General features: G+C 41.0%; 1 protein-coding gene across 6 annotated transcripts; it reads right to left on the bottom strand.

The window, feature by feature from the left end:
* Positions 1-21,260: 21,260 nt before the first annotated feature.
* On the bottom strand, positions 21,261-84,927 carry FCRL5 (Fc receptor like 5). 6 transcript variants are annotated; one of them, XM_043878592.1, is made up of 19 exons: positions 84,794-84,927; positions 69,417-69,437; positions 67,129-67,383; positions 65,793-66,044; positions 65,223-65,507; positions 62,550-62,819; positions 57,783-58,046; positions 54,844-55,122; positions 53,299-53,577; positions 51,746-52,024; positions 44,588-44,866; positions 39,788-40,066; positions 31,686-31,964; positions 31,127-31,243; positions 30,415-30,442; positions 28,984-29,066; positions 28,712-28,780; positions 22,780-22,811; positions 21,261-22,701 (listed from the first exon to the last, which is right to left on the bottom strand). In XM_043878592.1, the coding sequence occupies exons 1-19, from the start codon at positions 84,822-84,824 to the stop codon at positions 22,612-22,614; spliced, it is 3,471 nt and encodes a 1,156-aa protein (XP_043734527.1). In that variant the 5' UTR covers positions 84,825-84,927; the 3' UTR covers positions 21,261-22,611. The 6 variants fall into 6 exon arrangements, with proteins under 6 accessions (XP_043734527.1, XP_043734529.1, XP_043734528.1 ...); XM_043878594.1 differs by having other exon boundaries at positions 57,918-58,046; XM_043878593.1 differs by lacking the exon at positions 31,127-31,243.
* Between the last annotated feature and the right edge of the window lie 23,546 nt (positions 84,928-108,473).

The raw sequence follows: 108,473 nt of genomic DNA, 5'->3' as shown, positions 1-108,473 counted from the left end.
GAGCTTCAGCTTCAGCATCAGTCTTTCCAATGGATACTCAGGGTTGATTTTCTTTAGGATTGACTGGTTTGATCTCCTTGCAGTCCAAGGGACTCTCAGCAGTTCTCCAACACCACAGTTCAAAAGCATCAATTCTTCTGTGCTCAGCCTTCTTTATGGTCCGATACCTTATTCAGGGAATATAAGCTAGGGATACAAAATTAGGCAAGGTATAAAGTTCAGTAACCTCTGAGACTTAATAGTAGTGTAACCTGAGGCTTAATAGCTGCTGACAGCTTTTGTGAAAACATTGGTTGCAGGCCCTGGGGCAGCTGCCAACTTAAGGAAGGAGAGAATGGTTGGGAGTCATGACCCCAAGTCTCAGGTGTATTTTTTTCATCCTTTGTGAGAGCTGGGAATAGGGCAGAGTTTGTTTGAGAAGTGGAAGACGGTAATTACCAAATCACTACAAAGTGATCACCAAATTACAAAATCATTACATTTGATTTAGGTTTTAATTTTTAAAAATTCAGAAATTGCTTAAAATTTTGTTGTTGGAAGAGAATAATGAAATCATTCCCTTGACACTACAACTATCTTCTCAGCATTCAAAATAAATCCTTGAAGACTGTGTATTTTGGAAGTTTGACAAGTTTATTGAATTGTTTGTACCAACCTATGAAAATTTTCAAATCACTTTTTATTCTTACCCTAATTAATTTTTTATAACTTAACTTATCTAAAAGCATTTCCACACACTCATCTAAATGCGAGTAAAGCTCCTCCTGGTGGTGAGTCTGAGTATTGAAGTCCCACCATCCTTTTTTGTTCAAGGATTCCAGCAGTATACTACCCAAGCTGCCTGAAGTGCAGTCTGTGCCGACATTTTGATGCTAAAGCACTTATTTGCACTGACGTGTGTGTGTGTGTGTGTGTGTGTGTGTGTGTGTATGTGTTAGGGGATGGGTGGGCAGAATGTGCGCAGAGGCTGTGGAGATAGAAAGACCATGGGTTGTATTTAGGCAGGAGCTGACAGCGAAGAATCAGGAGACCTACTTGTCTCTCTGCATCCTAGTCCCCCTATCAGCAAGGCTGAATTCCTTGCCCCCGAAAGGACCCTCCTTACACAGGGGAGTTGTGTGCTCCCCACTATCTAACCTGAGGCTGCCCATGTCTGAGGCACTGCTGGCTGTGCACAGAAGGCCAGCTCCTGCCGCTGGCAAAGCCACTGGCCGCCAGCTGCTGCCTCCCTCAGGCCTCCTTCCCAGTCCAAGCCCTGAGATTGTTACTGCGGACTCTCCTCCCAGACCTGGCACCAGCCCAGAGAGCAGTGACATCTGGTGGTCACTCGTTAGAACTACGGCTTTTCTTTGAATTTTCAATTTGCCGGTAATAACTACTTGGATGCACCTCCATGCTAAATAAACATATTCGTGCGTAAAAAATACATGTTCGTGAACTTATAGTTTCCAGGGGGGAAAGAATGGGAGGAAGAGATAGGGAGTTTGGGGTGGACAGGTACACACTGCTATATTTAAAAAGGCTAACCAACAAGGACCTATTATATAGCACAGGGAACTCTGCTCATTTATGGCGCAGCCTGGATGGGAGAGGAGTTTGGGAGAGCAGGGATACATGTCTATGTATAGCTCAGTTCCTTTGCTGTCCACCTGAAACTATCACAACATTGTTAATTGGCTAAACTCTAATACAAAATAAAAAGTTAAAAAAAATACATGTTCATGATTATAACTAGAACAATAGATGAAGATATGCAATTTAAAAAAGCTAAAGTTTCTCTTCCTTGTTGCTCCATGTTTACTCCTGCAATGAGCAATTTCTGTTTTGAGTCATCTGGATACTAGCACACAAATGTAAATAATGTAATAATATGTAAATTATTTATTTATCAACTTTAAGTAATATCTGTTAACTACCTTGCAGGAAAGATAAGGAATTTAGGGCATTAGAAGGGCTTCCTTTCTCTCTGCCCTCTCTACTTGCTGGTTTTGATCTGTAAGGTTACTAGGTTTTCCAGTGGTTATATGTGTGTTAGTCGCTCTCTTGTGTCCAACTCTTTGCGACCCCATGAACTGGAGCCCATCAGGCTCCTGTGTCCACGGAATTCTCCAGGCAAGAGTACTGGAGTGGGCTGCCATTTCCTTCTCTGGGGGATCTTCCCCCGCCAGGGGTCAAACCCAGGTCTCCCACATGGCAGGCAGATTCTTTGCCATCTGAAACACTTCTGTTTCTTGGTGTGTCATTGTTGGACAAAATATACTGATTTTCCATTCCACAAAACAAGGAAATCAGTTCATGTACATGTCCCTCTGCTCTCCTCCTCCACATTCTGTCAGCCATACTATCATTTTTATATTGAGCATGTTTATAGTAGCTAAATGCTGAAGTAACCATAATTAAACGTTCTATGTTTTAGGTTGATTCTGAAAACTGAAACCCCTTAAGTAGTATTTAAATCATTATGATTTTGTAAACATTATTCATTGCAGAACCAAGTACTGTGATTAGCCCACAAAAAAGAAAAGTAACATGTAATTAAACCTTGGGCACTCAAAGGAGAATGTTCTATGAATAAAATCCTCTTTTCTTCCACTCTGTCATTTTTTCAAATATCCCACGCTTTAATTTGCACCAAATTTGAACCATGACTTTCTTTTTTTAATTAATTAATTTATTTTAATTAGAGGCCAATTACTTTACAATATTGTGGTGGTTTTTGCCATACGTTGACATGAATCAGCCATGGGTATACATGTGCCCCCATCCTGAATCCCCCTCCCACCACCCTCCCCATCCCACCCTTTAGGGTCATCCCAGTGCACCGGCTTTGAGTGCCCTGTTTCATGCATCAAACTTGGACTGGTGATCTATTTCACATATGGTAATATACATGTTTCAATGCTAATCTCTCAAATCATCCCACCCTCACCTTCTCACACAGAGTCCAAAAGTCTGTTCTTTATATCTGTGTCTCTTTTGCTGTCTCACATATAGGGTCATCATTACCATCTTTCTAAATACCATATATATGTGTTAATATACTGTAATGGTGTTTTTCTTTCTGACTTACTTCACTCTGTATAATAGGCTCCAGTTTCATCCACCTCATTAGAACTGATTCAAATGTGTTCTTTTTAATAGCTGAGTAATATTCCATTGTATGTATGTGTGAGGCTGTCACGGCTAACACCATGGCAGGCAGCCTAGATTAGGAGTAGGCCTGGTTTCCCGGGGTAAATTAATTATCAGGCCTCCTGGAGCCAGCCAATCAACATATGCCTAGCCAGAAAAAAGGGAACCTATCAGGGGAAAGCTGAAAGCCCCACGTTGGGTCAACAAAAATTACCTCGCAACTGTGTAACCAATCCGCTTGCGCCAACTACCCACTGTGTAACCAATCCGATTGCGCCAACTACCTGCTGCTTATTTTGACCTAATAAATACCCGAGAGAACTGGGGCTCAGGGCCTTTTGTCCTCACACACCTGGTGAGGGCGGGAGGCCCTGGCTCGAGTTAGTAATAAATTCCCCTATTGCGAGTTGCATTGTTTCGAGGAGTCTTCTTTCCTGACCAGGGACTCGGACTACGGGCAGAACAGTATGTTCCACAGCATTCTTAGCCATTCGTCTGATGATGAACATCTAGGTTGCTTCCATGTCCTAGTTATTGTAAGCAGTGCTGTGATGAACATTGGGGTACACGTGTCTCTTTCAATTCTGGTTTCCTCGGTGTGTATGCCCAGCAGTGAGTGGGATTGCTGGTTTGTATGGCAGTTCTATTTCCAGTTGTTTAATGATTCTCCACACTGTATTCTCCATAGTGGCTGTACTAGTTTGCATTCCCACCAACAGTGTAAGAGGGCTCCCTTTTCTCCACACCCTCTCCGGTGTTTATTGTTTGTAGACTTTTTGATAGCAGCTATTCTGACTGGTGTGAGATGGTACCTCACTGGGGTTTTAATTTGCATTTTTCTGATAATGTGTGATGTTGAGCTTCTTTTCATGTGTTTGTTAGCCACTGTATGTCTTCTTTGAAAGAAATCAAAGAGGACACAAATAGATGGAGAAATATACGATGTTCATGGATCAGAAGAATCAATATAATGAAAATGAGTATACTACCCAAAGCAATGTATAGATTCAATGCAATCCCTATCAAGCTACCAACAGTATTTTTCACAGAACTAGAACAAATAATTTCAAAATTTGTGTGGAAATATGTAAAATTTAGAATAGCCAAAGCAATCTTGAGAAATAAGAATGGAACTGGAGGAATCAACCTGCCTGACTTTAGACTATACTACAAAGCTACAGTCATCAAGACAATATGGCACTGGCACAAAGACAGAAATATAGATCAGTGGAACAAAATAGAAAGCCCAGAGATAAATCCATGCACCTATGGACACCTTATCTTTGACAAAGGAGGCAATACAATGGAGAAAAGACAATCTCTTTAACAAGTGGTGCTGGGAAAACTAGCCAACCACCTGTAAAAGAATGAAACTAGAACACTTTCAAATACTATACAGAAGTATAGACTCAAAATGGATTAAAGATATAAATGTAAGACCAGAAACTATAAAACTACTAGGGGAAAACATAGGCAAAACACCCTCCAACATAAATCACAGTAGGATCCTCTATGACCCACCTCCCAGAGTAATGGAAATAGAAGCAAAAATAAACAAATGGGACCTAATTAAATTTAAAAGCTTTTTCACAGTGAAGGAAATTATAAGAAAGGTGAAAAGGCAGCCTTCAGAATGGGAGAAAATAATAACAAATGAAGCAACTGACAAAGAATTAATATCAAAAATATACAAGCAGCTCATGCAGCTCAATACCAGAAAAATAAATTGACCCAATCAAAAAGTGGGCCAAAAAACTAAACAGACATTTCTCCAAAGAACCATGACTTTCTTATACTGAGTTTTTCCCAAGGTTCCTAATTGTCATTTTAGTTGTTGTTATTGGGGAATCATATATCTTCATCTTATCATTTAGAATTAACTCAGACCTGCCTAGGATCTTTACTTTGAGTCCTTATTCATATAATTTGTACAGTAGAGGTGACTTGCTTTCTGAATACAATCTTCACAGAGCCCTCTGTCTTTGGACCAACTGCTTTCTGGGGCTGCTATGCTGTTGTCAGCTTCAGATTTTTCTCATTGTACACCCAAGTCCCATGTTTTCTTGGATCTTGGATCACTTTTCTTTGAATTTACTTTTATTGCCAAAATTTAGATTTGCTGAAGCACATACTCCCATAACATACCAGTTAAGAGTTGGCTTCCTGAGTTTGAAACCTGGCTTCATCATTTATTCATTCTGTGGTCTTAGACAACTGTGTGTGCAGGGCTTTGGTATCATCATCTATAAAATGAGCATAATTCAGCTCCCTCACTCATTATTTAAGGATGGGCTAAGAATACAAAGCTTTGGTTTCTCTAGTAGTCATACATGGATGTGAGAGTTGGACTATAAAGAAAGCTGAGCGCCAAAGAATTGATGCTTTTGAACTGTGGTGTTGGAGAAGACTCTTGAGAGTCCCTTGGACTGCAAGGAGATCCAACCAGTTCATCCTAAAGGAGATTAGTCCTGGGTGTTCATTGGAAGGACTGATGCTGAAGCTGAAACTCCAGTACTTGGGCCACCTCATGCGAAGAGTTGACTCATTGGAAAAGACCTGATGCTGGGAGGGATTAGGGGCAGGAGGAGAAGGGGATGACAGAGGATGAGATGGCTGGATGGCATCACCGACTCGATGGACATGAGTTTGAGTAAACTCTGGGAGTTGGTGATGGACAGGGAAACCTGGCATGCTGCAGTTCATGGGGTCGCAAAGAGTTGAACACGACTGAATGAGTGAACTGAGCTGAACTGATATATATGTGTATACACACACACACACACACACACACATATATAATATAACTGAATTACTTTGATGTACACCTGAACCAAACACAACATTGTAAATGAATTATACTTCAATTACATTTTTAAAATAAATAAAAAGATAAATACATTTTAGCCATAAAAAGAAAAGAGCACACACTAGTAAGTTGGAGGTAGCAGCTTCATACTCTTCAGTCCATACTCATCACCTCTTCACCCAGGGTCCTTAGAGGGCTTCATGCATCAGTAGTAGAAGGCTTCATGAATCATGACACCTGGAGTCAGAGGCCTGGGTCCTGTATGGTCTCCTACTGCTAACTATCCAGCCTCTCTAAGCTCCGTTTCCCTCATCTATAAAACAGAAAAAAATAACAACAGCTGCTTGGCTGTGTTATTTATTGAAAGAGATAATGTTTGTATAAACATCGTGCAGGTGTTCTCAGAGCAGGTGGTGAGGTACCTGTGTTCATTACAAAGTTTGTATTGCTATCTGAATGCTGTTATTGGTCCCTACTCCATCATTACAGTGAAGCAGCTGCTGAACTGCCAAAAAGATACTCCAGAAGAAGAGAGTGGAAAATAATTTGTTAGCCCTTTTAATGCGAAAGGAATGAGACAATTAGATGGGAGGTGTGAGAATACGTACCTTTAGTATTTCAGGGACTGGCCTATGTAATTTGGGTTTTATCTGATCATTTAGCAGAGAAATAAAAGCAAAGGGGTGATTTTGCTAGATATACTCTCCCAGGTCTCTTATTGACAAAAGATCATGTTGTTTGCTTACAAAAGAGCTATGAATAAATTCTAATTCCTTGGGCCAGGGCCCAGAATATCCCGTAGCTCTAGGTTTGCTGGTACCAGGTAGCTGAAGAGATCAAAGGTTGGTATGAAAGAGAGAAAATGAGAGTGCCTGGGGTGATGAGTATTTCACGGCTGTTTCTCCATGCTCCAGCTCTCAGCTTCCCTTTCTGCCTGACCATTACCGTTCTCACTCACATCTCTCCTGTGCTCATTCCACACTTCTGAACCTGCATGTCCACATAAATCTTCAAGTGGAGAATCACAGTGCAAATCCAATGGATATGTCTGGCCCAGAGCTGGCCATGTGGCCATGTCAATGAAACTGGGTGAGAATTAGAAGAAGAGATGAAAGAATAAGGTTGAGAGGAAGATATCCCTCACTTAACCACCTTCTATTGGTCCGGGCTACCCTCTCTCCATCAAGGACACTTTACAAAAATACACCTTGGCAAAAATAGAATAAGTTATATGTGTGGGGGAAAGAGGAGGAGAACTTATGTGCCCACAAACATGGAGTAACAGGGGTGTAGAAGGTCAGGGAATGGCTCGGGGACCCAGTAGGACCAGGGATTCCAGGGCTGTGACTCGGGATTTGAGGGATGTGAGAGACCAGGGGGAGGTCAGTCTAATTAACAAATTTTAGAGGAGAACTTGAAGGCCATCCACTATTAGTACTTTTCTCATGCTTGATTCCCCTCCACATTATCCTTCCTGAGGCACCATCCAGCCTATGATGGAATATATCAAGGTACAGGAAGCTCAGCACTTCACGTGGTCTGAAATTATAGAAGGTTGGAGGTGGAGGGAAGCCTTGAGGCCAACTGGACCAGTGAATGTTGTGGTGGAAAATCCTCATGCTGCCTGTTAACCTTGCACTCTGGAAGCCAACTCCCTACAACTGTCACCTTTAAGGAGATTCTGCTCCTTGGACTTATTAACTAGATTGCTTCTTCCAGGGGTCACCTTCAAACAGCTGGGCTGGTGGAGCACACCAGTGTGGGAGAACCCCAGTTCTCCTCGCTGCCATTCTTTCACTAGTTCACCAAATTTTATTTTGTGCCTACAACTGAGTCTGGCGGCACACTAGACACTTGGAATACATCGGTGAACACAATAGATCAAGACTCAGCCTTCAAGAAGCTGACAACCTGGCTGAGGAAAAGACATGAAACAATAAACATGATAATAAGTAACAGATGTAGTATTTAGAGGGTGACATGTGCCATGGAGAAAGAAGATGTAGAGCAGAGTAGGGAGGATCAGGAGTGGCCAGCAGGCTGCAGTTTTAAGTAGGGTGGTCAAGGAAGTCCTCACTGAAAAGGTGACATCCGAACAAAGGCAGGATAGGCTCACTGGAGAGCCAATAGGCCTTCAAGGGAGGAGGATCCTGGGAAGAGAGCATAGGCTGCAAGGCAGTGTTATATCTGACAAATTTGAGAATAGATGGCAGGGAACAATGGTGGAGGTGGGGAGACCAGTTAGGAGGCTACTGCCTGGTCCACGTGAAAGGTGATGATGTCATGATGACTCAGACAAGGGTGGTGATCAGAAGGGGTGGAATACTGGATATATTTTGGGCACAGAGTGCACAAGATTTACTGATAGTGTAGATGTAGAATATGAAAGAGAGAAAAAAAAAATCAACATAACTCTGAAATAGTTGACCTGAGCAACAAAAAGGATGACAACTCGGTCCTGAGCTGGAGAATGGTGGAAGTGAAACAAGTTTGGGGGAAAAGATCAGGAGTTTAGTTTTGAACAAGTCGCAATTTGAGATGTGTATTGGATGTGTAAGTGGAGATGTCAAATAGACAGTCAGGGATGGAAGTCTGGGCTAGAAAGAGAGGGCTGGAGACATGCCTTTGGGAGTCATTGGCATAAAGACAGCACAAGACCATCAGGGGAGTGCCCGTGGCAGGGAGGTCCTTCTTGATCACTTCAGAAATTCACTTTGGTGGCCTGCCATGTTTTAGGATGGTCAAATGGTCAATGAACACAACAATTTACTCCTCTCTTTCTTTAAATTCACCAAAATATTAGTTTTTATCATTTATTGGTGACTGTCCTAACAGTTTGCATGTATTTCTTCTTAATATCTTCTGCTTCTGTTAGGTCCATACCATTTCTGACCTTTATTGAACCCATCTTTGCATGAAATGTTCCCTTGGTATCTCTAATTTTCTTGAAGAGATCTCTAGTCTTTCCCATTCTCTTGTTTTCCTCTACTTCAGCATTCTTGCCTTGAGAACCCCATTAACAATATGAAAAGGCAAAATGATAGGATATTGAAAGAGGAACTCCCCAAGTCTGTAGGTGCCCAATATGCTACTGGAGATCAGTGGAGAAATAACTCCAGAAAGAATGAAGTGATGGAGCCAAAGCAAAAATAATACCCAGTTGTGGATGGGACTGGTTATAGAAGCAAGGTCTGATGCTGTAAAGAGCAATATTGCATAGGAACCTGGACTGTTAGGTCTATGAATCAAGGCAAATTGGAAGTGGTCAAACAGGAGATGGCAAGAGTGAATGCTGACATTCTAGGAAACTGGACTGGAATGGACTGGAATGGGTGAATTTAACTCAGATGACCACTATATCTATTACTGTGATCAGGAATCCCTTAGAAGAAATGGAGTAGCCATCATAGTCAACAAAAGAGTCCAAAATGCAGTACTTGGATGCAATCTCAAAAATGACAGAATGATCTCTGTTCCTTTCCAAGGCAAACCATTCAATATCACGGTAATCCAAGCCTATGCCCCAACCAGTAATGCTGAAGAAGCTGAAGTTGAACGGTTCTATGAAGACCTACAAGAACTTTTAGAACTAACACCAAAAAAAAAAAAAAGATGTCCTTTTCATTATAGGGGACTGGAATGCAAAAGTAGGAAGTCAAGAAACACCTGGAGTAACAGGCAAATTTGGCCTTGGAGTACATAATGAAGCAGGGCAAAGGCTAATAGAGTTCTGCCAAGAGAATGTACTGGTCATAGCAAACACCCACTTCCAACAACACAAGAGAAGACTCTACACATGGACATCACCAGATGGTCAACACTGAAATCAGATTGATTATATTTTTTGCAGCCAAAGAAGGAGAAGCTCTATACAGTCAGCAAAGACAAGACTGGGAGCTGACTGTGGCTCAGATCATGAACTCCTCATTGCCAAATTCAGAATTACACTGAAGAAAGTAGGGAAAACCACTAGACCATTCAGGTATGACCTAAATCAAATCCCTTCCATACAGTGGAAGTGAGAAATAGATTTAAGGCACTAGATCTGATAGACAGAGCACCTGATCAACTATGGACGGAGATTCGTGACATTGTACAGGAGACAGGGATCAAGACCATCCCCATGGAAAAGAAATGCAAAAAGGCAAAATGGTTGTCTGAGGAGGCCTTACAATTAGCTGTGAAAAGAAGAGAAGCGAAAAGCAAAGGAGAAAAGGAAAGATATTCCCATTTGAATGCAGAGTTCCAAAGAATATATATATATTATATGTAAGGGGTTTCCCAGGTGGCACTAGTGGTAAAGAATCTGCCTGCAATGCCGGAGACATAAGCAATTCAGGTTCGATCCTTGGGTTGGGAAGATCCCCTGGAGGAAGGCATGGCAACTCATTCCAGTATTCATGCCTGGAGAACCCATTCAGTTATACATATATATTCTTTTTCAGATTGTTTTCCCTTATAGCTTAGTACAAAACATTGAATATATTTTCCTGTGCTGCTTTGTAAATCCTTGTTGGTTATCTATTTTATATATAACAGTATGTATATGTTTATTCCAATTTCCTAATTTATCCTTCCCCCATACCCTTTCCTCTTTGGTAACCATAAGTTTGTTTTCTATCTGTGCATCTATTTCTGTTTTGTACATAATTTCATTTGTGTCATTTTGTTTAGATTCCACATAAGCATAATATATTATATTTGTCTTTGTCTGATTTACTTCACTTAGTAAGATAATCTCTAGGACCATCCATGTTACTGTAAATGGCATTATTTCATCCTTTTTATGTCTGACTGATATTCCATTGTATATATGTACCTCATCTTTATCCATAGACATCTAGGTTGCTTCCATATCTAGCATAATGCCTAGCATGCTGCCTTATATTTATTAACTCTTCAATAAATAGCAACTATTTTTATGAGTTAGATCTCTGCTGACTGGGTAGTATTGATCAGAGGAGATCAGAAGAGGGGAAAGACAGCAAGGTTGTCTAGTTGACATAGAAGTTAAATCAGGAGATTTTGTTTGAGTCAGCCAGATATCAAAGAGAAAGATTGACCTTGAGAAGGGACAAAGGACAAAAACAGAAAGAGAAAGCCAGTGTATCTTTGAAATGCTTAGCATTCTTTTAATCACCAAAGTGAGGGGGGCCAGGCAGGTACCTCTCCTCTTTGAGGTTACCCCACCCCCACCCCCAAAGAAACACTACTCTTCCCTGTCAGAGATCTGAACCAATTAAGAAGAAAACCAAAACATACATTGGTGCCTGTAGACCGCTTTTATGTTGATGATGATAAATTTTAAATACAACTTGATTGGGCCATGTGGTACCTAGACAGTTGTACAAATATTATTCTAGGTATGTCTGTAAAGGTGTTTTTGAATGAAATTAGCATCTGAATTGGCCAGCTGAGTAAAGCAGACTGTCCTTTTTAATATGGGTGGACCTCATCAATCAGTTGAAAGCTGGAAAAAACAAAAAAGCAGGCCCTCTTCCAAGTGAGAGAGAATTTCTCCTGCCTAACTAGCAGGGACATCCACTTTTCTCCAATTTTGGACTCAAACTGAAATATTGGCTCTTCCTAGGTCTCTAACCTTTTGGCTTTGGGACTGGAATTATACCATCAGCTCTTCTGGTTCCCCAGATTTGCATTTGGCAAACTGGGGACTTGTCAGCTTCCATAATTGCATGAGCCAATTCCTTATAATAAATCAGTCCCTCTTCTAGATAGATAGATAGTAGATAGATAGATCTACTATAAGCTCTGTTTCTCTGGAGAATCTTAATGCAATTATTAATAAAACTGAAGCATGAGAACCAAATGGGGTGGCTAACTACCTCTCCCCAGGCTGGAACTTGAGACAGGCCACCTGAAGGAAAGTTTCAGTCCTCAGAGAAGACACACTAATTTAGATTACAGGCTCACACTGGTCCTGGGTAGAGAGGAAGAAAACAGGGAACAAATCCCATGCCTAGAATTTGGATAGAATAGACTTGTCAGTGAAGACATGTGGACAAATGGCCATCATCCACTAACTGGGGAAGAATAGGGAGTGTTTAAGGAAAATCTTCACTTTCACTTTTCATTTTTATGCATTGGAGAAGGAAATGGCAATCCACTCCAGTGTTCTTGCCTGGAGAATCCCAGGGATGGGGTCGCACAGAGTCGGACACGACTGAAGTGACTTAGCAGCAGGGAAAATCTTAAAGCTCACTAGATTTTTGTTCAGCTCACTGTTGTTATCTATTAAGCCTGTGGTCAGGTACAGGTGTGGGCAACAGAAAAAATATCTACTGATCCCATCTATGTGAGACTGTATCCCCAAACCAAATATTCCATCTCTGTGTAGCCTCCTGGGAACAGAGCTGGGAAGTTTGGGTTTTATAGAGAGCTCCAAAATGGGTCAGAACAGTGACTAATGAAAGTCCACTCCAGCTCATGCTCACCTGACGCTGAGAGTTTCTTCTCTATTACCCATCACTAGCTATCTCATCTATGTTTCCTAACCATCTATCAGAGGTTCTGCAGTGAGGTCTGATGATATTTACTTCTCCAGTCATAACATGCCAACACAAAGATACTCTGATGTTGAAAACAAACTCCATCCCATTAGGACGTGCTCGGGAAAGAAATGCAGTTCAAAAATTAAATTCTCAAGGATTCTAAAGTAAAATATTTTAAATGAAAAGCCTCAGTCATCGTCCCTGATGTCCTATGTGGCTTTATCCTTGGCCAAGGTGTCTTAGTGCCTGAAACAAACAGGATTCTCAAGACCCCAGTAGTGGGAAATGATCACACACAGGGCTGGGTGCAGTTCTTTCAGCACCTCAGGGCACCGATCAGTTTGATGCCCAGTGTCTGAGGTGTTTCTCCCCTACCTGCTTTATTTTAAAAGTTTTAAGTTTTCAAAACTCAGAAAAGCTGGAAAAGAGAATGAAAATTACAATGAAAATCTGTATGCTCTCTCTGCATTCACCAATTAAGTTTTTTTTTTTTTTTACTTTTTTTTTTCCCAGTGGGTTTTGTCATACATTGATATGAATCAGCCATGGATTTACATGTATTCCCAATCCCGATCCCCCCTCCCACCTCCCTCTCCACCCGATTCCTCTGGGTCTTCCCAGTGCACCAGGCCGGAGCACTTGTCTCATGCATCCCACCTGGGCTGGTGATCTGTTTCACCATAAAGATAAAGAACAATTAAGTTTTTTTGCCACATTTGTGCTCTTTCTTTCTTTCACATGAATCATTTGAAAGCATTTAAAATATTTTTAAAAATATTTACACAATAATATTAGGTTATTGATTCAATATTATCAATAATGTATAGCTCATGTTCAATTTTCCATAATTTCTCCTATGGCTTTTTTTGGGGATCCAGAATCCAATCAAGGTTCCTATGAGGTTGTCATGTCTCTTCAGTCTCCCTTGGTCTCACTGCCCTTTTGTTTTATCTTTTGTGACACTGGCAGTTTTGAGGAATCTCTCTCAAAACGGCCCATATTCTGAATTTGTCTCCTCACGTGGGTTCTCGGTCAGCTCCTTTGATAACAGCTCTGTGAAAGGGAGACTGGACTTCCCATTGCACCACATTAGAGATCACCCAGGGTCAGTGTCCCCCATTACTAATGATGCCACATTTGATCACTTAGTGAAGACTGGCCCTGCCAGATCTCTCCATTGCAAAGGTAAATTTCCCCTTTTGATTAGCAAGTACTGTGGATAGAGATGAATTGAGACCATGTGGATCTCTTTTTTTCCTAGCAGCCTCTCATCCAATAATTTTAACATCCATGGGTGATCCTTGCCTGAGTGTATTGTTACCATGGCATTGTTCTTGCCTGGAGAATCCCATGGACAGAGGAGCCTGGTAGGCTGCAGTCATGGGGTCGCTAAGAGTCAGACACGACCGAGCGACTTCACTTTCACTTTCCACTTTCATGCATTGGAGAAGGAAATGGCAACCCACTCCAGTGTTCTTGCCTGGAGAATCCCAGGGACAGGGGAGCCTGGTGGGCTGCCGTCTATGGGGTCGCACAGAGTCGGACACGACTGATGCGACTTTGCAGCAGCAGCAGCAGATTGCAAAGTGGTGATTTCCTAATGTCAGCATTCCTTCTATATTTATTATTTGTTGTCTTCTGTAAATAAGAACTTTTGCCTGCTCTTTTTTTCTTTTGAGAATAATTATCTCATACATTCTTTTAAAGCTTAATGTGTTATCACTTATTATTACTAATATTATTTTTCATGCTTCAATTATCCAAAGGCAAACTCATAGATTACGCACCTTACAATTTTCTATATACTGAATGCTTATGACCCCTCCAAATTTGTATGTTGAAACCTAATCCTCAATATAATAGTATTAGGAGGTGAGGGCCTTTGGTAGGTGAGTAGGTCATGCAGGCAGAGACCCTCATGAAGGGGATTAATGCCCTTATGAAAAGACCCCAGGAGCTCCTTTTACCCTTTCTTCCATGTGAAGACACATTTAAGTACCAAAAAAGCAAATGCTCACCAGATACTAAATCTGCCAGCACCTTGATTGTGGATTTCACAGATTCTAGCACCCTAAGAAATAAATTTCTGCTGTTCATAAGCTACTCTGTCTATGGTGTTTTTTTTACAGCAGCCAGAGTGGACAACTACATGATTTAAAAGAATCCAGAGAGTTAATAGTGCCGTGAGCCAGCACATGAGATCCTACCCATGACAAGGTCATGGGGAGAAAGCCTGACGGGCAAGGCGGATCCGGTTTTCAGGGATTCCGAAAAGCTGCCCCAAAGCTGCCCCCGGCACTCACCTTAAAGATAGTATCTGTTCTTCTGATGCTTGCTTTAATAGATTACTCCCTAATTTCTGTAACATAGGCAGAAGGCCTTCCCAGATTTCTTTCCAAATAAGAATCAATTTAGAACTTTAAGCTATAAGTTTTTTGGGTGGTGGTATTTTATGAGATTATTTAGGGTGAAAGGAGTGTTTTAATTTAAGATCCTTTGCTGGTAGTTTGTTAGCCAAATGCATTTATGCCCTTGGTACTAATATGCATGATTGCTTATAGTATTTTAATCATAAAATAGCATAAAGAATCTGATTATATAAAAGCCCTAATAGACATAGAGCATTTTAGGGGTGAAGGAGTTTTATTAGAAAATATAAGAAAAAATTATTATAAAAGTGTTTATTGGGTTGACGTTTGCTTGCTGTGTTTTGCTTGCTGTGTTTTTGCTTTTAATGTGCTAAGGTTGTGTTATAGAAACCACTGTTAATATAGTTAAAGATCTAGAGAGATAAGAACTTAGCCCTAGTGTGGTAACAATGAGATGGTTGTTAATTGTCAGCCAAGAGTGCTAGGCAGAAGCTGCCTCACCAAAATCCCAGAGTCAGTGTGGGGTAAACTTCTTAGATAAACACAACTGACAACTTCTGCAGAAGGATTAATTTTTGTATTAACGAGGTTATACTTCCACTCTGTACTGTTGCCTTATGAGACTGCTACCTTTCAGTTAAGTTCACCATAGAAACGGAAAATAGGTTTACATTCACCTGACCTGCATAAAATGTTAATAGGCCCCAAGGCCAGAAAATAATGTACAAGACCCTCATAAACAAAGAAGTATGCAGAAAACACCCTGGTTTTGTGAAGGACAAGCTGACGTAATGTTAAACTATCATCCCCTTAGAAATGTACTAACTTAGGGTATAAAAGCTATGGTAAAAAATAAAGCATTGCCAGACTATGCCAGACCCTGCAAACACCCCCGTCTGGTCATTCTCTCTCTCTCTCTCTCTCTCTCTCTCTCTCTCTCTCTCTCTCTCTCTCTCTCTCTCTGTCTCTCTGTCTCTCTCTCTCTCTGTCTCTCTCTCTCTCTCTCTCCCTCGCGGACTTGGCCCTATCAAGGCTGGTCTCATGTGTCTTCTATCTCTCGCAAACGCCGTTCATCCTGAGGGTATCCCCTGGATCCTGCCGAGGCTGGATAGGTCAGAATATCTTAGCACTAACCCTACATTTACTAACTTTAGAAAAGAAGCTAATATCAAGGTCCTAAAACATTTATCCCAACATAATTGGGTCCCAAGAGTCTAGCTTTTAGCATTGCCAAAGAGACTGGTGTCTGAATCATGGAGGGTAGATGGAAAAGATTCACCAGAATTACATCTTTATAAAGTTTAGAGTCTATAATTTGTGACCTACCACAAAACTAAAATGGAAGAAATCTTAAGGTTTGTTGGCAACTATGAATTCACCATCCTGGGAAAGGGGTAGAAATTCACCTAAGAGACATCTTTCTTTTCCACAGAAGAATTTTAAAATTTCCTTTTTAGAGCCTGGTAGCACCGCCTTCTCAGAGCTGCACTGAGCGTGAACAGTGTTGGGTCTGTGGCCCCAAAATCAGAGACAGCGAGCAGATCTTTTCCTTTAGTCCTGAGTTGTTCTTGCTGTTGTCATATCTGAATTTGCAGCTGGGCCTAAAACCCTGGCTCCCAGGGACACGTTCCCCTTGTTCTGTCTTTGCATTAGTTGAAGTTCTGTAATGGAGACAAACGTCCTCCCTTGTACGCTGTAAGGCAGCACAGGGCTGTAGTTCAGGCTCATGTCTCCAGTGTTTGGTGTCCTTGTCAAAACGCTAATCTGCAGTTACACCAGCAGACCCAGCCCTGCCTATCTTGGCAAGGCCCTAATGTTGAACAGCTTGCAAAGCTCTGTGACACACATGGAAATAAACAGCTGCCACTGCTTTGAAAGCAGAAAAGACTGCCCTGGCTTTCAATACACCAAAGGCCTTGAATGAAAATATTCTGTTTTATGACTGAATCTTGGCCACAGCCATAGCTGTTCAGAAAAACCATTCAATTCAAGGAAAAATGAGCCCCTTTTCCAGGCTGCTAGCTTTGCTGGGCCCTTGACTTTCATCTAGAAGGTAGCCTAAAGCAGAAGCTCATGAGCTAACACACTGTGGGTGAGAATAATCTCAGGGAAGCAGGAGGGAAATGGGATAGGAGAGAGGCTGGGAAAGAACACATTTAAGATTATGTAGCCCTAACTTGGGATTTCCAGGTGGTGCTAGTGGTTTAAAAAAAAAAAAACTAAAAAACAAAACCTGCTTGCCAATGCAGGAGACCTAAGAGACAGGTTTGATCCTCAGGTTGGGAAGATCCCCTGGAGAAGGGCATGGCAACCCACTTTAGTATTCTTGCCTGGAGACTCCCATCAACAGAGGGGCCTGGCTGGCTACAGTCCATAGGATGGGAAAGAATTGGACACAACTGAAGCAGTTTGGCATGCATGCACCCCAAACCTGCCACAGTTTTGCAACAAACCAATTGCTTGTTCACTCAGGGAGCCCTCAAAGAAGTTATGTAAATAAAGCTTTGCATCTCTGAATGGTGCATTTAGGCAGGGGACTGTGGAGAGGAGAAAAGGAGCAAAATCTTTCCATTGCTTCCAATATCCCATTATCAGAATCAACTTCTCTGCACATTTGCACTTCAGCCTGATTGGAAGCCCTAGACTATAAAGGAAAGGTTCATGGCATGTGTATGAGAGAGGTTGTGCCCCCAAATGCCAGAAGGAACTGGAACCTTTGACCAGCAGAAGCAGCTGCCTGAATTCACAACCACAGGAATAGTGCAAGCTATGTCTGGGGCCACTGCAACCAGAAGAGCCTGTGCACTTGCTCACCGTAGCTTAATGGTCAATGTGCACATTCCCAGCCCTACAGGCCTTGGTCAATACTTTGCCCAAGTTCTAGTGACCTGCCACCAAACAACGCAGTCTGAGGCTTAGAACTCCTCTCTCGAGTTCAGCCCCTGAAAGCCAACTCAGCTCCAAAAATTGTCATAAAAACAAAACCACAGTAAAAAACCCACATGGTCTATATCTGGTAAACACCACCAAAGCATAGAGCTGTCTTCCCTGCCTGGAACAGAAGCCTTCTTCTCTTGCTGTGCATTTGGCTTCCCTGAATTCTCTATTTTGCTTCTTAAGGTTTGAAGCTTCCTGTGCCAAACACTGAGGTCAGGGTTATGCCTGTGAAACCGTCAGTATCCCATTGTAGAGGCAGACCCTTTAGAATTTAGAACAGAGAGGAACATGCAATCCTGTGGGTAGCTCTTGGCTGTGAAAAAAAGAAGACAAAAGGGCTGGACTATGCTCTCCTTCTAAAATCACTGGAGGCCAGAAGTGTGATGCTAATAGAACTCTCTTCCCATGAGAGGAAACTACAAGAGTGGAAAATAAAGTGTGCTCTCTAACATCCCCAAGCCCCAGGGCACTCATGTCAAGATCTCTTAAACGCTCTCTCTCTCTGCCTGAGGATCAACAGTTCTCCTTGAGTGGTGAGGTGAGGGGTAGTCTTCCCTTCCTTAAGCCATTATCTAGGAGTCCTACCGTCTCCTGGCTAGAGTGGGGAGGGAAAGTAAAATGCCCATTGCTCCTCACCAACCACCATCTCCTCCCCCATCACCCATTTCAAGAACTCTGACCAAAAGCTGCTAGAGGAGGTGTGAGAAGCCAGAGAGGTGCTCAAGAGTCATGCAGCCACTTCCGAGTCAATTCTGTGGGATTGTGTCAAAAGTTCCTCTGCAGCACATGTGAGTTGCTATCAACTTTTGAGCTCAGCTTTGAGGCTTTAGGTGTTATTCTGAAGAAAATAGGGAAAGTGCATTCAATACTGTTGCACATTCATTTATTCACTGTAAATTGAGTCTCTATGATTCACCAGGCCCTGTGTTGTGTTCTGGGGCTGATGTGAGGATGATGGGAGGGTTATAAACTAGATCTAGCTGTAATACTCAACTCTAGACAGGCTTTAAATAGTCTGGGGAGAGGAGTACACACACACACACACACACACACACACACACACTTTTGTAAGAAGTATAAGAAACATAGATGCCAAAGGTTATGGAAGCCCATTGAGAGAAATGAGGCCTCACTGAGAGGTGACATTTGATGAGTGAGTCTGATAGAACAAAAAAGGGGGGAAAGTTAAGGCTACTTTAAAGAAGGTGGTGTGTGTAGGAAATGGAAAGAAGTTTGTGTGGCAGGAATACATGGTATGTGTTCTTGTCTGCTAAAGGAAATATTGGGAGATAGAGCTGTAAATGTAAGTTGGATCTAGGTCAGGAAGAGCCTTATGCCCCATGATGGAGCCTGAACTCTGAATAACTGAAGGAGTTCAAGCAGAGTAATAACTAGAGCTGGATTTTAGAAAGATCATACTAACAGTTCTGTTGGGAGGGCTTCCTGGCACATCTGTTGGGAGTAGTTGTGCAAGGAGGGAATGTGGAAGTGGAGAAAGTGCTTGTGAGACTACTATGCAGTCCTGGTGGTAGGTGACAAGGGCATGTACTAAGGCAGTGGGGGTGGACACGAAAAGGAAGATGTGATTTGGGAGATATTTCAAAAATAAAATTGACTAGGAATTCCATGGTGGTCCAGTGATTAAGACTCCGTGCTTCTATTTCAGGCCGCCCCAGGATTTGATTCCTCATTGGGGGCCTAGGATCCTGCATGCTATGTGGTGTGTCCAAGGAAAGAAAGTTGACTGAACTGGCTTGGGTGACCAATTCATTGTAGAGACTCAGAGATGGCTATGCATCTTCTGTCTTGGGTGACTAGAGTGCTATCTACAACTAGGAAAAGAAGATGGAAGACACAGAGAGAGGAGGGCAGAGAGGAGACAAAGAAAAAGCAAAAGAAGAAGGGAAAGGAAGGAAGAGAAGGGAAAGGGAGGAGCGGGGAGGAAGAGACAGGGAAGGAGAGAAGGAAGAAAAGGAAGAGAGGAGGGGAGGAAGGAAGAAAGAGAACACAGGAAGGAGAGCAGATTTCATGGCGACAACAGACTGGGTTTTATGTCATGTTTGAGATACCTGCAGGTCACCTAGGTTTTGAACAAAACACAGCATTCATCTCAAACTGATAGATGGATATCATAACAGTGATTTTTACTGAGATTATATATATATTATATTTACATTATATATATATTATATATACATATATATATATTTTATATATAAAAGCTCTGAGGTTGAAGGACATGTATGCACTTCTCTGGGTTATAGATGAATTTGTGGAGGTGATGTTTGTTTGTCAGGGGATTTGATAGACATCCAATTTGACAACCATTCATGGAGCATCAGTTGAACACCAGGCACCATGCTGGCCGCCTGGGCTTTGCTTTTAAGGAACTCAGTCTTGATGACTCAAAAATGCACATGTCTTTGTAGCAGAGGAACCATGTAGAGGAAAGAGCACTTTCCTGGGTTTAGTTTAGTTTAGTGTGCGCTTTGCCACTAACTGGTTGCTTAATTTTCAGCTAGTTACACTTCCTCTCTGGTTCTCAGCTTCCAACCACAAAGTTAGAGAAGTGGTTTAGATTAAACTAAGTTCCCTTCAAACATCAACCATTAGTGATTCCAAGCCTCACTGTATAAAAGTGCTATGGGTTCTCTAAGTTGTATGGCAAATCCCTATTGGCTGTCTCACATATGGTATTATAAATTTCCATGTTACCCCCTCCATACATCTCACCCTCTCCCTGCTCCCCTCCCGCTGTGTCCTGAGGTCTGTTTTCTATGTCTGTTTCTCCACTGCTGCCCTGAAAATAAATTCATCAGTACCATTTTTCTAGATTCCATGTATGTGCATCAGTATATGATATTTATATTTCTCTTTCTGACTTACCTCACTCCATATAATAGGCTCTATTATATGGACTCAAACAGGGGCTCTGTGACAATCCATAAGGAAGGGATGGGGAGGGAGATAGGAGGGAGGTTCAGGAAGGAGGGAAGATGGATGTAGCTATGACTGATTCTTGTTGATGTATGACAGAAAACCACAAAATTCTGTGAAGCAAATATCATTCAGTTAAAAAAACAATGTGGCCCCCCTTGCCCCCCCAAAAGTGCTATAAGATCCCAAAGACAGATCACTCCTAGGAAGGGCTGACACTTGACTTGGGTCTTGTGAATGAACAGGATTCCATGATATGCAAGTGACAGAAAAGCCCTTCTATGGAGGAAGTACAAAGAGTCTATATTAGAAAATGGGGAAGATCACCCTGTGACTGAGAATAGGGTGTGGAGAACAACAATTGTGGGAAGCCTGGAGGGAAGTGGGCAGCACTGGGCGGAGAAAGATCATAAACTCCTTGAGAAGAGTTTTATTTTAGGCAATGGGACTTGGAAATGATTCCCTCTGTACAATCCACTGGAGGGTGGAGGTCAAGATAAGGTGTGATGGGCATCATAAAAATGGAACAAAACATCCCATGGCTCAGAAGTGAGACAGATCAACTTTGAATGGAGAAAACTAAGGGGTGTATTTATTCACAGTGTATTCAATCCCTTTATGGGAAAAATATGAGGCCCAAGGTGAGGAAACAAAGATAGTGACAGTTACTTTTTCCTGGACCCAGGGTGACTGATGCATCCCAGCGTGTAGAAGAGAAGTTCTTTTAGTAATAACAGCTGATGGTGTTCTGGTGGAAGAACAGTGCAGGAATCATGTGAGCTGTATCAGTGGCCCCCATGGAGTTGGGCAATAGACAGACAGAGCCCTCACTGCTTCTCCATGAACCTCTGCCAAAACCTACAGGGTCTGGGTACTTGGTAGGCTCCCGGGATTAGTAGACTCGTAGGATCAGTAAGCATCAACATTACATGGGAGCTTGTTATAGATACAGGGTCTTAGCCTCCACCCAGGCCCACTGAATAATAATCTGTGAATATGAATAAGAATCTGTAAATGTGAATAAGAATCTGTGAAAAAAAAAAAAAAGAATCTGTGAATATGCGATCCCCAGGTGACCCATAAGCACTTTGAAGTTTGAGAAGCCTTCTTGCTTTCTGAACAGATTTCTCCTCACCCAAACTCCTTCTCTGAATTTATTTCCTATTTCTTGGATTTCCTAGGAAGCACACTGTATCAGATGCCAGTTTGAGGGTAAGAATACATCATAATGATCCATAATATCTTCCTCATTTGTTCATTCATTCATTCAAATATTTCTATGAATATCCATTCATTCCTATATTTCAATGTGTATCCTATCTGCATCTCTGGTCCTCCTGGCCATGACTGTGCCGGGTTCCTTCTGGCAGGATGGGAAGGATCGAGGTCCTAGTGTGCGAAATCCACTTACTTGGACAGGTAGATATTGTTACATGTGCAGGAGAGAAGTTATCCTGGTGCCAGATGCTGAGCTTAGAGTTTCAGACAGACAGGTGAGTATGGAATGCAGTCCCACCATGGAGAGGTCTATAACAAACCCAGTGTACACATCTCCATGGGTGTGTGCTATCCCATTTGGCAGAGCCCACCATAGCCATACCAGACTGATGGCAACTGAGAAAAGCATTGACTGAGGGCAGGTTGTATTCATGGCAGAGCTCAGGTGTCGTCCTCATGGAGGAGTAGTGGGGATATGTGTGAAGCTCAAGCACAATAAGGAAGCCAGGCAACATCATGGGCCCTGGGTTGGGAACAATATGCTGCTTGGGATGCGTGGCAAGGCTGTCAATTTGGAAGTAGACAGGAGTCCCTTGGGGCCCCGTGTTTTGTTCAGACGAAGGTGTGGGCACTTGGGGCCCTGGCTGCTGGGTGTGGCCTGGGGTGGCTTAAATCTTCCCACACAATCTGGAGTTGTGTGGACTCATCTGTGAGGAGTGAATGGATCCAAGAACTGGGGCTTAGAGGCTGCGGTGGAAGCGCCCTTCACCTGGGAGTAGATGACACAGGAATCCTGGGGGAAAGAGCACACAGGTGAGGGCAGGAGACCAGTGGGCCTGAGACGGGAGGGTGCACAGGTCCTGGGACTCACCGTGTTCTTGAAAAGCTCTGGTTCAGAGGCCGCTGTGGAAAGAAGGGAAGCATTCAACTGTGAACTCAATTCTCCACTTGTACCCAAGCCATCAGCCCAGCCACAGCCTTCTCCATGGGGCCTGCACAGCCACTGAAACTTTACTAAGACTCTCAGCCTCACAGCTTCCACCAGCTCTCTCCGCAGCATCGCTACACTCTTTGTTCCCCATGAGGAGCTCCCCCAGGGGCTCTCAAAAGGAAGAATTCTACTTTTATCTTGCTTATGCTTTGATCATAGATTAATAATAGATGTTATGAAGAGGGTCTGCCCATGTGGTTCAGTGGTAAAGAAGCCACCTGCAAACGTAGATTTGGGTTCTATCCCTGGATCAGGAAGATCCCCTGGAGGAGGAAATGGCGACCCACTCCAGTATTCTTGCCATGAGAACCCCATGGACAGAGAAGCCAGGTGGGTTACAGACCATGGAATCACTAAGAGTCAGACATGACTGAGCATGCACGCATGTTATGGAGAAGCAGCTGGCTTGGAGCAGATTCCAGATCCAGACCACCTAAACTGACCTCCAGTACCACCTCTGCAGCCTTGGACAAGTCACTCAGTATCTCCCACTTTAGTTGTCTCATCTGCATGATGGGAATAATAATATCTATCTATAGGGTTGTGTGTGTGTGTGATTTCTAATATCTGTTATACATTGAGCAATCCAGTGTGACGGTCCAATTCTGAAGGCTATTAACAAACAAACTATAAATATGTATGTATATATTTAGGGCATATACATTTTAACATTTATTTATAGTACTCAGAACTGTACCAGGCACAGAAGAACTGCTCAACACATGTTGATATAATACTAGAAGCTGCTATTATTATTACTATATTTTCTTAAAGGTGGAAAGAAATATGGCATTCATCAAGCAGGACTTTGTCTTTTAGCTTGGAGTGAATTCTAAGGCTCCCTGGAACTGTCCTGAGAAGCAGAGCTTGGCCCAACACTTGAATTCTGGAGACAAACTGTTCTGTGACTTCAGGCTGGTCATTTAAGGTCTCTGCCTCCATTCCCTCATCTGCGAAGTGGGGATAATAGAAATACTTTCATCAAAGGGGATTATAAGTGTGAATGAATTCATTCATGTTAGAGGTCAAGAGGCCACTGAACCAAGAGAAGAACAAAATACAGTTCATTTGTCATTTGATTTTATATAACAGGGATTGAAAAAAAGGGGTGGGGGGGGGGTGGGGAAGCAGCATAGCTAAAATCATGTGGCAGATTTTTTCAGAATAGAATTAGAATAGCCCCAAAGGTTGTTCTTTCTTTTGCCTGCAGGAAGAAGCCAGGCTGGGATTGTTCACTGTAGACCGTCTACCAGGAGGGAGAAATAATGACGCAGCCAGACAACCATCATAGACTCATCATAAAAGGTGCTCAGATTCTGTTGCTGCTATAGCATCTCTACATCTGCTTCCTCATCTGGTCCTCACAATAACCCTCTGAGAGAGTGTGGTTAGCTGAATAATGTTTCCCACAAAGATGTCCATGTCCTGACCCCTAGAACCTGTGAATGTATGACCCTAGATGGAGAAAGGGATTTTTGAAGATGTGATTAAGATTAAGGACCTTGAAATGGAGGGATTTTCCTAGATTATCCAGGTGGGATTTTAAGGAGAACTTTAAAATCTGAGAACCTTTCCTAGCTGTGATCAGAGGGAGCACTGACTATGGAAGGAATGGTTAGAGAGATGCCACATTGCTAGCTTTAAAGACAGAGGGATGGAACCATGAGCCATGGAAAGGGGTATCCTTTAGAAGCTGGAAAAGGCAAGGAAATATATTCTTCCCTGGAGGTTCCCGAAAGGAACTCTTTGGACACTTATTTTAGCCCAGTAAGACCTGAGTTAGGTGTCTGATTTACAGCACATTAAGATAATTAACTAGTATTGTTTAAGCCATCCAAGGAGTGGTGGCTGCGTGGTTGCAGCGGGCCGAGAGGAGCTACTCCATGTTCAAGGTCAGGAGGGATGGCGGTGAGGAGATACCCCTCGTCCAAGATAAGGAGCAACAGCTGTGCTTCTCTGGAGCCGCCGTGAAGAGATACCCCATGTCCAAGGTAAGAGAAACCCAAGTAAAAGGGTAGGTGTTGTGAGAGGGCATCAGAGGGCAGACACACTAAAACCATAATCACAGAAAACTAGCCAATCTGATTGCACGGACCACAGCCTTGTCTAACTCAATGAAACTAAGCCATGCCATGTGGGGCCACCCAAGACAGACGGGTCATGGTGGAGAGGTGTGACAGAATGTGGTCCACTGGAAAAGGGAATGGCAAACCACTTCTGAATTCTTGCCTTGAGAACCCCATGAACAGTATGAAAAGGCAAAATGATAGAATACTAAAAGAGGAACTCCCCAAGTCTGTAGGTGCCCAATATGCTACTGGAGATCAGTGGAGAAGTAACTCCAGAAAGAATGAAGGGATGGAGCCAAAGCAAAAACAATACCCAGTTGTGGATGGGACTGGTGATAGAAGCAAGGTCCTATGCTGTAAAGAGCAATATTGCATAGGAACCTAGAATGTTAGGTCTATGAATCAAAGCAAATCGGAAGTGGTCAAACAGGAGATAGCAAGAGTGAATGTCGACATTCTAGGAATCAGCGAACTAAAACAGACTGGAATGGGAGAATTTAACTCAGATGACCGTTATATCTCCTACTGTGGGCAGGAATCCCTTAGAAGAAATGGAGTAGTCATCATGGTCAACAAAAGAGTCCAAAATGCAGTACTTGGATGCAATCTCAAAAATGACAGAATGATCTCTGTTCCTTTCCAAGGCAAACCATTCAATATCATGGTAATCTAAGGCTATGCCCCAGCCAGTAATGCTGAAGAAGCTGAAGTTGAATGGTTCTATGAAGACCTACAAGAGCTTTTAGAACTAACACCCAAAAAGGATGTCCTTTTCATTATAGGGGACTGGAATGCAAAAGTTCAGTACAGTTCAGTTGCTCAGTCGTGTCCTACTCTGCGATCCCATGAATCGCAGCATGCCAGGCCTCCCTGTCCATCACAAACTCACGGAGTTTACTCAAACACATGTCCATCAAGTCGGTGATGCCATCCAGCCATCTCATCCTCTGTCGTCCCCTTCTCCTCCTGCCAAATAGGAAGTCAAGAAACACCTGGAGTAACAGGTAAATTTGGCCTTGGATTATGGAATGAAGCAGGGCAAAGGCTAATAGAGTTCTGCCAAGAGAATGCACTCGTAATAGCAAACACCCTCTTCCAACAACACAAGAGAAGACTCTACACATGGACATCACCAGATGGTCAACATCAAAATCAGATTGATTATATTCTTTGCAGCCAAAGATGGAGAAGTTTTACACAGTCAGTAAAAACAAGATCAGGAGCTGACTATGGCTCAGAACATGAACTCCTTATTGCCAAATTCAGAATTAATTGAAGAAAGTAGGGAAAACCACTAGACCATTCAGGTACGACCTAAATAAAATCCCTTATGACTATACAGTGGAAGTGAGAAATAGATTTAAGGGACTAGATCTGATAGAGTGCCTGATGAACTATGGACAGAGGTTCATGACATTGTACAGGAGACAGGGATCAAGACCATCCCCATGGAAAAGAAATGCAAAAAAGCAAAACGGCTATCTGAGGAGGGCTTACAAATAGCTGTGAAAAGAAGAGAAGTGAAAAGCAAAGGAGAAAAGGAAAGATATTCCCATTTGAATGCAGAGTTCCAAAGAATAGCAAGGACAGAAAAAAAAAAAAAAAAAAAAGCTTTTCTCAGTGATAAATGTAAAGAAATAGAGGAAAACAACAGAATGGGAAAGATTAGAGATCTCTTCAAGAAAATTAGAGATACCAAGGGAACATTTCATGCAAAGATGGGTTTGATAAAGGGCAGAAATGGTATGGACCTAACAACAGAAGCAGAAGATATTAAGAAGAGGTGGCAAGAATACACAGAAGAACTGTACAAAAAAGACCTTCATGACCCAGATAATCATGATGGTGTGATCACTCACCTAGAGCCAGACATCCTGGAATGTGAAGTCAAGTGGGCCTTGGAAAGCATCACCACGAACAAATCTAGTGGAGGTGATGGAATTCCAGTTGAGCTATTTCAAATCCTGAAAGATGATGCTGTGGAAGTGCTGCACTCAATATGCCAGCAAATTTGGAAAATTCAGCAGTGGCCACGGGACTGGAAAATGTCACCTTTCATTCCAATCCCAGAGAAAGGCAATCCCAAAGAATGCTCAAACTATTGCACAATTGCACTCACATCACATGCTAGTAAAGTAATGCTCAAAATTCTCCAAGCCAGGCTTCAACAATACATGAACCATGAACTTCCAGATGTTCAAGCTGGTTTTAGAAAAGGCAGAGGAGCCAGAGATCAAATTGCCAACATCTGCTGGATCATTGAAAAAGCAAGAGAATTCCAGAAAAACATCTATTTCTACTTTATTGACTATGCCAAAGCCTTCGACTGTGTGGATCACAATAAACTGTGGAAAATTCTGAAAGAGATGGGAATGCCAGACCACCTGACCTGCCTCTTGAGAAACCTGTATGCAGCTCAGGGAGCAACAGTTAGAACTGGATGTGGAACAACAGACCGGTTCCAAATAAGAAAAGGAGTACGTCAAGGCTATATATTGTCACCTTGCTTATTTAACTTCTATGCGGCGTACATCATGAGAAATGCTGGGCTGGAAGAAGCACAAGCTGGAATCAAAATTGCTGGGAGAAATATCAGTAACCTCAGATATGCAGATGACACCACCATTATGGCAGAAAGTGAAGAGGAACTAAAAAGCCTCTTGATAAAAGCAAAAGAGGAGAGTGAAAAAGTTGGCGTAAAGCTCAACATTCAGAAAACTAAGATCATGGCATCCGGTCCTATCACTTCATGGCAAATAGATGGGGAAACAGTGGAAACAGTGGCTGACTTTATTTTGGGGGACTCCAAAATCACTGCAGACGGTAATTGCAGCCATGAAATTAAAAGACGTTTACTCCTTGGAAGAAAAGTTATGACCCACCTAGATAGCATATTAAAATGCAGAGACATTATTTTGCCAACAAAGGTCTGTCTATTCACGGCTATGGTTTTTTCAGTGGTCATGTATGGATATGAGAGTTGGACTGTGAAGAAAGCGAGCACTGAAGAATTGATGCTTTTGAACTGTGAGAAGACTCTTGGGAGTCTTTTGGACTGCAATGAGATCTAACCAGCCCATCCTAAAGGAGATCAGTCCTGGGTGTTCATTGGAAGGACTGATGCTGAAGCTGAAATTTCAATACTTTGGCCACCTGATGCAAAGAGTTGACCATTGGAAAAAGACCCTGATGTTGGGAGGGATTGGGGGCAGGAGGAGAAGGGGGACGACAGAGGATGAGATGGTTGGATGGCATCACTGACTCAATGGACATGAGTTTGAGTAATCTCTAGGAGTTGGTGATGGACAGGGAGGCCTGGCATGCTGCAATTCATGGGGTTGCAAAGAGTCAGACATGACTGAGCGATTGAACTGAACTGAACTGATTGTTTAAGCCCTTGTGGTTGTTGGCCACAGCAGCAGTAAAAAATAGATACAGGCATTGAAGACAGTCCTGTCTCATTTCACAGACAGGACATGGAAACTCTGAGGAATTAAGTGACTGCCCAGGGCAGTGGCTTCATTACTCAGATGATGCTGAGGCCATCCATAGAGAATGGAGAAAGCAGTTCTGCACAATAAGCTTGGGTTAATCACAGGAATATAGGTGGGCATAACTCAAGAAGTCCAGTGACCCAGCGCAAGGGGCATCTCTATGTCTGGTTAGCCCAGACCTACTGAAGGGGTGGAGACTGAGTCACACAGAGCAATCAATCACCAAAATCAAGGGTCCTTGGGTCTTACCTGTGACTTTGTTCTCCTTTTTCACACTCCAGACTTCCGAGTACACCACTTCTCCTCTGTTAGGATTTACTTGGAGAGAAGTTGACACTTGAGAGGACTCTAAGATTCATGCCCCCTTGTCTTGCTACTTCTTTGTCCCCCAGTCATAGCTTATTCTCTAGAGGGAGCAGAGCCCTCTGAGCATCTGCACTGCCCCTTCCTCATTTCCTGTCCCACCCCTTCCCAGACCAACCCTGGAGTCCCTGCCCAAATGGAGGGTCCTCAGTCCTCACCATTGCTGTATACTGGTTGCAGTTCTATCCAGCCTGGTACATTGTGGTAGGTGGACTCTTGGGGATCTGGGGCTGAAGGATTCCTATGAGATAGAAACATTGATGTTTCCCAGAAATCCTGAAAAAAGTAGTTCTAAGGATCATTCCCTGTTAGCAAGTCTTTATCACAGGATAGTTGCCAAGCCTGAAAACATAGATGAGTGTATAACAAACAGTCTATTGTTAGGGACTATTAAATTATAAATCATAATATTAATCCAGACTTTATGGTATGTATCTGGTATGTACCAAGCACTGTGCTAGTACCTATAGCAATATTAAATTGATTCTGTTTTTTTCTCTATTTTATAGATGGGAAAAATTGAGGTTCTAACAGATGACTTGCTGAAGACTATGTAACTAGAAAAGGAAAGAACCAAGATTCAAACCTGGCTCCAAAGTCTATACTTTCAGAAAGATTGGTACCTCAGAGAAACCCATAATTAGAAAGGCTCAGAGGAACTCAGGGTGGTTTGGATGTTGCTACCATGAGCTTGCCCAGGAATAGTTGTGGTGTGGGTCCTAAAGTCAACCTTGGGAATTCAAGGTGGCAGCCCCTTCACAGGCCCCACCCCCTGTTAGCAGAGAGGTGTCTCTGGATGGCCAAGTTGTGTGACTTCATCTTCTTGGCTGTCATCACAACAGATATTGGTTAGGCTGGGCTGGCCATGACCTAATCAGAACTTTCCAGGCTTACTAACCTTAGAGCATGTTAGGAAATGGATGGATTCTGTGGTCATGGTGATCACTCATACAAACTAGGCAACAGTGGGCCAAGGATGTAAGTTTATAAATAAAAAGCAATTATTTGCTGAAAGAAAAAAAAAATATGGAGAAGGAAATGACAGTATCCTTGCCTGGAGAAGTCCATGGACAGAGGAGTCTGGAGGGTTACAGTCCATGGGGTTGCAAAGAGTCAGACGCGACTGAGCATGCAGGCATGAAAGAAAAAAAAAAAAAAAGGTCTGTTTAGCTAAATTGGTGGGTGAGAAAGTCCGGGGAATTGCCTTTAGATAACCCAAGGGAGGTGGCAACATGGAATTAACATAACCCATCTCAGTGACATGAAGCAGTGACTGTGCTCTCAGCAGTGAAAGTAAAAGTGTTAGTCCCTCAGTCGTGTCCCACTCTTTAAGACCCCATGGACTGTAGCATGTCAGGCTCCTCTGTCCTTGAAATTCTCCAGGCAAGAATACTGGAGAGGGTAGCTATTTCCTTCTCCAGGGGTTCTTCCCAATCCAGAGATAAAATCCAGGTCTCCCACATTGAGAGCAGATTCTTTACCATCTGAGCCACCAGGGAATCCCTGTTCTTAGCAGTAGCCAGATTCAATTTCATTTTTATACCCAGCGGGCATTTCATTAACCATATGGGAATACAGTCAGGCCTTACCTGGAGGAATCAAATGTAGGCTTCCTTCCTGAAAGAAAAGCAGAGAAGCATTGAGTCCAGGAAAAGGAAGACTTCACAAGTCTTCCTATCAGCAGAGCTCATAGGAGGCTCATCTAGAACCTGCCAGGAGTCACTGTCCCTAAAATGTGAACCCTGCTTTGTTATTTGCAATGGAGGTGGCAGATTGGGCAAAAACTACTGATCCTGGCTTCCAGAAATTTATAGTTATAATGCAAAACGGTAGCCCACAATCCATAATTGTTTAACCTGGAGTTTGTGAAGAAAAACGGTCAATAACTGGATGTGGGAAAAGAGACTTATCTACTATGAAAGTACCATACATTTATAAAATTAATAAGTTATCAAAATTTCATTTGATTTCTGTTCTTGCTCCTACTTCTCAGAGTTTTTCTTCTTCTATCCCTGTCCCCTGGGAGTCTTTCAAGGGTAGAGAGGGAGATACACTGCAATTTGTCGCGTTGGATAAACTACATCTTGTAAAAGTAACTTCCACCCAAAAGGGCTGTTCTGGCAACTTGGCATTTGAAGAAGACAAATTCTGGAGGATCTAGAGGGGAAGGTAGGAGCTGCTGAATTGTGCAGAAAGGAGCTGTTGAGAGCTTGGGGGTGGTTCCAAAGGTAGCATGAGCCTAAAGGAGCAGAGATGGGAAGGACAGGGACTCAAGCGAAGGTTAGCCAGGGAGTCACCCACCTGCTTTTCTCAGGAGCCAGCAGTAGAACAGCACTGCCACGGCAGCAATGGCCATCATGCTGAGCAGCCCCCCGGTGACACTGGTGGCAATAAGGCTGCTTTTGCTCCCTGTCAGCCCTGAGGGGGAGACCCCAGGCATGAGCCAGAGGGAGAGGCTTGTGGTCTTGAACTGCCTGACCCCTGAAGCTGATGCCTGGGAGAGAGGATGAACCAAGGGGAGCAGGACTCTTAAGATTAAGTAGGTATAGATGTGGCACAGGAAATGGCTCTTCTCTTTGTGGGGAAGATTATATCTGTGGCTGATGCGAGGGTTGGGGGTCAGGATGGATGATACTAACTGATGAGCATTAAATTCAATGGTCCTCTTTGGCTCTCCTTTCCCATCCAAATTACATGCTCTCAGAAACACTTCTGAAAATAACAACTTGGAATGCTTCCAGCTTTGTGTACCTGTTCTTGAGAGGCACCACCCTGGTCAAGTATTGAGCGGGCACACAGAGCATCCTTGGAGAACATTTTTTGTCCTCCATGCCCTGTAGCCTGGGCATGGAAAACTTACCCATGACAGAAAGTGTCACTGCCTCACTGTGCTGGGGACCCAGGCCATTGTCAGCCTTACAGGAGTAGGTCCCAGAATGATCTGCAGTCAGCAACAGGTTTAAGGACACTCCTTGTCCAGAGTGAGACGTGCTGGTCTCCAGGGTGACATTATTGTGATAAAACCAGTACAGGATCGGGGGAGAGCCTCTCTGGGCCTCACAGCGAAGTTCTAATACATCTCCCACCACAACCTGGGTCCTGACGGTCCTGAGGGTGAGGACAGGGCGAGACACTGGAACTGGGGGAAAACAAAAAGTCAATAGAAGGCCCTATCACCATCATATTTATAAATGAACAAAAAATAATGTAAACAAATAATAACAGTCAGTTCTCAACCTAGGAAAATGGGTTGAAAACATGTATGACAGACAAAGCTAATGACCTGAATCCACAAACAGCTTTCAATGCACAAAAATATCCAACAGGAAAGTGTGAAAAGGCAATGAGCCACTAGAAACTTCAAATAGCCAATAAATATATAAAAATATTATCTTCCTCATTACTGATTAACTGTTTACAAACAAAATACTCATCAGATTGGAAAAGATTAATAAAAGCACAGATAATTATGATGGAATTGTGGATTAACAGGCACCTTGATAGGCTCTTGATGGGAACGCATATTTGAGACACTTTCTTGAATGGAGATTTGGCAGTATTGACCAAATTGAAAATGCACTTAAATTTTGACCCAGCAAATCTACTTATAAGACTATTTTCTTTAGGGCTACTAACATGACTAACATGGGAGAACAAGATGGCAGACATGGAGTACATCTCTCTCCACGGATACATCAGAAATACACCTTCAGACACAGAAGTGCACGGAGAACACCAGCTGAGAGAGGACAGGAATACCTGACCGGCAGAAAAGAATATGTAGAACCACACAAAATTCGGTAGGATGAAGGAACTGGGGGTGGGGGTGGGGGGACGACAGGAGTGTTAGTAGGACTGGACCTGCCCTCTTAGATGGGAGAACTGAAATAGGGGTCCTATCCCCACACTGGGGCAATGTCTTAGTCAGAGGAGAAACATTTAAGACTGAGAAGGAAACAGCTGATCTGTGCCAGCCTAAATAGAATGAGAATCAGACAGTCCTTGCCACAGCCATATATACCCTAAACAGGGACACAGGTCCCCTGGAAGGCACAGTAGCTGGGAGCTGAAGTGTAGGGATTGTGGAGCAATACCAGGGCAAGGGCTGCTGTTGACTGTGCAGAAACGGATCGAGGGGATATGAGGGAGGAGATTGTGGTGGGAAATGCCTGTGGAGGAAAGCCAGGCAGCCATGGAATCAAGGCTATACTGCTGAGTCACACTTAGGGGGTGGAGTCATCACCATACCCTTTCTCTTCCTACATGCCAGCATAAACAATAGAGAGGCTGGCCCATCAAATGCCTGAGGAACTGAACTACAGAGTAGGACCCCAACCAGGGTGCCCCTTTAAGGGCCTGATGCACTGATCTACAGAGTAGGAACCCAGTCAAGGGGGGCCCTCTATGTGTCAGACACACCAAACAACAGAGAAGGACCCCAGGCAAGGAAGCCCTCTAAGTGCCTGAACAGGCAGAGCTATGGAGAAAGACCAGTCAAAGAGGCCTTCTGATAGACAGCTACAATAAGCCTGAAAACAGACTCTGATAGGGCCATAACTCCTGTGGTGGAGGCAGTCCATGTCCTCTACACACTTGGTGCTGCCAGGATCCCAGGACAAGCAGCTGAGCAAACCTCCCTGGGGCAGAACTGCCATAGGCAAAAAAAAAAAAAAAAAAATCTTGCATCTATGCACACAGGGTTGCTTCAGTCATGTCCAACTCTTCTCTGTCAGGGGGTTCTCCGGCAAGAATACTGGAACGTATTGGCCAATACTTGTTGCCATACCCTTCTAGAGCACTGTATTTCCTGATGCCTTAGTTGCCAACTCCCCTGAGTACCTGGTGCTGCCAGAACCCCTGCGACCCAAGCAGCTGCACCACCTCCACCCCTAGCCCACACTGGGGCAGGCCCAAGTCCTCGAGAGCAACCTCAGGAACAAACTCCAGTGGACGACCCACATCAGAAGTGGAAATAAAGCCACAATTGAAACCCAGGCGCAGTGTGGCTAAGGAAGAAGACCCAAAACCTTCCCACCAGCTGTACAAGCTGCAGATTATATCCGCATGATCAACTAGGCAGACTCTGTGTCTATGGAATATATAAAAGGACATTGAGAGCTCCCATAAAAGAAAATGCACTAGTTCTGATAGGTGTGGACATTGGAGGCAAGAACACACAGGAGTAGGACCAGATTACAATCCAAGCTGCCCCCAGAGCAGGTCCAGAGACCAGCACAGTGTTGGAGGGCATCCTAGGGAGGTGAGAAGAAAAAGTTCTACAAAACCAATCCCAAACAATTAAGAAAATGGCGATAGGAACATATATATCAATAATTACTTTAAATGTAAATGGATTAAATGCTCTAACCAAAAGACACAGACTGGCTGAATGGATACAAAAACAAGACCCATATATATACTGTCTACAAGAAACCCACTTCAGACCTAAAGACACTTACACACTGAAAGTGAGAAGATGGAGAAATATATTCCATGCAAATGGGAAGCAAAAGAAAACTTGAGTAGCAATCCTCATATCAGACAACATAGACCTTAAGTCAAAGCAGATTACAAGAGATAAGGAAGGGCACTACTTAATGATCAAGGGATCAATCCAAGAGGAAGAGATAACAATTGTAAATATATGTGCACCCAATATAGGAGCACCTTGATACATAAGACAAACACTAATATATATAAAAGGAGAAACTGACAGTAACACAATAATACTAGGAGACTTAAACACGCCACTCACACCAATGGACAGGTCATCAAAACAGAAAATTAATAAGGAAACACAAGTCTTAAATGATACATTAGATGATATTGGTCTCATTGATATCTTCAACACATTCTGTCCAAATGCAGAAGAGTACACCTTCTTCTCAAGTGCACATGGAACATTCTCCAGAATAGACCACATCCTGGGTCACAAATCAAACTTCAGTAAATTTAAGAAAATTGAAATCATATCAAGTATCTTCTCTGACCACAACACTATGAGACTAGATCTCAATTACAAGAAAAAAAAAACTGTAAAAAACACAAACACATGGAGATTAAACAATACATTTCTAAATAACCAACAAGTCATTGAAGAAATCAAAAGGGAAGTCAAAAAATTTCTAGAAATAAATAACAATGAAAACATGAAAACTCAAAACCTATGGGGTACAGCAAAAGCTGTTCTGAGAGGGAAGTTTATAGCAATACAATCCTACCTCAAGAAACAAGAAAAACATCTAATAGACAACCTAACTTAACACCTAAAACAGCTGCAAAATGAAGAACAAAGAAACCCCAAAATTAGTAGAAGGAAAGAAATCGTAAATATCTGAGCAGAAATAAATGAAAAATAAATGAAAGAAACAGTAATAAAGATTAATAAAACTAAAAGGTGGTTCTTTGAGAAGATAAACAAAATTGACAAATCTTTAGCCAGACTCATCAAGAAAGAAGAGAGAAGAATCAAATCAACAAAATTAGAAATGAAAAAGTAGAGGTTACAACAGAGAATGCAGAGGATTATAATACATTATAATATAATTATATTATATTATATTATATATATTATAATATATAAATATATTATATACTGTTATAATATAATATGATAATTATAATAGTTTAATATTATTAAATACAAAGGATTATAAGAGACAATTACAAACAACCATATGGCAATACAATGTATAACTTGGAAAAAATGGACAGATTCTTAGAAAAGTTCAATCTTCCAAGACTGATCCAGGAAAAAAATAGAAATTACGAACAACCCAATTACAAGTACTGAAATTAAAGCTGTGATCAAAAATCTCCCAAAAGCCCAGGACCAGATGGCTTCACAGGAGAATTCTATCAAACATTTAGAGAAGAGCTAATGCCTATCCTTCTAAAATTCTTTCAAAATCTTGCAGAGGAAGGAACACTTCCAAGCTCATTCTATGAGGCCACCATCACCCTGATACCAAAACCAGAAAAAGACAACACAAAAAAAGAAAACTACAGGCCAATATCACTGATGAACATAGATTTCAAACTCAACAAAATTTTAGCAAACAGAATTCAGGAACACATCACAAAGCTCATACACCATGATTAAGTTAGGTTTATTCCAGGGATGCAAGGATTCTTCAATATATGGAAATCAATCAAGGTGATACACCATATTAACAAATTGAAAAAAACCATATGATAATCTCAGTAGATGCAGAAAAAGTCTTTGACAAAATTCAGCACCCATTTATGATCAAAATTCTTCAAAAAATGGGCATAGCAAAAACCTACCTCAGTAAGAGCCATATATGATAAGCCTACAGCAAACATTACTCTCAATGGTGAAAAACTGAAAACATTCGCCCTATATAGGAACAAGACAAGTATATCAGGAACAAGACAAGAGTGTTCACTTTCACCACTATTATTCAACATAGTTCTGGAAGTCCTAGCTACAGCAATCAGAGAAGAAAAAGAAATGAAAGGAATCTAGATCAGAAAAGAAGAAGTAAAGCTCTCACTGTTTGCAGATGACATGATATCATACATAGAAAACCCTAAAGATAATATCAGAAAATTACTAGAGCTAATCAGTAAATTTAGCAAAGTTTCAAGGTACAAAATCAATACATAGAAATCACTTATGTTTCTATACACTAACAATGAAAAATCAGAAACAGAAATTAAGGAATCAATGCCATTCAGCACTGCAACAAGAAGAATTAAATATCTAGGGATAAACTTACCTAAGGAGACAAAAGAACTGTACACAGAAAATTATAAGACATTAATGAAAGAAATCAAATATGGATAAATAGATGGAGAGATATTCCATGTACCTGGGTAGGAAGAATCAATATTGTGAAAATGACTATTCTACCAAATGCAATCTACAGATTCAATGAGATCCCTATTAAATTACCAATGGCATTTTTCACAGAACTAGAACAAAAAATTTCACACTTCATATGGAAACACAAAAGACCCCGAATAGTCAAAGCAGTCTTGAGAAATAAGAATGGAGCTGGTGGAATCAAGCTTCCTGAGTTCAGATTATACTACAAAGCTACAGTCATCAAGATAATATGATACTGGCACACAAAAAATATATAGGCCAATGGAACAAGATAGAAAGCCTAGAAATAAACTCATGCACCTATGGGTACCTTTTTGACAAAGGAGGCAAGAATATACAATGGGGCGATGACAGCCTCTTCAATAAATGGTGCTGGGAAAACTGGACAGCTACATGTGAAAGAATGAAATGAGAACACTTCCTAACACCATACACAAAGATAAACTCAAAGTGGGTTACAGACATAATGTAAGACCAGAAACTACAAAACTCTTAGAGAAAAACATAGGCAGAGGACTCGGTGACATAAATCAAAGCAAGGTCCCACCTCCTAGAATAATGGAAATAAAAATACAAGTAAACAAGTGGGACCTGATTAAACTTAAAAGCTTTTGCACAGCAAAGGAAACTCTAAGCAAGGTGAAAAGACAACCTTCAGAATAGGAGAAAATAATGGCAAATGAAACAACTGACAAAGGATTAATTTCCAAAATATACAAGCAGCTCATACAACTCAATACCAGAAGAACAACTAACCCAATTAAAAAGTGGGGAAAAGACCTAAACAGACATTTCTCCAAAGACATATAGATGGCTAACAAACACATGAAAAGATGTTCAGCATCACTCACTATTAGAGAAATGCAAATCAAAACTACAATGAGATATCATCTCACACCAGTCAGGATGACCGTCCTTCAAAAGTCTACAAACAATAAATGCTGGAGAGGCTGTGGAGAAAAGGGAATGCTCTTGCACTGTTGGTGGGAATGTAAATTGATACAGACACTATGGAAGGTGGTATAGAGACTCCCTAAAAAAACTAGGAATAAAACCACCATATGACCCAGCAATCCCACTCCTAGGCATATATTCTGAGGAAATCAAAATTGAAAAAGACATATGTATCCCATTGTTCACTGCAGCACTATTTACAATAGCTAGAACATGGAAGCAACCTAGATGTCCATCGACAGATGAATGGATAAAGAAGTTGTTATACATATACACAATGGAATATTACTCAGTATAAAAAGGAAAGCATTTGAGTCATTTCTAATGAGGTGGATGAACCTAAAACCTATTACACAGAGAGAATTAAGTCAGACAGAGAAAGATAAATATCGTATTCTAATGCATATATCCATAATCTATAAAAATGGTACTGAAGAATTTATTTACAGGGCAGCAATGGAGAAACAGACATAGAGAACAGACTTATGGACATAGGGAGAGGAGAGGAGAGGGTGAAATGAATGGAAAGAGTAACATGGAAACTTACATTACCATACATAAAATAAATAGCCAACAGGAATTTGATCTATGGTTCAGGAAACTCAAACAGGGGCTCTACATCAACCTAGAGGGGTGGGGTGGGGAGGGAGCTGGGAGGGAGGTTCAAAAGGGAGGGGATATATGTATACCTATGGCTGATTCAAACTGAGGTTTGACAGAAAATAACAAAATTCTATAAAGAAATTATCCTTCAATCAAAAAATAAATAAATTAAAAAAATGACTAACACATCATTGTAAAATAATTACACTTCAGTTTAGAAAAGGAGAGATTCCCTGGTGATGACAGTGGCTGAGAATCTGTCTGCTAGCACAGAGGATGTGGGTTTGATCCCTGGTTGGGAAAGGTTCCACATGCCATGGGGTGAGTGAGCCCGTGCACCACAACTACTGAAGCCTGTGTGCCCTAGAGCCTTTGCTCTGCAACAGGGCAGGCCACCACAATGAGAGCCCCCACACCGCAACTAGAGAGTAGCCCGAGCTTGCTGCAACTATAGCCCACGCACAGCAACAAAGACCCAGCACAGCCAAATACACATAAATAAACAAGTAATTTTACAAAAGGATTTGCAAATATATTCGCACAAATATTTCTGTTGTAGATTTTTTGCAGTTGCTAAAAACTAGAGAAAATCTAATCAACTCACTTGTAAAACATGAAAGATACCCCAAAAAAAATTTTGAGTAAAAAATGCAAGCTGCGTAACTATACATGTAGTATGATTCTACTTGTAAAATTTCTATGCCTTTATAATATATTTTAATATTTCTAGAAAAATACACCTGCAAGACAAGTTATGTCTTGGAAGCATGTAGGTATGAAAGTGTGTGCATGCAGGTAGAAAGAGAACCTTACTTTTCATATTGTCCCTTTTGTGCAATTTGATTTCTTTTTATAATAAAAGCTTATGCATTCTTTCAAATAATAAATTATTTAAAAGTCATGTTAAAGCATGAGATCTCATCAAAAGATGAGAGATGTCATAATGTAGATTTACATTAAGAGTTGGATAGGCTTGTTTTTCAACCTGGCTTTACCATTGTTAACTGTCTGTAAGCTAATTACTTCCCCTCTCTAAGCTTCAGTTTCCTCTCCTGCAAACTGAAGATAAAAAATGATCTCATTTATAACTCAGTGCTTCATCTTAAGGATTAAAGGAGATATGTGAGGCCATTTATCCCTGGTAGTGAAAGAAGTTCAAGAGTAGAGGTTCATCGGGAGTCAATGAAAGAAAAACCTGGCCCAACATTTTTGGAGCAGAGAAACCTATAATTAGAATTCTTTAGTTTACCTTTTGTATCATATTCATAGATCAAAATGCAGCCTATGTTCTTAAAAACCTTATTTGCATTTTTACTGAGGCTTTTTTGTTGTTTGATCACACTCAAGAAGACTTATTTAACTGCTGTTGGGAAAGTCAAGGCTCCTAAACAGTAACCACAGCAAGGACCCCAGACTTCAGTTAGAGGTTCTGTGGGCAGGAAGTACGCTGGGCTGTTACCCAGCAAGCAGTAGTCCTGGAGCTCCATTTCGGAGGCCAGGGAGAGAAGACAGACAGTCCCTGGTTGTGATGCTTGTGGGCGGGACCAACTCACCTCTGACATTGAGTGACACTGCCTCACTACGCTGGACCCCCAAGCCATTGTCAGCTTCACAGGAGTAGTTTCCAGAATGTTCTGTGGTCAGGGAGAGGTGGAAGGATGTTCCTCCTCCAGAGAGGCTTGAGCTATTCCCCAGGGCGACATCTTCATGATAAAACTGGTACTGGATGGGGGGAGAGCCTCTCTGGGATTCACAGTGAATTTCCAGTACATCCCCCACCACAGCCTGGACCCTGGGAGTCCTGAGGGTGAGGACAGGATGAGACACTGGAACTGAGGGAAGAAAAAGGGTTAACCATCATTTCCTATTGTTTAAATGTGTTCCACCATAGAAAAGACATTTCAAACAGAAAAATATCTTTCTCAGTTTTTAACGACCTTGTGATAGCACTAAGAACTGAGTTATAATTTCTTCAAATCTGAAGAAATAGTATCATATATATCACTATATATCATATATACCACTATATATATATAGTGTTATATAGTGTGGAATACTTAATAAGTTCAGTTCAGTCACTCAGTTGTGTCCAACTCTGTGACCCTGTGGAACGGGGCACGCCAAGCTTCCCTGTCCATCACCAACTTCTGGAGCTTACTCAAACTCACATCGAGTCAGTGAGGCCATCCAACCATCTCATCCTCTGTCATCCCCTTCTCCTCCTGCCTTCAATCTTGCCCAGCATCAAGGTCTTTTCCAAGAGTCAGTTATTCATATCAGGTGGCCAAGGTACTGGAGTTTCAGTCTCAGCATCAGTCCTTCCAATGAGTATTTAGGACTGATTTCCTTTAGAGTGGACTGGTTGGATCTCCTGAAGTCCAAGGGATTCTCAAGAATCTTCTCCAACTCAAAAGCATCAATTTTTCAGTGCTCAGCTTTCTTTATAGTCCAGCTCTCACATCCATACATGAATACTGGAAACACTGTAACTTTGACTAGACAGACCTTTGTTGGCAAAGTAATGTGTCTGCTTTTTCATATGCTGTCTAGGTTTGTCATAGTTTTTCTTCCAAGGAGCAAGTGTCTTTTAATTTCATGGCTGCAGTCACCATCTGCAGTAATCTTTGAGATGAAAAAATAAAGTCTCTCACTGTTTCCATTGTTTCCCCATCTATTTGCCATGGAGTGATGGGACCAGATGCCATGATGTTAGTTTTTTGAATGTTGAGTTTTAAGCCAGCTTTTTCACTCTCCTCTTTCACTTTCATCAAGAGGCTCTTTAGTTCCTCTTCACTTTTTGCCATAAGGGTGGGGACATCTGCATATCTAAGGTTATTGATATTTCACACTTATCATAGCAAACACCCTCTTCCAACAACACAAGAGACAACTCTATACGTGGACATCACCAGATGGTCAATACTGAAATCAGATTGATTATATTCTTTGGAACCGAAGATGAAAAAACTCTATACAGTCAGCAGAAAAAACACTGGGAGTGGACTGTGCCTCAGATCATGAACTCCTTATTGCAAAATTCAAATTTAAATTGAAGAAAGTAAAGGAAAACCACTAGACCATTCATGTATGATCTAAATCAAATCCCTTACTCTTACACAGTGGAAGTGACAAATAGATTCAAGGGATTAGATCTGATAGACAGAGTGCCTGAAGAACTATGGATGGACGTTCGTAACATTGTACAGGAGATGGTGATCAAAACCATCCCCAAGAAAAAGAAATGATAAAGGCAAAATGATTGTCTGAGGAGGCCTTACAAATAGCTGAGAAAAGAAGAGAAGTGAAAGGCAAAGGAGAAAAGGAAAGATATATCCAGCTGAATGCAGACTTCCAAAGAATAGCAGGGAGTACTTAATACACAATCTCAAAAATGTTTGAGGAATCTGAAAATAAAGATTAAATTGAAACTCAAGTATCAGAGTAGTCAAAAGAAGTGATTGGTTCAATAGAAAATGAGGACAAGGAAGACTGTTGCTTACATAGCCAGGGATGTAATTGAGCTTTGGCTGCATCAAAAATAAGACCCAAAAGAGAATAGATATTGATCAAATTATTGGCTCATTTTTATATTTATTCATCTATCAGAAAATAATTAAGCAATTGATAAGTCTTAGGAACAGGACGGTATACTGGGGATTCAACAGTAAGAAAGACACAGCTCCTCCTCTCATGAAGACTACAATCTAGATGAGCTGTTAAGGAGCAGTTAAATAAAAATACAAATATAGAACATTGATATAAAGAATAGGATGCTATGAAATGTATAGTACTGGGGCTTGATCTAGTATAGGTTAGTCAGGGAATGCTTCCTCACAAAGTGACATTTGGATTAATGAGGTGAAGAAGGGAATGAAGACTGCACAGGTGGGGAAACTGTGTGTGCAAAGGCCCTGAGGTGGTAAGAACTTTGGAGCTTTTGTGTTATTGAAACAAGGTAACAGGAGCACTGTGGGAAGCATTTGAAGAGTGCCAAGAAATAGGAGGCTGAAGAGCTAGGCAGAGCTTCACAAGCCATGGTATGGCTTTTGATCCTTCTTCACAGAGCAATGGGAAATCTGTAAGTGTCTCTCTACAGAGTCATGAGATGATCAAATCTGTCTTTAAAAAAAAAAAAGACAATTCTGATCTCAGTGTGTAAAATAGATCATAATGGCACAAAATTGAAGTGGAAAGGTTATTAGAAGTGGAGTAGAGTAGTGGCATTGCAGTAATTGCAATGATGGTACATATAACTATGATAGTAGCAGTAAAGATAGAAAAAGAAATCTGAGAAATATTTAGAAAAAATAAAAGCAACAAGACTTAATGATTAATTGGCTATGGAGAGCAAAGGATAGAAATGTCAAGGAAGACTCCTGGATTTTTGCCTTGTGTATCTGAATGAATGGAGGTATCTTTCACAGAAGTGGGGATACTTGAAGGACCAGGTCTGGGGGGAATTCCGTGCATTTTAGAGGTGTTACAGGTCATGAACTTTTAAGAGATATGGCATAAGCATGTACTTATTTGGGAGGTTTTGTAGTTAAAAGTTTAAGAATCATTTATATAGATGACATTCCAGGATCATCCAGAGAAAGAACATATTAATATATAAGACAAGAGGATACATGACAGACAAAGTTCTGGAACACACCAATGCTTAGTTCATCTATAAGGTGAGGAGCTAATAAAGGAGACTGAGAAGGAGTGGCAGAGAGAGGAGATCTAGGAGACAGTGAAGTCATTGAAGACAAGGAAGGGATGGTTTCCAGAAGAATAAAAAGATAAACAGCATGGACTGTTTCTGAGAGATCAAGTAAGGTGAGGAATGGAAAATGGCCATTGAATTTAAAGCCATGGAGGTCATTGGTGACCTTTGTAAGAATAATTTTGGTATAAAGGTCAGAAGAAACCAAGGTTTAATCCTAGTGGATAATAAGGAAATGGAGGCAACCTGTGCAACTGATTCTTCTTTTGGAAATTTAGTCATAAGAGAACAGTGACTGCAGGGATGTGTACTCGGTTGCTCAGTCATGTCCTACTCTGTGGTCTCACGGACTGTAGCCTGCCAAGCTCCTCTGCACATAGAATTTCCCAGGCAAGAATGCTGGAATGGGTTGCCATTTCCTACTCTAGAGGATCTTCCTGACCCAGGGACCAAACTCACATCTCTTGTGTCTCTTGCATCAGCAGGAAGATTCTTTACCACCTGGGAAGCCCAACTGGAGGCATAAATGAGGTCAAATGGGTTTTTTCCCCCCTTAGACATGGGAGGGAAACTCAGTAGGAAGGATCCTATAGAGCAGGTGTTAACGGACATAGACAGAAAGTTGTTCAAATTATCTGAGAATGCAAGCAAGGATGGAATCTATTTTAGAAATGAGATGGTGATTTTCACCTTTTATAGGAAGCAGTCTTCTATTCTGTACCTTAGGAAGAGGAAGGATAAGTTACTGGATGGATACAAACACTCACTAGGGTGGTTGGGAACCACAAGTGAAATTGTCTGGGAGGAAGTAAAGGTGTTAATGAACTGGGAGTTCTGTTGAGGTCTGAGGACAAAAGTGATTAGAGAAGTTGAAGAAACAAGCAGAAGGATAGAAGGCTGTGGTCAGGTAATTGGAGTAGTTTGTGTACAGGGGAGTGGATGAGAGTTGTGGAAAGGATGACAAGCCATGGTGTTGAGTGGGTCCCCCATGTGGACATTAGAGTCATAGACTGATGACGGAGTATAGAGTGGAAGACTATGAGAGCGGTGTCAAGCTTTCACTGACAGTGGGATGACTAGGAGGTCAGCCCATGATGGCCAGGTGGGAGAGAGTGCTACTGCCAGAGGACAGGTAAGAGAGCATGCAGGAGAATGATGTTGAGAAGCCTTTTAGCAGGAGTTCAGGGTGGGCGTCTGAGCTGCCCTGTGATAGAGGCAGGAGAGGCTAGAGCAAAATTCACGAGCCCATGAAAGAATGAGTTGGCCTTTTTATTGACTGACAGATAGAGGAAACCCCAACTAAATCTCTTCTGAGACAGGTTGAACTTTATAATTTCTTTTAAACTTTTTTGCTGATCATTGTTGGCCAGGATGCAACTTGCATTTGAAAAGCCTTTAATCCCACATGAGGATACTTTGGGTCACAATGGCTGCAGTGTTGCTGCCAGGAGAGGCAAAGCAAGCAAAGGGAAGGCTCAAGTTCCTGAAAATGTAGAATACAGAGCCCTCAGATGGAGGCTGTGTAGGCAGCAGGCTAGCAATGATGTCCCACAGCAAGTGGCCCTGGGGTGCCTCCAATCTCGGCTACTGGGAAAGGTGGGGGAGATGGTCCATCTCTGGTTGTGCTATGGTTGGGTCCACTTACCTCTGACACTGAGTGGCACCATGTGACTGCGCTGGACCCCCTGGCCATTGTTGGCCTCACAGAAGTAGTTCCCAGAATGCTCTGCCTTCAGAATGAGGTTGAAGGAAGCACCCCCTCCAGAGGGACTTGAGCTGCTCCCGAGGGTGACATCCTCGTGATAAAACTGGTACAGGATCGGGGGAGAGCCTCTCTGGGCCTCACAGTGAAGCTCCACCACGTCCCCCACCACAGCCTGGACCCTGGGAGCCCTGAGCGTGAGAACAGGGCGAGATACTGGAACTGAAAGCAAAAACGAGTTAGTTGATATCAGTATCTTTTCCAGAGCTTATCTCTATTGATAATTTGGTGACATTTTCTAGATCTTTTCTATGTGTAAGAACACTCAGCCTTATCAACACAAATAAACGCATAAAAAACCCACATATATGCATGGGAGCACAAGATACGTACTGGTCTACAAGCTGATTTTTCCAATTAGCAAAATATCATGACCATCATTCTATGTTATTACTTAAGGATCTATCTCACTCACTTAAAAAATCAGCTTTATTGAAGTATAATTTACACGCATAAAAAGCAACTCTTTTATTTTTTAAAGCAACTCTTTTAAAATTTGATATTTTAGGGTAAATATTGCTTGGTTATTTTTAACAACCACAAAGCATTCCACAGTATGAATTTACTGTAATACACTGAAGCAATTCCCCATTATGGAACTTTAGGTTGTTATCATTTTCTAATTTTGAATAAGGCTCCATACACAATTCTGTATATATATATCATTGTGCTTTGTCAATACATGTCTTAGGATAAATTCTTACAAGTGGGATTTCTGGAATTGAGACATAAGCATTCAAATAATGATATATAATGCTACATTGTTCTTCAAAAAGTTTCAACCAATTTGCTCTTACACTCACAGTTTATAAGAGTCTCCTTCCCCCACTCTCTGATCAATTACAGTCACATAAACACACAGACTTATTTTCCTTATGAGTTCTCTTTTTCTAGTCTTAAACTTTACAGTTGTTTGTCTGAAGAATTTACTTATTCTATCCTATGGGAACCTTACACTTTACTGATTTTTTATCGACTGCTAGTGAATTATAATCCATTAATGATGAGTTGCAGTCTATAAAAGTATTCAGAAATTATTTGCAATGTGAAAACTTTGAATATGTCATTAATTTTTCCAAATTACCAAATGAATGTTTGTCCTCCATTGTGAAATAAGAAGAAAATTGTTTTTTTTTTTTATTCCCTCTATTCCCTCTGACTGATTTTTCTTTGTTACATGTATTTTTAACTGTTTTCAGTTCAGTTAAGTTCAGTTGCTCAATTGTGTCCAATTCTTCATGACCCCATGGACAGCAGCACACCAGGCTTTCCTGTCCATCACCAATTCCTGGAACTTGCTCAAACTCATGTCCATCGAGTCAGTGATGCCATCCAACCATCCCATCCTCTGTTGTCCCCTTCTCCTCCTGCCTTCAATCTTTCCCAGCATCAGGGTCTTTTCAAATGAGTCAGTTCTTCTCATCAGGTGGCCAAAGTTCCAGAGTTTCAGCTTCAGCGTCAGTCCTTCCAATGAATATTCAGGACTGATTTCCTTTAGGATTGACTGGTAGGATCTCCTTGCAGTCCAAGGGATTCTCAAGAGTCTTCTCCAACATCACAGTTCAAAAGCATCAATCCTTTGGTGCTGAGCTTTCATTATGGTCCAACTCTCACATTCATACACAACTACTGGAAAAACAGCTTTGACTAGATGGACCTTTGTTGCCTTTTACTGTTTTATCATTTATAATAGTTGCTTTCTATTCTGTAGCCATAACTCTTATATTGCCTAGCCTTTGTTTTTATGTCTGAATCACTGATTTTCAACCCTATTTGTACAATATTTTCAACTGAGGATGTGTTAAAAAAAGGGGGGGGGGATTATGAGGCCTCATCTGAAAGACTTTGAACTAAATTGGTCTGGAGAGAGCTTAGTAAAATACCTTTTTCAATATTGCTAGGTGACTCATTTTTAATTTAATTTTTAATTGGAGGATAATTACTTTATAATATTGTGATGATTCTTCCATACATCAGCATCAATCTAATATGCAGCCAAGGCTGAGACCTACTGATGCGAATAGATTCAGTATTCACTTTTCATATCACAGTTTCTTCATTTTGAGTCTTTTATATTGATTCTTATCTCTGCTGGGCTAGAGTTTGTCATCAAATAATTTTTCAAGAGGGGTTAATGGGTACCAAGTTCTTTGAATCCTTGCACCTTTGAAAATGTCTTTTTGATTTGATATCAGTTCAATTCAGTTCAGTTCAGTTCAGTCACTCAGTCGTGTCCGACTCTGCGACCCCATGAACAGCAGCACACCAGGCCTCCCTGTCCATCACCAACTCCCGGAGTCCACCCAAACCCATGTCCATTGAGTTGGTGATGCCATCCAACCATCTCATCCTCTGTCGTCCGCTTCTCCTCCTGCCCCCAATCTTTCCCAGCATCAGGGTCTTTTCAAATGAGTCAGCTCTTCTCATGAGGTGGCCAAAGCATTAGAGTTTCAGCTTCAACATCAGTCCTTCCAATGAACACCCAGGACTGATCTCCTTCAGGATGGACTGGTTGGATCTCCTTGCAGTCCAAGGGACTCTCAAGAGTCTTCTCCAACACCACAGTTCAAAAGCATCAATTCTTCTGAGCTCAGCTTTCTTCACAGTCCAACTCTCACATCCATACATGACCACTGGTAAAACCATAGCCTTGACCAGACAGACCTTTGTTGACAAAATAATGCCTCTACTTTTTAATATGCTGTCTAGGTTGGTCATAACTTTCCTTCCAAGGAGTAAGCATCTTTTAATTTCATGGCTGCAGTCACCATCTGCAGTGATTTTGGAGCCCAGAAAAATAAAGTCACTGTTTCCATTGTTTATACATCTATTTGCCATGAAGTGATGAGACCAGATGCCATGATCTTTGTTTTCTGAATGTTGAGCTTTAAGCCAACATTTTCACTCTCCTCTTTCACTTTCATCAAGAGTCTCTTTAGTTCTCCTTCAGTTTCTGCCATAAGGGTGGTGTCATCTGCATGTCTGAGGTTATTGATAAAATTCTCAATTCTCATTTCTCCTCTGAAAGTGCGAGTCTGAACATTGTTTCTCTCTTTTAGTATTGACTTCTATGTAAAGTCTAAGACCACTTAATATTTTTATTTCTGAGATGACTGGGTTTTTTTTTTTTGCCTGACCATACACACACCCACACATACTCGTGCATGTGCACGTGTATATTTTTAGCCTTGAAAATCAATAACCTCATCAAGATATGTCTTTTAATCTATACACTCAAGTTTTCTTCAACTCAAGACGTTTTTTAATTAAATCTTTGAGTTTTGTTTCTCTCTTTAGACACTTAATTATCAACACTTGTGGTCTTCATTGTCTGATCTCCATTTTTTAATTTCTTTTTCCTTTCTCTGTGTGTTTGTACCTTGGGTTCCATATTATTTTCTCATACCAACTCCATTCTGTTAACAGATTTCAGAAGTATGCATTCTATTCTTACTCCTTCAAATTTGGATTTTATTTCTAAAATAGCTTTATTGTTTTCTTTGGTTTTTCTCCTGAGCTCTGAGATATATATACATATATATTCACATTCTTGTTTTTCTTTCCTGTTATCCTATCATCTCTTCTTTAACCTCATTAAGTTCCCCATTGTACTTTTCTCCCCGCCAGAGTCCATATTTTCTTTAATTGTATTAAGAATATCCAGAAAACTTTTTTGTTTCCTGAAGCAATCCTTCTCCTTAAAAGTGTTGGGTACTTTGTGCCTTTTCTCTCCCTTTTATAGTTTTAAATGCATCGATGATAGTTTTAAATGCATCGATGCAAAAGTTTCCATATTAGACTTCTTTTGTTTATGGCTTATACGTCAATGAATAAAGTTATATTTGGACTCTTGTATTTGCTTGAGAATGCTCTGTGTATGTGTGTGTGAGTATGTGTGTGCATGTGTGTGTGTTGATAGATTCAAAATGGGCGTATCTTATCAGTTTATATTCCCACGAAATTTCCATGTCTTCTCTTTTGGGTATATTCCCTCAAAAAGAAAAAAAAAAAAACACGCAAGACAGATTATTTTGCCAGAAGGTCTGCATGGCTCACAGTGAAGCTTCTCAATTTATGCGTTAATTTAAGGCTCATTTATTTATGTTCAGTTGGTATAAGCAGATGTGAAGACCAGTGTTCTTTCCCTAATCTTTTCTTCCTCATCTCACCTGAAAGACTTTTTGTTCATGGAATTACAAATGCTCACTGAAGACCTACTTTGTGCCAGACACCGAGTAGGCACAGGGATGCAGAGCAGACCAAAACTAAAAAGGTTCCATTCTCATGAAGCTTAAAATAAGAGGGTTTTAGATAACATTAAATTTGAGAAGAAAATAAAACATGATCATGAGAAAGAGGATGTCTTAGGACTTGGGACTTTCCTAGATAGCTCAGCTTCAGGCTTTAGAGTTTGAATCTCAGAGCATTTACATTTCACAAATAATCTCTTTACTTAACAATTTATATAGGGGCAGTGTCTTCCTTTGGTCATGTTTTACTATGATCTGAAACAAGAACTGTCAAGGAACAAGAGATCTTTCAGACTGATTAGTTTCAAGATAGGACCAAAGCAATAACGACTCCAGATGGACCCATGGGTTCCTAAGACCACAGACCATAACAGGAACTTGCCTAATTTAAAGTTCTGACCAGACCACACTTGTAGTTACCATCATACTCTGACTAATTCCTGTTTCTCAAACCCTAAAAGTGACTCCCCTAACTCCTCCCCACCACCTTGAGGGATGATGAGACTCTGTCAAAGTGATGCTCTTCTTTGCTTTTCCAGGTAAAAAAAGGGACACTCATGGACCCTCACCTCATTTCTTCCAGAGAATCATGAATTCATTACCTTTGGGTTCTTATTCCAACTCAAATCACAGAATTCTGGGGCTTTAAGGGACACTAATTACTGTCTTATCTAACTTTCAAGAGAAAGTGAAAACAGTAAGACAAAGAAAATTTTTAAATTTTGCCTAAATTATGAACTAAATTTGCCTAAATTATGAATTATTTTCACAACTAGAGCTAGAATTTGGATATTCTTATCCACACTGATATCACACAACTCAAGAAAGATGTTTTGCATGTACACTGGCTCTTTCTAGGAAACCTCAGAGGTCTTGCTGTGTATATCATTCCTAGAAAAAAGTATTTTCTTCAATGTAGTTCATTATATGTCGTGTTGTCCCAATTGAGCCTGCTCCCTCTGCCATCACTTGTTGAACTGGAGGTGGGCAGCTGGTTTAAGAACATTTCATGTATAGACTTGCCTGTGGCTTCTGAGGTGTCTTAGAGTTAGGCTGCTTGGCTAATTAGACTTGTTGGAAGCACTGCTTTGGTAGCAAGCCATACAGCACCGGCAGCTGGGGCAGACGTTGAAATATAGAGTAGGATGTCCTATTCCAAAGTCTAAGGCAGTCAGTGATGAAATTTGCAGGAGGTTTGAAGCAAGATAAGTCATAAGATAAAAGTCTTAAGAATGAGAGTGGAAAGCACTTAGGAGCAATACGAAAAATGGGGCAGAAGGACAGAGAAAGGAAACAGATGGCAGGGCTAGGAGTAGATAATAATGAAAGCCTCTAGCTCATCAAGCATCAATATAACCTGTTTTTGAGAAATAAGTTGAATTCTGAGAAATCTCTCAGTTCCGTTTCCACGAATCTGGATATGTTGTCTTCCTTTTTTTTTTTTTTTTATTCCCTGGATTTACTTAGCAAACCCTCACCCCCCCCCCTCCAGAGACATCAAGGTCTTTTTATTTCTTATCTAAAATGATCTGATACATCTGACTCAAGATTTCTCTTTCTTTCTGCTTCTTTGAAAAGAAATCTTCTACACGAAGATTCCAAGAGTAAACAGAAGCAATTTTGCTCCTAAAATGACACTTTTTCATGGTTCTATGGGTAACCATGAACTATACTCTGATGATTCGTATACATTTACAAATATATGTCATACTGCAACAAAACTGTAAAAAACATAATACAAAGAAATGACACTTGTGCTATTACTGGGTTAAGTCAAAAGATCTCAGAAACCCCAGAAAAACCAGTGAGTTGGCTTCCAGGAAGCCATTTCCTCCCTTCCTTTCACTTTCAGCCCTCTTTAAACCTACTGCAAGAGTCTGAACTGGAGAAGGCAATGGCACCCCACTCCAGTACTCTTGCCTGGAAAATCCCATGGATGGAGGAGCCTGGTAGGCTACAGTCCATGGGGTTGCTAAGAGTCGGACACGACTGAACGACTGCACTGTCTCTTTTCACATTCATGCATTGGAGAAGGAAATGGCAACACACTCCAGTGTTCTTGCCTGGAGAATCCCAGGGACAGCGGAGCCTGGTGGGCTGCCGTCTATGGCGTCGCACAGAGTCAGACATGACTGAAGCGACTTAGCGGCAGTAGCAGCAGCAAGAGTCTGAACTGTTTCAGAACCCTTTGGAGAAAGTAAGCTCTTGCCCACTATATGTCCATATGCTTGAGCTTGTAGCTAAATTAATATGTAGGTATTAGTGGGGAGATATGAGATGCTTCTGTGCATTCAGTTAAGAGAAATTGGCTTGGAGACTGAACATGCAGGGCCTGAAAAAATAATTTGAGAACATAAAAGTGTTAGTCTCAACTCTTTGTGATCCCGTGGCCTGTAACCAGCCAGTCTCCTCTGTCCATGGAATTTTCCAGGCAAGAATGCTGGAGTGGGTTGCTATTTCCTACTCTAGGGGATTTCCTGACCCAGGCCTGGAAACTGGGTCTTCTGCATTGCAGGCATATTCTTTACCATCTGAGGCACCAGGGGCTTTTGAGAAAATGAATTCATTTGGTAAAAGTGGGGGAAGGTGTTGAGCTATTTTAGGGGCCTGGTTGAGTGAGGGCTGAATGAGGACTGAAGCCCACAGATGGATGGTTCTTTGAGAAGGGAAACAAGATGGGCATTAGGTTGATGGAGTAGGAAACTGGAAGATCTGTGAAAATCACTGAAAGGAGTTGGCATGACAAGGATCTGGGTCAGGGATGGGTCACTAGCAGGAATCCAGAGCTTACCAATGACAGAGAGGTTGATGCTCTCACTTCTCTGAGGGCCAAAGCCATTGTCAGCTGTGCAGTAGTAGTTTCCAGAATTCTCTCCAGTCACAGAGAAGCTATAGGACACTGTTCTCCATGAAGTAGCTTCTGTCCTTGTGAGCAACACATCTTCCAAAAAAAACTGGTACCAGATGGGCAAAGACCCTCTCTGAACTTCACACTGAAGTCTCACCTCATTTCCCACAAGAGTCTGGGTTCCACGAGGGCTGAGGCTGAAGACAGGTTGAGACACGGGCACTGAGGGAGAGAAAGACTTAGTCAACAATTGCTTCTGCCACTGCCTGGAGCTGTTAATCAGTGACTAGTGAAATATCCAGTCTTATGTCCCCTGGCCCTCAGGACAGCATGAATCACACTGCCCCCTAAAATTGGGCTTGGAGTTTGGGCACACATAGATGGGAAAAAAAAAAAAAAACACCTAAGATTCAAGGCTCAACAGAAACCATTTTAACTTCATACTGAGCTGACAGTCACCTTGGTGGAGTTTGGGACCTTAAGCAAAGCAAGCAGAGGTGAATTCCTCTTGGCTCAGAATGGATGTTCCCTGCCCTGCTTCATCCCCTCCCCGCTGAGTCCTCTCACACTGCTGCATAACCAGCTCTAAAAGTGCTGACTCAAGAAGGACAACTTTGGTATAACCATGATCCTGCTCCCTGTCTTTGCACCTTTCATGGTTTTGTATCTGTAAATGATCAGTGCTTGCGTGCTCAGTTGCTCAGTCATGTCCAACTCTTTGCGACCACATGGACTACAGCCTACCAGGCTCCTCTGTCCATGAAATATTTTCAGGCAAGAATACTGGAGAGGGTTACCATTTCCTACTCCAGACTATCTTCCCAACCCAGGAATTGAAACAGCATCTCCTGTATCTCCTGCTTTGGCGGGTGAATTCTTTACCACTGAACCATCTAGGAGTATCTGATAGGAAAGGGACAAGTGACAACTCAGTGACCCTGGGAACTGATTTTGTAGCTATGGGAAACAATGCAATTAATGAACATCAGAAATCTGTGGATTGGTAGGGCAAGAGGACAGAAAGAGAGAAGCATATGGCTCCTCAGAGTTGGGGCCCAGGAGAGAAAGAACTGACCTGCAGGAGGCCAGGGGTGTGATAACATCTGAGTTAGTCACAGTACAGGGCTCAAAAACAGCAGACAGCTGTCTCAAGAGAACCTGGGTGTTGAGAAGGACATAGGTTTGGCCAGAGGAAGAAGCAGGGGAAACTTGAAGGTGGGAACACAGTTCTGGAGGGGTCAAGGATACAGGCCAGCCTTCCCTTGTGACTCGGCTGGTAAAGAATCTGCCTGCAATGTGGAAGACCTGGGTTTGATCCCTGGGTTAAGAAGATACCCTGGAGAATGGAAAGGCTGCCCATTCTAGTATTCTGGCCTGGAGAATTCCATGGACTGTATAGTCCATGGGGTCACAAAGAGTTGGACATGACTGAGCAACTTTCACTTTCACAAGGATAGAGGCCAGGGATGGGTCACTAGCAGGAATCCAGAGCTTACCAATGACAGAGAGGTTGATGCTCTCACTTCTCTGAGGGCCAAAGCCATTGTCAGCTGTGCAGTAGTAGTTTCCAGAATTCTCTCCAGTCACAGAGAAGCTATAGGACACTGTTCTCCATGAAGTAGCTTCTGTCCTTGTGAGCAACACATCTTCCAAAAAAAACTGGTACCAGATGGGCAAAGACCCTCTCTGAACTTCACACTGAAGTCTCACCTCATTTCCCACAAGAGTCCGGGTTCCAGGAGGGCTGAGGCTGAAGACAGGTTGAGACACGGGCACTGAGGGAGAGAAAGACTTAGTCAACAATTGCTTCTGCCACTGCCTGGAGCTGTTAATCAGTGACTAGTGAAATATCCAGTCTTATGTCCCCTGGCCCTCAGGACAGCATGAATCACACTGCCCCCTAAAATTGGGCTTGGAGTTTGGGCACACATAGATGGGAAAAAAAAAGCAAAACCTGAGATTCAAGGCTCAACAGAAACCATTTTAACTTCATACTGAGCTGACAGTCACCTTGGTGGAGTTTGGGACCTTAAGCAAAGCAAGCAGAGGTGAATTCCTCTTGGCTCAGAATGGATGCCCCCTGCCCTGCTTCCATCCCCTCCCCTCTGGGTCCTCTCACACTGCTGCATAACCAGCTCTAAAAGTGCTGACTCAAGAAGGACAACTTTGGTATAACCATGATCCTGCTCCCTGTCTTTGCACCTTTCATGGTTTTGTATCTGTAAATGATCAGTGCTTGCGTGCTCAGTTGCTCAGTCATGTCCAACTCTTTGCGACCACATGGACTACAGCCTACCAGGCTCCTCTGTCCATGAAATATTTTCAGGCAAGAATACTGGAGAGGGTTACCATTTCCTACTCCAGACTATCTTCCCAACCCAGGAATCGAAACAGCATCTCCTGTATCTCCTGCTTTGGCGGGTGAATTCTTTACCACTGAACCATCTAGGAGTATCTGATAGGAAAGGGACAAGTGACAACTCAGTGACCCTGGGAACTGATTTTGTAGCTATGGGAAACAATGCAATTAATGAACATCAGAAATCTGTGGATTGGTAGGGCAAGAGGACAGAAAGAGAGAAGCATATGGCTCCTCAGAGTTGGGGCCCAGAAGAACTGACCTGCAGGAGGCCAGGGGTGTGATAACATCTGAGTTACTCACAGTACAAGGCTCAAAAACAGCAGACAGCTGTCTCAAGAGAACCTGGGTGTTGAGAAGGACATAGGTTTGGCCAGAGGAAGAAGCAGGGGAAACTTGAAGGTGGGAACACAGTTCTGGAGGGGTCAAGGATATAGGCCAGCCTTCCCTTGTGACTCGGCTGGTAAAGAATCTGCCTGCAATGTGGAAGACCTGGGTTTGATCCCTGGGTTGAGAAGATACCTTGGAGAAGGGAAAGGCTGCCCATTCTAGTATTCTGGCCTGGAGAATTCCATGGACTGTATAGTCCATGGGGTCACAAAGAGTTGGACACGACTGGGCGACTTTCACTTTCACAAGGATAGAGGCCAGGGATGGGTCACTAACAGAACCTAAGGCTTACCAGTGACAGAGAGGCTCATGGCCTCACTCCTCTGAGGGCCAAAGCCATTGTCAGCTGTGCAGTAGTAGTTTCCAGAATTCTCTCCAGTCACAGAGAAGCTATAGGACACTGTTCTCCATGAAATGGCTTCTCTCTTTTTGAGCAAAACACCTTCACGAAAAAACTGGTACCAGATGGGCAGAGAACCTCTCTGAACTTCACACTGAAGGCTCATCTTAATTCCCCCCAAAGTCCTGGTCCCAGGAGAGCTGAAGGTGAGGACAGGTTTAGACACAGGGACTGAGGGAGAGAAAAACCTTAGTCAGCAGTTGCTTCTGCCATGTCCTGAAGCTGTCAGTCAGTGGCTAGTGAAATGTTCAGTCTCGTGGCCACTGGCCCTCGGGGCAGCCCAGAGCCTACCTAGCTTTTCTCCCTGGCTCTCTCCTGTTCTCCTTGTTGGTCTTCTTTCCCATTAGACCTGGCCCTTCTCCTTTCCTATCTCCCCTTGTTAGGTCACCTCACTCCCATTTTCCAGAGGAATTGATGTTATTGAGGAAGAAGTCCCTTATTTTGCTGCCACCAGACTCACACTGTTTACCTGCATCAGCCTCTTGCTTCTCCCCTGTCTGGTGACTTTGGAAAAGCTGCCCCTCCACCAACTCAAGGAGGATCCTGCTCTTTCTTGACCCTGAGCTCACCTCCATGTGTCCCAGATATAAATTCTCTGCATCTATTCACTTCTTCCAAACACCACTTAGATGTGTTTAATCCTCTCCCCTTTAGTAAAACAACAAAACAAAACCCTATCTACATTTAATGTTCCCAATGTCTGTTTCTTTTCTGTGAAAAGACTCATAGAAGAAGCATTGTCTCTACTTTTCTCTCTCACTCTGATCTTTTGGTCAACACAACCTTGTTTTTCCCCACCAACATACTAAATTTGATTTTTCATGTTTGTGATTATAATGATAATCATGATAATAGTAGATACTTATGATATAAAATGGGAGAAGGAAATGGCAACCCACTCCAGTACTCTTGCCTAGAAAATTCCATGAACGGAGGAGCCTGGTAGGCTACAGTCCATGGGGTTGCAAAGAGTTGGACACAACTGAGCGACTTCACTCACTCACTCACATGATATAATATAATGTTTTTAATTATGTGTCTGGTGTGTATTTGTCATATATCATTAGTAAACATATGTAGGGAAACACTAATTTAATGATCAAAACAATTCTGAGAAGCTATTATCACTGCCTTTATTTCACAGATGAGGAAAAGGCCCACTGGGGTTAAATCGCATAGCTAGTACGTGGTGAGGCAGCCATCAAACCCAGCTGTCAAACCAGGTTATCACCTGTATTCTTCCACTTTTCTTTTCAGTGTTTTGTGGCTAAACTCAGGGGATGTGACTCAATTCTTATCTTTCATCATATATCAGCTCTGCCTTCTCTGACTTGGCCTCTACTGTCTTTTGCTTAAAACTCTCCCTCACTTGGTTTCACTTTGTTAAATACTCCTACAGTGTTGGTCTAGCCTATGTATCCTTAGATGTTAGTATAGTCTGGCATACAGATGTATGCAGTAATTACTTAGGAGGTGGATAAAGGAGCCATTCTATAGAACTTTATTCATCTCTGAGAGCATCTGATGATGACATCCTGCCTCCAAGTTCCTTGGGTCTGTGGATGTCAGGAGCACACCTTCTCTGTCTCTTTCACTTGATGTCTCCTTCCAGGGTTCCCTGATCCTTTCCTTTAAAATCTTTTGTATATCTATTGTGGGAGGGGCTGCATTCTGGCTTATCTCCAGCCTGGCTCTGCTTTTTTTTTTTTTTTTTCCCAAATAGAAAACAGGTTGCTTCCAGGACCAGCCAGGACTGGACTCTACCATCAGTACAAACCCAAATCACACTGCTCCCTAAAATTGGGCTTGGACTTTGGCCACACATAGATGACACAAAACTGAGATTCAAAGCTCAACTGAAACCTGTCTAACTTGAGCTGACATTCACCTTCAGGGCCTTAACTCAAGCAAGCAGAGGTGAGTTCCTCTTGGCTCACAGTGGTTATCCCTTGATCTGCTGCCAGCCCTTCCTCATTTGGGCCCCTCTCACATTGCTACCTAACCAACTCTAAAAGAGCTTACTCAATGTAGTTATGTTGAATTAAACTTATGGTTTACTTATGGTAAACTTGTGGTTACCAGGGGGTAAGGGAGTGAGGGAGGGAATAAACTGGGAGATCGGGACTGACATATACATTACTACTATATATAGAAGAGATAACTAATAAAGACTACTATGAAGCACAGGGAACTTAACTCAATATTCTGTAATGACCTATATGGGAAAAGAATCTAAAAAAGAATGTGTATATATTTATGTATGACTGATTCACTTTGTATTCACTTGAAATAACATAACACTGTAATTCAACTACACTCCAATAAATGTTTTCTTAAAAAGAGGGTCATATTTGGAGTGACTATGATCATGCTCCCTGTCTTTACATATTACTTGGTTTTGTACACTGTAAGTGATCAGTATCTGATATGAAAGGGACAAGAGACAAATCTGTGCCTCAGGGAGAAATGATTTTGTGGCTACAGGGGACAGTGTAATAGATGAAAATTAGGAATCTGAGGGGGTTTGCAAGACAAGAGGACAAAAAGAGAGAAGCACTTGACTCCTCAGAGGTTGGGGTCCAGGAAAGATAGAGCTGCTGGGCAGGCAGCCAGGGGCACAATGGCACACGGGCTGCTGAAGGAACCAGGCTAAAAGCATCAGATAGCTGTCTCAGTGAGCTGGGTTATTGAGAAGGACATTGGTTTGACCAGATGAAAAAGTAGGCAAAACTTGAAGGTGGGAACACATTTCTGGAGCAGTCAGGGATAGAGGTCAAGTATAGGTCTCCAACAGAACCTAGGGCTTACTAATGATAGAGAGGCTTACTTACTCATAACCTTACTCCACTGAGGGCCAAGGCCATTGTTAGCTGTGCAGTAGTAGTTTCCAGAGTGCTTTTCAGTCGGAGACAATCTATGGAACATTTTTCTCTCTGAAGTGGATTTTATCTCCTCAAGCAACACACCTTCATGAAAAAACTGGTACCAGATGGGCAGAGAACCTCTCTGAACTTCACACTGAAGGCTCATCTTATCTGTCACAAGATTCCAGGTCCCAGGAGGTCTAAGCGTGAGGACAGGTTGAGACACAGGGACTGAGGGACAGAAAAAACTTAGTCAGCAGTTGCTCCTGACACTTCCTGAAGCTGTCAATCAGCGGCTAATGAAATGTCCAGTCTCATGTCCGCTGGCTTTCAGGATAGCCCACCGTCTCCTGACTTTTCTCCCCAGCTCTTTCCTATTCTCCATGTCGGTTTTCTCCTTTTTCATCAGACCTGGCCCTTCTCCTCTCCTATCTCCCCTTGTTAGGTGACCTTACTCCCATTTTCCAGGGGAAATGATGTTCTTGGAGAAGAAATCCCTGATTTTGCTACCACCAGACCGACACATTTACCTTGCTCCTTCCCTCTGCCATATGACTTGGAAGATTTCTCCCCTCACCTGCCCAAGCCACTCTTAGTCTTCCTGTCAGTCCCTGCTCTCCTTTTTTCCTTTGCTGAGATTGGCCTCAGGCCTCTCTGCCCCTTTCTCTTTTCTGCCCCACATTCACATACTCTTCTAGAATCTCTGTTCCTACACTCTCCCTGTATCCAACCTGACCCTCTTTATTTACAGGTGAGAAAACTGAGTCAGGAAGAGGTTAGGAGATCTGTCTGTGGTAACTCAGCAGGATGTTTTCAGGGCCAGACAGGACCTAAGTCTGTCTCCTGACTCCTGTTCCAAAGTTAAATAACATCAACTCCTTAAAAGTGGAAATGGAGCTTGCCACCAATGAAGGGAACAGCACAGGACTCTGTCAAAGCTATTTTCCTGTCACTACCACAACTACCTTAACAGTACTGAGGGTAAGGTACTGGTAAAGGAGGTAGTGTAGTTTATGGTGGTGTAGTACCGTACTCTTGCTGAAAGTCCTACGGACGGAGGAGCCTGGTAGGCTGCAGTCCATGGGGCTGCTAAGAGTCGGACACGACTGAGTGACTTCACTTTCACTTTCAAGCATTGGAGAAGGAAATGGCAACCCACTCCAGTGTTCTTGCCTGGAGAATCCCAGGGATGGGGGAGCCTGGTGTGCTGCCGTCTATGGGGTCTCACGGAGTCGGACACGACTGAAGCGACTTAGCAGCCCCAGCAGCAGCAGTAACCATAGTTACATGGTTGGAGTGACTGATGTTACTACCTGCTGCTGTATCCTACATGGATTTGCACATTGGTTATTGAAAATAATTAACTGTTGATTGGAACAACCGATATCTCCATAACCCTGGGATAGAGAAATTATTTGAGAACTGCTATGATTGATTGGAAACTCAAGCATATGGGGATTCAAAGGATAAAGAAAGAAAAGAGAAAAATGGTGAGTTCTGCAGATGCTGGGGATCAAGAAAGGGGAGAGAGAGAGGTTGCAGACATATTAAGGGGTATGATAGTATCTGAACTGGTTGAAGGATGAAGCCCACAAGATAGAGACACTTATTCAAAGTCAATGGAGATGGTGTTATGGAGTGAACTGTGTCCCTCTTTAATACATATATTGATGTTATAACCTCCAATATGACTGTATTTGTGGATAGAGCCTTTAAGGAAATAATTAAGGTTAAATGATTGACTATATTCTTGGCAGCTGAAGATGGAAAAGCTCTATACAGTGAGCAAAAACAAGACCTTGAGCTGACCATGGTTCAGATCATGAGCTCCTTATTGCCAAATTCAGACTTAAATTGAAGAAAGTAGGGGAAACCACTAGACCATTCAGGTATGACCTAAATCAAATCCCTCATGGTTATATAGTGAAGGTGATGAATAGATCTGGTAGACAGAGTGCTTGAAGAATGATGGATGGAAGTTCACACCACTGTAGAGGAGGCAGTGACCAAAACCACCCCCAAGAAAAAGGAATGCAAGAAGGCAAAGTGGCTGTCAAATATTTGAGGAAAGAAGAGAAGCAAAAGGTAAGTGAGAAAGGGAAAGATATACCCAACTGAATGCAAAGTTACAGAGAACAGCAAGGAGAGATAAGGCCATCTTAAATGAACAATGCAAAGAAATAGAGGAAAACAATAGAATGGGAAAGACTAGAAATCTCTTCAAGAAAGTTGGAGATACCAAGGGAGCATGTCTTGCAAGGATAGGCACAATAAAGGACAGAAACAATATGGACCTAACAGAAGCAAATGAGATTAAGAAGAGGTTGCAAGAACATACAGAAGAACTATACAAAATAGGTCTTAATGACTGGGATAACCACAATGGTGTGGTCGCTCACCTAAAGCCAGAAATCCTGAAGTGTGAAGTCAAGTGGGCCTTAGGAAGCAATACTATGAACAAAGTTAGTGGAGAGGATGGAATTCCAGCTGACCTATTTCAAATCCTAAAAGATGGTGCTGTCAAAGTGCCTCACTCAACATTTCAGCAAATTTAGAAAACAGCAGTGGCCACAGGACTGGAAAAAGTCAGTTTTCATTCCAATCCCAAAGAAGGGCAATGCCAAAGGATGTTCCAACTACCATTCAGTTGTGCTAATTTCACTCACTAGCAAGGTTATGTTCAAAATCCTTCAATCTAGTCTTCAGCAGTATGTGAACTGAGAACTTCCAGATGTACAAGATGGATTTAGAAAAGGCAGAGGAATCAGAGATCAAATTGCCAACATTCATTAGATCATAGAGAAAGCAAGGGAATTCCAGTAAAACATCTGCTTCTGACAATGCTAAAGACTTTGACTGTGTGGATCACAACAAAATGTGGAAAATTCTTAAAGAGATGGGAATACCAGATTTCACTGGTGGTTCAGTGGTTAAGAATCTGCCTTGCAATGCAGGGGATACAGATTTGAGCCCTGGTCCAGGAAGATTCCCACATGCCATGGGGCAACTAGGCCTGTTTGCCACAACTACTGAGCCCGAGCACCTAGATCCCATGTTCCATAACAAAAGAAGCCACTGCAATGAGAAGTCTGCTCACTGCAACAAAGAGTAGCCCTCACTTCAATGAAGAGTAGCCCCTACTGCAACTAGAGAAAGCCCAGGTGCAGCAATAAAGACCCATTGCAGCCATAAATAAATAAAACTTTTTTTTTTTAAAGAAAGAGACAGGAATACCAGACCACCTTACCTGTCTCCTGAGGGACCTATATGCAGGTCAAGAAGAAACAGTTAGAACCAGACATGGAACAATGGACTGGTTCAAAATTGGGGAGAGTATAACAAGATCGTATATTGTCACCCTGCTTATTTAACTTATATGCAGTGCACATCATGTGAAATGTGAGACTGGATGAATTACAAGTGGAAATCAAGATTGCCAGGAGAAGTATCAACAACCTCAGATATGCAGATGACACCACTCTAATGGCAGAAGGTAAAGAGGAACTAAAGAGCCTCTTGATGAGGGTGAAAGAGGAGAGTGAAAAAGCTAGCTTTTTCAATGAAGCGAAGATCATGACATCTGATCCCATCACTTCATGGCAAATAGAAGGGGGAAAAAGTGGAAGCAGTGACAGATTTTCTTTTCTTGGGCTCCAAAATCACTGCAGATGGTAACTACAGCCACGAAATTAAAACATGCTTATTCCTTGGAAGGAAAGCTATGACAAACCTAAAACACAGCATATTAAACAGCAGAAATATCACTTTACTGACAAAGGTCTGTATAGTCATCAATGATACAGCTGTTCCAGTAGTCAGTCAGGTATGAATATGAGAACTGGACCATAAAGAAGACTGAGTGCTAAAGAATTGATGCTTTCAAATTGTTGTGCTAGAGAAGACTCTTGAGAGGCCTTTGGACTCTAAGGAGATCAAACCAGTCAATCCTAAAGGAAATCAACCCTGAATATTCATTGGAAGGACTGATGCTGAAGCTAAAGCTCCAATACTTTGGCCACCTGTTGTGAAGATCCAACTCATTGGAAAAGACCCTGATGCTGGGAAAGATTGAGGGTAAGAGGAGAAGGGGGTGGCAGGGTATGAGATGGTTAGATAGCATCACTGACTCTATGGACATGAATTTGAGCAAACTCCGGAAGATAGTGAAGTATAGGGGAACCTGGCATGCTGCAGTCCATGGGGTTGCGAAGAGTGGCACACAACTTAGAGACTGAACAACAACAAAGGTTAAGTGAGGTCATAAGAGAAGATTGATCCCCTAATCAGATAGGACTGGCTTCCTTACAGGAGAGGAAGATACCAGAGACCTTTCTCTCTTCAAGGACAGAGAGGAAAGATTATATGAAGACACAGAGAGAAGGTGATCTACTACAAGAGAAAGAGGGCCCTCCTATCAAGAGACACGGCCCCAGATCATTCCAGCTCTAAAATTCTATTTGTTCAGGAACCATTGCATTTAAAAAGAAATTTTTAAATATGAAGACCCCACATATATGCCAATCATTGAATACTTTTTCTGTCCTCCATTTATAGGAGTTTCCAAAAGCTCCCACCCATTCTACCCCTAAATCCCCCTGCTGCTAGTCTAACTTCTGGTAGATTATTCATAGCAGTAAATTATTGGCAACAATCAACACCCACTCCCACTCAACCACCTCATGATCTTTACAAAGTTTGAAAAGCAATTCTGCAAATGATACTTGGCAGACACACCTTTCACACTGATGATCACTGAGTTGCTCTGTTTGGAAAAGCGACTGTTTCTGGCAATACAGTAATACTCTCCAGCATCGCTGTTTTGCACCACAGGGATCGTGAATTCTGTTTTTGAGGAAGTTTGAAGCTCTATATCCTTCTGCAGTCTGTCTTGTTTTTTGTACCAGGAGACTGTGATGGGCTTTGTAGCTCCATTTACTGAGCAGATGAGAACCAGCTCCTGACCTTCAAACACGAACTCTGGGTAGTAGTGTATTTGGACAATTTCTAAATGAATAAAAATGACACGTGAGATTCTTGGCATTGGGGTGTCACAGAATGAGACACAGAAGAAGGAGTCACAGAAAGGGAAGGGCTAAGTCTGCTGACCTGATGTGAAGTTGACCTGGGGGGAAATTGAGATTTCTGCTTGGGAAGAGGGAGAAAGTGTTGGAGAGACAATGGTTTGGGAGAACTTCAATTCCTAACGAACTGGTGGAGCATCCACCAGTTTCTGAAAGTGTTATTTGCTCAGTCCTGTCCAACTCTTTGTGACCCCATGGACTAGAGCCCACCAGGCTCCTCTGTCCATGGGATTTTCCAGGCAAGAATACTGGAGTGAGTAGTCATTCCTTTCTCCAGGGGGGTCTTCTCAACCCAGGGATCAAACCCGGGTCTCCCACATTTCAGGCAGATTCTCTACTATCTGAGCCACCAGGAAGCATTTATTCCACAAAGAATAAAATGCCCACCCTCTCCTCATGCCCTTCCTGACAAAGCATGGGCCAGTCATCCTGGAAATTACTCCCAGTGCCCAACATTGAAGTGGTGGGGATGGCGAAGGACAGGAGGACTTGGCCCTGGAGGTACTTGTTCTGAAGCTGTGACAACTTCGGTGCTTTGTTGGAAATCAGTCATTGGCATATACAGCAAGCTTGCCCTGGAGTAAGCACTTCTTAACACCTCTGCCTGTCAGTTAGATTGTCAGAGGAGGTGGACCTGTGACAGTCCTCCTAAAATAGGAAAATCTGGGATGAAAGTGTTCTACACTCCAGGCGGTTATGGTTTTACACTAGGATATTGGCTAAGGGCAATGCCTTTTTGAGTCATCCTGGAGGCTTGAAGAACAAAGGAAGATACCTGGGAACAGATAAGGAGTAGGATTTGGGGTCTGAGTTCCATTAGTAACACGAAGGGAGATCCTGTGCTAGAAATCACTGTGTTGCAACTATTGAGCAACACCCTCTCCACTTCCGCTGAATTGCCCAGTCCAAATCATATACCTAAGAAAAAAATGTTGCCTATGACTGGAGAACAAAGATTAATAATATCTAGACTAATATCAAGGGCTTCCCTGGTGGCTCAGATGGTAAAGAATCTGCCTGCAATGTGGGAGACCTGGGTTTGATCCCTGGGTTGAGAAGATCCCTTGGAGAAGGGAATGACTACCCACTCCAGTATTCTTGCCTGGGGAATTCCATGGACAGAGGAGCCTGGTGGGCTCTAGCCCATGGGGTCACAAAGAGTTGGACAGGACTGAGCAAGTAACACTTTCAATTTCAGACAGTTTGGAAGAAACATGGAATCATCTCTTTTGCTTGGGAATGGGAGCAAACTGATGGAGAATGCTAACCATTTTCACTCCTTCCTCACCCAGGAGAGCCTGCACCCCAGATCTGCATCCTTCCTAATGCTCCTTTGAAATATCAATAGGTCAAAATAAATCAGAAGAGGCATTTAACCATTGGTTAGCATTCATGCTTGATGATCTATACAGTTTCAGAGACTTAGGAAAAAGCAATAGTGGGTACAAAGTGAAAGTGAAAGTCGCTCAGCTGTGTCCGACACTTTGTGACCCCATGGACTGTCCATGGACTTCTCCAGACAAGAATACTGGAGTGGACAGCTTTTCCCTTCTCCAGGGGATCTTCCCAACCCAGGGATTGAAGCCAGGTCTCCCACATTGCAGGCAGATTCTTTACCATCTGAGCCACCAGGGAAGCCCTTGATATTAGTCTAGATATTATTAATCTTTGTTCTCCAGTCTTTGGCATTGCAGGCAAATTCTTTACCATCTGATCCACAAGGGAAGCCCAGTGGGAAAAACATCATCCCTAAATACATCCAGTTAGAAATATTTGCTCCCCAAGCTCTTGTCCTTTAGTTTTCTTATTCTCAAGTGCTCAGCTCCAGGCATCTAGCATTCTAAGAATCTGTCCATCTGGCTGAGTAGAGTCCATCTAGCTCAGTCAAAGTGCTCTGTGGTAGCATCTGGTTTATGCCTATAGAGTATGTGTGTGTGCTCAGTCTCTACAGTTGTGTCCAACTCTTTGTGACCCTGTGGACTGTAGCCTGCCAGGCTCCTTTGTCCATGGAACTCTCCAGGCAAGAATACTGGAGTGGGTTGCCATGACCTGCTCTAAGGGATCTTCCCCACCTGGGGATCGAACCCGGGGCTCTTATGTCTCCTGCATTGGTAGGCGGGTTCTTTACCACTAGCACCACCTGGGAAGCCCATGCCTATAGGCCCACCAGGAAAAAAAAAAAAAAAAGATGTCAAGGAAGCCAAACCTCAGAGGGAAAAGAACAAGTTGTGCCTCACAGTACTGAAAGAAAAACAAACTGTTGTGTCATTCTGCCTGGCCCTTCTCAGCCCCATTCTGGCAAATCTCAGAACCCACTAACACTTACCTTGTACCTGTATCTGTAATTCCTGGCTCCGTTTCTGGACACGGGAATTCACTCTCCGTGCCTCACACCAATAAGACCCTGAGTTTTCTTTCCGTATGGGAGAGAACTGGAATTCTGGGGAGTTTTTCCAGTCTGACCCCACGTTGTTTGATTGTTTGACGAAGCGGAACAGGAGCTGGCCTTCTGGCCTCTGTTGAGAGAGCTGGGTCTCACAGGTCAAGGTCACTGCGTCCCTCTCAGTGGGCTGGGTGGAGCTGGCTCTCAGCACGGGACTTGGAAACAGCTCTAGAGAGAAGGATCACAATATTTCTCAGGGAACTGAGGCTTGGAACTGCTTTGGAGAAAAACACAGTTCATCCTCAGCACAAACAGAACATACAAAAGCAGGCAGAAAAGATGCAGCCTTTGATTACTAATATCCTTCAGCCCAAAGCATAGTAGTACTTTCTCTATTCCTTGTAGGAATGCTCTCTGAGATTCAGTAGCATTTCAGTCTGCCCTTTTTATCCTGTACAATCTCAGGAGTCCTCATTTTGACTAACCTATTTCACAAAATAAAGAACACTTTACCTTGGACTATGATTTTAATTTTGTTTGAAGAAACCAAGTGATTATCTTTAACTCCACTACAGTGATATTCACCATTGTCCTTCATACTTGCTTGATGAATATGGAAGTCAGAAGTTTTGTTAAGGGTTTCCAGGATTTTCCCATTCTTGTACAATGTCATGTTAGTTAGTACTATGTTTGCCTTTGCTTGGCATCTCAGAACCACGGAGTCTTCTTCAAACACATCAAATGGAGCCTGCAGGATCAGATTGGCTATAGGAAACACAAGGGCAGCTGTTTGTTTCTTCTGACTGTTTCTCCCTTCTTTTCACTATTATTCTAAAAGACTTTAAAAGACTGGGGACTAGGAAAAAGTATTCTTAAAGTAATCATCATTTCTTTTTTCTGATTTTATCTATTTAATTAATTTATTTATTTTTGGCCATGCCACATGTCTTGTGGGATCTTAGTTCCTCAACCAGGGATCAAATCCATGCTCCCTGAAATGAAAGCACAGAGTCCTAACCACTGGACCACCAGGGAAATCCCTTTTTCCCCTGGCTTTAAAAGGAACACATATGCTTGAGAAAATGCTTAAAACAGAAATGCAAATTAATCTTATCAACTCACCACCCAGATTTTAGCATATATTTTTCTAGTTCTTTTATCTATGTGCATGTACATAAAAGTCTGTATGTATTTCTTTTTATGAAATTAAAATATTTATCCACTTGATAATTTGCTTTTCACTTACTTTACTATGAATACTTTCCTATGTCATCAATATCATTCCTTAACCTGGTTTTCAATGACCACAACGTTTTCCTTCAATGGCAGTAAGATAATTTGTTTAATGAATTTTCTCTTTTTGACTATTTAAGATTCTTCAATTTTGGTTGTATGACTATTTCAGTAGGTAAATTCTTAAGAGAAGAATTGTCAGGTCAAAGAGGTTAAGCATTGTCTTAGCTCTTTGCTACTATACTGTTCCTTTTTCACTAAATTAAAGAGCATTATATTATAACTAGAAAGATACTGCCTCAAATTCATTCAAAATAGGTGGTTTTAAGACAGAAATGGAAATTACTCCCTCTCTATCTTCTACCTACCTATCTATAAAATATTAACAAATCCTCACATAGATTTTTATTCCAAATAAATTTTATAAGCCTCAAACTAAACATAGATTCAGAAACCATTCAAATAAACTGCTTCTCAAATTTTCTTTTACCTGAGCAGCTTGTAAAATACATAAATTCTTGGGTCCTAGTTCTATAGCTTTTGGATTAGTAAATGCAGCTGGGTTTTGAGTCACATTATTATTCCTAAACTTTTTTTCCTTTCATTTCCTTCCCACCTGCAGAGAAGATCAAGTCCACGCGATCACTTGAGTGTGAGTCCTGGGCCTGGCATTTGTATCCTCCAGATTCACGGACCTCATAGGTGTTTTGTGTTGTCTCAGTTTGTATTTCTCCAGGAAGATACCAACGGTACCATTTTATTTTCTGTGCTGCATTGAACTGAAGTGCTTTGCAAATCAGTGTTGCAGTCTCTCCTTGGAAGAGAGTGGTCCATGGAGGATGGAGGGAAATAACAGATTTTACTTCAGTTGCTGTGGAGGAAAAAGAAAGAATCTGAGGTGGAGTGGCCTACAGTCCCATCGCAGTGGTTTGTGAGGCACAGACCAGAGGCCTTGACTTTGGAGGATCCCCAAGAAATCCCCTGGGAAAGGTCACTGTTCATGGCTTTGTTTCAACCAGAGCTCTCACCCAGAAGAAAGTGTCTGCTGAGGAGACGGCAGTGAGCAAAGTGGTTTTAAGATTGCAATACCAGCAAGATTCACTGCCAAATGTCAATAGGAAAAATGGTTGGTTAGTCTGTTATGGAATTGGATCCCGGAAAAAGTCATCCTCTGCCACTTTATCATTTTCATAAACTCATAAGAACTTCCCAAGGAGTTGTTAAAATCACAGTTTTGCACTTTGCACCAAAAAAGGGATAAATCATATTAAGATTTTGGCACTGACGAAAGCTTGAGAGATTAACTTGCTTAACACTTTCATTTTATAGATGATATACGGAAAAAGATAAAGATAAGACCACATATTTCTCATTCTCAAAGTCAAGAAAGCCTTCCCAACTAGAAAGCTCCTTGACAAAAGAGAGTGATGATCCTAGTAGGGGACTATAGATAGGGAAGGAAACAGGAAAATTTGGGAGGCCATTGCAAGTTAATGATAGCCCAAGAAAGTTATTGGAACATTGGTCAATGAAGCAAGCTTGCTTAATTATAAAACCATAAACAAAACCACAAGATATGCCCCAGGTCACTAGACGGAAGAACTGTCACCACCCTTTCACTAATATGATAATCCTAGTTTGACTTCATAGGGTCAGACAATTTTCTGCCTAGTATGAAGGAGGAGCTAATGATGTATGCCTTATGTCTGCATCTACAAGTACTTAAAGAAAGAGGTCTTCTCCCCTCCTCTTTTTTTTTTTCATTATAAAACTATAGCCCACTCAATCCTGGGGACAGAGCTTCCTCGCCTGCCCATTTGCATCTCTTACAAGCATCCTATATTAATAAATTTAATTCTTGCTTATCAAAAAAAAAAAAAAATAGCGATGCTCAATCTATACACAGGTCTCTTCACCTGAATCCATCTTGGCTAAGAGATGCGTACACACACGTGGGAGGATCCTTAGATATACCAAATACAGACTCAGAACCAGGCAAATCAAAATGATTGGCCAAAGGGAACCAGGAAGAAATGCCCCATGTAAGTGATTTAAATGACCATGATGAAGCAATTCTCTCTCTGAGTCTGCCTGTGTATCTATCCACATGCACTGTACCCTTTTTCCTCCTAATAAACACTTAACTGTTTCACTATCAAAAAAAATAAGTAAAAAGTCCATCATAGCTAATTATGGTAAAGCAAGGAATGGACAAGGTGTTAGCTAGAATCCAGAGATGGTCTAGATAAGGATGAAACACTGATGCATCTGATTTTGGACAGGAGAGAGGTTGTAGACAGTTCTTGCTATTCATGGGTCTTTAAATATCCAAGATGCCCTCTGATCCAAACGAATGTCAATGAAGAGTCAGAACTCTAAAAAATGTAGGATACAGACAATTTATCTTTTCCCCCAATCTCCTCTTATTGTGCATTTCTTCCTTTTAAGGGCCCATTTGTTGGATGCTCTATCCTCCACACATTTCCTGGAGAGAAAATTGTAGAGAATGAAACATTTCCACTGTGATGTTTTCAGAGCAGTTTTTTGGGTTTGATGACTGGAGAACGTTTTATCCCAAGTCCTAAACATTTGACATGGAGTTAAGGTGTCCTGCCTTGTGATCTGAGGTTCATTTGCAACAGGAGTAAGTGCAGGCCCAGGGAAGGCCAGTAGCTGCTTGAGCATTTGCTACTTCTTCCAGGGAGGGTCTGAAGATGACTATGTAGCTATCCAGGCCATAGGGCAATGCAAGTAAACCGGGTAACACTTTCACATCCTTGTCAATGTCAGCAAGAGAAACAGGAGATATTAGAGATCCTCAGACAATTGTCACAAATATTTCATATTTATTAGAGAGACACTCTTATCCAGTGACACTGAAGAACGTAAGAAAGGAGAACTCACCAAACTGTCCACTGACAGGAGCTGTAAAAATATAAAGAGCCAGAGATGAGTACAGAGCAGAGATTCTTTGGCTTTTCAAAAGTAATACTTGTTTTTTCCCATTCACTTATTATTTTTCATTAAAATTTATTTTTAAAATATAGCAGTCATTTAGCAAATGTCTATATATACTGGTCATTGTGCTTGGACTATTAAGATGAATTTAAAAAATAGTATCTGATAGCATGAAGTTAATTTGGAGAGGATTGGTGAACAGAAACCTGAAGAAAGTATTATAATACAGGGTGTAAATGCTAAAAATACACATGGGGGCATCATAAAGGCAGAAGGGTCACCCATCCCAATATGTAGGGTCTGTGTGTGGGAGTGAGTGTGTAGCAAAGGAAGTGATGCTTGAGAAAACTGAATGAGAACATAGGAGTCAGCCAGGGAAAGGTGTTTCTGTGTGGCAAGAGGTGATGGAGAGGGTAGTTGAGACAGAAAGGCCCCAGATGTGAAGAAACAGCACTGGTGTTCAGCTGGGTAGGAGAGTGGTTCTGGAAGGTAGAGAATTTAAGGGAAATCAGATTGGACAAGCAGACAGGGTCTAAATTATGAGTGGTAAGAAGCTATGGTTTCATCATAAAAGTAACAGGGAACCATGGAAACTTTTCAAGTGGAAGAGTGACAAGATTAAAAGTTGTAACTTAGTTGGAGCACTTTGGAAGAGGTAAATCAGAAAGACTGGAGAGAAGGCAGAGCAAGGTATAACGATACTTGATTTTCTTCAGAGTATTTATTTGAAATTATCTTACTTATTTGTTTGTTTGTTCACTTTCCCTTCTCTACAATAGAATCTGTATGACAGCGGGGACTTCTTATTTTTATCACACATCACACAGAATTTATAACAGTGCCTAACTCATCAGACATGTTTCACGAATGATTATTGAACAATGAATTAATTAGAAGTACTAGATCAGTAAGTATCTCTACTTGAGAGGATATGGGGTTTTTTAATTATTTATTTTAATTGAAGGGTAAATACTTTACAATATTGTAACGGTTTTTGCCATACATCAACATGAATTGGCCACAGGTACACGTGGTCCCCGCATCCTGAACCCCGCTCCTACCTCCCTCCCTTCCCTATCCCTCTGTGTTTCCCCAGAGTACTGCCGCTGGGTGCCCTGCTTCATGCATCGAACTTGCACTGGTCATCTATTTTACATATGGTAATGTAGATGTTTCAGTGTTATTCTCTCAAATCATCCCACCCCGCCTTCTCCCGGTGAATCCAAAAATCTGTTCTCCTTTGTTCTCCATCTGTGCCTCCTCTGTTGCCCTATATGTTGTATTGTCGGTACTGTCTTTCTAAATTCCATATGTATGCATTAAAATACAGTATTTGTCTTTCTCTTTCTGACTTACTTCATTCTGTATAATAAGCTCCAATTTCATCCACTTCATTAGAACTGACTCAAATTTGTTCCTTTTTATAGCTGAGTAATATTCCATTGTGTATATGTACCACAACTTCCTTATCCATCCATCTGCTGATGGACATCTAGGTTGCCTCCATGTCTGAGCTATTGTAAACAGTGCTGTAATTAACACTGCGGTACATGTGTCTCTTTCAACTCCAGTTTGAGAGGATACAGGTTTGAGAAAGGGGTCATCAAGAGGCAGAGAAGGCAAAATTGACAAGTTTGTACATTGATTACACATGCCAATGAGGAACAGACTTGAGTCATTCATTCAACAGGAATTTGTGGAATTTGTCTAAACATATCTAGAAACTGGACACGGCAATGGAAATCCAGCAGTGAGTGAGCAAAAGGGATATTATCTCTGTCTACGTGGGGCTGATGGAGAAGTAATCCAAACCTAAGTGTTATATTCAGAACAATGGATTATTTGCCATTTTCTGAAAACCTCAACACCATGGATTTTGTATTGTTCTATAAGTAGCAATAATTTTTCTGAGTGTATTCTACATGGTAGATATTCAACCTATATCATTCCATGTAATCTATTCACTATCCTTATGAGGAAAGTTTGATAATTGTCCCCCTTTTACGGACAAGAAACTGTTTAGGCTAGCAGTGACATCAGTATGCCAACAAAGGTCAATATAGTCAAAGCGTGAACAAACTGTGGGAGACAGTGGAGGACAAAGGAGCCTGGTGTGCTACTGTCCATGGGGTCACAAGAGTTGAATGCAACTTGGCAACTGAATGATGAACAACAACAACAAATACTTTTTTGAGTGTATTCTATATGGTAGATATTCACCTATGTTATTTCATGTAATCTTATCACTATCCCTATGAGGAAAATTCTACAATTATCCCCATTTTACAGATGAGAAACTGTTTGGTAGCTGGTAGAGGCAGAAGACTCTACACATGGACATGACCAAATGGTCAATACCAAAATCAGATTGATTATATTCTTTGCAGCTAAAGATGGAGAAGCTCTATACAGCCAGAAAAATAAGACCGGGAGCTGACTGTGGTTCAAATCATGAACTCCTTATTGCCAAATTCAAACTTAAATTAAAGAAAGTAGGGGAAACCACTAGACCATTCAGATATGACCTGAATCAAATCCCTTACAATTATACAGTGGAAATGATAAAGAGATTCAAGGGATTAGATCTGATAGACAGAGTGCCTGAAGAATTAAGGATGGATATTTGTGATATTGTACAGGAGGCAGTGATCAAGACCATCCCAAAGAAAAAGAAATGCAAAAGGGCAAAATGGTTGTCTGAGGAGGCCTTACAAATAGCTGTGAAAAGAAGAGAAGTGAAAGGCAAAGGAGAAAAGGAAACATATACCCATCTGAATGCAGAGTTCCAAAGAAGAGCAAGGAGAGATAAGAAAACCTTACTCAGTGATCAATGCAAAGAAATAGAGGAAAACAATAGAATGGGAAAGACTAGATATTTATTCAAGAAAATTAGAGATACCAAGGGAACATTTCACGCAAAGATGGGCACAATAAAGGACAGAAACGGTATGGACCTAACAGAAGTAGAAGATATTAAGAACAGGTGGCAAGCATACACAGAAGAACTGTACAAAAAAATCATCACAACCCAGATAATCACGATGGTGTGATCACTCATCTAGAGCCAGACATCCTGGAATGTGAAGTCAAGTGGGCCTTAGGAAGCATCACTATGAACAAAGCTAGTGGAGGTGATGGAATTCTAGTTGAGCTATTTCAAATCCTAAAAGATGCTGCTGCTAACGTGCTGCATTCAATATGCCAGCACATTTGGAAAACTCAGCAGTGGCCACAGGACTGGAAAACATCAGTTTTCATTCCAATCCCAAAGAAAGTCAATGTCAAAGAATGTTCAAACTACTGCACAATTGCACTCATCTCACATGCTAGCAAAATGATGCTCAAAATTCTCCAGGCCAGGCTTCAACAGTATGTGAACTGTGAACTTCCAGATGTTTAAACTGGATTTAGAAAAGGCAGAGGAACCAGAGATCAAATTGCCGAAATCCATTGTATCGTCAAAAAAGCAAGAGTTCCAGGAAAAAAAAAATCTATTTCCACTTTATTGACTACACCAGAGCCTTTGACTGTGTGGATCACAGCAAACTGTGGAAAATTCTGGAAGAGATGGGAATACCAGACCACCTGACCTGCCTCTTGAGAAATCTGTATACAGGTCAAGAAGCAACAGTTAGAACCAGACATGGAACAACAGACTGGTTCCAAATAGGAAAAGGAGTACATCAAGGCTGTATATTGTCACCTTGCTTATTTAACTACTATGTAGAGTACATCATGAGAAATGCTGGACTGGATGAAGCACTAGGTGGAATCAAGATTGCTGGGAGAAATATCAGTAACCTCAGATATGGAGATGACACCACCCTTATGGCAGAAAGTGAAGAAGAACTAAAGAGCCTCTTGATGAAAGTGAAAGAAGAGAGTGAAAAAGTTGTCTTAAAACTCAACATTCAGAAAACTAAGATCACAGCATCTGGTCCTATCACTTCCTGGCAAATAAATGGGGAAACAGTGAGAGACTTTATTTTTTGGGCTCCAAAATCACTGCAGATGGTGAGTGCAGCCATGAAATTAAAAGACACTTGCTCCTTGGAAGAAAAGTTATGACCAACCTCGACAGCATATTAAAAAGCAGAGATATTACTCTGCCAACAAAGGTCCATCTAGTCAAAGCTATAGTTTTTCCAGTAGTCATGTATGGATGTGAAAGTTGAACATATAGAAAGCTGAGCAGTGAAGAATTGGTGCTTTTGAACTGTGGTATTGGAGATGACTCTTGAGAGTCCTTTGGACTGCAAGGAAATCGAATTAGTCCATCCTAAAGGAAATCCATCCTGAATATTCATTGGAAGGACAGATGCTGAAGTGAAACTCCAATAGTTTGGCCACCTGATGAGAAGAACTGACTTATTTGAAAAGACCCTGATGCTGAGAAAGATTGAAGGCAGGAAGAGAAGGGGACAACAGAAGATGAGATGGCATCACCGACTCAATGGACATGAGTTTGAGCAAACTCTGGGAACTGGTGATGGACAGGGAGGCCTGGCATGCTTCAGTCCATGGGATCACAAAGAGTCAGACACGACTGAATGACTGAACTGAACTGAACTGAACTGAACTGAGGGGCAGAATATAGTTTTTAACCCATTTATTTGAACCCATTTTGTTTGATCCCAAATCATATGCTCCTGGCCATTACCCTATCCTGCTCTTCTGTTTTGGTGCCACACCAGGACGTCTTCCAATTTCTGGAGTATTCCATGCAGCTTCCAACTGTGAGATCCTTTTTAATTACATCTTCCTGCACTCCATCCCTGCCCCCTCCAGCTCTTACTGTCCCTCTGTTTCATGAAGTCATTACCAATGACTTGGCATATAGCTTATTATCCTCTTTTACCGTCATTGGTAACTTTTGCTTGAACAATTGTTTGCATGAGCTCTTGTTGCATAGATATATCTTGTACATTGTCCTCGTTGAATGAAGACCCTTCTATATCGTGAGCTTCCTAAGTACAAACATGCTGTTTCCCATGTCTTCTCAATGTAAACACTGTGAGAAAGCATACAGATACCACAGTTCTCTTCGATTCCGTGAAAGGAGTCACACTGGAGAGAAATCCTATGTAAACAATGTGAAAAAGCTTTTTGCAGTCATAAAAGCTTTCAATCACATGAAAGATTTCACACCAGAGAGAAACCCTATCAATGTAAACACTGTGAGAAAGCATTCAGAAACCGCAAGTCTCTTTGAATCCATGAAAGGACTCCTATTGGAGAGAAGACTTATCAGTGTTAAAAAGAGGGTCAAAGTTCATGAAGAAGCCATATTTGAGAAGAACCCGCAGTTGCAGCTTGTGAACTCTTAGTTGTGGCATGTGGGATCTCATTCCCTGACCAGGTATTGAACCCGGGCCTCCTGAGTTGGGAGTTCAGAGTCTTAGCCAGGGGACCCCCAGGAAAGTCTCAGGTGTACAGTTTTTGTTTTTTTGAGGGTTGAGTACTTGTTTATTTGTTTTGGTAGTTAACTTTTCACTTTTCATATCACAGTACTAACAGTCTCACAAAATAAGTGTGAAGTATCGTCTCCTTTGAGAAGACTTTGTGAACAACAGTAATATATATTTTTGAAAACTTTTGGATAATTTTGTATAGAAGTCATCTACTCAGAGGTACAGTCTAGGTTTATTTTATGGGTGTTTTCTGGTTTACTAATTTAGACACTTCACCTTTTTAAAGTATATTTATATATTTATTTGGCTTCATCAGGTATCAGTTGTGGTGCACAGCCTTGGTTGCCCTGAGGCATTGGCATCACAGTTCCCCAAATAGGGATCCAAGCCCTATCCCCTGCATTGGAATAAGGATTCTTAACCACTGGGCCACAGGGGAAGTCCCTCAAGCACTTCACTTTTTGTAGTTGTTTTGATTTTGGGGTTTTTGGTTTATTTATTTTTGTTTTATTTTCATAGTTTCAATAATTTGTTTCCTTAGGGGAAATCATGCGTCTCATGTAAATCATCTTAGATGTTGGCATACATTTGTTCATTGAATTCTTTTTTTTTTTCTATTTTTTTCCATTTATTTTTATTAGTTGGAGACTAATTACTTTACAATATTGTAGTGGTTTTTGCCATGCATTGACTGTGAATCAGCCATGGATTTACATGTATTCCCCATCCTGATCCTCCCTCCCATCTCCCTCTCCACCCGATCCCTCTGGGTCTTCCCAGTGCACCAGCCCCGAACACTTGTCTCATGCCTCCAACCTGGGCTGGTGATCTGTTTCACCCTTGATAATATACATGTTTCAATGTTTTTCTCTCGAAACATCCCACCCTCGCCTTCTCCCACAGAGTCCAAAAGTCTGTTCTGTACATCTGTGTCTCTTTTTCTGTTTTACATATAGGGTTATCGTTACCATCTTTCTAAATTCCATATATATGCATTAGTATACTGTATTGGTGTTTATCTTTCTGGCTTACTTCACTCTGTATAATGGGCTCCAGTTTCATCCATCTCATTAGAACTGATTCAAGTGAATTCTTTTTAATGGCTGAGTAATATTCCATGGTGTATATGTACCACAGCTTTCTTATCCATTCGTCTGCTGGTGGGCATCTAGGTTGCTTCCATGTCCTGGCTATTATAAACAGTGCTGTGATGAACACTGGGGTGCACGTGTCTCTTTCAGATCTGGTTTCCTCGGTGTGTATGCCCAGGAGAGGGATTGCTGGGTCATTTGGCAGTTCTATTTCCAGTTTTTTAAGAAATCTCCACACTGTTCTCCATAGCGGCTGTCCTAGTTTGCATTCCCACCAACAGTGTAAGAGGGTTCCCTTTTCTCCACACCCTCTCCAGCATTTATTGCTTATAGACTTTTGGATAGCAGCCATCCTGACTGGCGTGTAATGGCACCTCATTGTGGTTTTGATTTGCATTTCTCTGATAATGAGTGATGTTGAGCATCTTTTCATGTGTTTGTTAGCCATCTGTATATCTTTTTTGGAGAAATGTCTGTTTAGAATTCTTTCATAGTTCTTTTTATTTCTGCAATGTCCATAGTAATATCCCTCATTCTTCCTGACTGTACAAATTTGAATATTCCCTCTTTTTCCTAGATCAACCTTGCTTAAGATTTGTCAATTTTGTTAAGTTTTATATAGAACTCACTTTTGGTTTCACTGGTTTTTTTCTATGATTTTTCCACTCCCCATTTCATTCATCTCTACTTTAAATTTTATTCTTTCTTTTTCTCTTCAAATCAGGTTTGGTGAGTCATCTTTAAAGTCTGTTAAGGTCAATAGACATGTTACTGATTTTCGGTCTCCCTCATTTGCTAGCAGAGGCATTAAAGGCTACACCTTTTTTTTCTAGGTTTCACTTCAGATGCAAGCCATAACATTTGAGACTTTGGGAATGATATAATATCCCTCAATATCTCTATTAATATTTTTTGTTCTCAAGTCCATTTTGCACAATATTTATACAGCCTCTTTTCAAGTTGGTGTTATTCACAGGTATATCTATCACACACTTGGATTTTCACTCTTAGTATCTTTCATCTAAAGTGTGCTTTCTAGACTTCCCTGGTGGCCTAGTGGTTAAGAATCTCCCTGCCAGAGCTCAGGACACAGATTCAATCCCTGGTCCAGGAAGATTCCACATGCCTCAGGGCAACTGAGGACATGCTACGCAAATAATGAGCCAGCACTCTAGAGCCTGTGCTCCACAACAGGAGAAGCCACTGCAAATGAGAAGGCCGAGCATCACAGCTAGAAAAAAACCCATGCTCAGCAATAGAAAGTCAGCACAGCTGAAAATAAATGAATAAATAAATAAAATTAAACAAAAAAGATAATAAAAAAAATACAGTCTGCTTCTTCTACATAGTACATACTTGGATAAGGGTTTGTATTTCATATGAGGTGAAACTCTCTTCCTCCTGTTTGGACCATATCATTCATTCACTGTTAGTATTATTGACATAGATGCAATACACCTGGCATTTACCTTTTGTGTTTTACAGTTCTTAAGTTTTTAATTCTTCCAGAAGGTAAACAATCTGCCTGCAATACAGTAAACCCAGGTTCAATCCCTGAGTTGGGAAGATCCCCTGGAGAAGGCGATGGCTACCCACTCCAGTATTCTTGCCTGGAGAAACCCATGAAGAGAGGACCCTGGTGGGCTATTGTCCGTGGGGTTGCAAAGAGTTGGACATAACTGAGCAACTAACATTTTTCATTCTTAGTCCTTTATAAAGTTATTTTTCATTAAATGAATATATTCTAGTACTTTGATTTCTAAATGATTTCTCCATTAGATATCTAAAAAAATTTTTAGAGGTTCCTCTTTAAAAATATATGTATTGATTACATACTATCATAGCTTAATCCCAGAGATACAAGAAATCATTCATATAAAGCTTTACTCTTTTCACTTTTTTTATTATTGTCATGCAGATTATATTAATGATATAATCCCCTCAAATATTTTGGTACACTTACGTACCGTCTGTGGTCATTTCCTTTGCTCAGTACAGTTTACTCCACACTTGTGCTTTTGAATGGCAAATATGCTAATGTGGGTATCACTTTGCTATATATTGTAGTGTACTAACACATGACATACATAGGATTTTACGTAGTTCCTTTGACATCAATTAAAAGAAAATTGTATTACTTCTGCCTTTTATTCTTATAGCATTAGATATACAAGTGTTTCTCTTTGTTAATGTTAATATGAACTACTTTCTGAAATCCCTAGTATTCAAGCTGAAGAACTCCTCCTGTAATTCCTGTGAGGCAACTGTCTATTAATATATTTTTTTCAGTTATTGATTTGAGAGCATCTTGTTTTGTCTCTATCTTTCAGAAGGTAGTTTTGGTCAAGATGGAATTCTTGGTTGATAGGTTTTTTTCTTAGCGTACCTTGAATGTTTCCCTCTGCCTTTTGGCCTCCCTGCTTTTTTGCTGAGATATCACCTAATTTCACTAGGGTCATTTTACTGGTCATTTTTCAAATGCCCTTTATTCCCACTATACAGTTCCAACTCCTATTTCTATGCATGTCTCATATTTCCATTATAAACTTGACACTTTAGGCAATATAATGCAGGTACTCTGGGTACTGGACACATTTCTTCTGGACTTAATGTTATCATGATACCAGCATTATCAGTTTTTTGTTTGTTTTTTGGTGGAGAATATGAGTAATGATCCAGTATTATTGTAATGAAGCTTGATCCCCACGTTTTGAGAAGACAGAGTTAGTGTGTTGAATTATGGATATGCAGATTATGATCTGCTTCCCTGGTGGCTCAGCTGGTAAAGAAACCACCTGCAATGCAGGAGACCTAGGTTCTATCCCTGGTGGGGAAGACCCCTGGAGAAGGGAAAGGCTACCCACTCCAGTATTCCGGCCTGGAGAATTCCATGGACTGTATAGTACATGGGGTCACAAAGAGTCGGACATGACTGAGTGACCTTCACTTTCATGTCTTCTCATCATTCTTAGCACCTAACATAATGCTGTGTATTAATGTTACTGAATAATTTGTTGAACAAATGAATAAATATATTTTATTCTAATATTTTCAACTTTGGTTAAAATACCAACCAGTTGATATGTGTGAATTGATAGACTTAACACATGCCCACAGACACAATGAGAATGTCATTTGTTGGGAGTGACATAAACAAGATGGTAGAATAGGAAGTCTCTAGTCTTTCCCTTACAGAAGCAAATTTTTGGCAGCCTACTTTAAACAAAAGCTGATAGTTTTGAGATCTAGATGGGAGATTGTGAAACCCCACTGGAGCCCAATACCAAAGAAGGGCCACTTGAGAAGGTAGGCACACGCCCTAGGAGGTGACTCACTGACTATCATCCCAGCTACAGACTGAAAGCTGTCCCATTCTCCTGTGGACTCAACTCTAGCCCCACTTGTCCATGCTCCTACCACCTGCCTCTTCTGCCAAGGAATCCATGCTCATCCATTCCCCTGGTAGCAGGCCCATCAACCTCAGACTGAGTTCTGTTGCTGAAGCAGTTCTGTGACCCAGATCCAAAGGCAAATCACAGCCTGAGAGAAATTATATGTATTCTTATATATGGGGCTTCCCTGGTAGCACAGACAGTAAAGAATCTGCCTGAATGCAGGGTAACTGGGTTTGATCTCTGGGTTGGAAAGATTCCCCAGAGAAAGTGAATGGCTACCCACTTCAGTATTGTTGCCTGGAGAATTTCACGGGCAGAGGAGCCTGGTGGGTTACAGTCCACATGGCCACAAGGAGTCAGACATAACTAAATGACTTTCATACACACACATATACACACATACATACACATATGAGAAGTTCTACAAGTTGAAATTAAAGGCCACTGGCAACTTGAAGACACATGAAATTGTAAAACTCACTAGTAAAGGTGAATATACAGATGGTTTGACCTATGATTTTTCAACTTTGTGATGGTGCAAAAGCAATATGCATTTAGTAGAAGTCAGACTTTGAATTTTGATCTTTTCCTGGGCCAGCAACACACAGCATGATACTCTCTTGTGATGCTGGGCAGCAGCAGTGTGCCAGTGCTCCCAGTCAGCCACATAATCACAGGGGTGAACAACAGACACACTTACAACAATTCTATATCTATGTGGTCATCGTATTTTTCACTTTCAGTGCAGTATTCAGTAAATTACATGAACTATTCAACACTCTATTATAAAATAGGCTTTCTGTTAGCTGATTTTACCCAACTATAGGCTAAGGTAGTGTTCTGAGCATGTTTAAAGCAGTCTAGGTTAAGCTATAATATTTGATAGGCTGGGTGTATTACATGCATTTTAGACTTATGATATTTTCTGCTTATAATGAGTTTATTAGGACATAACTCCATCATGAATTGAGGAAGATTAATATAATCAAATTCAGAATATGCTAAATACTGTGTCTTAGTCTATACAATTTGTTATGACAAAAGTGCTGTACTGGGTAACCTATAAACAACAGAAATTTATTTCTCAAAGTTCTGAAGGCTAGTAACACTGGCTGACTGTCTCTGGCACAGTCCACTTCATCATAGACAGCCACCTTCTCCCTATAGTCTCACATTGAAGAAGCATAAGAGGACTCTCTTTGACCTCTTTTATAAGGGGACTAATCTCTTTTATGATGGTTTTGCCCTCATGACATAATCATCTCCCAAAGGCCCCTCCATCTCCTAATACTATCACCTTCAGGGTCAAAATTTTAATATATGAAGTTTGAGGGGAAATAAACATTCATAAAATCCTATATAGTGGTATGTAAAACACTTTTAACTCTAGCAAAAAAGTTTTAAAAGACAAAAGTACTAAAAATTAACTATAGCTACAATAATTTGTTAATGTATACACAATGTAAAAGTATGTAAATTGTGATATCTATAATAAAATGGAGGATAATTAAAGGGTAAAGTTTTAATACTTGATTTAAATAAATTTCTTAATTTAAATTATTATATTTTATATAGGTCCCATAGCAGTCACAAAGAAAAAATCTGAATAGATACAAAGGACTCCCCAAAAGTCAAAACTATCTTGAGCCAAAAGAACAAAACTGGAAAAAACATAATTTCTGACTTCTAACTATTACAAAGCTGTGGTAATAATAAAAACTATTCATGTTGATATATGGCAGAGGCTAACACAATATTGTAGAACAATTATTTTCCAATAAAAAACAATCAAAACTAGCATAAAAATATACATATAGATCAATGGATCAGAACAGAGAGCCTAGAAATGAATCCACACTTTTATAGTCAACTGATCTTCAAAATAAACTAGGGAAAATTCTGAAAGAGATGGGAATACCAGACCACCTGACCTGCCTCTTGAGAAATCTGTATGCAGGTCAGGAAGCAACAGTTAAAACTGAACATGGAACAACAGACTGGTTCCAAATAGGGAAAGGAGTATGTCAAGCCTGTATATTGTCACCTGCTGATTTAACTTTTATGCAGAGTACATCATGAGAAATGCTGGGCTGGATGAAGCACACACTGGAATCAAGATTGCCGGGAGAAATACCAGTAACCTCAGATATGCAGATGACACCACCCTTATGGCAGAAAGTGGAGAAGAACTAAAGAGCCTCTTGAAGAAAGTGAAAGAAGAGAGTGAAAAAGTTGGCTTAAAGCTCAGCATAGAAGGTGAGGGTGGGATATTTCGAAAGAACAGTATGTATATTATCTATGGTGAAACAGATCACCAGCCCAGGTGGGATGCATGAGACAAGTGCTCGGGCCTGGTGCACTGGGAAGACCCAGAGGAATCGGGTGGAGAGGGAGGTGGGAGGGGGGGTCGGGATGGGGAATACGTGTAACTCTATGGCTGATTCATATCAATGTATGACAAAACCCACTGAAATGTTGTGAAGTAATTAGCCTCCAACTAATAAAAAAAAAAAAAAAAAAAAAGCTCAACATTCAGAAAACTAAGATCATGGCATCCAGTCCCATCACTTCATGGCAAACAAATGGGGAAACAGTGGAAACAGTGGCTGACTTTATTCTGGGGGACTCCAAAATCACTGCAGATGGTGATTGCAGCCATGAAATTAAAAGACGCATACTCCTTGGAGGAAAGTTATGACCAAACTAGACAGCATATTAAAAAGCAGAGACATGACTTTGCCAACAAAGATCTGTCTGGTCGAGGCTATGGTTCTTCCAGTGGTCATGTATGGATGTAAGAGTTGGACTAGAAAGAAAGCTGAGCACTGAAGAATTGATGCTTTTGAACTGTGGTGTTGGAGAAGACTCTTGAGAGTCCCTTGGACTGCAAGGAGATCCAATCAGTCCATCCTAAAGCAAATCAGTCCTGGGTGTTCATTGGAAGGACTGATGTTGAAGCTGAATCTCCAATATTTTGCCCACCTGATGTGAAGAATTGACTCATTTGAAAAGACCCTGATGTTGGGAAAGATTGAAGGTGGGAGGAGAAGGGGACGACAGAGGATGAGATGGTTGGATGGCATCACCGACTTAATGGACATGAGTTTTGGTAAACTCCGGGAGTTGGTGATGGACTGGGAGGTCTGGCGTGCTGCGGTTCATTGGGTCACAAAGAGTTGGACAAACTGAGCGACTGAACTGAACTGAACTGATCTTCAAAATCCGTACCAAAAACAGACAGAGGGTAAAGAACACTTCCTTCCATAAATCACTCTGTGAAAACTGAATTTCCACATGAAAACAAATAAAATTGGATTTTTGTATCTCATCATATACAAAAATCAACTTGAAATAGATGACTTAAATGTATGACCTGAAACTGTAAAACTGCTAAAAGGGAACTGCTAAAAGAGAGAAAGCTTCTTGGCATTGACCTGGAACATGAGTTTTGGATATGACCCCAAAAGCATAGGCAACAAAAATAAGAACTAAAACAAATGGGATTGCATCAAAAATAAAAACTTTTGCAAACAAAGGGAATAATCAACAATATAAAGAGTAACCTATGAAATGGGAGAAAATAAAAGAAAACCATCTATCCAATAAGGGGTTAAAATGTCTGAGGAACTTTAACAAGTAAACAGCAAAATACAAATAACCTGATTAAAAAACAGTTAAGAATATGAATAGATATTCTCAATAGAAGACAAAATCTCCAAAAGTTTATAAAAAGATGCTCAAACATTAGTAAGAATCAGGGAAACACAAATGGAAACCAGGAGATAACACCTCACACTAATTAGACTGGCTATTATCAAATACACAAAAGATGACAAGTGTTGATAAAACTTGTACATTGTTGGCAAGAATATAATTCACACAGTCATAATGCAGAAACAGTCTGTAAGTTATATCAATGTATGACAAAACCCACTGAAATGTTGTGAAGTAATCAGCCTCCAACTAATAAAAAATAAATAAATAAATAAATAAAAAATTAAAAGTAAAACTATCATATAATTCAGTAATCCCACTTCTGGGTGTATATCTGAAGGAAATGAAATTAGTATCGCAATGAGATTCCTGCACTCCCATATTCATTACAACATTATTCACAGTAGCTAGAATATTGAAACAATTTAAGTGTCTGTCTTCTGTTTAATGGATAAATAAAAGGTAGTATGTGTATACACACACACACACATATATGCAATGGAATATTATTCAACTTTTAAAGAAAGAAAGAAATCCTGACATTGTGACAACATGAATAAACCTGGAGGACATTATGCTAAGTGAAATAAGCTACAAAGAAAGACAAATACTACATGATCTCACTTACATGTGCAATCTGAAAAAGTTGAACTCACAAAAGCAGAGACTAAAATGGTGTTTGCTACAGTGAGTACTCTGTAGGAGAACTGAGGACATGTTGCTCAAAGGAACAAACTTTCAGTTGTAAGATGAAGCAGTACTGGAGATCTAATGTAGAGTACAGTGACTAGTTAATAATAATGTTAAGTTGAAATTTGCTGAGAGTTGATCCTGAGTGTTCTTAGCACACACACAAGGTGACTAATTATGTGAAGTGAGAGGAATGCTAACTAGCTGACTGTGGTCATTATTGCACAATATATGTGTATCAAGACATCTTATACACCTTGTTGCTGCTGCTGCTGCTAAGTCGCTCCAGTCATGTCCGACTCTGCGCGACCCCATAGATGGCAGCCCCCCAGGCTCCTCTGTCCCTGGGATTCTCCAGGCAAGAATACTGGAGTGGGTTGCCATTATACATCTTAAATACATATAATTTTAATTTGTCAATTATGCTTCAATAAACCCAAAGGGGGAAAAAAAAATATCAAGCATCTTAGGATTTTCCCCTGCCTTGCCCACTTCCCCCGTGAGTCCTTGTCTTCATTTCCCCTTCTTTGTGCTCTTTAACTGCCAATCACTGATATCATTTGCATCTGTGTGCCAAAGAAGGGGACATCTTTTGTCTTAGAAAACTTGCACTCCCATGTCCAGCACCACAGTCTGGGATTGTCACATAAGGAATAAACACACCTCCTTTGCAGACAGAAAGTTAAGGTCTTCTCTGAATGAGACCATATGAACAAGCAAACAGAATACACTGGCTGCACTTCATGATGTAGTATTTTTTTATAGAAAAAAAATGAATAATCCCTTAAGTGCTGTGGTCACTGTGGTTTTCTTCTCTGTAAAGTTGAAGCTCTGATCACTCTTGCAGCCTCAAAAGAAGAATCTCTGAGCTATATAGTGAAGTCAGAGAACATAATCTCTCGAGGCAGGAAAGAATCTTTGAGCAGGGGCTGAGACCCCCAAAAAAGCCAGGTCCATGGTAGAGAGATGCTGTCCTAACCCCATGGCCCCACCCAGGGCCCATGTTTAGCTGTTCTACTTACCCAGGATCAGCAGTGATACCCACAGCAGCATGAAGACTTGGTCTGCCCAGGGCTGAGGCCAAAAGAGAAGCTTTCTCAGGAATAGCGTGTTTGTCGTTGATCTCACAGCTGTACACTATCACCCTAGCACTAAGAAAGGCATCTGTGAAGTAGCTTTTTCAAAGAGCAGGATGCATTAGTAAACTAGAAAAAAGGAAGTGGGAGTTCCCATCTTTAACTACTAATCAAAGTTTCCTGCTCTGTGATCAAAGTGATAAAAATAAATGTTAGGGGTTTTGACACCACATTTCTATTGCTGGAAAAATGCGTTAAGGAAAGCATGGAAGATAGATCTAAAATAATGTTTATTATGACATCATTCATAATAGCTAAACACTGGAAGAAACATTATAGGACTGAATAAACATGGTGTTGGTTTAGTCACTAAGTTGTGTCCGACTTTTGTGACCCCATGGATTGTAGCCCACCAGGCTCCCCTGTGCCTGGGATTCTCCAGGCAAGAATACTGGAGTAGGTTGCCATTTCCTTCTCCAGAATAACCATTGGACTACTTAAGAATATTCTGATACATCTAAATAATAACACACCATGAAGACATTAAGAATGAGATAAGCTTGCACATATAAGAAAGCAAGACAGCTTTGATCAATGTGAAGAGAAAAAAGTGGGGAGTAGATTGGTATTTATACTAATATTACATTGGGGTAAATGTAAAAAATAGAGTACATGTATAAATAAATTGGTATAAGAATCCTTTCTTACTTCCTGGGAAATAAACCTAAAATAGTGGTTATATTTGCAGAACTATGGAATGGAAGGAGATATTTTATTTTATGTCTTTCTATACATGCTATATGCTTAGTCAGTCAGTCGTGTCCGACTCTTTGTGACCCCATGGACAGTAGTTCACCAGGCTCCTCTGTCCATGGGATTTTCAAGGCAAGAATACTGGAGTGGGTTTCCATTTCCTTCTCCAATGTCTTTCTATACAGTTTGGCTTATTTTAAAATTTCTGTATATGTGAATTGCTTCGATAACTTTTTAAAAGTCAGGATTTCATGCTGGTATACTGACATTACCTGCCATGAGGAATGCCAGTTTCTTATTTTCAAACAGTTTTCCCCACCTTTTCTTTCTGCGTCTGTATCCTGGTCTTTGTAAAGTGAAAGTGAAAGTGCCGCACTGGTGTCTAACTCTTTGCAATCCCACTGACTGTAGCCCGCCAGGCTCCTCTGTCCATGGGATTCTCCAGACAAGAATACTATGAGTGAGTGAGTGTGAAGTCATTCAGTCGTGTCCGACTCTCTGCGACCCCATGGACTGTAGCCCACCAGGTTCCTCTGTCCATGGACTTTTTCAGGCAAGAGTATTGGCGTGGGTTGCCATTTCCTTCTCCAAAGAATACTGTAGTGGATGGCTGTTCCCTTCTCTAGGGGATCTTCCCAACTCAGGGATGGAACCCACGTCTCCCTTACTGCAGGTGGGCCATTTCCTTCTCCAAAGAATACTGTAGTGGATGGCTGTTCCCTTCTCTAGGGGATCTTCCCAACTCAGGGATGGAACCCACGTCTCCCTTACTGCAGGTGGATTCTTTACCATCTGAGCCACCAAGGAATCCATTTAATTTCATATCTAAAATGCATATCACATACATATATTATGTTACATCCTACCTACTTCACTCTGAGACAAGGAAAGCATATAATGATAAATAGAGATTATTCCATCTCAGTCCATCAGGAAGACCTCAAGGCAACAAAGAGCTTTAACTTGCTTTTGAAGCTAATACAAATAACTCTACTACATATATTCTTGTACAGGTCTCCTGGTACATGTGGGCTTGCATTTCTGTTGCTTATATACCTGGGAATAGAATTCCTGGCTTATAACACTATTTTAGAAAGCTCAGTTTAGAAGGTACTGCTAAATTATTTTTGAAAGTGATTGTGCTAGTTCCAACTTTATCAACTGGTGTTTGAGAGTTTTCGTTACTGTAAAATACCTGCTGATATTAGTATTATAATCTTGTACATTTTAGCCAGTATGCTAGGATTATCTTAATGCAGTTTTAATTTTCGTGTCCTTGGTGAATTATGCAATTGAACATCTCTTCATGTTCAAGTTTTTGCTCATTGTGTTGCACACTAGAAACCACTGTAATATTGTAAGTCAAATATATTTTAATAAAATAGAGCCTATACCATTGTCTGAAGCCCCAGCTTTTGCCACTGCAACCTGGAGTACATCATCAGATCACCTGGCTAGTGGGACTTATGTTTAAGTTCCCACAAAGCTGTATATATTTGCATACTTTTAAAAGATGCTGCCTGAGTTCTGGCTTCCAAACAGCCTGAAGCAAGATACTGAGATACTCCTCTTAGGAACACTGAGAGATCTAGGCACATTCTCAAATACTAGGAGCATTTAAAAATGTAATAGGCTGTTTGAAGAAGCACAAAGATTAGAGAGATGACAAAGAGTTGGAGCAGAGTTGAATAATAAGTTTTGTCTTCTACTGAGGCCACTCTTCAATGTTGGGGGAGGCTGCTGAAACATCTACAGTATACAAATCAAAACAGAGTCAAGCAAAATAAAGAAAGCTGAGAAATATATTCCAAATGCAAGAATCAGATAAAACCTTGAAAGAAAAAAGCTTCATGAAACAGAGGTAAGTAATTTACTTGACAAAATGTTCAAAGTTATGGTCATAAGAATTCTCACTGACCTGGGGAGAAGAATAAGTAGATACAGAAAATGTCAACAAAAAGTTGGAAAATATGACAAAGTGACAAATAGGAACAAATAGGAATACTGCTGATTTCAGTTTTCTATCTGCTGCACATAGCAAAAGAAACCCAAGGATATTTACATTTGAAAACTGGGAACTCTTTACATATCACTACTTCCCAGGTGCCAGTGAGATTTGCCAGGTAATGCCAGCTGAGAGATGTGAGCTAGAGAAGACAATGACCAAATGTATTCAACTGTGGACTCAGAGGATCAGTATAAACTGAAAATAATTGTGAAGACATTGTAAAGGCCATAGATTCATGGACAGTAACCGTAACAGTCTTAGTGAAAGCTTATGCCCAGGGTATCATTAAGACTATATTACAGGTCATTTTTAAGTAAAGATATTGCCTTGAAAGAATGAATACAGTAACAAATAAAGGAAATGTTATTTTTGCCTTTATCATTTCATGTCTTACTCCCATAGAGTAAAGATTATTATATTACATACCTTAAGATATTTCTTAGACCATTGTGACATATATAACGTGTGACATTATGACATAGGGTTGGATGCAATCTGAATAAAATTTCAATTGAGGTGCCTCTTCAATTTCATAGAAAACAAGAAAAAGAAATTACTGCTAAAGAATACAAAAACTGAACTGAAAAATACAGTAGGCATATTCAACAGCAGACTGAATGAAACATAAGAAAGCAGCAGTCCACTTTAAAACAAGGCAGTAGAACTCACCCAATTAGAGCAATAAAAAAATAAACAAATAAAGTTAAGAGAGCTTAAGGAGCTGATAAGACAAAACTCAGTGGACACACATTCAGCTTATGGGGGTCCCAGAAGGAGAGGAGAGAGAGAAAATGGTCAAAGTCTTGAAAAAATATTGGATGACAACTTCCCTAACTTGGGTAAAGAAATAGATATCCAGATCCAGGAAGTTCAGGGTTTAATTAAGATGAACCCAAGGAGACCTACACCAAGACACATTATAATTAAAATGGTAGAAGCTAACGATGAAGAGAAAATATTAAAAGCATCTAGAGTAAACATTTTGTTACATACAAGGGAACATTCATAATATTATCAGTAGATTATATAGCAGAAACTGCAGGCCAGAAAGGAGTGAAGTGATATATTCAAAGTGCTGAAACAAAAGAATAAAAAAAAAAAAAAAAAACAACCAATAATACTCTACCCAGAAAAGTTATCATCTGGAATAGAAGGAGAGAGAAGCACAGCCTAAAGGACTTTTCACCACTAAACTGGCTTTACAAGCAGTGTAAAAAGGGACTTATTTAAACAGAAAAGAAAGTCTTGTTTCTAACAAAAAAAAAAAAAAAGGAAATATTTCAGTAAAAAAGATAAATATATAGGAAGCCAGTCAATCAGTTCAGTTGCTCAGTCATATCTCACTCTTTGCGACCCCATGGACTGCAGCACACAAGGCTTCCCTGTGCACCACCAACTCCTGGAGCTTGCTCAGTCATGTCCACTGAGTTGGTGATACCTTCCAACTATCTGACCCTCTGTCGTCCCCTTCTCCTCCTGCCTTCAATCTTGCCCAGCATCAGGATCTTTTCCAATGAATCAGCTCTTCCCATCAAGTGGCCAAAGTATTGGAGTTTCAGCTCCAGCATCAGTCCTTCCAATGAATATTCAGGACTTATTTCCTTTAGGATTGACTCCTTCAATCTCCTTGCAGTCCAAGGGACTCTCAAGAGTCGTCTCCAACACCACAGTTCAAAAGCATCAATTCTTCAGCACTCAGTTTTCTTCCTTTCTTCCTTCTACACTATCATCCATACATGACTATTGGAAAAGTCATAGCTTTGACTAGACAGGCCTTTTCAGCAAAGTAATGTCACTGCTTTTTAGTATGCTGTCTAGGTTGGTCATAGCATTTCTTCCAAGGAGCAAGTGTCTTTTAATTTCATGGCTGCAATCACCATCTGAAGTGATTTTGGAGCCCAAGAAAATAAAGTCTGTCACTGTTTCCATTGCTTCCCCATCCATCTATTTGCCATGAACTGTGGGGACCAGATGCCATGATCTTAGTTTTTTGAATGTTGAGTTTTAAGCCAGCTTTTTCACTTTCATCAAAAGGCTCTTCAGTTTCTCTTCACTTTTTGCCATAAGGGTGGTGTCATCTCCATATCTGAGGGTATTGATATTTCCCCTGGCAATCTTGATTCCAGCTTGTGCTTCATCCAGTCCAGCATTTCTCATTATGTACTCTGCATATAAGTTAAATAAACAGGGTGACAATATACAGACTTGACGTACTCCTTTCCCAATTTGGAAGCAGTCTGTTGTTCCATGTCTGGTTCTAACTGTTGCTTCTTGACCTGCATACAGATTTCTCAGGAAGCAGGTCAGGTGGTCTGGTATTCCCATCTCTTTCAGAATTTTCCACAGTTTGTTGTAATCCACACAGTCAAAGGCTTTGGTGTAGTCAATAAAGCAGAAGCAGATATTTTTCTGGAACTCTCTTGCTTTTTTGTATGATCCAACGGATGCTGGCTCTTTTGATCTCTGGTTCCTCTGCCTTTTCTAAAACCAGCTTGAACATCTGGAAGTTCATAGTTCACGTACTGTTGAAGCCTGGTTTGGAGAATTTTGAACATTACTTTGCTAGCCTGAGATAAGTGCAATTGTGCAGTAGTTTTAACATTTTTTGTCTTTGCCTTTTCTTAGGATTGGAATGAAAACACCTTTTCCAGTCTTGTGGCCACCGCTGAGTTTTCCATATTTGCTGGCATATTGAGTGCAACACTTTAACAGCAACATTTTTAAGGATTTGAAATAGCTCAACTGGAATTTCATCATCTCCACTAGCTTTGTTCTCAGTGATGTTTCCTAAAGTGAAGGGCAAAGTAAGTGAAAGGCAAAGTCTGGTGATCCCGCCATGGGATGCAGAGTGGAAAGGGGTTGGGGGTGAAGGGGTGGGAGTGGAAGTGATAAGGCTCATCTTAGGTTTCCAGGCTCATCTTAGGAGACTGGAAAGGACCAAAAAAAAGGGGGTGGGGGCGGGAATGAGAAGTAGGGGAAGAGCATCTTAGCTTTCTTACTCTGCTGCCTTAAATTTGTTGTGTAAGATGACAGGAGCATATTATGATCTTTGTCCCAACCGTGCTTCATGGGAGATTTAAAGAATCCCCAGTCACCAGGAAAAATGGTGTCCAGGCTTAGGCTCCAAGTAGGTTTGATTCAAGAATAGTTATGTGTCCAATCTCTGGAACTGTGCTGTAAGGTCTGAAATAAGCAAGACCCTAGGGAAGGTAAAGATGGCAGAATAGAAAGATGTGTGCTCACCTTCTCCTGCAAGAACTCCAAAATTGCAACTCACTGCTGAACAACCATCAACAGGAGAATGTTGGATTCCATTATAAAAAGATACCCCACATCCAAGGGCAAAGGAGAAACCCCAACAAGACAGTAGGAGGGGCAAAATCGTGTTTATAATCAAACCCCATATCCACCAGAGATGCTCGGAAGGCTCAAACAAAATCTTGTGTGCACCAGGACCCAGAGACCCTGCAGAGATTGAGCCAGACCTGCCTTTGAGTGTTTGAGCGTCCCCTGCAGAGCCATGGGTCAGCAGTGGCTTGCCATGGGGACAGATCTGGTCATGCAGCGTGTGGCATAAGTCCTCTTGGAGGAGGTTACCATTAACCCCACCATAGAGCCCATGAGCAGATGACCCACAAACTGTAGAACCATTATACCAAGAAATCCTCATACTGTTAAGAAAGTTCTAGGACCCACAACAGATTTCCCAACCTGGAGATCTAGCAAACGGACAAAGAATCCCCAGGGAATTTGACTTTGGAGGCCAATGGGATTTCCACAGGACTTGGGAAACAGACTCTTGGAGGGCACAAACAAAACCTTGTGCAAGCGAGCCAGGAGCCAGGAGAAAGGAACAGTGTCCCAACAAGAGACTAAACCAGACTTGCCTGTGAATGTCCAGGAGTCTCTGTGGGAGGTGTGGGTTGACAGTGGCCTGCTGCAGAGTCATGGGCACTAGATACAGAACACAAATATATAGTAAAGTAGTGGTTCAATCACTTATAAAGCTAGCATAAAAAGTAAAATACAAAAGTAATTAAAATAACTATTACAATCACTACTTAAGGGATACACAAGATATAAAGACATAAACTGTGATGAGGAAAATAAACATGTTGAGTTTTAGGGATCAAACGTATGTTCTTACCAACTTAAAATAGAGTGCTATGTTATTATATGAAAGCCTCCTGGTAACCACGAAGCTATCCTTTAGTAAATACTAAAGCAAACAAACAAATCAGAATGAGAGAAAGAGAAAGTAACATAAATATAACAGTTAAAAAAAAAAAAGAAAGAAAGAAAAACTCATTAAACCACAAGGAAGAGAGCAAATTCAGTAAGTGGTGCTGGGAAACCAGACAGTTACAAATAAAAGGATGAAATTAGTATAATTTCTCAAACCATATACCAAAAGAAACTTAAAATGGATTCAGATTTGAAAAACTTCTTAGGAGAGAACATAGGCAGAACACTCCTTGACATCAACTATAGTAATATTTTTATGGATCAGTTGCCTAAGGGAAAAGAAACAAAGGCAAAAATAAACAAAGTGAAAGTGAAGTTGCTCAGTTGTGTCCGACTCTTTGCAACCCTGTGAACTGTAGCCTGCCAGGCTCCTCCGTCCATGGGATTCTCCAGAAAAGAATACTGGAGTGGGTTGCCATTTCCTTCTCCAGGGGATCTTTCTTACCCAGGGATCGAACAGAGGTCTCCTGCATTGCAGGCAGGTGCTTTAACCTCTGAGCCACCAGAGAAGCCTAGAGAAAAACATAAATAAATAAATACATGGGACCTAATGAAAAGCTTTTGCATGTCAAAGGAGAAAATATTTGCAAATAATATAACCAATAAGGGGTTAATATCTAACAAGTTCATACAACTCAACAGCAAAAAAAAAAAAAAAAAGCAGATTTTAAAATGGGCAGAAGAATTCAATAGATATTTTTCCAAAGAGGAAATGCAGATGGCCAATGGGTACATCACTAATTATCAGGAAAATACAAATAAAGCCAAAATGAGATATCACCTCACATATACCTGAATGGCTATCACCAAAAAAAAAAAAAAAAAAAAAAAAAAACCACCCACAAATAACAAATGTTGGCAAGGATATGGAGGGAAAGGAACCCTTGTTGGTTCAGTTCAATCCCTCAGTAGTGTCTGGCTCTTTGCGACCTCGTGAACCCCAGCACACCAGGTCTTCCTGTCTACCACCAACTCCCGGAGTCTACCCAACCCATGTCTATCGAGTCAGTGATGCCATCCAACTATCCCATCCTCTGTCGTCTCCTTCTCCTCCTGCCCTCAATCTTTCCCAGCATCAGGGTTTTTTCAAATGAGTCAGCTCTTCGCATCAGGTGGCCGAAGTATTGGAGTTTCAGCTTCAACATCAGTCCTTCCAATGAACACCCAGGACTGATCTCCTTTAGGATGCACTGGTTGGATTTCCTTGCAGTCCAAGGGACTCTCAAGAGTCCTCTCCAACACCATAGTTCAAAAGCATCAATTCTTCAGCACTCAGCTTTCTTTACTGTCCAACTCTCATATCCATACATGACCACTGGAAAAACCATAGCCTTCACTAGACGGACCTTTCTTGGCAAAGGTACATGAACATGTTGGCATGAAAGGTACATTGACAACATCCACTGGATCACAGAAAAAGCAAGAGAGTTCCAGAAAAATATCTGCTTCTGCTTTATTGACTACACCAAAGCCTTTGACTGTGTGAATCACAACAAACTGTGGAAAATTCTGAAAGAGATGGGAATACCAGACCACCTGACCTGCCTCCTGAGAAATCTGTATGCAGGTCAAGAAGCAACAGTTAGAACCAGACATGGAACAACAGACTGCTTCCAAATTGGGAAAGGAGTACGTCAAGTCTGTATATTGTCACCCTGTTTATTTAACTTATATGCAGAGTACATAATGAGAAATGCTGGACTGGATGAAGCACAAGCTGGAATCAAGATTGCCAGGGGAAATATCAATACCCTCAGATATGGAGATGACACCACCCTTATGGCAAAAAGTGAAGAGAAACTGAAGAGCCTTTTGATGAAAGTGAAAAAGCTGGCTTAAAACTCAACATTCAAAAAACTAAGATCATGGCATCTGGTCCCCACAGTTCATGGCAAATAGATGGATGGGGAAGCAATGGAAACAGTGACAGACTTTATTTTCTTGGGCTCCAAAATCACTTCAGATGGTGATTGCAGCCATGAAATTAAAAGACACTTGCTCCTTGGAAGAAATGCTATGACCAACCTAGACAGCATACTAAAAAGCAGTGACATTACTTTGCTGAAAAGGCCTGTCTAGTCAAAGCTATGACTTTTCCAATTGTCATGTATGGATGATAGTGTTGGACCAGGAAGAAAACTGAGTGCTGAAGAATTGATGCTTTTGAACTGTGGTGTTGGAGACGACTCTTGAGAGTCCCTTGGACTGCAAGGAGATTGAAGGAGTCAATCCTAAAGGAAATAAGTCCTGAATATTCATTGGAAGGACTGATGCTGGAGCTGAAACTCCAATACTTTGGCCACCTGATGGGAAGAACTGACTCATTGGAAAAGATCCTGATGCTGGAAATGAGACAAGTCAGGGAGAGAAGGGGATGACAGAGAATGAGATAGTTGGATGGCATCATTGACTCATTGGACATGACTTTGAGCAAACTCCAGGAGATAGTAAAGGACAAGGAAGCCTAGCATGCTGTTGTCCACAGGGGTCACAAAGAGTCATGACTGAGTGACTGAAACACAACAAGACCTTGCTGCATTATTAACAATATCTAAGATATTAAAACAATTCAAATGTCCATTAATGGATGAATAGATAAAGAAGCTGTGGTACATACACACAGTAGAGCATTATCCATGCAGTCCATGGGGTTGCAAAGAGTCAGACATGACTGAACAACTGAACTGAACTGAATTCAGCCCTTAAAAAGGTGAAATCTTGAAATTTGTGGCAACATGTGTGGACCTCAAGGACATTATACTCAGTGACAGGGAAAGACAAATACCACATGATCTGTCTTACATGTGGTTCTGAAAGCAGCAGGGGGTCTAGGGCAGGAAAAACCTATGAAGGTAATGAAAAGAAAAAAAGGAAAATAATGTACAAATCCTTTTGTAAGTAGCCTTTGGCAGGAAAGAGCTTTATGCAGGATGCCCCTTTTGTCCGTCTTGTCACAAACCTTAAACCAGGCACCTCCATGCTCTTCTCATCTCTAGCCATAGCATCTTTCAAATTTTTGATCAAATAATACCTTGTTTACCTATTGGTTCTTTCTGTAGATAAAAGAAGTAGAAATGAAAAATAAATAAAGCAGATGACCAGATCTCCCCCCTAACTTCCCCTTCAGTAACCTCACAAACAAACTTTGTAAACATGATGGCATCAAAAGAAATATCACAAGAAGTTGACAAGCCTATACAATAAGTCTGTATGTAGTAGGAGATGGCAATGACTCTGACCTCACAGCTCAATGATTAACTGAGATTACTTCTCCTTTTCCCTTTAAAGCTTTCATTACTGAGCAGAATCTTAGGAGGTGGTTTTTGCGGGACACCGAGTCTACCATCATAAACTACTTATTGCAAAATTCAGACTGAAATTGAAGAAAGTAGGAAAAACAATGAGACCATTCAGGTATGACCTAAATCAAATCCCTTACGATTATACAGTGGAAGTGACAAATAGATTCAAGGGATTAGATCTGATAGACAGAGTGCCGGAAGAACTATGGATGCAGGCTCGTGATACTGTACAGGAGGCAGTGGTCAAGACCATCCCCAAGGGGGAAAAAATGCAAAAAGGCAAAATGGTTGTCTGAGAAAGGCTTACAAATAGTTGAGAAAAGAAGAGAAGCAAAAGGCAACGGAGAAAAGAAAACATATACCCATTTGAATGCAGAGTTCCAAAGAATAGCAAGGACAGATGAGAAACGCTTCCTCAGTTATCAACGCAAAGAAATAGAGGAAAACAATAGAATGGGAAACACTAGAGATATCTTCAAGAAAATTAAAGATACCAAGGGAATACTTCATGCAAAGATGGGCACAATAAAGGACAGAAATGGTATGGACCTAGCAGAAGCAGAATTAAGAAAAGCTGGCACCAATACACAGAAGAACTATACAAAACAGATCTCCATGAGCCAGATAAACATGATGGAGTAATCACTCACCTAGAGCCAGACATCCTGGAATGTGAAGTCAAGTGGACCTTAGGAAGTATCACTATGAACAAAGCTAGTGGAGGTGATGGAATTCCAATTGAGCTATTTCAAATCCTAAAAAATGATGCTGCACTCAATATGCCAGCAAATTTGGAAAACTCAGCAGTGGCCACAGGACAGGAAAAGGTCAGTTTTCATTTCAGTCCCAAAGAAAGGCAATGCCAAAGAATGCTCAAACTACCACACAGTTGCACTCATCTCACATGCTAGCAAAGTAATGCTCAAAATTCTCCAAGCCAGGCTTCAACAGTACGTGAACCGTGAACTTCCAGATGTTCAAGTTGGATTTAGAAAAGGCAGAGGAACCAAAGACCAAATCACCAACATCTGTTGGATTATCAAAAAAGTAAGAAAGTTTCAGAAAAACATCTGCTTCTGCTTTATTGACTACACCAAAGCCTTTGACTGTGTGGATCACAACAAACTGTGGAGAATTCTGAAAGAGATGGGAATACCAGACCACCTGACCTGCCTCCTGAGAAATCTGTATGCAGGTCAAGAAGCAACAGCTAGAACTAGACATGGAACAACAGACCGCTTCCAAATTGGGAAAGGAGTACATCAAGGCTGTATATTTTGTCACCCTACCTATTTAACTAATATGCAGAGTATGTCATGAGAAATGCTGGACTGGATGAAGCACAAGCTGGAATCAAGATTGCCAGGAGAAATACCAATAACCTCAGATATGCAGATGACATGACCCTTATGGCAGAAAGTGAAGAAGAACTAAAGAGACTCTTGATGGAAGTGAAAGAAGAGAGTGAAAAAGCTGGCTTAAAACACTGTAGTTAGGAAACTAAGATCATGGCACGTGGTCCCATCACTTCATGGCAAATAGATGGGTGGGGAAGCAATGGAAACAGTGACAGATTTTTTTGGGAAGTAGGGGAGCTCCAAAATCACTTCAGATGGTGACTGCAGCCATGAAATTAAAAGACACTTGCTCCTTGGAAGAAAAGCTACGACCAACCTAGACAGCATACTAAAAAGCAGAGACATTACTTTGCCAACAAAGGTCTATATAGTCAAAGCTATGGTTTTCCCAGTAGTCATGTATGGATGTGAGAGTTAGACTGTAAAGAAAGCTGAGAACTGAAGAATTGATGCTTTTTAACTGTGGTGTTGGAAAAGTCTCTTGAGAGTCCCTTGGACTGCAAGGAGATTCAACCAGTCCATCCTAAAGGAAATCAGTCCTGAATATTCATTGGAAGGACTGATGCTAAAGTGAAACTCCAAAACTTTGGCCACCTGATGAGAAGAACTGACTGCTTGGAAAAGACCCTGATGCTGGGAAAGATTGAAGGTGGGAAGAGAAGGGGACGACAGAGGATGAAATGATTGGAAGGCATCACCAACTTGATGAACAGGAATTTGAGTAAGCTCCAGGAGTTGGTGATGGACAGGGAAGCCTGGCATGCTGCATTCCACGGGGTCACAGAGAGTTGGACATGACTGAGTGACTGAACTGAACTGAACTGAGTCTACCATCTCCCAGATGCTGACATTCTGATTAAAAGCAACTTTCCTTTCTACCCACATTTGCTTCTCTTGAGTAAAGATTTTTGAGCAGTTAGACCCAATTTGGTAGTACTTTAAGAAAATTATAAAATTTATTGACTTAAAAAAGCTGATAAATGGAGAGTTGCATCATTTTTGTGGAGAGCAACACGATGACCTTAAATATTACCAAATTAATCTACACATTTAAGATGAAAAAAGAAGTGATAGAAGTTTAAGGAGGATGACAGGGAGTGACCTGGATACTCAATAACTCTTCTTCAGAAACATCCTGCTAAGTTAAGCATAAATGAATCAGAAAAAGATGGATTTTTTTTCTGCTTGAAATACACATGAGTTAATTTTACATGAGTTTAAATACCAAGACAAAATATGCTTGGAAAAATTGTTTTGCTAAAGCCTTTCCTCCCCCAAAAAAAGGTTCACTCAAGGTAGAGGTTTTTTTTAACTCTTTTTATCTTTTGTGGTTTGTCTCAGAAAGTAAAATGTGGTAGATATGCTCAAAGTGATGGTTTTCCTAATAGTTACCATATTTTGGATGCTTACGATAATATAACATCACACCAGGTACTATGTATACATTATGTTATTTAATGTTTGCATCAACACTAAAACAGTTAAATAGTGAAATAACAGAGGCGATCTTCTGTCAGGTTGGTATTCTCATCTTCATTTTATATATGAGGAAAACTGAAGCTCAAAGAAACTAAGTATCTTAATTTCAAGTACCTTGTAAGCCTGAAGACTCTTAAGCAGTAGTGAAGCAGGCTTTCATCCCAGATCTATCTGAGACTAACCTAACCAATTCAATAAAGAAATTCAACAGGTACTAACATTTGAATAGGAATCCAGATACAAGCTTGCCCTTGTTGGAGAAGACTCTTGAGAGTCCCTTGGACTGCAAGGAGATCCAACCAGTCCATCCTAAAGGAGATCAGTCCTGGGTGTTCAGTGGAACACTGATGCTGAAGCTGAAACTCCAATACTTTGGCCACCTGATGTAAAGAGCTGACTCCTTGGGAAAGACCCTGATGCTGGGAAAGATTGAGGGCAGGAGGAGAAGGGGATGATGGGGTATGAGATGGTTGGATGCATCACCAACTTGATGGACATGGGTTTGGGTGGACTTCAGGAGTTGGTGATGGACAGGGAGGCCTGGCGTGCTGCAGTTCATGGGGTCACAAAGAGTTGGACACGACTGAGCAACTGAACTGAACTGAACTGAACTGAAAGCCGTCTGTAGCAGCAACACTTTCCATGGTCAAATGATTATATCTCAAAGGCAATTACTAAGGACCTATTCTGGGTCCCTGGTGGCAGGAAATGGAAACTTGGTTTTATGAAGTCTGTAAATAAATGTTGTACTCTCTATAACAGTACAGGATAAAGCTAGAGGTTTTTGGAGGACAAAGGAAGAGACATATTTAAAGTAGGATGTGAGGAATTAGCCACAGTAATCTCATGATCATTGGATAAACCATGTAGCTCAAGGGCTCTGTCAATCATTGTGGAAAAGGGTTGGAACCTCTCTATTCTCTGGCTATCAACAGCTGGAGGGAAAATCTCAGATGCAGTGATGAGAGAGGATTGATAGAGATGAAGAAGGAGTGCTGGCAGCATAAACAAATCTAGAAAAAGGTAGAATTTACTTTAAATGTTACCATCAGGTCATATTCCAGAGGGAAAGTCTAACAGGCAATGGTTCTGCAGTGACAGAGAAGTAAAGAAGCACAGGCTCTGTTACCAGGAAGATTCATAGTGTTTCCGCTTACAAGAGGGATGACCTCAAGCACGTTTTCAAACTTGACCTCAGGCTCCTTCATCTTTATAAAGGAGACAACACCACCCTTATAAGTAGGTTGGTGCCAACCTATTCAAAACTCAGATCTGCATGAAACCAAAATGTGTCGTTGTTTTAAATATGCACTTTCTACTCTACAATCTTTTTACCAGATTGCCTTTATTTGCGGTGATGAACACTTATTGAAAATCACTGGATGAATCTATATATATTTAACAACTCTATTGAAGTATAATTTTCAATGATATAATCCACTTGCTTTATCACCACAATCTAATTTTTGAAAAAATTTCCACCACCCCAAATAGAAACTTGGCACCCATTTGTACTCTCCATTCCCACCCACAGCCCAGGCAACAAATTACTAATTTACTTTCTTTCTCTGTAGATTTACCTATTCTGAGCATAGAAATTGATTCTAAAATACGTGGTTTTTTGTGTCTGGTTTCTTTCACTCAGTATGTTTCCAAGTCTCATTCATGTTTTAGCATTCATGAGTATTTCTGTGAATGTATGTTTTGTTGTTTGAATCTTATTGGCTAGGACAACAAGATTTATTAACAATACATTTGAATATTTCACAGTTTCCATGAAGGTACCGTCTACATCAACCTGAGTCTGATAAGAGCAACAGTCATAGATAACAGAAGAAATGGAGAAGGAAATGGCAACCCACTCCGGTATTCTTGCCTTGAGAATCCCATGGACAGAGGAGCCTGGCAGGCTACAGTCCATCAGGTCGCAAGAGTCGGATACGATTTAGCAACTAGATCATCATCATAGATAACAAAGAAAGAACATGTCTAATAGCTACCACTGAATTTTGTAGGGTTCTGAGGGGAGCTACCAACCCCTAGGGGTCAATTTACATACTTGCTACCATTTTCCTGACCATGTCCAGAAAAGATATAAGGTCAGATTAGGCTGCCCTTAACCTCTGTCTTGGAAAGCTGGACATTCTTTTCATGTGCCTGTGGCTTTGCTACCTTAAATAGGTAGCAAAGAACAAAAGCTCCCCAGCCTTCCAACTTTTTATTAGTTCTCTAATTTTTGTCCTTTTCCTCCACCTAGTTCAACCTCTGAATATGTGCTAGTCATCATTTTCTATTGATTTTTATTTCTTATTAATTTATCTACCTGATTACATTTTAAAAGGTAATCCAAAGAGGCACCCTTCACTGGGATGGCCAAGCAAATCTCTCCCCATCTGAAAATACTTGCTGGACCTGCCAAGGTGAACCTCACATACAATCTCTGAGCAAAGACTCTTCTCTCTGTGTTTTTCTTTTTTTCCAACTTGGCCTTCTCAGTACACCATCTGCCTTGTATAAACTGATAACTGGTCAGAGAGGAAGCTTGGTGTATGGGAAGAACATTGGTATTCAAATTAGATGGACATGAAACTGAATCTTTGGCTGTCAGTTCCCCTCTGGGTGACTTTTGGCAAACTAGGCAAGATTTTGAGCCCCAGTTTTCTCATTTGTAGGGCTTCCCATGTAGCTCAGTTGGTAAAGCATCTGCCTGCAATGCAGGAGACCTGGGTTCAACTCCTGGGTCGGGAAGATCCCCTGGAAAAGAAACTGGCAACCCACTCCAGTATCTTTGCCTGGAGAATCTCATGGACAGAGGAGATTTTGAGACCCAGTTTTCTCATTTATAAAACTGGTATTAATTATACTTGCCTTCTAGTTATTTTTGGCATTAAATGAGATGTTTGCAAAGTATATATCACAAGCATATAATAGATGCTGCATAAATGGCAGTTATGAAGTTTATTAACCTGTCACACTGAACTCAGCTCTCTTTTTTCATTCATGTAACCAACCAGCAGCCTCTGGAGCTTACCCAGAACAGACCCCTCCCCCATATCCTCAGCTTTGGCTTCTCTCTGAAGTACCCAGATATTAGTATCTCATGCGTATTTCCTGAGTTTTTCAGATGCTAAAAACCACCACCAAATATAAGAAATTAGCTTCTTGGTGATCATGAGAACATAGCACCCAGATCTACTGACACACAAGGACTGATAAAATTAACAACCCCGTTACTTCAACATCAACCAATGGGAGAATTGTGCACAAGCTGATCATGTAACCTGTCACCCCCCTCCCTCACCTGGCCTTTAAAATGCTTTGCTGAAACCCTTTGAGGAGTTCGAGTTTGGGAGGAGGGGGCATGAGCCGCCCATCTCCTTGCATGGTCCTGCAAGTAGATCTTTCTCTGCTCCCAACTCTGACGTTTCAGTTTTTTTGGCCTCACTGCTCGTGGAGCACATGAACTTGTGTTCGGTAATGTTCACACAGTGACTCTTTCACCAAGGCTGCCCTCAGCCAAAGGTTTTTAGATCCAATCACCTTCTAATACCAGCACTAGCATGATCACAAATTCCAATGATGGGCTCAAATAGTTAGAAAGAATTTAGAAAAAGAGAATTAGAACTTGTGTTGGGCCTGTTTGATTATGGAAGGTCCACTGGAGAAGACTTCTGACTAGCCACTTATGACTTGCTGGACACATCAAAACTATATCCGGTTTCATGAGCTTATGACCTGTGCAGTTACACAGGGTCCTGCACTATAAAGGCCCTGAGCTTGGTTTAATGCTCTGCTGGTGCCATCTTGAAATTTCTAATACCTTTATGTTTAAATTTGTGCTTTGTAAATGAAGCCTGATGGGACACTGGAGTGAGCACATAAGCAGAGAAGATACTTACAAGAGGTGTATCCACTTTCCTTGCTGCCTAAATGCAAACAGCATTCAAATACTCTATGAACACAGAATTCCAGTTGGATCCACCATGCTCAGGGGGACTCAAAGGGAGTAAAACTAAACATGACATCAATAACTAACAGCCCCCGAAAGCCACACTTTCAATTTGAACCAGACCTTGATTCAAACACAGTAAGAAGGAAGTTGTGTTCTAAGAAATTGAACAACCAAGAAACCCGAACAACAAAGAAACCCTATTGTATCCTTCCTTATGGTACTTCCCTATATCAGTTAATCTTGTATGTGGAAAATAACATAGAAGGAAAAGGAAAGATAAGGAAATCTCAATATTTCAGTCTTTCCTTACTTGTCAGTAATCCACAAGTAGAAAGTATTGGCATAATGTGCTTATATTAAGAGACGAAATTTTAAGTGAGAACTTGTTTTTTTTTTTTTCCCCAGAATTTCCACTCTTCTTGTAAGAACAAAATGCATATGCATGAATGAACTATGAAATACAAATTGCCTAATTTCTGTGGTCCTACATATGAGTGAAATACTCTCATATTTCCAGTTAAAGCTGGCATTGCAAAATATAAAGGTGATCCATAAAATTCATGCTAATAATTTAAAATTTTGTTTTTTCTTTTCTTATGATGACCTTAAATAGCAAATAAAAAACATCATGACAAGAAGAGGGAGAGACCATGGAAGAAAGAAAAAAAAGTTTTATATACTAGTACTTTTAGCATCACTTTTTTTCTCTTGGTTTTTGAACAAGGGGTCTTCCATTTTCACTTTTCACTGGGTCATAAAAGTTCTATAATATCCTGAACCTAACTCTGCCCTCCTCTTCATGACCCTGAATAGCTTCTTGGGGAGAACTTGGACTTCCTGTGTTCTCAGGGAAGGAGGCCCTGTGCAAATGAGCTGATTTCCTTTCATAATGAAAATTCTATTTTTCTTTTTTTAGGTAGAAAATAATAGAAGCCAACTGGTTTGAGGCTTTCCCCTTGCCCCTCCAGCTTATGTAAATTTTTGAGGTGTTATTTTTCCATGCCTCTGGCAAGTCTGAAGACATAACACAATTTTGCATAAACATAAATGATATATTTATCTTGGGGTTCCTCTTTCTGAGACTCTTGAGCTGACATTTGGGTAGGGTCTGTTTTTACATCTTATCTCAAGGCCATGCTTAGCTTTAGAGATTTTATTAAATATAATAAGCAAGAAGCTGGTATGGTGCTAATGAGAACCAAAGGCTGGTGGCAAGCACAGCAGAATCATGAAATATACAAGGTGGAAGTATCATAGTGATTATCTAGGTAAACTTTCTAACAACTCAAGAGTGAAGGCAATGAATCAAATTCTTAAAGAAAAAGAAAAGGACTAGGCCACAGAGGATTGGCCAGGAGGAGAGAAACGATGTGAATCTCAAATTTTCCACATGGCTTTTGGTAAATAAAGTTCTGGCACATAAAATGCAACACTGAACACAACTGAGTGAGGCTGCAGTTTTACTGAGAAAATTTTGAGTTATGCTCCAGTTTATCTCCATTTATGGCATCATAGTTCCCCTGAGCCTGAGCCAAATTCCTGGGAGCTGTCCTCTATGCCTTCCTCCACTTCCAATCAATCAATTACTTTTACTGAGTTTCTCACAAAACAAGTTTTGTGCCCCTCCCCTGTACTGCATCTGTGGCTCTACCCTGTTCATCTAACCTAGACTTCAGTGACAGGACCTAAGCATTCTCCCTGCCACCGGGCTCACCCACCCGGGTTGTGTCTACGACACAACCACCAGAGAGATCTCTCTGAAGGACACAAATCTGAGACACGCTGTTAGACTAAATCATCCGTGGTTCTTGATGGTTACAAGATAAATGTTCTTATGATTCCAAGGTTACTCGGATAGCTACCTTTCCAGACTGACACAATTTTCCAGTAAGCAGAATTTTACTCTGCACATATACTAATCTGTTTATATGTTCCTGAACACATTTTTCTGTTTTATACCTGAGCACAGTTATTCATGTCTGTCTAAAGCCCTTTGCTTCATTTCCTAGCCCATTCTTTCTGTGTCTAGTTTTCTAATTCAGTTTCCTTTTCCTCTGCGTACTGTTCCTTCCTTTCTCCTCCTGACAGCTAACATTTCTTATTAATAAATGTTTACTGCATCTTAAGCTTTATGCTTAAGACTCCACACATTTAATCCTCACAGCAAGTTTGTGAATTAGGTTCTACTGATACTCTCATTTTTAATCTCTAAGGAGATATTTAAGTAACTTAACAGTCAATCCTATAGGAAATCAACACTGAATATTTATTGTAAGGACTGATGCTGAAGCTGAAGCTCCAATACTTTGGTCACCTGATTCAAAGAGCTAACTCATTGGAAAAAATCCTCATTCTGGGAAAGATAGAAGGCAGGAGGAGAAGGGGACGACAGAGGATGAGATGGTTGGATGGCATCACTGAGTCAATGGACATGAGTTTGAGCAGACTCCGGGAGCTGGTGATGGATAAGTCCATGGGTCACAAAGAGTTGGTTGCAACTTTGCAACTGAGCAACAACAACTAAGGTTACATAGATATGAACTGTGACCTGGATCTGAACTCAGATCTGGTTGGTTTCTACATGTTCCTCACTGTATGCTATCTCTTCCAGAAAAAATTTCCCTGAAAATTTCCTTTGGTTGAGTTGGGCAGTGGCTAGCTGGGGTGTCCACAAGATCTGTGTCCTCTGATTTCCAGGCCTCAGCTGGATTCCTATTCCCACCCCTGAGTTAGGTAGGGAAACTGTGGCTATGTTCTGGTCAGTGGCCTGTGGAAGCAATGAAATGCATTCCACTTTCAGGACTGGGCCCTAAAGTCTCTTGGCTGACCTTCCACACTCTCCCCTTTTGCAGAGGAACTGGAAACGCTGAAGATGGCAGTACCACGAGATGTAAGCAACCTACGTTACTGAATGACTGGGTGGAGTGCCGCATTGCCCTTCACCCTGAGAGCAACTGATGATTTGTTTGGAAAGTTCCTGAGTCTTCTGGGTTCACTTGTTACAACTGTTAATGTTACTTTCCCTAACACATGGGCTAAGTGCTCCATCTAATCATACTTTCCCATTATATGGGAATTATCTGTTTATGTAGCTATCTCTTCCAGTATATTACTTTGGAAACTTCTTTTTAATTTTATTTTTAATTGAAGAATAATTGCTTTACAATATTGTGTTGGTTTCTGCCACACATCAATATGAATCAGCCATGGGCATACATATATCCCCTCCCTCATGAACCTTCCTCCCACCCCCTACCCTTTTCCGCTCCTCTAGGTGATCACAGAGCCCTGGTCTGAGTTCCCTGAGTCATATGGCAACTTCCCACTGGCTATCTATTTTACGTTTGGTGGTGTAAATGCTTCCATGCTGCTCTCCCCATTCGTCCCACCCTCCCATTCCCCTCCCCTTGTGTCCACAAGTCTGTTCTCTACTGGAAACTTCTTAAGGAGAAACATTTTTTCCTGATCTATCTTTATGCTTTGTATACTAAGTGCACATTAAATATTTTTTGACCTAGAAAATAAATCAGTGGCTTACTAAATACTGACAATTAATATGTATTGAATGCTTATATGCAAAAGGCACATTATCAGACACTTACATTGAAGTGAAGCGAAGTGAAGTTACTCAGTCGTGTCCAACTTTTTGCGACCCCATGGACTGTAGCCTACCAGGCTCCTCAGTCCATGGAATTTTCCAGGCAAGAGTACTGGAGTGGGTTGCCATTTCCTTCTCCAGGGGATATTCCCAACCCAGAGATCGAACTTGGGTCTCCCGCACTGCAGGCAAACACTTTACCGTCTGAGCCACCAGGGTTGCTTTATATAATTCTCATAACCCATAAATGTTAACTAAGTACTTACCATGTGTTGGGCTCTGAAAGAGGCACTAAGGATACATTATTAAACAAAATAAATAAAATTCTTATTTACATAGAGCATAAATTATGCTTTGGGTAATCAGATAATAAACAAATTTTTAACAAAAATTTAGAATGTCAGATGAAAAAAGTGCTTTGGATAAATATGAAGTAGCATAAGAAGAGGAGTTAATGAAGATTAGGTGATGTGTCTATCATAAACAGGTAATAAGGGAAGGCTTTATGGAGATTACAACATTTGAGTAAGCTCTAAAGGATGAGAGGAAACAAGTAGAGGTTATCAGGAGGAAAGGCATTACAGACAGAGGGAAGAGCAAGGACAAAAGCCTTGATTAGGAATGCATTCACAATGGTCATACAAGGTATGTGCATGTGTGCTAAGTCACTTCAGTTGTGTCCGAGTCTGCTACCCTTTGGACTGTTGCCCACTACGCTCCTCTGTCCATGGGATTCTCCTGGCAAGAATACTGAAGTGGATTGTCAAGCCCACCTCCAGGAGATCTTTCTGACCCAGGGATCAAACCTGCGTCTCATGTCTCCTTCACAGGCAGGTGGATTCTGAGATAGTCAATCCCTAGGCAGGTTGATAAGAAGTCCAAGGTCTCCAAGGAGGAGAAAGGAGTTTGGGGCTCTCAAAGAGGAGATAGGGGTCTGGAATTCTCAAGGAGGAGGAAAGGACAAAGGTTTTTTCCTACATTCCTTAGTAAGGATTATATAACTATAATGTATCCAGCTTGAAGACATGTTTCTCTTTCCTGAAAACCTTCTGACTAATCCTGTTATCTTAAAATGTATATTATGGGAGTGAATCTAGTAAGATCTTTACAACCTTGAGACATCCTTTTCATTTATTTTAATAACCAATTAAAAAGTATATAATTCCCTTGCTAAGACTAGGGATGGGGGCACTCTCTGCCCCCCTCCTGATGTCTATGTCAGAAGCTTCCTCTGTTCCCTTTTCACTTTAATAAAACTCTGCTACACAAAAGCTCTTGAGTGATCAAGCTTGATACCTGGTCCCAAAGCTAAATCTTCATCAGAGATCACAAATCCAACATTGTTCACCATAAGCTATCAGTTCTTACCACCTGGGAAGTCCGTGAGGTATCTTCATTTTGCATAGAGGGAAATTAGACACAAAAACATTTTATGCAACTTATCTAAGAAATTATAAGTGGCAAATTCAAATCTTGAACTAAAATCTTTTGGATTTAAAGCCCATATTCATCCTGATACACTGCTTTTACTAGCTACACTAAAAGTACACATACACACACAGACACACACACACGCACCCCATTCTAAAAGAACAGTCATGGCAGATCTTTTAGAATGAAATAGGTAATTCAGGTATTCAGAAGTATTTATTAAGCACCTACAATGTATCAAGCATAGTTCTAGGTGCTTGGGATATATCAGTGAACGAAAAAGACAAAGGTTGTTGCCCTTACTTTCTAGAGGACCGACATACAATAAGCGTAGTACATAAGCAAATTGTATAGTATATTTTAAAGTGGTAAGTGCTATGGGGGATAAAAGTAAAGCAGAGTAAGGGAGATTGGGAGTGCTTAACATTTTTTTAAGCTTTTTATTTTGTATTGGAGTATAGCCAATATTAATGCATATTATAGCTTCAGCTAGATAGCAAAGGGACTCAGCAACACATATACATGTATCTGTTCTCCCCCCAAACTCCCCTTCTATCCAGACTGCCACATAACATTGAACAGAGTTTCCCGTGCTATATACAGTCGGACATTGTCGGCTATGCATTTTAAATATAGCAGTGTGTACATGCCCATCCCAAACTCCCTAACTATCCCTTCCACCCTAGATCTTATTATCTTTTAAAAAATTATTTATTTTTAATTGGAGGATAATTGCTTTACACTACTGTGTCAGTTTCTGCCATACATCAACATGATTGAGCCATAGGTGTGCATATGTGTTCTCCCTCTTGAACCTCTCTCCCAGCCCATCCCACCCCTCCAGGCTGTCACAGAGCCCTGGGTTGAATTCTCTCAATCATACAACAATTCCCCTGGCTATCCATTTTACATATGGCTTCTACATACTTTACATACTTTACATACTTCTACATACTTTGTTTTTCTCTTTCTGACTTACTTCACTCTGTATAATAGGCTCTAGGTTCATCCGCCTCATTAACATTGACTCAAATGTGTTCCTTTTTATGACTGAGCAATGTCCAAAGAAGACATACAGATGGCTAGTAAACACATGAAAAGATGCTGAACATTGCTCATTATTAGAGAAATGCAAATCAAATTACAATGTGATATCACCTCACACTGATCAGAATAGCCATCATCAAAAAATCTACAAAGAGTAAATGCTGGAGAGAATGTGGAGAAGAGGGAACCCTCTTTCATTGTTGGTGGAAATGCAAACTGATACAGTCACTATAGAAGCCAGTATGGAGTTTCCTTAAAAAACTAGGAGTAAAACTACAATTATGACCCAACAATCCCACTACTGGGCTGCCCTGAAAAAAATCATAATTGTAAAAGACACATGTACCCCAGTGTTCCTTGCAGCACTATTTACTGTAACTAGGACATGAAACAACCTAGAGATCCATTGATGGATGATATGGGTAAAGAAGCTGTGGTACATATATACAATGC

This window comes from Cervus elaphus, chromosome 20, assembly GCF_910594005.1.
Source record: "Cervus elaphus chromosome 20, mCerEla1.1, whole genome shotgun sequence".
NCBI classification, from domain to species: domain Eukaryota; kingdom Metazoa; phylum Chordata; class Mammalia; order Artiodactyla; family Cervidae; genus Cervus; species Cervus elaphus.
This window is presented reverse-complemented; position numbering and strand designations above follow the sequence as displayed.

Excerpts from the sequence above, each read along its gene's own strand:
- FCRL5 (XM_043878592.1), bottom strand. The coding sequence starts at position 84,824 with ATGCTGCTGTGGGTATCACTGCTGATCCTGG. Across the intron at positions 44,867-51,745 it reads CATCAACCTCTCTGTCATTG|TTCCAGTATCTCGCCCTGTT; the intron begins GTAAGCTCTGGA and ends TTTTGCTTTCAG. Across the intron at positions 40,067-44,587 it reads GGTGCCACTCAGTGTCAGAG|TTCCAGTGTCTCATCCTGTC; the intron begins GTAAGTGGACCC and ends TTCTTCCCTCAG.